The sequence below is a fragment of the Oryza sativa genome, chromosome 6 (genome assembly GCF_034140825.1).
Source record: "Oryza sativa Japonica Group chromosome 6, ASM3414082v1".
NCBI classification, from domain to species: Eukaryota; Viridiplantae; Streptophyta; class Magnoliopsida; order Poales; family Poaceae; genus Oryza; species Oryza sativa.
This window is the reverse complement of record NC_089040.1, coordinates 30,244,849-30,361,386: the sequence shown is the minus strand read 5'-3', so window position 1 is coordinate 30,361,386 and position 116,538 is coordinate 30,244,849. Positions and strand designations below refer to the sequence as shown.

The 116,538-nt window shown below is 40.6% G+C and overlaps 13 protein-coding genes, 1 long non-coding RNA gene and 1 pseudogene across 27 annotated transcripts; 7 read left to right on the top strand and 8 right to left on the bottom strand.

The window, feature by feature from the left end:
- The first annotated feature begins 13,804 nt into the window (after window positions 1-13,804).
- On the top strand, window positions 13,805-21,494 carry LOC4341965 (cadmium/zinc-transporting ATPase HMA2-like). The gene is made up of 10 exons (NM_001402933.1): window positions 13,805-13,993; window positions 14,171-14,414; window positions 15,442-15,705; window positions 17,183-17,280; window positions 17,789-18,044; window positions 18,148-18,285; window positions 18,385-18,712; window positions 18,783-18,985; window positions 19,259-19,455; window positions 19,551-21,494. The coding sequence occupies exons 2-10, from the start codon at window positions 14,225-14,227 to the stop codon at window positions 21,078-21,080; spliced, it is 3,204 nt and encodes a 1,067-aa protein (NP_001389862.1). The 5' UTR covers window positions 13,805-13,993; window positions 14,171-14,224; the 3' UTR covers window positions 21,081-21,494.
- A 5,949-nt stretch (window positions 21,495-27,443) lies between these two features.
- On the top strand, window positions 27,444-32,151 carry LOC4341964 (glycosyltransferase BC10-like). 4 transcript variants are annotated; one of them, XM_066311689.1, is made up of 12 exons: window positions 27,444-27,565; window positions 28,733-28,831; window positions 28,928-29,178; window positions 29,428-29,526; window positions 29,906-30,006; window positions 30,081-30,152; window positions 30,310-30,400; window positions 30,594-30,674; window positions 31,145-31,204; window positions 31,288-31,410; window positions 31,537-31,575; window positions 31,839-32,151. In XM_066311689.1, the coding sequence occupies exons 3-12, from the start codon at window positions 29,122-29,124 to the stop codon at window positions 31,965-31,967; spliced, it is 852 nt and encodes a 283-aa protein (XP_066167786.1). In that variant the 5' UTR covers window positions 27,444-27,565; window positions 28,733-28,831; window positions 28,928-29,121; the 3' UTR covers window positions 31,968-32,151. The 4 variants fall into 4 exon arrangements, with proteins under 4 accessions (XP_066167786.1, XP_015640891.1, XP_015640890.1 ...); XM_015785405.3 differs by having other exon boundaries at window positions 27,444-27,592; XM_015785404.3 differs by having other exon boundaries at window positions 28,733-29,178.
- A 1,582-nt stretch (window positions 32,152-33,733) lies between these two features.
- On the top strand, window positions 33,734-34,884 carry LOC136356791 (uncharacterized). Its single transcript, XR_010741784.1, has 2 exons — window positions 33,734-33,874; window positions 34,549-34,884. It is a non-coding gene; the product is annotated as an uncharacterized lncRNA (long non-coding RNA).
- Window positions 34,885-47,174: 12,290 nt separating this feature from the next.
- On the top strand, window positions 47,175-48,061 carry LOC4341963 (uncharacterized). Its single transcript, XM_015786514.3, has one exon. It carries the CDS (start codon window positions 47,269-47,271, stop codon window positions 47,848-47,850), a length of 582 nt encoding a protein of 193 aa, XP_015642000.1. The 5' UTR covers window positions 47,175-47,268; the 3' UTR covers window positions 47,851-48,061.
- Window positions 48,062-51,400: 3,339 nt separating this feature from the next.
- On the bottom strand, window positions 51,401-53,050 carry LOC4341962 (pentatricopeptide repeat-containing protein At4g14820-like; annotated as a pseudogene).
- A 619-nt stretch (window positions 53,051-53,669) lies between these two features.
- LOC4341961 (subtilisin-like protease SBT2.6) lies at window positions 53,670-60,324 on the bottom strand. Of its 4 annotated transcripts, none has more exons than XM_015785439.2 (11): window positions 60,059-60,324; window positions 59,048-59,273; window positions 58,435-58,579; window positions 57,956-58,350; window positions 57,690-57,785; window positions 57,407-57,479; window positions 56,874-57,159; window positions 55,810-56,135; window positions 54,863-55,130; window positions 54,405-54,686; window positions 53,670-54,296 (listed from the first exon to the last, which is right to left on the bottom strand). In XM_015785439.2, the coding sequence occupies exons 2-11, from the start codon at window positions 59,221-59,223 to the stop codon at window positions 53,881-53,883; spliced, it is 2,463 nt and encodes an 820-aa protein (XP_015640925.1). In that variant the 5' UTR covers window positions 59,224-59,273; window positions 60,059-60,324; the 3' UTR covers window positions 53,670-53,880. The 4 variants fall into 4 exon arrangements, with proteins under 4 accessions (XP_015640925.1, XP_015640927.1, XP_015640926.1 ...); XM_015785441.3 differs by having other exon boundaries at window positions 53,670-54,211; XM_015785440.3 differs by having other exon boundaries at window positions 59,048-59,257.
- Window positions 60,325-63,189: 2,865 nt separating this feature from the next.
- LOC4341960 (26S proteasome non-ATPase regulatory subunit 2 homolog A) lies at window positions 63,190-71,335 on the top strand. 2 transcript variants are annotated; one of them, XM_015787639.3, is made up of 25 exons: window positions 63,190-63,455; window positions 63,542-63,642; window positions 64,280-64,400; window positions 64,486-64,545; window positions 64,773-64,840; window positions 65,166-65,208; window positions 65,683-65,748; window positions 66,140-66,178; window positions 66,294-66,376; window positions 66,479-66,590; window positions 66,669-66,749; window positions 66,898-67,056; window positions 67,164-67,271; window positions 67,337-67,441; window positions 67,533-67,673; window positions 67,759-67,863; window positions 67,956-68,177; window positions 69,295-69,408; window positions 69,506-69,721; window positions 70,019-70,078; window positions 70,159-70,272; window positions 70,379-70,464; window positions 70,555-70,663; window positions 70,747-70,837; window positions 71,011-71,335. In XM_015787639.3, the coding sequence occupies exons 1-25, from the start codon at window positions 63,315-63,317 to the stop codon at window positions 71,022-71,024; spliced, it is 2,559 nt and encodes an 852-aa protein (XP_015643125.1). In that variant the 5' UTR covers window positions 63,190-63,314; the 3' UTR covers window positions 71,025-71,335. The 2 variants fall into 2 exon arrangements, with proteins under 2 accessions (XP_015643125.1, XP_015643124.1); XM_015787638.3 differs by having other exon boundaries at window positions 70,747-70,925.
- Window positions 71,336-71,682: 347 nt separating this feature from the next.
- Window positions 71,683-75,085, bottom strand: LOC107276103 (putative clathrin assembly protein At5g57200). The gene is made up of 14 exons (XM_026026587.2): window positions 74,686-75,085; window positions 74,487-74,584; window positions 74,259-74,403; window positions 73,995-74,119; window positions 73,760-73,852; window positions 73,617-73,667; window positions 73,447-73,512; window positions 73,285-73,350; window positions 73,104-73,184; window positions 72,939-73,019; window positions 72,686-72,862; window positions 72,522-72,597; window positions 72,288-72,415; window positions 71,683-72,170 (listed from the first exon to the last, which is right to left on the bottom strand). The coding sequence occupies exons 1-14, from the start codon at window positions 74,954-74,956 to the stop codon at window positions 71,859-71,861; spliced, it is 1,770 nt and encodes a 589-aa protein (XP_025882372.1). The 5' UTR covers window positions 74,957-75,085; the 3' UTR covers window positions 71,683-71,858.
- A 632-nt stretch (window positions 75,086-75,717) lies between these two features.
- On the bottom strand, window positions 75,718-81,408 carry LOC4341959 (probable aminodeoxychorismate synthase, chloroplastic). 3 transcript variants are annotated; one of them, NM_001421838.1, is made up of 13 exons: window positions 81,102-81,404; window positions 80,874-81,005; window positions 80,713-80,780; window positions 80,529-80,593; window positions 80,275-80,341; window positions 79,892-80,179; window positions 79,674-79,814; window positions 79,322-79,573; window positions 78,812-78,891; window positions 78,624-78,717; window positions 77,999-78,081; window positions 76,822-77,490; window positions 75,718-76,724 (listed from the first exon to the last, which is right to left on the bottom strand). In NM_001421838.1, exons 1-13 carry the CDS (start codon window positions 81,316-81,318, stop codon window positions 76,193-76,195), a joined length of 2,688 nt encoding a protein of 895 aa, NP_001408767.1. In that variant the 5' UTR covers window positions 81,319-81,404; the 3' UTR covers window positions 75,718-76,192. The 3 variants fall into 3 exon arrangements, with proteins under 3 accessions (NP_001408767.1, XP_015643127.1, XP_015643129.1); XM_015787641.3 differs by having other exon boundaries at window positions 75,736-76,724; window positions 79,707-79,814; window positions 81,102-81,408; XM_015787643.3 differs by lacking the exons at window positions 80,529-80,593; window positions 80,713-80,780; window positions 80,874-81,005; window positions 81,102-81,404 and having other exon boundaries at window positions 75,736-76,724; window positions 80,295-80,337.
- Window positions 81,409-83,243: 1,835 nt separating this feature from the next.
- Window positions 83,244-86,358, bottom strand: LOC4341958 (protein CHLOROPLAST IMPORT APPARATUS 2). Its single transcript, XM_015788920.3, has 3 exons — window positions 84,863-86,358; window positions 83,675-83,845; window positions 83,244-83,532 (listed from the first exon to the last, which is right to left on the bottom strand). The coding sequence occupies exons 1-3, from the start codon at window positions 86,033-86,035 to the stop codon at window positions 83,476-83,478; spliced, it is 1,401 nt and encodes a 466-aa protein (XP_015644406.1). The 5' UTR covers window positions 86,036-86,358; the 3' UTR covers window positions 83,244-83,475.
- Window positions 86,359-90,968: 4,610 nt separating this feature from the next.
- Window positions 90,969-92,004, top strand: LOC4341957 (macrophage migration inhibitory factor homolog). Its single transcript, NM_001421832.1, has 3 exons — window positions 90,969-91,210; window positions 91,327-91,527; window positions 91,740-92,004. The coding sequence occupies exons 1-3, from the start codon at window positions 91,100-91,102 to the stop codon at window positions 91,773-91,775; spliced, it is 348 nt and encodes a 115-aa protein (NP_001408761.1). The 5' UTR covers window positions 90,969-91,099; the 3' UTR covers window positions 91,776-92,004.
- Window positions 92,005-92,170: 166 nt separating this feature from the next.
- On the bottom strand, window positions 92,171-96,549 carry LOC4341956 (mitogen-activated protein kinase 4-like). 3 transcript variants are annotated; one of them, NM_001421833.1, is made up of 3 exons: window positions 96,141-96,543; window positions 94,483-94,911; window positions 92,171-93,253 (listed from the first exon to the last, which is right to left on the bottom strand). In NM_001421833.1, the coding sequence occupies exons 2-3, from the start codon at window positions 94,903-94,905 to the stop codon at window positions 92,567-92,569; spliced, it is 1,110 nt and encodes a 369-aa protein (NP_001408762.1). In that variant the 5' UTR covers window positions 94,906-94,911; window positions 96,141-96,543; the 3' UTR covers window positions 92,171-92,566. The 3 variants fall into 3 exon arrangements, with proteins under 3 accessions (NP_001408762.1, XP_015643565.1, XP_015643566.1); XM_015788079.3 differs by having other exon boundaries at window positions 92,246-93,253; window positions 95,733-96,549; XM_015788080.3 differs by having other exon boundaries at window positions 92,246-93,253; window positions 95,826-96,549.
- Window positions 96,550-106,921: 10,372 nt separating this feature from the next.
- On the top strand, window positions 106,922-111,454 carry LOC4341954 (probable inactive purple acid phosphatase 28). Its single transcript, XM_015788685.3, has 5 exons — window positions 106,922-107,484; window positions 107,603-109,082; window positions 109,221-109,371; window positions 110,024-110,415; window positions 110,733-111,454. The coding sequence occupies exons 2-5, from the start codon at window positions 108,903-108,905 to the stop codon at window positions 111,153-111,155; spliced, it is 1,146 nt and encodes a 381-aa protein (XP_015644171.1). The 5' UTR covers window positions 106,922-107,484; window positions 107,603-108,902; the 3' UTR covers window positions 111,156-111,454.
- Window positions 111,455-111,857: 403 nt separating this feature from the next.
- LOC107278272 (acyl transferase 15-like) lies at window positions 111,858-113,767 on the bottom strand. 3 transcript variants are annotated; one of them, XM_066311592.1, is made up of 3 exons: window positions 113,648-113,767; window positions 112,990-113,576; window positions 111,858-112,854 (listed from the first exon to the last, which is right to left on the bottom strand). In XM_066311592.1, the coding sequence occupies exon 3, from the start codon at window positions 112,697-112,699 to the stop codon at window positions 112,055-112,057; it is 645 nt and encodes a 214-aa protein (XP_066167689.1). In that variant the 5' UTR covers window positions 112,700-112,854; window positions 112,990-113,576; window positions 113,648-113,767; the 3' UTR covers window positions 111,858-112,054. The 3 variants fall into 3 exon arrangements, with proteins under 3 accessions (XP_066167689.1, XP_066167688.1, XP_066167687.1); XM_066311591.1 differs by having other exon boundaries at window positions 111,858-112,802; XM_066311590.1 differs by having other exon boundaries at window positions 111,858-112,802; window positions 112,990-113,581; window positions 113,648-113,764.
- On the bottom strand, window positions 112,730-113,573 carry LOC136357047 (acyl transferase 15-like). Its single transcript, XM_066311776.1, has 2 exons — window positions 112,990-113,573; window positions 112,730-112,802 (listed from the first exon to the last, which is right to left on the bottom strand). Exons 1-2 carry the CDS (start codon window positions 113,571-113,573, stop codon window positions 112,730-112,732), a joined length of 657 nt encoding a protein of 218 aa, XP_066167873.1.
- Window positions 113,768-116,538: the final 2,771 nt, after the last annotated feature.

The window sequence follows — 116,538 nt, the reverse complement described above, 5'->3', positions numbered from 1 at the left end:
ACTTTATATATGTTATTTATTTAACTTGTTTATATTCTTAAATAATTATCACAAATCATTCCGCTATTCAGATTTTCCCCCCAATTCGGGTTATAATTAACACACGGTATATAGCTAGCTATTCAACTGATCTCCATATATCTGTTCTGACGTACTGTTACTGTCAGCAGGTAGCATCTTTTAGTTTGGACTACAAGTACTCAAGTAGTACAATCTTGGTCTTACTTGGTGTGCAAACGATCGATGTATCATGTATGCATATATATGAGAGAACACATATATGCATGTTACTGTCATCTCCTATCAGTATCAGTATATATAGTTCAGCCATGTCGTTGTTAGATAAGATGCATGCATGCATATACTCCTTCTGTTTCTAAATATTTGACGCCGTTGACTCTTTTAAATATATTTGACCATTCATCTTATTAAACTTTTTTTAAGTAATTATTAATTCTTTTTCTATTATTTGATTCATTGTTAAATATACTTATATGTGTACATATATTTTTACATATTTCATAAAAGTTTTTGAATAAGATAAATGGTCAAACATGTGCTATAAAGTCAACGGTATCAAATATTTAGAAACGGAGAGAGTATATGCGACTACTTGTACTTGGAAGATCTACCGATCGTCGACGATCGTTGTCTAGCTCCTCGTCCTATGAATTTCAATTATTGGATAGCCCTGTACTGCATGTACTGATTTGATGATTCTTTAGACAAATTAATGGAGAAAGAATAAATTGAATTAATTGATAGTAGCTAGTAGCTTGTACTGTTGTCGTTGTCAAGAAAAACTTGAGCGTTTTTTCTTTTTGTCGGAATAGACCAGCACTCGCTCATTCGTGCGTGCATGGTAGTGATTTCTTTGATAACTAATGGATAACCCGGCCGTCAACCAGCAATGATCATATATATATCTCGGATTAATCGAGAATTAAGTCAACCATTTTATGTTCAGATAAATTACTATAACTACATGTATGCATATGATCGATCGATAAAAGAATTAAGCACGCATCAGTTGATCGAGCTCGCCCTCCTATACACTCCTCTTCGTCCTGGTGATCTTTGGGATGTTTGGAGTTGAGATGAGTTGCACGGCTGTGGTTCCTTTGTCAGATCGGAATATGTAATTACGCCTAGCGGTTGTCGATTCGGTGCTAAATTTCTTCTTTGATATCAGCGTGTGCGTCTTTCTATTAATTAATTATAATCTTTTGGGTTATAATGTTTTTTACTTAACTTTTGGGTTATAATGTTGTATTTTTTTCATATTATATCAATATAAAATGTTTTTAAAAAAATGCTACCAATGTTTGTCCGATGCTCCTATATGTACTCCAGTCTTCCATTTAACACTGTACACATGTATGCTTGTTCGAAATAATTACAGAAGACTTCCCCAAGTTCTTTTGCATGCATGCATTTTGGGCAGTTTCAGCCAAATGCAAGTGGCCAACTGGACAGACAGGCTACTCGACCCGAATTTAATTAATTTGCAGCCTGTCAGTTTTGACCAGAGCTAGGTACACGCATGACGATAGCTATAGTATAGATCCATCCTTGCACGCCCCAAACTTTATTTTTCATCGATTGACATATCAATCAATTTACCTCTCTCTACTGCTCTCTCAATCTCATAATATTAGACAAAACATTTGACCAACAATTATTATAATAAAAATTAAATTTTATTTTCTAAAATTAACATTATTGAATTGACATTTAAATTTACTTGAAGATGGTTATAATTTTGTTGCAATAAACCTTATAGCATATGAGAATTATGAGTCAAAGATTAGTTTTGAAAACTGTGCTAAGTTTAACCATGTCTTATATTATGGGATAGAGGAAGTATGTAGAAGTACTAATCTACACATCATCAGCCTAATATTAATCATGTTATAATTTTCTCTTGATCGAGTCTTGTGTATCTATGTCCTGCCACGTTGCATTATCATAAAGAAATTTCTAGGTCTGAATAGAGAATATTATCTAACTACTTTTTTTTAATTTTTGGCCATTGGGACTTACTAGCTAGCCGCATTAATTTTTGCAAGAATTAGTTCTCAAATGTGCAAGTCGTAACAGCATTGATTTGACCAAGAAGAGAAGATAGCCATCACCATACATATACAAGATGCTTGCAGTAATTTTTTTTTCAATATCTATATATCGGCTCAAACTTTTTTTATTAATCGGCTCAGTCTTTCAAAAGTGCTCGATATATATATATATATATATATATATATATATATATATATATATATATATATATATATATATATGTATATATATATATATATATGTATATATATATATATATATACATATATATATATATATATACATATATATACACATATACATATATACATATACATATACATATACATATACATATACATATACATATACATATACATATACATATACATATATGCATTTATAAAGATATGAGCGTGTTATATTTAAGAAAGAATATAAATATACCTGCTCAGTTGCTCTCAATTAACCTCCATTTTTCTTAAGAAAGACATGCTCCTAATTAATCTCACTAACAACGTAATTAAGCATATATATAATACAAATCTGTATCACACATATATGGAGGAGACCGTCTCCAACTTGGGCTCTGCGCCCTTCCCGTTGGCACACGTGCCGTCCAAACACATATATTCGCACGTGGGAGAAAAGTAAAGCTGACCGTCGGATCAATCAATCTGGACGGACTCCGGTCGTGTCCCATGCCTTGCTGCGATGGTTCCCAGCTCTTTCACGTTTCACTATTCTCTTGTCCTCGTGCGAATGTTGCATGCATGGTCAATGTCCTATTATGCCATCCCAAGTAGGCAAAGCTGTAGGGCACATGCCTCCTTTACTTTCGGGCCCACCAAAATGAGGTTCTTGTGTTCAAAAAAGGCCACCGGTTTTTGGGTGAAAAAGGAGGGCGCATAAGGCTAGAAACAACACTGTGAAGCGAGTAGCGTCGGAGCGAGGGGCGCTAGCGGTCGTGGGGGACAGGTAGGGCGTGTCGCCGCAGCGCCGCCCGCTCCGAGGTCGTCCCGTGCCGCCAGATCCGCGTCGCCGGCCTGGGGAGGAGGGCAGCGCGGCGGCGACCACGGTGGCGGTGACAAAGCCACGGCCACGGCCATCCACGTGCCGCGCCGGACGAGCCATCGCCGCTGGATCTGGCGAGCTGCCACACCGTACGTCGTCGAGACTCGTCGCTGCCACGCCGCTCCCTAACGAGCCACGACGCGCGAGGAAGACGCGGACGAGGCGGCGGGGGCACGCGAGAGGAGGGGAGGCCAAGAAGTTCGCCGCCGTCGAGCGCCAAGCCCGCCGCCGCCGTCATCCCCAGATCCACCGACACTCCGCCCGGTCACCCCGGCACCGTCTCTGCTCGTCGCTGCTCCGCCCGGCCCCATCGCCGTCGAGGCCGCCGCTCCGCTCGACCGCCCTAGCGTCGTCTCCGCTCGAGCGTGAGAGGAGAGATAGGGAAGGCGTGAGAGAGGGGAAGAAGACAATGTTGGGCTCGAGGAAAAGGGGGGAGAGAGCGGAAAAGGTGGAGAAAAAAAAGGAAAACTATATTTTTGTGGACCCCACTTGAGGATACTGCATTGTAAAGCTTGTGTCTATCAATGTTCCTCAGCCCATGTGGCACCTCAGGTCCAGCATATTACGTGACGCATTGCTATTGCCTTTTATGCTCGTGTCATTTTTCTTCCCCGTCATATCTCACCTCCTTGTCGTCATCGTCCTCCTTCTCTTTAAACAATTGAGATATCCGTGTCTAATTTAAAAAATTTATGAATTTTTTTTAAAAAATAGTCACCCATAAATCACTGTTCATGTTTTATCATCTAATAACAATAAAAATATTAATTATATTTTTTTTTCAAATAAGACGAACAGTTAAGCGTTGGACATGAACAATTGCAAAACTGCACTTATTTTGAGATGGAGGGAGTATTATATAGCAGTATGTGGTACTTCTCGATACAGAGAACCTGCGCTCCTCTCTAAAGTCATTACTCCCTCCTTCCCAAATTGATCATTATATAATATAATCTAAAAAATTGCAGTAGCCAGCTAGAGAAGATGCATGGGAAATATAAGCGATGATGTGGGAAGGGCTTATTCCTGGATTGCACACAGTTCTTTTATTAATTATGGTTGTATTGCAAATTGAAAATGAATTAGTTGAAAGTCAATATGTTGTTTCATTTTTTAAGAAAACAATTAATTTGTTCTCTGAGTGTAATGTATATGATTTTTGTGAAGTTGATACATTTTACCTCAACGAATCTAAATGAGTGGATATCCTCCAATTGAAATGTTATTGCGTTGGATTGAGAGTACAAAATCACTTGCACTGCAAGTCAATGTACAAAATCGATCCCTTGAAAGTTTTAAAAAGGATAAAAACAAGTTGTGGTAACTAATAATGCATGGTTATATGTCGGCATATCTTCCTTATAGTAAAACGAAGGGAAAAGGACTGTACAAACAACGATGGACAGTGGCATATCTTAATTATATTATCTTTCACGGAAAAGGACGGTTACTGTTAAAAAATTGACTATAGAAACACCAAAATAAAGTATCAGGTCATTTCACGTCGTGCATGGCTTTTAAGTGAAAGCTCACTAATAAATATATTAAATTTCACCATAATACTCTAATATATATTTAGGAAATACTCTTGTCTAATAAATATCAGTTGGTGTATATAAGGGGTCTCTTCGGCATCCTGGCTGCGGCTGCGGCTGCGCCGTGTGTGTGTGGCACTGTTGGTGCTGGTTACGCCGCAACCACGAAACAGACAGCCGAACAGACCCAACATCACTTGGTTTAGCCATGTGTCGGCCCTAATAAGTAAGGCTTGCGAAATCGATATCCATATGACTAACTTTAGAGGTGGCGAAGGGCATTGATCACGAGCCTTTAGGTCTATAATTTATATATTAACTTAACTCTAGCTCTGTATGAAATTACGAAAATCCATTATACCCGCGTGATAAATCTTTTATACTTAAAAGGTTATAGAGATGTGAAATTTGTGACACATAGCTAAAACTTCTTTTTGTCAAAATATATGTGAATATACTCATGTATAAATCTGGGTTCCACATATTGCTTCTATCTCAGAATAAATCAACCTAAAATATGATGAGATATAACATAATAAATCTAAATTTAGATAGGACGGGTATTATCCTATCCCATCCTAAATTTGATTATTTTGGGACAATAGAGTATATATGTGCATCTCCGGTTTATCTCCACGGATTCTGCCAACAGCAAAAGAAAAAATAAAAAAGAAAAGGATGGGGTTAGTAAAGTTCGAGATATGCTGTGTGCTTTGAGATGACACGTGGACAATGAGATGGGCAGATGGAAGAACACGCGTGAACTAACAGCCAATGCAAAATTCTCTTCCTTAATCAGTATATAAATCTCTCCTAGCGTAATCCCTCTTCCACTTTGCTAACTGAGCACGCATTTATCTTGCTAATCACTCGGCATTAAATTAGCCATTAGGGTCGGTGCTAATGTACATGGGAGTGTCACTAGCAGTTGTTAATTTAGCAGATATACTAAGATGGTGTTTGGATCCAGGGACTTAACTTTAGTCCCTGTATTTAGACACTAATTTAAAGTATTAAATATAGACTACTTACAAAACTAATTATATAAATGGAAGCTAATTTGCGAGACAAATTTTTTAAGTCTAACTAATCAATAATTAGAGAATGTCTACTGTAGCATCACATAGGCTAATTATGGATTAATTAGACTCAATAGATTCGTCTCGCAAATTAGTCCAAGATTATGGATGGGTTTTATTAATAGTCTACGTTTAATATTTATAATTATTGTCTAAACATCTGATGTGATAGGGACTTAAAAGTTTGTAGTCCCATTTAAACAAGGCCTAAGGTTTAAAAAAGATTTATTTTCATTCGTTTAAGTGATTAGATTTTCATTACTTAGGTTCATCTCTCAAACACCCGATTGCTTGAAATATTTCTATGTGTTAGAATCAATGTGCTCTTGAAATATTTAAATTACGGTATAAATTTAAAATTTAAAAGTTGTTATATTTTAAAACAAAGAGTGTAATAAATACTACCCCTGAAGCCCAAGGAGAACCAGCTACCAGCCATTCTTCTTCCTCTTCTTCCCTTCACTTTCTCCTCTGGCCGTCGCCACCGATTTTGAGCAATGTCTCTGATCAATTAATGAACCTTAATTGAAAGAAAACCACCACTAGTAGTAAATAATCAAATCTTCTTAATTAATCATATACTCAGATACTTGAATTCATCTGGTCTTATTTAAAGAAAAAGTTATATGAAAATGGGATGCATGTGTATGCACAGATCATATATGGAGAGTATCTCCTGGCCAACTGCTCTCAACTTGCATGTCTGCAACTAACCATATCGTCTCATACTCTCTGATCTGATTGTCCACGTGCACACGATTATATATGCTGCACTAGTGTATAATGATGTTGATTTTAAAATATTTTATTGACAACTTATCTTAATACAAAATTATGTAACTATTATTTATTTTATAATAATTTGTCTTATCAGTAAAGGTATTTTACGCATGACTCATACTTTCACATATTCATATAAAATTTTCTAAATAAACATGAATCTAAAAGTTAATGATATCATGTATACATGGAAAACGATGAGGTACTGAAGCTAGCTAGGTAGCCAGCTTTGGATAGTTAGTTGGATATTAATTAATTAAGTATTGTCAGGCCGGCAGTTTAACTAATTAAATTAGCACAACACTACTCCATGTAGTATGAACGAATCTCTTTGATTATATGATTCTCTTTGACGCTTAATTTATTCCTCGGACAGAACGATCAAGGGAATAATATCTCTGTCGAGATATGTGAAAAATGAGCACTTTTTTCGTCCATCGAATTCAACTGGTTGATGCATGCAATTGTTAGAGTAGATCATAGTAGCACATACATATATCCTTTCTCTGTAAAAAAAAATAATGCAATTTTATGTGTCTAGATTCATTTCTAAATTGAATTTTTTTAAGGAACAGATAAAGTAAACATTATATTTTTCGATGATCGACAGATAAGAGAGAAATTAAAGCAAGAAAAGAAATGCAAGGAACTGACAATTAATTTAGTCAGGTTTCTGGCCGAATCCTTCAAATGCATATATACGTGTGGACACGAACAATTTAGTCAATAAATTAATTATAAGTTAATTAATTAATAGTTCATATATAGACGATCATGCCTTCCAGCACAAAGAGGTTCTCCACAGAGGGACCTGTCACGAAAATAAAGAAGGTAACGACAGGAATCCAGAAACGTCTCTCGAAGCTCATCTCTTAGATTTACATTTTTATAGTTTTCTCGTTCAATTTTTTTTTATAGTTTTCGTTTCTACATGTACTCCCTCCGTCCTAAAATAAGTGCAGCCATGGTTTTCAGCGCCCAACTTTGACCATTCGTCTTATTTGAAAAAAATTTTAAAAAAATTAAAAACATAAGTCACGAGTAAAGTACTATTCATATTTTATCATCTTATAATAACAAAATTGCTAAGTATAAAAAAATTTCAAATAAGACGGACGATCAAAGTTGGGCGCGGAAACTCATGGCTTCACTTATTTTGGGACGGAGGTAGTACAAACCAGTGTTTACGATTCTGATGAAATCCGACCGGATTTCATGAAATTTTGACGTTTTGATGAGGCTCGAAAGTAAAAACCATATGAAATTTCGAGAAGTTTCATCCATATTTAAATTTGAATTGATAAAAAAAGAAAACAATCAAATAAAATCTTATAAATACTATGATACCATAGAACCTATTGAGATATAAAGTTTCAAAAAAATGATGTATCGTGTATATGTACTGAAACTTACATCAGGAAAGAAAAGAATAAAGAATTTAAAAAATGGAAAACATTTACATGGGCCAAAACCGACTGGTATTAAAAAAAGGAAAACACTTACTGATCGAAATTTCGTAATTTCGCCAAAACCGACCGGTTTTCAAGAACTTGTTGGAAAACTCAGGGAATTTGTATCCAAATTTTGGTTTATGAAATTTGTTCGAAATTTACCGGTTTTCTACCAGATTTCACGAAATTCCGAATTCCGCCAGTGCTCGAAACGGAAGGGCCTGTCGGAATCGTAAACCCTGGTACAAACTATATATTTACTCATGTTTTCTCTATACTATTTTAAATGATATTAGTGATTATGTCGAGTCTGCCTCCAACATCACAAACTGACATTACTTTGAATATATCAATTAACTATGCCTAAACAATTAACTATGCTATAATTTATTCAATAAAATTGACACATCTAATATCGGTTCCTTAAAAAAATCCATGTCATATGCATGCAAGGTTGCCGGTGTGTAAGTACGTGGCCGCACAAAGTTGGCAGTTTTCAGTGAAAGGTTACATCAATCGCAGTGGCGTGTACAATGTTGTCGTGTTAACATGATCTTATTAATTACTTTATCCATTTTAAAATATAAAATTTTTTATGTGACATAACATATTCAGATTCATAGGTATGTTTTCATCCAACCAAAATCTTTTATATTTTAGATCGGAGGGAGTACTCAGCTTTTCAACCCCAGCTCATCAATCTGTGGCAATTCACCCCAAATTTCGATCGTCAAATTATGCATTTGCACAAATGACTACATACATATTTTGTTCGAGAATAATTAAACACAGGGCATTATATTCGTGCAGCTAATTAATATAACGATGTAAAAAAAAAAACTAAAGTCCAAGAGGCAGACATGCAGCAGTCAAATTAGGCTTTGAAATTAAACCATGCAGCTAGCAATTGCTATAGCTCGCAAAACTGAAAACAACAAAGAGAGAAAATTGAACACAACTTCGTTAGAGTAACGCAAAGACTTTCTTATAAGAGGAATTCTCCGTTTTGCCATATATATAATAGATCCTTAATTCGTCTTCTGGGGCTGATCACAACGACACTGCCAGATTCTTCAAACAACTGAGCAACGACAGAAATAGATCTTAGTATAGCCATCGAACCTTGACCAGGTTTTTGGATTTTCATCTGAATATATATATAGAGTGGTTCATACATATTGGGAAACTTGCAGTGACTAATTAGCAAATAGTTAATTATTCCGATTAATTAAGCATTGTTGATGTTACGGTAATTAACTGGAGTATGTATAATGTATAGTATATATATCCTTATCTTGATGAATAATTAAGCATTGTTGTCAGATATTTCTTCATGCAGCATGCATACATGCACAATAAATCAATTGGAGGATCCTCCCAATTAACTTGCATGCATGACTTTTGACATATTTTCGACTAATCATTTTATTTAAGATAATATGTAATGATTATTATTTATTTTGTTGTGATATGTTTCAGCATTAAATATATATTGAGTACCTTTTATATTTATATAAAATTTTTAAACAAGATAAATAGTCAAACATTTATCTAAAAAGCGTATACAGGCGATCGTACATGCATGACTGAAGCACGCTAGCTCATCCGATACAGATAGATATATGTATCTCTACCATCTAGATCACATCAACCTATTATTGATAATCATCCGTCCCCAAATAACTATCATTCTAGAGGTCAAGGGGTAAATTAAGAAAAAGATAAAATGACCTATATATATGTCCCTTATTAATTAAATGATAGGAGAATAGTTGGGGGTATGGAGACAAATTTAAATGAGATGAGATTTAAGTGAACAACTAGTACTTAGGATTACACTATTTGAAGGTAAATTTGTATTAGGAAATCCTTATTATTTTGGGACGGAGGCACGGAGGTAGTAATTTTCTCCCTTGATCGAGTACTATATATGTATATATCCACCCATATCCTGCCACGTTATATTAACGGGAAGGAATTTTTAAGTTTGAGAAAATGATATAACAACACTGTTAACTTAGGGCAGGCCGGTGCGACTTTAATTAATTGCCTTGCCAGTATATTTTTTTATCAGAATTAACTCACAAACGTCCACATCGTGTAATTAAGATTAATTTGGTAAAGGAGAAGATATACAATCACCACCTCACATACTCCAAATGAACCAGATTATCTGGAATAAAAGTATATGTTATTATCCTGTTCTGCTCAACTTCTAAGCGTACTTACTCCATCCAAAAATAAAACATAATATTTTAGATTTAATAAAACATAATATGGTATGGATATAGAGATATAAGATATTCATTGTACTATGTTATATCCAATCCTATTTTAGATTTAATTATTTTAAATGAAAGGGAGTGGATCGATCGCATATATATCGATCCATCGTACTCCTGTTATGTCCTTTATGTACGTTTTTTTTAATTTCCTTGTCTCATCTTTCATCGAGCCACACTCATAGATGAAGGCCACACACAGACGGTGCAATGTACTATAATATGTCATATCTAGTTATAGATTTATTTGTTTGGGACGAAGGAAGTACATGGACAATTAGCGAGTGATGAGTACAACTTGTAGAGACCGGATCGATGTGTCCAAATTATACCACATTAGCTAAATAACGAATATTGAATATAATATGCAGCTCTTTTTTCTTCCGTTTATATATATACAATTGTACTTTGTAAAAGATTATCAATTTACAACATTAGAATTTGGTCATGCCCTATCATCTAGCTGCATAGATTTTATTTTTTTTCCACTTCAATAATGTGGTAATTTGGTCTAGTGGCGGACCCAGAAAAATTACACTGGGGTGTGCCCATTCTAGTTATCACTCCACCGTATATTTTTTTAAAAAGAAAACACCCAATTCCGATGGAAGAATTTTTGCAGATTTTGGTCGGATTTTTCAAAATTCTATTGTAATGTGGTCCATAATTCATGTATATTGGGAAACTTGCAGTGACTATATGTACTCTCAGATATATTAATCGAAGTCATCGTTTGATGTTAAGGTAATTAACTGGACTATGTATAATGTACTAGCTGAATGCCCTTGCATTGCAACGGGTTATTCAAAATAGGAAAAACATAAAAAAAAATCTTGTTGAAAGAAATAGCTTCTACTTGGTTGAAACAAGATTCTTCATCTTAAAAAAACAAAAATAAAAATACAATAATTAAGACTATATTTCTCAATGTGAGATATAAACCAATGTGATTTTCAGTACTTAAATATAGATTGATGGCTACATCTGTGTTAACGAAATGTCTATTTCATATGGTAATGTAATATGTACTTATTAATAAATTGTGTTGTATAACTCATTTAAAATTACAATAGAAGCCATAAGATGAGAAGAAGCAAAGCAATAGAAATTTAGAGAGAAATTAAATTAAACAACATTGCCAGAGTAACGCAAAGATCAACTTTCTTATAAGAGAAACTCTCCGTTTTGCCATATATATAATAGATCCTTAATTTGTCTTGTGGGATTGACAACGATATTGCCAGATTCTTCAAACAATTGGAGCAACGACAGATCAGAGATAGATAATAGTATCTCGCCATCGAAGCTTGACCGGTTTTTGGACTTCCATCTAAATATATGGACTAGTTCATGCATATTGGGGAAACATATCCCTATCCAGATTCATTGTATAAGTTATGTTTTATTTTATTCTATATTTGAAATATTTTGAAATGAAGGGAGTACATGATACATCGCATACCGATCCATTGTACTCTTGTCGTGTCCTTCACCTGTGTTTCCTTTCCTTATCTCATCTTCCACCTTTATCGTCATCATTGTTCTCCTCGAGCCACTCTTATGGTTGAAGGCCACACAACCGATGCAATGTACTCTTTTGTGTCGATCTTTCATTGGAGTACTATGGTTACATTACATACATGTGCGTGTTAACGGTTACTGTTTCTAGGTTTGTCGACCTCTTATATGTGTCTTGGTCATCTCTAAGCCACTTTTTAGGGAGGAAGGTCAACTGTGTTTCACTTTTATCGTACGTACGTGGACAATTAGTGAGTGATGAGTACAATTGGATGTGTCCAAATTATCACACTAGTTAGTTAAATATCTCTAGGATTGAATGTAATATACAACTCTTTTCTTCCGTTTGTGTATATACAATTGTACTTTGTATGTAATTAATTATCGCTATCAATTTACACCATTACAATTTGGTCATACTGTGATCTATCTATATAGAATTCATTTTGTTTTCTCTTTAGAGCAATTTTACTGTCCTTGAGGAGGTACCATGAGGTACCAAAAATTTAGTGTAAAATTTGGTACCTCATAGTACCTAGGTACTATGAGGTACCAAATTTTACACTAAATTTTTGGTACCTCATGGTACCTCCTCAAGGACCGTAGAATTGCTCTTCTCTTTAACTAATGTCGTAATTTGGTCTCTAGAGTGAACGTTCTTTTTTTGACCTATCTTTACATTATATAATAATATAATAACATATAGGTAGATAGATATATATGTAGGTAGATAGATAGAAACGATCTAATTGTTTTTTTAATTTAATTTGGAAAACACATCTTTCACCAATATGTAGATCATTTTTTTGTCTAGCAAAGTTTTTCCCTATAGGTTTCTAAAACATAATTATCGAACCAAACAATGATTTCGCTTTTTGTTCATGTATTGTTGTATCTAAAGTATCACGAGGCATGGAGTCTACGTTGAGATGTTTATTCGTCTTTTCTTGTAATATAATCTACATTGTTCTGAAATATGATTTTGATTCTTCTGAAATTCTAGAAGAAGTGCATTCGTGGGTATCATAATTTAAACATTACCGCAATGCTTACTGCAATAAATACTAAATTGGTTTATGATTTTACCCAAACAAGGAACCATATCTAGTAGTGGGGAGGTTGAAGAAAAAAAAGCGGAAGAAGACAAAAACATCGACCATAAGCCATAAATGTATATGATTTGTATATAAATGTCTTTCTATTTTTCAAAATGAAGCTCCACGTAAAATTGCGCGAAAACATCTGTTAGACAAACATAAAACCCATTTTTTCATACTCACGTGTTATCCCTATTTTAAAAAGTTTTAAAAAAGGTTTTAAGGGAAGGGTAATATATGTCAATTTGTGATTATACTGTTTTTCTGAACGGTTAGACTGTTGCCGATGTTTTATACAAAGAAAAAAAGTGTCCCACTAATTAGAAAACGTAACCAAACCCTAGTGTCTAATTAATTAGAAAAACTGAGCGAAAACCACAACTACAACACCGTCAACGCGGTATTATCTCCCTGGATTATAGTGTTAAAACCTTGAACTCATTTTTGGTCAATGTAGGTGGACAGAGATCCGCGATGCTGTATCTGCGGTTTTATCTCCCTGGATTCTGCCCAAAAAGAAAAATTAAAGGTAAAAGATTATTATTAGTGCTAATAAGTTGGAGACGTGTGCGTCGTGCTAGCTAGAGATTAGACACGTGGACGGTGATGAGGCGATCGAGCAGTTGCAAAAACACGCGTGTACACCAACTAGTAGTAGTAGTTAACCATAATCCATATCCTCCTCCCTTATTAATCCCCTCCCCCAAAATCATCAATGCAAATTAATCTCCCCTCTTCTTCTTCTTCTACCTCCTTTTGGGATTAATCACTGGTAATTATAGATTTATAGGTGATTAATCACTCGGCATTGCCATTAGCGGTGGCGGTGATGCTTGTCTTCGTCATCGTCCACATCTCGTTGATGCGTGCTGCCGACTGCCGAGTGTCACCGAATCCTTAATAAATACTCCTCCTCGCCACCTTCGTCTCCTCCTATCCCCGATTCGCACAGCCAATCTCTTCTTGCTTCCTCCTCCTCCTCCTCCAGCCGCCGCCGCCGACGACGATTCTTGGTAGAGAGATTCTTGCGTTGTTTTACCTGCGTCTTGTTCTTCTTGGGAGTTGGGTGGATCGATTGATCGAGGTTTTGGAGGTTGGAAGAAGTGTGTGTTGTGGTGGGGGGTAAGTGAGATGGAGAACTGAATTCACTGAACTCATTTTCTTTCCTTTTTTTTTTGGTCTGACAAGAAGTAAAAATTCCTGAACCTGAAACCAACCAAAGGACAGGTTGGTCGACACGCCAAGATTGCTTTTGCTGCTGTGTCCTTCTCACTCTTGTTCTTGTTCTTGCTTCTTCAGGTTTGTAGAGAGAGAGAGGGCAAAGGCACGCAAAGAGGGAGAGAGTGAGGAGAGATGGCGGCGGAGGGAGGGAGGTGTCAGAAGAGCTACTTCGACGTGCTGGGGATTTGCTGCCCGTCGGAGGTTCCCCTCGTCGAGAAGCTTCTGCAGCCGCTGGAGGGCGTCCAGAAGGTCACCGTGATCGTTCCCTCCAGGACGGTCATCGTCGTCCACGACGTCGACGCCATCTCCCAATCCCAAATCGGTGAGAGCCCCCCTTTTTTCTTTTTTGCTTTCCGAGTGGATTGATTCATCTCCCTTTCGTGATTAAGATCGATCTCTCCTTCCATCTTGACTTGTCACTTATCATTGTCCTGTGATCAATGAATGATACCAATCATGCAACCGGTGACTGAGCCATCTTGTGGGATTTGTGGAGTTTTTGGGTGGGTCAAGAAGTCACACGAGACTAGACCAGACCAGAGTCTCAGTAATTTGAAGAAAACGATCTTTTTTATTTTCTTTGTCATGGCTGCTTGTTTGTTCATTGGATTTTCGATGATTTTATTTCTGTTCTTGCTAGTTTAATCAGAATCTTACTTTAATTATCGCAAGAAAAATTGGATCTTAACATATATATAGCGTGTTGAGCGATGGAAAGCATCACGCAAAGTTGCTTGCGTTTCTCATTCTGTTCTTGCTGTTCATGAGTTGTTCCAGTATCTGTATTTTTTTTTTGTTTGTTTGTTTGTTTGTTCACAATAAATTTCATTTCTAATCGTTGCTTGATTCAATAACTAGCCAGCCAAGCAAAGGTGGTGTCATGTGTTCGTTTGTTTTCATGGCTCGAGGCTGGGGACCACTTACCATGTCAGAAAATAAGTGCAAAATTTCATACTCCAACTCTACTAAAATGGGATGTTTGCTAGCGACAAGTGAACCGTCTTGGCAGTGGTCGCTATTGTTCATGACGCAGGGAGCAATTACTGATACGATTGGACATATCTCTTGACTCGTTAATTCTGACCTCAGCACCCCCGAAATCCTGCTAATTTTGCAGTTTCTGTCACGAGAATTAAGGAACTTGATTACTGTACAATACTGTCACACTCAATGAAACCGCCAGTTTTTCATCTTTGGTTCTTGAAACAGTCATTACATAATTTTAGATAAATGTTACTGTCCTTGAGGAGGTATACCAATTATGACAGATGGACAGTAAAATCAATCACGATTTTAGCATGACAAAACTCTTGAAAGCTTGATTTGATTTTGATATTTGCTGTTTTCAGTCAAGGCGCTGAATCAGGCAAGGTTGGAGGCGTCGGTTCGGGCTTATGGGAACGGCAGTGAGAAGATCACCAACAAATGGCCGAGCCCGTATGTTCTCCTCTGCGGACTTCTTCTGGTCGTGTCGCTGTTCGAGCATTTCTGGCACCCGCTCAAGTGGTTCGCGCTGGTGGCTGCGGCCGCCGGCTTGCCGCCGATCGTGCTGAGGAGCATTGCGGCCATCCGGAGACTCACCCTGGATGTCAACATACTCATGCTGATTGCTGGTAAGAACAGCCTATAATTCACCTGTGACATTAATGATGTTTCCTGTTATTGGTACCTTGAAAAAAAAAGAAGCTCCCTTTTGTTGGAGGATGGCCCTGACCATCACCTCCGACGATCGAAGACCCTTTGATCTTTAGGAGATAACTGAATTATAAAATTTTAAATAGGCTTCCTTCATCTGGTGGCCTAATGCATGCATTTTGGCTTGTACCAAAACCTACTTTCTCTCTTTAATGAAATGAAAAGCAGAGGTCCCACCATACTTTTTGAAAAGAAATGAACGTTTAAATAGTATCGAATGGTAGCAAACACATCTGCCATTAAGGATATCCTCCAATTGAATAGTCTCATTTGAAATAAGAAAACAAATTATTGACACAGCTTAGTAGTAGAGCATTGAGTTTTAACGTTGATGCCATGGGTTTGAAGCTTTTTTTTCTGTATTAAAAGGGCAACAGTATACTTGTTCCTTTTTTTACCATAGTATTCTCTTGTGTGTAGAAGACACAAATACAACACCACTTTGGGTAAATATTCAACTACGGATTGAAGTTGTGGGTATTATTGATACCTGTTCTACCAGTGTGACAATGGGTTGTGAAAAAAAAAGAGACAAAAGCAAGTTTCTTCACGAGGACCAATATGGTGGGTGATTAGTGGGAGAGCAGAAGCAGAAATCCATCTCTCAAAAGTTTATGTCTCACTTGCATAAACTTTTGCTTTCTTTTCTTTTCTAGAGGGTCCCTCACTTTCCATCACATCAAAAGGATATGTTGCTGTGATGCTAATATACGTGCTAGATGAACAATTCTGCTTCTTTTCCTCCATGTGGCGATGTCACCTCAGATAGGGCATCAGATTCCTTTTAGAACAAGCAACATATTTCTTATCAAGAAGCTACACATATTTCGAATAATTCTTTCTAGACTAATATCGTGGCATTGAGATAGCTCTATTGTGATATGCATATGGGAATATGGGATACATGAAAGAATCATCAAAAGAAACAAGAAATACCTTGTTTCAAAAAGAAAAAAAGATTTGGAAGATTTGGTAAAAAAAAAAGGAAAGTGCAAATTTTCTTTGTCGTATGTTGACAACATTTCTGGTTTTCTTAGTTAGGTGAATATATCAAATGATTTCTGTATATAATGTTTTATTTGACACGGAAGTGAAGTGAAAAAGTGGGGTTTTATTGGTACTACTAAGAAGAAGGCAAATTGTATATGTGAATATCTTATATTTTAACAAATATTATCATGAACCATGATTTCTATATCCTTTTTTCGCCGGGTGATTTCTATATCCTTTTTGGCACTATCTTCTTATCTTGGATGACCCATGCTATCTTGCCAGCACCTATGGGTAGATTACTTTCTACATGCCATTAAATCCAGGCAATTTTGGTAGGAGATGGATGACAACACAAAACCCAGAGTTTTGTATGTCTGTACTTACTTTTTTTGTTTGGTGCAGTTGCTGGAGCAATAGCTCTCAAGGACTATTCTGAGGCTGGGTTCATCGTCTTCCTCTTCACTACAGCTGAATGGCTTGAGACTAGGGCCAGCCACAAGGTCTATTTCCATCTCTTTTAGCTATTTTATTTTGCCTCACTATTCATGTTTGATTGCTGAGGTCATGATCAGGCCACTAACCGAGAAGGATCTATTGTTTATGACGTGTCACATTTATGGGCACAAATTCATGCTAATGCAGCATACTGGGCCTATAGATTTGGATGTGCACTAGCCCCACTGATTGGTGGACTGATGAACTGGTTGGACCAGAATCAGGCCCATGTTACTCATATATCATCAGTTATCAGTTTATCATCATTTTAGCATATACCCCCACCCCAAAATTGTCAAGGGAAAGACAAATAAACTTTTGTATCTAGTGGACTCAAACATGCATCTACACTCATAATGCGTATATAAAGCATGATCTAGGAAAGCAAGGTGAATCTACTAAAACAATAGTCTTCAAAAGGCAATAATAGTCAGCACACATGTGTATATTGGTATTAGTTATATTTGTTCTCTTTACTTAATCTCTGTAATTAAATGTTCCTTTGGCATGTAGGCCACCGCTGGGATGTCAGCTCTAATGAGCATGGCACCACAAAAGGCTATTCTGGCAGAGACCGGGGAGGTGGTTGCAGCCCGGGATGTGAAGGTCAATACAGTAATTGCTGTCAAGGCAGGGGAAGTCATTCCAATCGACGGTGTTGTTGTTGATGGACGTAGTGAGGTCGACGAGAGCACCCTCACGGGGGAGTCCTTCCCAGTGTCCAAGCAGCCAGACTCCCAGGTCTGGGCTGGCACACTCAACATTGACGGTAATATATGATGAACTGTCAGTTGATTTGATGTCCCTGATATGCCTAAAATTTCAAGGTGTGCTATTGATTCTGTATCAATTCTGTACTGGTGATGTATCAGGTTACATTGCTGTGAGGACGACTGCTATGGCTGACAACTCCGCGGTGGCCAAAATGGCAAGGTTGGTTGAAGAAGCACAAAACAGCAGATCCAGTACACAGAGGCTGATCGACACGTGTGCTAAGTATTACACACCTGGTAAGCTAAATAAAAGAGACTAGGCTTTTAGTAAAAATTTAGACACCAAAAACTTGGATCAGGTGGGTTTCTTACTGTTTACGTTGTTTGCACCTGCAGCGGTCGTTGTCATGGCAGGATCAGTAGCAGCAATTCCTGCAATAGCGAAAGCACATAACCTTAAGCACTGGTTCCAATTGGCTCTAGTTCTTCTAGTGAGTGCTTGTCCATGTGCACTGGTACTGTCCACACCCATTGCCACCTTCTGCGCGCTACTAAGGGCCGCAAGGACAGGGCTGCTCATCAAAGGAGGAGATGTCCTGGAATCCTTGGCTAGCATCAAAGTTGCAGCTTTTGACAAAACTGGTACAATTACTAGAGGAGAGTTCAGTGTTGAGGAGTTCCAGCCAGTTGGTGAACGTGTTTCATTGCAACAACTTCTTTACTGGTGAGACTCGTCGAAACTTTCACTTAAAATTTCTTCTTGTGTATTGCATTTAATTATATGGATATCACAGGGTCTCGAGCGTTGAGAGCAGATCAAGTCACCCCATGGCATCTGTCCTGGTTGATTATGCTCAATCAAAGTCTGTGGAACCAAAATCAGAGAATGTTAGTGAATTCCAAATATATCCTGGTGAGGGGATTTATGGTGAAATCGACGGAGCAGGCATATATATTGGGAACAAAAGAATTTTGTCAAGAGCTTCATGCGAAACAGGTTGGTGAAATTAAAAGGCTTCCTAAATGTGGTAGAACACTGTTGATAGTTTACGGTTAGTCACTGTTGAATTTGTTGTTAAATAAGAAAAATATCACTCCAACAGTAAATAAAATTGTTCTGCCTCAGGAATATTAAGTAGAACTAGTAATTGTGAATAGAGGTTTTGCTTCACTTTCTTTTGACCAAAACATGATCTTTGAGATATCCTGTTGAACAGTCTTGCGTTTTTGTAACTCTCATGTTTATCTTTTTAATTTTTTTTTTTTGTAGTTCCGGACATGAAAGATATGAAAGGAGTTACCATTGGATATGTGGCATGTAACAATGAATTGATTGGAGTATTCACTCTATCGGATGCCTGCCGAACTGGATCAGCTGAGGCCATCAAGGAACTGAGATCACTGGGCATTAAGTCAGTGATGCTTACAGGTGATAGTAGCGCTGCTGCCACATATGCACAGAATCAGGTAAAATAATTTTCAGTGTGAGTGGCTGTTTTTACTGTTGTTCGGTTTTGCATATTACAGCATCTAATTTTGCTCTTGTTTTTCTTTTCTGGCAGCTGGGAAATATCCTTGCTGAGGTTCATGCTGAACTTCTTCCAGAGGACAAAGTGAGAATTGTTGGTGAACTCAAGGAAAAAGATGGCCCTACGCTGATGGTTGGTGATGGCATGAATGATGCCCCGGCATTGGCTAAAGCTGATGTTGGAGTCTCTATGGGTGTATCTGGTTCAGCTGTTGCAATGGAGACAAGCCACGTTGCTCTGATGTCAAATGACATCCGCAGGATTCCAAAGGCTGTCCGGCTGGCAAGGAGGACGCATCGGACAATCATCGTGAACATCATATTCTCGGTGATTACGAAGCTTGCAATCGTTGGGCTTGCATTTGCCGGACATCCACTTATCTGGGCAGCCGTCCTTGCAGATGTTGGCACATGCTTGCTGGTGATCATGTACAGCATGCTGTTGCTGAGAGAGAAGGACAGTCGAAAGGCGAAGAAATGTGCTGCTTCTCATCACGGATCTCCAAAGAAGTGCTGTTCTTCTTCTCATCATGGATCTCATGCAAAGAAAAATCATGGCGTTTCCCACCATTGTTCGGATGGTCCGTGCAAATCAATGGTCAGTTGCAAAGAATCATCAGTTGCAAAGAATGCTTGTCATGATCACCACCATGAGCATAACCATCACGAAGAGCCAGCCCACAAGCATTCTTCGAACCAGCATGGTTGCCATGATCACAGCCATGGCCATAGCAACTGCAAAGAGCCAAGCAACCAGCTGATTACAAACAAGCATGCTTGCCATGATGGTCATAACCACTGCGCAGATACGAGCAATCTGCACGACACCAAGAAGCATGACTGCCATGGCCATGAGCATAGCACCTGCAAAGAAGAACTCAACGCTTTGCCTCCCACCAATGACCATGCTTGCCATGGCCATGAACATAGCCACTGTGAAGAACCCGTTGCTCTGCACTCTACCGGCGAACATGCTTGCCATGAGCATGAGCATGAGCATATCCACTGTGACGAGCCAATCGGCTCGCATTGCGCTGATAAGCATGCTTGCCATGACCATGAACAGGTTCATGAGCATCATTGCTGTGATGAACAGCAAACTCCGCACACCGCAGATTTGCACCCCTGCCATGACCATGACCATGACAACCTGGAGGTCGAGGAAGTAAAGGACTGCCATGCTGAACCACCTCACCACCACAACCATTGCTGCCATGAACCTCATGATCAGGTCAAGAATGATACTCATCCAGTCCAGGAGCACTCGATCTCGATCGAAGAATCATCAGACCACCATGAGCATCACCACAACGAAGAACACAAAGCCGAAGATTGCGGACATCATCCGAAGCCGAAAGATTGTGCTCCACCTCCAACTGACTGCATCAGCAGAAACTGTTGCAGCAATACCAGCAAAGGTAAAGACATTTGCTCGAGCTTGCACAGGGATCATCATACCAGCCAGGCCAGCCGGTGCTGCAGGAGCTATGTGAAATGCTCCAGGCCCAGCAGGAGTTGCTGCAGCCACAGCATAGTGAAGCTGCCTGAGATCGTAGTGGAGTAGTAGGAAATTCAGCAATGTCTGCACATATCATCAGAAAATATAGCAACCTCGTCATCGGCGAAATGTAGAAAAAGCCGATGCTGCTATGCGTTTGATCTTTTTTTTTTTAGTCGTGCTGCTTTTGCTTCAGCTAAAGAAAAAAATGTTGTTTGTAGAGGTGTCTGGTTTTGAGACGAAGCAGGTGTTTGAATCATGAAATGTATAAGCCTGCTTTGTGGTTTTCTTTCCCGGTTGTGATCGAGGCATCATCTCCTGTAAGAATCTGAGAAGGTGCATGAAATCTGCCATTTCTGGGAGCGGGAGGACTAGCTGGTGCTGGGATTAACTTGCTTCCAAAAACTCTTTAGATTTTGAAACATTTGACCAACAATTAGTCAAATATAAATTAAATTCTATTCGATGAAAACAATGTTATTTGATTGCCTCTTGAATTTGCTCTCCTATGACTATATGATTTTGTTACTACAAACCTTGTACCGTGTAAAATTAATAGTTAAACATTAGTTTTGAAAACCGTGCAAAGATTCAGGGTTTTTTAGTTTCACAAATATGAGGAATTGCTGGTTTTATTTAAGAAAAGTTTAAGGTTAATTTGAGATTACTACTTGAGTTTACTCGATCTAGAAATATCACAAGATCACATCTAGTGAAACAACTATCGACAAGTAGTATTCTAAAATTCTTTATATTTGTAGACAGATACTCTAATGGAAATGGTTGAGTTTTTTTCAGCGGAATCGAATCAACGAAGCAATATAATGGTTCGTTCCCTACAAACTATTCTATATAAAAGTTCTTCAAAAAATCAAATAAACTCATTTTTTTAAATTTATATTAGTTAGTATATAATTAATCGTGCATTAATAAGCTTTCTTGTTTTGTGTGGGACTGAAAACCTTATCCTACTTGGCCAAAGGAATGCACCCTAGTCCAACATCTATGCTAGCGTTGGTCTGCATTTTTGATAATGGAAACCAATCTAGCATATATATATCTAAATGTGGGGGTAGGGGGGGGGAGTGGGGGTATGGGTGTGTTTCACGCTAAAATTGGAAGTTGGGTTGAAATTGGAACGATGTGACGAAAAAGTTAAAAGTTTGTGTGTAGAAAAGTTTTGATGTGATGAAAAAATTGGAAGTTTTGATGTGATGGAAAAGTTAGAAGTTTAAAGAAAAGGTTTGGAACTAAACTCGGCCTATGTTTTGGAAGAAATGGTGATCTTTGATGGATCCGATCATCGGATTAGAGGAGGAAGATAGATCCAGCCACCATAATAGAGAAAGAAAGTGGATCCAGTCATTGGAGCAAAGGAAGAAGGTGGATAGTAACATTGTTGCACTTCTGGTGTATTTGAGTGTTTCATCCTCTTTTGACTTTTTGATTAGATATTGCATACGACGAGCGATGTATTTTATTTGATACATATAAATGTTTTGATGTTGCAAGTAGCTGTTTTTTTTTTCCAATGTTGCATCTATTTGAAGCATTGTCCACTAAGTGATGAAACATTTTTCATTGAGTAATGATACATTTATAATAATTTTACTAAAACATTATTTCATCGAGTGATGAAACATTCGTAAATATCTTTTATATACGGTGTAACATCATTTAAAGATTTGCCATGACGTGTTTGATCTCTATTCAAATTTTGAACTCTAGACAAGTGAAGGGAGAGTATTTAATACTCTATTATAAAATATAAATATTTTTAGCATAGTGACGACTGACGAGTCAAACATTTTTAAGTTTAACTATTAATAGAAAAAAAAGATTAATCATGTAAAATTGATATTACTAGATTTATCATTAAATAAACTATCATGATATGTAACTCTTTGTATTTACAACATCTTAGTTTTATATATATTCTTAGTTAAATAACATCTCAGAGATCGTGTCGGAGTTTAAAAATACTTATATTTTGAGACGCCTCGGTCTCATTAAAAAACCAACACAGTAATAGACACATCATAGTACTATAAATCTGGACATACCTCTGTTCAGATTCGCTGTAATATAATATGTCACATCCGGACCTGGATTTATCTTTTTTTTTTGAGACGGAGGGATCCTCTGGCATGTGAGCATAATAAATGTGTGACCTACTCCCTCCGTCCAAAAAAAAAGACAAACCCTAGGTTTTCGTGCCAACGTTTGACTGACCGTCTTATATGAAATTTTTTTATAATTTATATTTTCATTATTATTAGATGATAAAACATGATTAATACTTCATGCGTGACTTATCTTTTTAATTTTTTTCATAATTTTTTCAAATAAGACGGACGGTCAAACGTTGGACACGGAAACCAGGGTTTGTCTTTTTTTTTTTTGGGACGGAGGGAGTACGTAGCAACCACTTAAAATCAGAACACAATAGTGCAGAGGATGTGTTTTCTTGCCAGTACTAAATCAACATAATCCTAGTATGATATAACAACAAAAAAGTACAAAACAGCTGAGACGAGCACTTCAATTTATAGGTGTCCAAACGGGCGGCACGGCCCGGCCCGGCACGGGCACGGGTCCGGCACGGCCCGTTTCGGCACGGCCCGTTAGGCACGGCTGATGAAACGGGCCGTGCCGTGCCGGCCCACGTGCCGAGCCGCCGGCCCAAGCACGGCCCGTGGATGGCCGGGCCGTGCCCGTGCCGGCACGGCACGCCTGCGGCCCACGGGCCGTTCGGGGCACGGCGGCCCGTGAAGGCAGGCCGCCAGCCTGCAGTGCACAGTGTTTTTTTTAAAAAAAAAAACAAAGGAAATGTATAAGGAAAAAAAATTAAAAATGGAAATAAAATGTTTAAAAAAAAGTAATGATTTACTAATGTTAAAAAATGAAAAAATGGTATTTAAAAAATGGAAATAAAAGTTTTTTAAAAAAGTAATGATTTGCTAATGTTAAAAAAAAGAAAAAATGGTATTTTTTTGTTGTGTTGAAAAATTTAAAAATATAGATTGTGATTCATTATTTTGAAATAATTTAAAGATAAATCCACACTTGCGAAAATATTGCAAAAGAATTTGTTAAAAATAGTAATGACCTTTATTGATGTTTATATCATTACAGGATACAATGATACATGCTGCCTCGTTAAAAACTTTGTCATGTAAAAACTCATAGGGGAAAATGAGAAAACCATGACAAAGAAAAGAGTACAGCTCAAAGGTCAGAACTACTTCTAACAAAATTCTACTGGGGTTGGTCTGGATCCAGGTAGAGTTGCTCGAACTGGGCGGCCAATTCTTGGTTGTCCGCAGTGTATTGGGCATGTTGTCGAGCAAGCTCCCAGTCTTTAACGCTTAGTAGCATTTCGACGTGGTCGCTGCGCAGAGTCGTCCTCCGGTCTTCGATGATTCGGCCGCATAGACTGAAGGCCGATTCGGAGGACACCGTCGACACGGGCACCGTCAACACATCCCGTGCTAGTTTTGAACGCACAGGATATGTTATCTTGTGGTCATTCCACCACCCGAGGACGTTGAAATCTTGTGCTTCGTGGTGGATGGCGTCGCTGTCCAAACAACCGGACAACTCTTCGGCCACAACATGCGAAGAGGCGTCTCCACTTGTAGCCGACGAACTGCCACCACCTTGGATTGAACTTGAAGACGATCCACCCCAAATCCTACCCCACTGTATCTTCTTCTTACCTGTAGTGGGGATAGGAGGGGGTCTCTGCTGGCGAACTTCCTGAAACTTTACTTCATATCTTCCAAAAACCTCATATAATTTACGTCTAACCTCAGTATAAAAAGAACTATAATCTACACCTATAGTATCTCCAACAAGTGATAAAATAGCAGACAATCCCCTTAATTTACACCTAGGATCTAAAACAAAAGCAAAAGCATACAACATAGGTATATTTTTCCAATATTTCAAATATTTTTGTTTCATGTGAAAGACAGGTTCAGTTAGAACGTCATCATTTTCGTATTCTTTAAATAAAGTAGCAATTTCAAGAAGGTTGTGCAAAATTATATTAGCAGTTGGATAATAAACTTGTGACAAAGTTAGAGTACAATCATAAAAAGTTTCTAGAAATTGGTGAAATTTTTGGACAATTGCCCAAACATGCTCGTTCAGTACTGAAGACCCGTCACTGTTTCTTGGGCCACCACGTGACTGAACAAAATCAGAAAGTAAACTACTATAAGGTAAAACAACTTTTAACATTAAATACGTTGCATTCCACCGATGCTCTGCATCGGTGGCAAACTTACGAGCTTTCACACCGGCCGCATTGCAAAACCTCTTCCATGCAGCAATCCGCGGGTTAGAAGCAGTTAACCACGCGATTGCTTGACGAACAGCATCGATGTGGTCACCTACCCTCTTCATGCCAGTCTTAACAATCAAATTAATTATATGACATGCACAACGCTGATGGAGTAGAAAAGATTGAGCATACACACAAAATAAAGGTTGCAATATTTCAATAGCCCTAGAATTAGCAGATGCATTATCTAGGGTGACAGCAAATATTTTATCAGCAAGATTAAATTCATTAATTACTTCCCTAATTCTTTCAGCTATGTTTTCTCCTGTATGTGAGACATCTATTAACCTAAGCCCTAAAACTCTCTTTTGTAATTGCCAATCATCATCAACAAAATGAACAACTACGCTAAGATAATCCTCTCTAGCTCTACTACTCCATATATCTGAAGTAACACTAACAGAGAAAGTACATGTACTAAACAGTTCCTTAAGTGCAGTTGCTTCCTTGTGATAAACATTCTCTAAATCTCTAGTTGATGTTTGTCTACTCACAGCTTTAAACCTAGGGTTATGAGATTGCTGAATGTAATGTTCAAAAGCAGGGGACTCCCCAAAGTTCAGGGGTAAATCTTGTCTGGCGATTAACCGGACAAGAGATTCCCGAGCAACCATGGGATCGTACTCCCAACTGCGTACCGTACCGTCTGGGTTTACCATAAGTTGCTGCTGCCGGAGTTGTATTCCTTGCTTCTTGGCACACGACTCCGCATGGCGCTTGAGGTGACCTGTACCACCAGAAGAACGAGCAGATAAAATTTGCCTACATATTCTACAACGGGCTTTCGATACCTCCCTTCCGTCGGGGCATGTTTCCTTTATCTCGTCGAAGTTTTGCCACACAACGGAGGTTCTCGATCTCTTCGAGCCGGTGTGTGTCGAAACACTTCCGCTCGCGGTTCCGGAAAATCCTTCCGAAGCTATCGCCGCCTGAACCGGTACCTCCTCAACGACAGCCGTATGAACCGGTACCTCCTCCACAGATGGTGGAGTTGGAGCCGATCCGGAGGTACCGTCAAACCCCGACATGTAGTTGGGGTCGAAATCACCCAAGGTGAACGACGGCGACTGGTATGGAAAGTTCGGATCCATTCTGAAAATTTAAACCGACATAAACAAATTTTCGAATATTTATTGAATTCACAAACACAATACAAATAATACACAAATTTGAATATTACTTACATCTTTCCAACCGCGAGCTCTTCAAACCTCTGCGATCAAACTGTTGAACTACGAAACTAATTTTGATTTTTGACAAAATTTGAGCAAATTTTGTCAAAATCAAAAAAAATGCACACTTGAGAACAAAGAGAGCACTTAAAACACTTGAGAGCACAAGATGAGGAGTGTGGGATGAGGAGAAATGGCTGGGGTTCATGCCCTATTTATAGGGCGAAATTTGAGATTTTTTGGAATTTTTTCGAAATTTTTATGAATTTTTTAGCCTCCCAACGGTTATTTTCAAATTTGAACGGTCAAATAGCCGTTAGTGCCACGTGGCGCCTTCCCATTCGACCGCCGCCCGCCCTGTCCACGCCTGACGGGCCACCGGCGAAACGGGCCGTGCCGTGCCGCGGGCCGTGCCGTGCCGGCCTGCTACAGTAGCCGTGCCGTGCCATGCCGGCCCGCGGGCTCGGCCAGCGGCCCAAGCACGGCACGGCTACTCGTGCCGTGCCGGCACGGCCCGTTACTGTAGCAGGCCGTGCCGGGCCGTGCCTGCTACAGGTTCGGCCGTGCCCCGGGCGGCCCGTTTGGCCCGGCCCGTTTGGCCACCTCTGCTGCAATTATTTCCCTACACATCTCAACTTGGAGACCGCGACGCCTATGCACGCGTGGCAATCAGCAGCGGTGGCTGCGACGGTCAGCAGCGGCGGCGGCGGCGGCGAGCTTCCGCTCCGGCAAGGCAGGCACTGACCGAACCGGGCTAATCCGCAAAAATCACCATCCAAACCCGCAGCTTAATTGGGACTAATAAAATGAAAAACTAAATGACAGCTGCTATTACTCCTACCAGTGGTAAATTCCCGGTGCTTTAGCAGCAAAAGTGTAGTAAACCCTGTCTCTCCACCTTTCCACCTCACTCCTCTCCCACCATCATTCACAGCCGTGCTTCGCTCCTCCAAACCCAAAAAATTTCTCCTGCTTTTGTTTCCTGCACACCGGCTAGATCTCGCCAAGAACTCGGTAATCCCAAGCCCTGGGTGAGTGAGATCCAGCTTCGCAAGAAGGTGATAAGAGTGATTCTGCTCTTGCTACGCTTGTCAGTTAAAGGCCCCTTTTTTTTGGGTTTTTGGGTGGTTTCTGCTTGATGCGGAGATGGGAAAGGAGGGATTTTTAGGGCCTCTCTCCTGTGATTCTTGCCTGCGTTGGTGTGATTATGGGTGTTGTGTGTTTGTGTTCTTGCGAGGATTTGTGATTTGGGAGTGTTGCTAATATTGTGGAGTTGGGGGTTTTTTGGTGAGGCAAGAAGGGGGAAGGAACAGTTTTTTGTTCTGTTCTTGAAATTATTTTCTATCTTTTTCTTCGGTTAGTGTTTCTTTCAAGTAGTTTTAGCCCTTTGCTTGCGCGGAAGCACGGGAATTTACTGATTTTTCAGTGAATGCTTGGAATCTTTAAGTGGTTTTGAGAGGTTTCTTGCTATAAAATACATGTGAACAGGAAAAATGTGAGATGTTAGGTTTGCTTTTTGTTCAGATTGGATAGCTCGAACTAGTTCGGTTGGTGGTAATTGGTGAGGTTTTAGGGGTTTAAGGGGGTTGCTTTCTCATGTGCAAAGGGGAATGTGGGATAATCATCTGAAACACGCAGGCAGCGTGCATACCTTAAAATGCAAGTTACACATGTTTTATAAACCAGCAAGAAACAAAAGCAAAGTTGTTTGTTATATGTGCTACATAGTGTAAGCTATAGGCTCAAGATTTCGTCTTACTGTGGCTTAATCTGTGGGCTGAAGATCTGCAACTCTTCTTGCAGAGTTTTCTGTGCAATGATCAAACCCTAGATTAATCCTTTGCTTTGTCTGCTAGAACATTAGTCAATGGTCAATGACAGTTTTAGGCATACATTTTCTTCCTTTTCACCTAAGGAATAAGGTCTGCTCTCGAAAACAAAGGAGTTGCATCTTATTCATCTGAGTCACCACAACTTCTGTAAAAGAACCTTGTTCCATTATCGAGCATATGCCCATAACTTTCATAGAAAGAAACACGAGAATTATAGACAAATGCTGAGTTGACATCATTTTTAGGATTAAAGCTGTTTCATAATCTATACATTTCCCTTATCATTCGGTCCATATTGTTAACCAGAATATGAAAAATGCTGATTGAAATCATTAAGCTGCAATTCTCATTCCCCATGTTTTTCAGGTTTTGGGGGTTCTTGGGCAGTTCTGCCAGGAGAGTGACACTGGATGATTGCATAAATGAAGCTTGCTGAATGTAGATTGTGAAGTTCTCCTTTCCTGCGTACGGCCATATACACTTTTATCATGGCACCGCGCAACAGGTCTTCAGCTAGAAGGCCTCTCTGGATTGTCATCTTGATTGCTTTTGTCTGTGCAGTAGGCATTGGAGCCTATCTTTATACACCCCAGCATTACACACCTTGTTACTTGGTGTCATCAAATTCCTGTAGTTCTCGGCCTCCTCCAGAACCTGCTAGGGTTTACACTGATGATGAGATTGCTGCTCGTATTGTCATAAGAGATATCATTTTGGCACAGCCAGTTCAGTCAAAGAATCCAAAAATTGCTTTCATGTTCTTGACACCCAGTTCATTGCCATTCGAGAAGCTTTGGGAAAAGTTCTTCATGGTATGATATTTACGCTATTGTAATAAAGATCTTAATTGCACTTTTTACTCATTGATGATTAATCTTGCATTATGTAATAATTATAAGTAGCACTAATTTCTTCTTATCAGGAATGCATGTTATTGATTTTTGTTCACGTTTTATTTTCTGGAAGAGCTTCATGCCAATCTCATGAAAGTTATAAGATATGCTCACTTGCTGAGGTGCACGTGGATGGTACTGAATCCAGATACTTGGGTGTACTTTCAGGGGCATGAAGACAGATATACCATATATGTACATGCATCAAGAGAAAGGCCTGTTCACGCTAGTCCGATATTTAATGGCAGAGATATTCGAAGTGAAAAGGTAATTTGCTAGATTTGATTTAGAGGTGACCTCATTTTTGCAACAATACGTTTTCTCACTTTCTCTAGTACATTTTGCCCCCCAAAATAGTTGGTGTCTTGCCTAATCGCTGATAGGTACAGAATCATAGTCAGATCCTTGGTTAAACATTCCTTTTGAATATTTTTCCTAGACAACGGCAGTGATTTCTGTTCTAGTTTGAAACCAAATTTAATTGTAACTTCCATTTAGATTCTACAAAAATCTTCATAAAACAACATATAATAGCAAGTAGGTTTTAAACAGTACCAAAAGAGCGTATGCCCTAAGGAGCACTAAGCTCCCGTTATCCACTGGAAAAACTGGTTCCCAACAATAACAACAGAAACTTTTCTTGTAGGTAGTCTGGGGCACAATTTCAATGATTGATGCAGAGAGGAGGCTTTTGGCTAATGCACTGCAAGATCCTGATAACCAGCATTTTGTCTTGCTCTCTGAGAGGTTAATCATTTTCTTTTGTTCTTATCCTTAATCATATCTTAGATCCATACCCTAATACTTTGTTCTCATTACAGCTGTGTACCACTTCATAACTTTGATTATGTATATAGCTATCTTATGGAAACAAATATCAGCTTTGTTGACTGGTAAGTGGACGCCTTTAAACCCTGAATGTTATTACATGTGTAGACACACTTAAAGTTGAACAGATGTTTGATTCAGGATCTCCAGTGCCCCTTTCATTCATGATTGCTAACAGACATTATAGTTTCTCCACTGACACGCCAACTGCTTTTTCTTCAGTTTTGACGATCCTGGTCCACATGGAGCAGGCAGATATTCTGATCATATGCTACCTGAAATTGTTAAGAGAGATTGGAGAAAAGGTGCACAGGTATACTTTAATATGCATAATTTTTCTAGAAAGTATTGCAAACTGTTGCTTTGCCTTTTCATTTTCTTCCCTTTTACAAATGTTTAGAGCGGGTGCTGTGGAACTTCAATAATCCTGGGTATTATACTCTAAAGAATTGCTATATTGTCATACAGTCTAACCTCACACATTCTGATATGTTTTCCTCTTGCAGTGGTTCACAGTGAAACGTCAGCATGCAGTTCTTATTCTTTCCGATTTCCTTTACTATGCAAAGTTCAAGCGGTACTGTAAGGTAAAATTGCATTCAAATGGGTAAAGTGAATTTAAAAGGTGTATTGGTAGAAGTGTAAGCCATTAGATAATATTATTACAGACAGCATCGTATTGGTTTAGTACTAGCACAGTGAATGCATTATGGAAATCTCCATGCTATTTCATTGCAGTTGTAACTTGTACTAGGCTACTTGCTCTGTCCTTGTGATTTTTCCTCAGTGAATGCACATAGAAAGCCCCACTTTGTATTTTCTGCACACCATGCAGCATTATATGGTCTAGCACTGGTAAACCATAACGAGTGCAAATCCCCTTACTGCATTTGTTACACAGTAGTTTTGAGTTTTGACTTGTACTACTATTGTTTTTAATCAATTCCGATGACCAATGAAATGCTTTGGTTCATTTCTCTACATCTTTATGACCACTGAATTGCTGTTGTTTCCTGAATTTTAGCTCTTTACTGATCTTGTGATTGCACTTTTGCAGCCGGGAAACGAATGGCATAACTGCTATTCTGATGAACACTATTTGCCAACCCTCTTTAATGTAAGAACTCTCAAAAACTCTTAAATGATGTTTTTCAGTTGTGTTTACTTCCCAGTGATTTCAGGCCGTTATTGTACCTGCAGATGGTTGATCCAACTGGAATTGCAAATTGGTCAGTGACACATGTTGATTGGTCTGAAGGAAAATGGCATCCTAAAGCTTACAGGGCTGTTGACACAAGCTTTGAACTGCTTAAGAATATTTCGGTGAGCTCTGGTATACTTGTACATGCAAAAGAAGGGGAAACATACATGTTTTATTTCCTTAATGGCCAATTTTCGCAAAAATCTGCATTCTTGGGATTTGTCTAATTAATAATGAAATTTTTGCAGTCCATTGATGAGAGTATTCATGTTACAAGCAATGCAAAGGTAGAGTTATTTGATCTTTTCCTCTTCTTGCTTTCTAGTACTAGAATCTTCAAGTTAGTTCTGTGAGACTGAACAAGTTCTCCCCTTCTTTACTGCATGCATATTTGACATGTTCCTACCTAGATTTAACTTGAAATTCTAATGTGACTGACTGGCTGAACAAATTTCTTGAATCAACACTGTTTCTACAAATCGATTTAATTTTTTTTCACATTTTCACAATTCTTTTGAGGAGGATTTTGATAAATTGTTTGGTCTTGCAGCACCAAGTGATGAGAAGACCGTGCCTATGGAATGGCATGAAGAGGCCTTGCTACCTATTTGCACGGAAATTCTATCCCGAGGCACTCGACAATCTGATGAACATTTTCTCAAACTTCACTATCATCTAAGGGAAGGATGAATCAAAAACCTAGTTTGCATGTAACACTACAGTATAGGCCTTGGAAAATCAGAAACCCAGAGAGACTCGCTGAATTGTTTTTTGTGATCTCTCTTGGAACATCAAATGATTTTCCTTTTTCGCGAAGATGTTGCATGGTTTGCAGTTGAAAGAGCAGTCAAATTTGTTCCTCACTGCGCTGTTCTGAGCAAATGATGTGTTGTTCATAATGAACTTCGTAGTCATCCATCTGCATATTCATGGGTGCAGCTACCTGATCAGTTTGCCTGTAACGCTGCAGTGTTGGCAATGTTGTAGTGTTTCATTGCTGAGGAAGATGAAAAATCCAGAGAGATTTGCCAATTTTTTCTTGAAAGCTCTCTTGGAACATCAAATGGTTTTCTATTGCGAACTGTAATGATGATGTTTGAGCACAATGATTTTGATCAACAACTTCCCTATATGAAGAATATTCAGTTTGAAGAGTAAAATTGTTTTTGTTCAGCAGGAAATCGATCGTATCTTCCTTATTAGGTAGGCATCATAATGTGAAATAGAGTAAATTGCACTTTACACTAGATAAAGTGTAGCTTGTTTAACGTATACTTTCACTTTACACCAACACCAGGTTATATCAAAACAAGTTTTTAGTTTGCATTAGGTTGTATCATATAATTAAAGAGAGATCTTGTAAAACATGAGTAAAATGTACGAAATCTTCTTGAATTTAGACTGTTTTACAACGTTTCTTCCAGATATTATGAATTTTTTTTATAGGGTTCTTGATGTATCCTGATGTTAAGTGGAACTTATTTTAAGATAACTTGTCTTGGTGTAAAGTGAAAATATATGCTAAATTTGGTGAAAGAAAAAGAAACATACTATGTTTTACCTGGTGTAAAGTGCAAAATACTCTATGAATTTTTACCGTTTTCTTTTGGAGCAAAACTTTATGAATTTTACTAAGCAATAAGCACCAAACAAAAAGAAAGATGCACTTGGAGAACGATTTTGCTATATCTCACTCGAAAGATTTTTTCTTATCTCTCACTCGATTTTCTTACTCAAATTTACAGTGCATTTTCTGGTAAGTTACAGTGTAATTTATGAAACTTACACTGTAACTTTTGTAAGTTACACTGTAATTTTTGAATCTTCGCATGTAAATTTTAAATTTTGTATTGGATTTGGTCTTTTTATTGAGGATATGGTAATTTAGTGTCCATTATGGTGTTTCTTAATTGCTTTTTGCTTTTTATTATATCTATCGGATTTTAATCTAAAGATTAAAAATCTGTGTGATACGATTATAAAAATCTTTCGAAAGATGTATAGGTACTCCCCTTGGAGAAACACATAAGCCTAATGAATTTAGATCTAGTCTAATTTGGACCCATCTATAGCCCATGCGTGGGAAGAACCAGGCCCATAGTTGATGATTTTTCTTTTATTTTCTAGCAGATCTGAAGGATTTATCTTTTATTTTCTAGCAGATCTGGAGGATTTATCTTTTTTACTTTCTAGAAGACCTGAAGGATTTATCTTTTATTTTCTAGCATATCTGGAGGATTTTTCTTTTATTTCCTAGCAGATATGGAGGATACACTATAAATGGCACCACTATAACAGAACATTGATATCCATGCCTAAATGCATTATCACTTAGTACCAATAAAATAATAAAAATATGAATTAATTAATGTGCTAGCTAGCCTATCCAAACCTCTCTCTATATATACACACACTATATATAACAAATACCATTTCACAATCACAGTGACTACATACATACATATACCATTGCAGTCATGGCGCTCATGAAGAACAATAGCATGATGGTTCTGTGCTTGGCAGTTCTTGTGCTTATGTCTGCCACTTCCATATCTTGCCATGCACCACCAGCAAGGAATAGTGATGGTACACCTTATTTCCCTTATCCCCTCTCAATCGATGTGTTCTTTTACAAAGATAGTATATAACTTCTACTCTTTCTTAGACTCTGTACCAACTTAAAAAATACTTGTAACCCGAAAATAATATAAATTGAAATTGGTGGATGAAATTATGCACCCGTAACTCTATCATCACACACGTGTGTCTTTGCAGTGTTGTTAATCTGCATATGTCTACTATTATAAAAATTAAAGATGTTTTTACCAGTATTTTGGTATATCATCCATGTTTGAGTCGGTTTTTAAGTTTATTCGTTTATAGAAATACAAATCCGTATTTGAGTTAAATTTTAAGTTCGTTTGCTTTTGGAAATACAAAATGAGTTGTATAAGCAATCTCTTAAAAAAAACTCGCATGCTAACTTGAGATAAAAGTCGGACTCCTAACTACATCTCATGATTTTCTAAAATAAAATATCCAAGCGAACTTCCATGGTGAATTTCACCCTAGCTAAACCGTATAACAATTACAAGATTAGCTAAACCGTATAACAATTACAAGATTAAAATAATCTTCACCCGTTGCAACGTACGTGTATTTTTTTCTAGTGCATAGAAAATATTTGTATGTCTTAATAACATTTTTGTGTTTCTCTTAAATAAAATCTTTACGAGACTAATGTGCTTCATTATGTGCAGGAACTATTTGCATCTATTATCCAGCTTGCACGATCGAGGGATGCGTGATAATGTGTGGAAAAGTTGTTGGCGCGAATACAGGCCATTGCGACAATTATGGAAATTGTTGTTGCCCGAATTTGACAAAATGATGGATACAACAAATCCAAAATAATGTGAAAGTTGTCTCATGCAGTGGTGAAAAAAAAACTAATATGTATCCCCTCATGGTCTAAATCAAGTTATTATTTGATCTTGGTCATGCACCATGTGCAAATGATGAAGTTATTTTGATGTTTTTTCTTTCCCGAATTTGTAAAATAGGATAATTGAAAATAAATCAGTTTACCCCTTGCAGCGTTGATGTTCTAGGCGTCGTAGAACATTTTCAATTACCTTATTTTGTGATGGTTGATAGACCATTCAATTTTTTCAGGGGATGATGGATGAAGAGTTCAATTGTGATATCTATTCACCTTTGGTCAAAGTAAAACTTTTATCTACTCATAGTCATATGAATAAATAGGGCCCCTAATTTTCCTAGTTTTTAAGAGCAGGTTCAATCGCTACTTCTCACTTCCTTATCAAGGGCCATGGAAACTATATGGTATGCATGTACAAGTAGCTAGACATAGTATGTATTTTCATTTTTGAGAGAATGTCTCGTCGTATTTTTATATCACTTAAATAGTAATATTTTAATAAAATGAAAAAAAATATGTTATATACCACCCTACAAAATGCAAGTTAGAATTCGATTTCTACGAGTTGTAAAAAACAAACTAAATAGTAAAACGTACTTTTACGGTCATATTTGTTTTTCTTCTAGAACTTATAAAAGTTAAATTTGATCATGATCGAATATTCGTGGAATGATACATCACATATTAATCTATGTTATTAATTGTTTTAGACTTTTTCCATAACTGTTTAGAAGATTGATCTCTTAACAATATTACACTTTCTGATCTATTGCGAAGATGTTGCATGCTTTGCAGTTGAAAGAGCAGTCAGATTTGTTCCTCACTGCGCTGTTCTGAGCAAACGATGTGTTGTTCATAATGAACTTAGTAGTCATCCATCTGCATATTCATGGGTGCAGCTACCTGATCAGTTTGCCTGTAACGCTGCAGTGTTGGCAATGTTGTAGTGTTTCATTGCTGAGGAAGATGAAAAAACCAGAGAGATTTGCCAAATTATTCTTGTATAAGCTCTCTTGGAACGTCAAATGGTTTTCTTTTGCGAACTGTAATGATGATGTTTGAGCAAAAATGATTTTGATCAACAACTTCCCTATATGAAGAATATTCAGTTTGAAGAGTAAAAATTGTTTTTGTTCAGCAGGAAATCGATCTTATCTTCCTTATTAGGTAGGCATCATAATATGAAATAGAGTAAATTGCACTTTAGACTAGATAGAGTGTAGCTTGTTTAACGTATGCTTTCACTTTACACCAGGTTATATCAAAACAAGTTTTACTTTGCATTAGGTTGCATCATATAATTAAAGATAAATCTTGTAAAATATGAGTAAAATGTACGAAAACTTCTTGAATTTAGACTATGTTTCACAACGCTTCTTCCAGATATTATGAAATTTTTATAGGGTTCTTGATGTACCCTGATGTTAACTGGAACTTATTTTAAGATAACTTGGTGTAAAGTGAAAATATATGCTAAATTTGGTGAAAGAAAAAGAAACATACTACTACCCGGTGTAAAGTGCAATATACAGTGAATTTTTACTGTTTTCTTTTGGAGCTAAACTTTATGAATTTTACTAAGCAATAAGCACCCAACAGAAATAAGGCAAATTTTGCTACAGGACACTTCTTATGTGTGGTTTTAGCCCTAGGACACTGCCCAAACTCACTTTTTGGGGAAAACACTCCATAAACGTGATAATTTACCAGTGGACACCGCGCCGATTAAAATAATAATTTCCAGTTAGGGAGGAGAGAGAAATCGCGTGAAATGTCAAAAATGCCCTTGGGCCCATATCATCGACACGGAGGGAAAAAGAAAAATGGAGAGAGAGAGTTAGTGTGTGTTTGCTGAGTCACTAGACCTGGAGATGGATGAAATAGGGTGGTCTAAATTGAAATGTAAAGTTAGTTGTTCTATAAATGAAAAGAATGGTTAAAGGATAACATAATATGAAAACTTTTAAGAATACATAGTACGAACTGTAATTTACTTTTTTTTCTTTAGCACAATTAAAGATGAGTTGTCTATTATTACCCGATACTCCTGTGATATACTAAGTCTTTAGCATAATTAAAGATAAGTTGTCCATTACCTGATAGTCTTGTGATATATTAAGTATTGTGGGGTCAGTGTACTTGGCTTTTACTAATAGTCTCATGATATGTTGATGCATGAAGATGCAGACTTCTACTAACACGGACTGATTAATTATGGTTAGATAGATTCAGCTAAAAAAAGATAAAATTAATGCCATCAATTTTGCTCAACAATAAAGCATTCGATTGTGGTCTCCTTCTCTCACTGCATGATATACGATTGTAGGTATTTCCGTAATTCTTACATGTTATTTTTTCTAAATATACGTTAATTTGGACTAATATTTTTTCTCATAATTAAATAGATAATAAATCATTTTTCATATTTCTCCTATAAAATGTGAAGAGGGCCATTTTATAATTTGAAAATTATATTATAAGTGTATGTAATTTAATGTGTAAGATATGAGCTTATAGTATAAGATTTAAATTTTTATAAAAATGTCGCACGATAGTAGATAGGTAATGAACTAAACAACCATAAAATATATAGAGAATCCATCGTGTGTTATTGATTTTGTCCTTATTCAACAATATGTCACTAGGTTTGTCAAGTTCTAATATGCCATCGCACTTTGCTTAACTTCTATAATATACCATTGTCGTCTAGTTAGCTTCCATTAATATTGTATAATTTTTTCATAATGACCGAAATAGCCATGGGACGAAAAATTCCAAATATCAGATTGTAAAACTTCCAAAGTTTGAGATGGATATCTTCTCTGCCTTGTTTATAATATGATATTTTGGAATATTCGGCTAAATTTTGGAATTTTTGTCCCAGGGATATTTCGGTCATTAGAACAAAATTATACAGTACTGACGAAGTCTAAATGGACGGCGATGGTATATTATAGAGGTTAAGCAAAATACGAATAGGGACAAAGTCAGTGCCATATTATAGAACAGGGACAAAGTCAGCGACACACAGTGAATTCTCTTAAAAAAATAATCTAGTCAAAAAAGTTTCTTCATTTTATTCAAAACAAAACTTTTTTTTTACCAAACACGTTAGGAGAACTTCGAAAGAAGGTAAGAAAAAAAAGGAGGTTTAATCATTAGCTCAAACACACGTGGGGAAAAGTTATTCGCATCCATGGTATGGTATATATTCAGATTAATCGATAATATACTAATATTATTAAAATTATTCTTCGTCTTAATACGGTGTAAAACTAAAACTTTAACCTTATATTCTTCTGTTGTTCCATATTCTTCTCGCTTTCTCATTCTTATTTATTTTTAATAATAATATTGCTACAATCAGCACTAGTACTTGCACATGAATACTACTCCAGCAGCTAACTCATATGTGTGTGCTCCATAATATGTAGTATTTATGTTTTTACATGAGTAAACAATAATTATTATATTTGTAATAATTATTATATTTGTTAATGATATTGTAATTATATAAGGTGCCTAACTAGTTTTCTAAGAAGTGGAAAGATATTTTTGTTAAACCTAATCTAGAATGCTATAAAGATTAATAATATTGAACGATATATAATCATATTTTTTTATAGATGAATTAGATATCAACACTTGTTAAGAATCCAATGCTCATAATGCTCTATATATAATGTTCAAGTGAGTATTCTATTTAGGATGTGTTTGGCAGATGGGTTATCAGAGATGGGATTGGGAAAGGGAAATGGATGAATGGCTAGGATCAACAATAAAGCATTGCTGCTTGAAATATATCATCTTATGTATCACTATTTTCACCGCTTGAATGGATATCAATTTGGGGTGGTGACTAGGCATCTAGCTACTCCCTTTGTCCAAGAATATGAGGATATTTAAATATGGTTATGATTGGTTGAGATGGGAAATTAGGCGAGAAAATTTAATGAGGATGATTATGATTGTTTGAGACGAGAAAATAGGTAGGTACTTTATATTCTTGGACAAATTTCGATATCCTGATGATTTATGGATAGGGGGAGTAATAAACGTTACAATGTTGAACTGTTGACCCAAGATAAAATGGTTAAAAGGCATCAGAAGCCACATAAGAGGATACTGTGTCGTGGTTAGAAAGGATTGGAAGCGACATGAGAGATCATTATGTCAGCTATTTTCTGTTAGGAAGGGGAGTAGGGGTTGGGAGGGTGCATGTGTGTTAGAGTTAGACCTAAAAAATTAAGTTGTACTGGTGTTTTTTACAAGCTCCAAAGTTGTATTTGTTATAATTTTCTCTACAAACTTTTGGCTAGCAAAGGTATTTTCTTTTATGTAGGATGTTTACGGAGATACTATGCGTGAGAATTGTCGAAACTGTTGCGTGTTGATTCATATTGGAGATTTATCTGGTGTTTTTTATAAGCTCCAAAGTTGTATTTGTTATAATTTTCTGTAAAAACTTTTGACCAGCAAAGGTATTTTTTCTTTTATGTAGGATGTTTACGGAGATGCTATGCGTTAAAAGCATGAGAATTGTCGAAACTGTTGCGTGTTGATTCAGATTGGTGATTTATCTCAATGTGGAATCATTCTTGCATGTGGTGATAAGTTCCGTTATATTTTAACAATTGCAAATAGTAAGCTATATAATGCTTCAATGAATGTTATTATCACTTTTGGAGATCAGGGAGAACTGAGCTATAGCACTAGTAGTGTTGTTATTCAGAGCGGCAATAAACTATCAATTCTTCTCCTTCGTCATGAAAATATAACAATTCAGGGCAAACAATTAGTAAACTTTAGTATTCAAGATACGATAGAAGATGCAGTGATTTACACGCTCAGCTACATTCTAAAGACAACCTACAAACTCAAGTATGAAGGAATCCGGTGTTCTTACAAATACTGCGTGCAACCTGCAAATTCTTACTTTAGAGGAGGCAACCCAGGGTATAAATTATTAAACTTACTTGTAATATATGATTTATTACTATTTTGAATTGTTAGAAATTTGTATTTGTCAAATAGAAATATATTCTGCAGTGTTGTTGGTATTCAACATATATAATGGTGTAGATATATTTTATCATAATTATTGTGCTGGAAATGATATCACAAAAGGTTCCGTCGTTTTAAATGGGCAATGTGAAGTTATTGGCATGAATTTGGCGCATTCAGCTGGTTGGACTATGGCTTTATGCCTCAGCGTCATAAAGATGAAATTGCACTGATATTTCCGAATGCAGCCGACAAGGTATATATTCTCAATATTTAAAATGAATGTGTACTGTAAAGATGTTTAAGTGTAATTTTCATTTTTAAGTTAAACTACTAAAATATTCATGCTTTGCAAGGAAAAGAAAATATATAATAATATGTCAGCCAAAATATTTTTTATCAAATATACTAGTATTACTTTTTTTTGCTTATTACTTTGAAATCAGATTGCGTTTTTTTAGCATACCAAAGGGGTTGATTCACTTTTTGTCATGCTACCTTGGTTTGCTCTTCTTTTTTGGACACATTTGGCATGGGGCTAGAACCTTGTTCCAACAAACATTAGACTATTGCATAATATCAACAAATGTCAGGGGCTAATGTGTAAAAGTGCAAAAGTAGCCACCCCTAATTCTTTTTATAGTAGTATAGATATATGGTACCCACTTGATTCAAACAAATATTAGACTATTGCATAATACCAGAAAATATCGTGTGCTAAAAAATGCAAAAAGTAGTGGTGCAAAGTAGCCACTACCACCACTAGTGCCTTTATACTCCAGTATACCAGTATATAGATATAGATAGATAGGAACTTAGGAAGTACTAAATTTGCATAGCAGACCTTTGCAGGCATCCAAGAGTATTTGAAGGCTAAAGGTGAAGTTGATGCTAATAAAACAATTGTTTAAAAGGTATTCTCGTGATGTCTGCTATCTCGAGTACTTGTTCTTGATGGCATTGCACTCCGTACTGCAATAACATGCATGCAATCATAGCCAATTATATAAATGCTCTGATCTTGGAATGTCTCTTTATCATTCATCTGTTGCTTCTTTCTAACTTTATCTAGGCATTATTAATAGTTTATTTTTCATTTTCCCTATGGTTGATTTTGATATTCTTTTCTGTAGTGCTGGTTAAATTACTTTCCTTACTTTTTCTGATATGACCTCATGTTCGCTTGTTTTTCTCTTGTATACGTACATACATGATCTCAGCAAATAGTTTGATATGCAGCTAGATGTTGCCACCGAGGTTTATCCTGTGCATGTTAGCAACAAATTTAATGGTTTTAACACCTACTCTCAGTTTGGATGGCACACAGTTGATTGATCTTGCCATTCTGTGAAATTTGCATCATACAAGGTTGGCTTTTAAATGTAGCGTTGATACAATGAAGCATGCAGTTAAGACTGTTTTCGGTTTATATGATAATAACTTCAATGTACCTTACTACGGAATTGTATCTGTCCTAATGACCATGTATATAGAACTCTATGATAATTAACATAAACTATCTACTTTTCAGGCTGGCGGAAAATCTTGCTAACAAATCACCATGGGAATCTTTTCAAAATATCAGAAGACCCTCCATCCAAAATTTTATTGCATGATTTTTCGCTTTTTCTTGAACCGAAAGCTTATCTTGTGCATGTTAGCAACAAATTTAATGCTTTACGCCGTGTTTAGTTCCAAAATAATCCTTCAAACTTTAAACTTTTCCATCACATCAAAACTTTCCTACACACACAAACTTCCAATTTTTCCATCACATCGTTCCAATTTCAACCAAACTTTCAATTTTGGTGTGAACTAAACACAGCCTTAACACCTACTGGCAGTTTGGATGGCACCCCAGAATTTCGGATGCTGGCTAATAGACACAGTTGATTAACCTTGCCATTCTATGAAATTTGCATCATAGAAGTTGGCTTTTAAATGTACTGTTGATACAATGATTGAAGCGTTGATACTGTTTTCGGTTTATATAACTTCAATGTTTCTTATTACGGAGTTGCATCTGTCCTGGTGACCAAGCATATATAGAACTCCAGGATAATTGACATAAACTCTAATTTTCAGGCTGGCAGAAAATCTGGCTGACAAATTAGCATGTGAACAGGGGCGGATCCAACGTGTGTGAAGGGGGACTCAAGTCCCCCATACACCCATAAGACTCATGGATACCCCCTGGAGCACCCCCTCGAATTTTTCACCATGAATAATAAACTAAAGGTTCCTACATAGCTAAAGGTGAAAGAAACTACGTAATTGAGTCCCCCTCCCTCCCCACCCAAAATTTTTTGTCCCTGGATCCGCCCCTACATGGGAAGCTTAGCGAAATCTCAGAAGGCACCTCTACCCACAAAATGCTAGTGCATGGTTTTTCGCTTTTTCCTGAACCGAAAGTTGGTGAATAGCTAGCTATTTGCACCTTCTATGAGCGTGCGTGTATTCCCTTCACTGTAGCCATATATCCTGATGCTTGTGAGAAGAATGAAAAAAGCTTCAACGCGCGATTTAAATACATTTATTTCTGAGTGTCAAGATTATTTCTGTCGTGTTTTAGAGAGAGTACCCTAAGGTTAATCTTGAAAAAAAAAAGAAGAGAGACTCAACTTTACGGAAACACCTTTTCAACGATCAAAAATTTCAACTTATGCAATCGACTTACTGGGTCAAAATTACACCCTCTGAGACCCAAAAATAGCCTAATGTTTGTCATCATTACACCCTTGACCTTGAGACAAAGACATGTATGTATATATATATTCAGAAAAGCATGATGATGATGTATGTATATAGTACACGGTTGCTGTTTGTGTAGCATTTTCTGAGTTACATGTTAGTAGCATTTCTGCAATCTCCCTGTATATGTCTTTGCCATTTCCTTTCCCGGCCAGCCTAATTTAATCAACAAATTCCCCAACATCATGCACATATGTATGTGCGTGGTCGGTACGAGTGGAACCGGCAATAATAGATACTCCCTCCATCCCAAAATATTTGACGTTGTTGACTTTTAAAAAATGTTTGACCGTTCGTCTTATTTAAAAAAATTAAGTAATTATTAATTCTTTTCCTATCATTTGATTTATTGTTAAATATACTTTTATATATACATATAGTTTTACACATTTTATAAAAAATTTTGAATAAGACGAACGGTTAAACATGTTTAAAAAAATCAACAGCGTCAAATATTTAGGGAAGGAAGGAGTAATAGCTAGTATCCTAATATCTGATATCAACAAGTTGAAGTCGATTAGAGAAATAATTATATCTCTCTGCATATTAAAGATTTAAAGTCAGCGAATGCTGCTACCTTGTTTCAGGCTTTCAGCTAGCCCAAGTGGCTCTCCGTGAACATATCAACAAGGAACTGACAGAAATGATAGATTCAAAGGTACATACACATAGTGGACTTGCAAGGACTATATATGAACAACACATTGTATATATACATTTGATTAATCTGTTCGTCGGCATCGTGAGTTTTCAGCTGAGGAGAGATATCTAGCCTACTAAACCCAACCTGATCCAAGCCCATTGTAAAGAAAGAAAACAAAATCAACTTTACACCTTTTCACACAAGAGTTCAACTTATGCAACTGAATTCTCTTAGAGTCAAATTAATTACACATATGATACAAAGCCTCATGTTTGTCAAAATTACACCCCTAGGACAAAGACATGTATGTGTGTATATTATATATAGTAAGCCCGAATTCATCTGCGCCGTCCGTGTGTGTCAAGATGTGTGCTGCTGAATCTTACCTTCCACCCACAAAATGAAGGACTACTATATGGGGAAGATTTGGAAAGGTACACAAGGCCAGTTAATTTTTTTCTCCCTTCCAACATTGCCCCCCATCCTCCCACACATTAGAGACGAGGAGTCACTGAGTCATGCTTGCCGGCAGGGGTGGTGCCGAGGGAATTAAATTTGAAAATATACCGCACATTCAATTTTATTTCAGGAATATTCAGGATGTCGATCTCGCATAACCATTGAGCGAAAATAGCGTAGACGTGACGTCGAGGGCGGTATCGCGCGGCGAAAGCCGCGCGAGACCGCGCGCTCTCGCGGAAAGAACGAGCGAGACCGAACGGTATCGCTGAAACAAAGAGCGACACCGATTCCTATATTTTTCATGCGATCTAATCAAAAGATCGTTCATGTGTTTTTATAATCGTCCATTTTATACTTGCATTCATGCTAGAATTTACCGTTATTACAGCGTAGGCACCGTAGTAACAGTGAAAATCACAGTAAAATACTGTTTATAGGTGCTGTGCTGGAACGATCTTGTCCATTCATTGTGAAATCAGATGCCTAAAATTTTCCCAATTGCTCTAAAATACTGTTTAGAGCAATTTTACTTGTGTGGATTATTTTGACATGTAATTTACTCTAACATAAATTACACTCACGGTACATGAACTTGTGTGGTGGGTGCAAATAGATACAACAACTTACAAATTGCTCACTTTGATATAATAACTTGGCTAGTTGGTGCGAACTGGGCCAAAATGATCCACACAAGTAAAATTGCTCTAAATTAGTGCACACTAATGACATAACAGCATATACATATAACTGTGATTTGGAGATCTTATTTCGAATCCAAATAAAAATGTGCAAAAGTTTATTTTTCATGTCCAGGGTACAATATTTGTTTCATTTTTTGGAAAAATTTGATCATCTATATAACTCGTCTAATTTTTATTTGTCTGTTCAAGACCAAGACAATTGTTATATGTACTATTAACTACTAAAAGAAAATTTTAATTTTCATGTTCATGTTCTGACACTTTCATTGAAAGTGTATTTTAACAATCAGGTATTTTTAATTATTTTGCTTTTTCGTTGGTCTAAATCTTGAAAGTATCATGCGACTAATAATATGTGTCAGTAAAAAATTTTGATGTGTAACAATAATTACACACTAGTACGTATCATATTACATCAATTTTACTTGTGTGGATTGGTTTGGCCCATCTTTGCATGAACTAGCCAAGTTATTGTACCGGAATAAGCAATTTACAAGTTATTGTACCTATTTGCACCCACCATACAAGTTTATATATCGTGAACGCAATTTACTCTTTTCCTTGAATACTTGGACAGGCAACAGTAGTATACTAATTTCTGATATCAACAAGTCGCAAGTCAGAGAGATCGTTGTATTATATTTCTCTGAATATTAAAATTAAAGTCAATGAATACTACTACTCCTACTTTATTTCAGACTTTCAGCTAGCCCGAGTGGGTCACCACGAACATATGGATGCATACATAGTCAAGAAGGAACGAACTGCAATGACAGATTGAAAGGCACATATGATCTGCAAAAGGACTATGTACTGTACGATATGAAAAAAAAAACAGCCGTATGTTTCAGAGAAAAACTCTGAAACTGGCCGCCGTTTTGCTTTGCCGCCGGTGGTTTCCATTGATAGAAGGTCATTATTGTTTCATCAGAGATGAGAATCAAATCAGTAGCGGTAAATAGGAGTACATATGTATGATTAAACAAAGACTGAGTTGCCATTGCTTAATCTGACTAACAGTATACACATGCATACCATGATGTTTTAAAGGATACAAAGAAACCATTTCTGTCTGAATCAATTAACCGGGTTCTCTGAAATCATCGACCAATGATGTCTTAAGCGAATACAAAGAATCATATCAATTTCTCCATGAGAAGTTAAGGACTCACATCACACCCATAACAAAAACATGTCGTTTTGGTGAAGAGGTGAAGAGATTCAGACAAACACCGTCCGTGAAAACTCTGACTGAATTATCGATCTTTGTCGAGCTACACTCAAAACTGAATTTCTTGTTTTTGGTCAGAGAAGGAAAAAAAAACTGAACGAATGAATGAGAATTAGGTCGGCAGGTGCCGACAACGTGAGTGCCATGCCGCCATGGTCGTCTCTGTGAAGTGAAGCTGACGAGCTCATGAGCTCGCATGTATTTCTAAGTCAAAATTAATGGAGCATTTTGGTCCAAGAAAAATTAATGCAGCAGGTATGTATATAATAATATCAGTAATGTTGTGCTGTATATATCTTGATCTGATCAGTGTGCAGTGGCTGGCTGGTTAAACAGAGAGAAGTTGTCAGCTAATTTTAGACTTAATTACCACTTTGTTGTATGAATATGTGATCAGCGAAGTGTAGAAACGCGTGTAATTTGAGTTAGTCACATTTGATTTGAGCGTTTCAACCAACAAGAGTCCAAGCCGAAGCTTGGCCATGTCGTTGGTCAACACGTCAAGACGTCAAGTAAGCCAATGGAGTAATTTCCATCGGCACAAACAAAGTATCTCTCTGTTGCAAACCGGATCCGGCTACATTGGGGACATCGACAATCTTGTTCCAGAAAATGATAAAAAATAACATGTCATCTTGAACAAGTTTGAAGTTAAATTGTAAGAAAAACTTATGGCATTAGAATCATAACTTCATGAGATTTTTAAATTTCTTATAATAAAATTTAGTGACTAAATATACATTTTGAAAACTGTCACAACATATGTAAAGTCCATAATTAGGTAACACCAGGGTCTTTGGTGAGGGATTACCCTTTTCCCATGGTAAGCCCAATGATTACTAAGGAAAACAAACAAATTTTACTTTTAAATATATTTTCTTCACTTTGTTGACATACATATTTTCATAAAAATATCTTTTTCTCACTTGGTTGATACACCGGATAGTACTCCCTTCATCCTAAAATATAAGGGATTTTAGACGGATGAGACATTTCCTAGTACAATGAATCTGGATATAGAGTATATCCAAATTCATAGGATTAGAAAATATCACATCCATCTAAAATCCCTTATATTTTAAGACAGAGAGAATACTCGGATAAACGGCCTACACATTGACAAAAAGCTCACGAGTACTACACCCTATCCTACAGTACAATGCCACTTACAGCAGGAACCACAGATAACTGACGTGCTTACGGCACATAATTTCCGCTGTAGTTTTGGATACTAGCTACCTCCGTTGTAAAATAATTACAAGTCTATGTTATTTAGCATATATTAAGGTTTGAGATAAAAACTATAATACCCCTCATTAAATGACGTATAAGTAAAAGTGGAAGGGTAGTTAAGAATAAAATAAAAATAATTTTAAATGAGAAGTAATTATGAGACAATTAATATTTTATTTAACAATTATTTTAAGATAGATTTGAATCCTAAAAGTAAAATTATTATGGAACGAAGGTAAATATGCCAGTCGATGTCCATTTGACCATATTTACCTACAAATAAATGGCAAATAAATACCAACATCATAGATACATATACACTTTTGTTCTTCACTTGTTTTAAATACTAAAATTTGTAGCTTATCCCAACGCTATCTATCTACTCCATATAAATATCTCCCCCCTCCTCTACAGTTTCCACTCCTCGCGCCTTCAATTAATTCGCTCTCCTCCTCCTCGTCGTCGTCGTCGTCGTCGCCATCGTCGTCGCGATCTCCATAGCTAGCTCTAGCGATGGGTTGCGCGTTCTCGTCGGCGGGGGCGCTGAGGCCGTTCGAGGGGGTGAGGGTGATCCACATCAACGGCTACGTGGAGGACTTCGACGCGCCGGTGACGGTGGGGCAGGTCACCGGCAAGCCGGCGGCGGGGGAGGGGCAGGGGCAGGGGAGGTACGTGCTGTGCTCGTCGGCGCACCTGCTGCAGCCGGGGCGGGGGCCGTTCAGGGCGGACGACCCACTGGAGGCCGGCACGGTGTACTTCCTCCTCCCGCAGTCCATCTTCCAGTCCGAGTCCTCCGCCGTCGACCTCGCCTGCCTCATGAACCGCCTCACCTCCCTCGCCCGCAAGGGCGCCGCCGCCGCCTCCAGCCCCGTCGAGGCCCTCTTCACCGCCGGAATTCACCACCCGCCGCAGCCCTCCTCCTCCTGCAGCAGCTCCAAGCCGGCGGCGGCGGCGGCGAGCTCGGGGTCGCCGGAACGGTGCTACCTCGCGGCGGCGGCGCGGCCGGCGGCGTGGAAGCCGCGGCTGGATCGCATCGACGAGTCCTTCGGCCGCGCATCCATGCGGAGCTCCTCCGCTCGCAGCACCGAGGCCTGAACATTTTTTTTCTTCCTCTTTTTTAATCTTTTTTCTCTTTATTATTTTATTTTCTTGTTACTTTTCTTAGTAGTAGTAGTAGTAGTAGTAGTAGAAGATGATAATTTCTGGATTTTTTTTTCTTTACAAAGTTAGTTTTCTGTTGTTTGTATATCCAAAAGGTGTAAATATAATCTAATTTGTAATGTTGGTTTGGATTGGATTCGGATCATCTGGTCTATCTTATCTAGCAACTTATCCATACTGTTAAATTGGAGGAGTTTCTTGATAAAATAAAAAGGAGAGGCGTTTTTTTTTTTTGGGTAGAAACTTTCTACAAAGAACACATAAACCCATAGATATGAAATGTTCAACAATAGCCGGTAGGTTAGGTGACGTTCCAACAGCTTGCCGTCTTTAGTCTGAATCTTTTTTGACTTTGACGTGCAAGTGGGACACCCCAACTTGCTTGACCTGAGTGGCCAGATAATTTCTTTTAATTAATTATTATTCAAGATGATAATTCTTTGAATTAATTTATCAAGATGATTGTGGTCACCCATTAGTGTTAACTAATATTAAATAAAGGTCACTCTGCTTGAATTTATTATTGTTAATGTTAACATCCTAATTGAGTTGGAGTATTGGACTTTCTCAAACAAAATTCCTCCTTTCAAGCAAGCATGCGTGAGATTAAAATAGTTACCTGAACCTGACTACACAAGCTACACAAAATATGCAGCCATTATTATTGTTCAAGTACAACATCAACGCCACTGTATTCTTTCAATTGGGACAAAATTACAGACACCGTTTTTCTTCACGTCTTCGTCAAAATGGATAGAATACAGCGTTCTACGACGATAACCCGGCGACAATTTCAAAGAGGAAAACGTACATGTGCCAATCTTCAGGCAATTCTTCCAGCCCTTACCAAGATTAGTATCAAGTACTTACATCAAGTTGGATGAGTAGTCTCTTTCAGAGTTTCCGTATCCTTGCTGTTCAGATTTCAGATTCAGACAGCAATCTGAATCTCTCTTTCATTAGGGAAAAAACACCTGTTAATCTGTCATGTATCCAGTACTAAGTTCGTGCAGTTATCTAAAAAAAGTACTGAGTTCGTGCAAATTACCCAACCAATCTTGATCAGCTTCAAGGCAATCTGGAGAAATCTTGGAGGCTCGTTTTCTTGCATTGTCATCGATGTTAGTTGACTCACCCTCGAAATATTGCGCCCCTTGATGACTAATTTAGCTTTTTTATTTATTAGGCCAACTGTTGCAGCCACCTCTGAATCTCTGAACATGGTTACTGCTACTGCTTGCTTAGGTGACTGAAACTTTTGTTCAGAAATTCAGTGTCCATCTCAACAAAACTATTTCAGGACTTTGCCAGGTCTTGTACGGTTATAGTGTGTGGCACTCAGAATGATCAAGAATCCCAACACACAGCAGATTCGCTAATTTGGTAAACTGACAGTGCAAAGTGAAGTCAGAACCTGAAAAAGAGAAACAAAATATCTCTGCCCGTTTTAGGTGCTTCTTCTTAGTTATAATATCTCGAGGAGGTCTTTTCCTTTGGTGCCGTTTTTTTTTTCTTACCTGAAAAGGAGAAACAGAATAACAGATGTGTGAAGTCTCTGAGGGTTATCATGCGGTAGCTTAGCTTTGAGCAAATTTTCTGAATTTTGGGGTTATTTTAATGGCAGTGGCAAGCAACACTGATCCACTGGTTGGGAAACGGATATGGAAGGCGAGGACTTTCTCAGCAACTGACGCAGATTTTTGACTGCTTTGTTAGGTAGAAGATCAACTTACGTAAGAGGAGTAAACAATACCGGTCGTACCCGAAATGATCTCATGTAAGCAACATTGACAATTTGTCATGCAGAATATAAAATATCACTATTCCTTCAGACATGAAGTTAGCATAATATATATTACTTCTTTAATAGATGATAGACAACATTGATATGCTTCTCTTCTTTTTTCCTTTTTTTTTCTAATTAGTGACAAGTGACTTAAAGGAAGACTTATTTTCCAGATTTTTTAAGTAAATATAAGAAATTTTTAGCCATGCGTCGCTTCTCTTCTTTTCTTCTTCTTTTCAGAATTAAGTAGAGAGTAATATACCAGCAAAAAAAAAAAAAGAGCATGAATAAACACTTCAAAGCTGTAGAGTTGGAAAAGTTACCGGCGCTGCATGCAACGAGACAAGCCTTTCTGAATCTTCTTCACAGTTGACTTGAGACTTTCAGAGTAGGACACAGAGCAGTGCCACATCTTGCAGTCTCCAATCCTCATCTGAAAGCATACAGCTTTGACGCTAGCTTAGCATACGATTCCTAGCAAAAATTATGTGAAAATGCGTCCCAATCAATCACCACCACTGATCACGTGATCAGTCACCTTCTTCCTTTCCTTAGGTAACCGGCATTTCCATCTGGTCAATATACGCCATAGTGTAAAACTTCACCACACTAGTGATATTTGGGTTTACAATGCATTCATCTTTCTTTCATTTGGATTTTTAAAGAAAAAAACTATCAATTTAATCTTTACAGTTAAATGGACTATGCACATGATTACAAAATTGATCCAATTATTCAATGAAATTTACGGCTCGCCGATTCGTTAAAAAAAATTGATCCAATGTTTTTTGTTTTATATTTCTTTATGGGCTAGTCCTTATAGAAACCCCTTGGGGATAGCCTCTTGCAACGTTAGATTGAAGCCAGTAATAACTTCACTTGACTCCACAAATCATGCAAATGTCACTACTATACTATGACACCACAAGCTCCTCAAATGCATGCATGCATGATGCCACATACCCCCAGTTGGCACCACTACAATAAATATTGCTATACATGCTAACATCTGTCACTCATGGATACTAATTAACTCCAGCCTAATTTGAGTATGCCAAATAAGGAACAGAACTAATGCTGGAGATAACAAAAAACGGAAGCATTGATTCTTGATGATATACTCTTGTAGTCGTGTCCCTATAAATCCCATGAAGAGGATATTGTCATTGTGGCAGTGACCAGCAACGATTCTCCTCTCATGGCGGCTATCAAGAACAACGGTGCCATGGTTCTGTGTTTTGCAACTCTGTTTGCTATGTCTGTTGTTTTCATGTCTTGCGATGCAACAGGAAGGCATAATGCTGGTAAGTTCCGGCCTATCCAGATCCATTTCTACTACTGTAGTACTTGTTCTCTCTGTTACTGTCTATGTTGCTGCAATGTTTATTCAGATATGCAGAAAAGTGAAGTGCATCTGACTTACTGATTGATACTGTTTGGTGGTCACCGTGCTTCATGATGTGCAGGTGTTCTGGACGATGCTGGCGTGTTGTGCTTCACTTGGCTGAACTGCACGAATGCTTCATGCCAAAAAGAATGTAAGGCTGGCAAATGGGATGCTAAGAAAAGCAGTTGCGGCGCAAGCGACGTTTGCTGTTGCCGAGCTGCAAAGTTGTTGGTGTTGGATGAGCAAGCTGTTAGATGAAATTTTGTGCCCAAATTCATCAAATCAGCAAGCTGTTAGACTTAGATGCGACGGGGAATAAATATATGTATGCAATTATGACCTGATTTGGTCAGCATGTCCAACAATGAAGTTGTTTGATGAAATTTTGTTCCCAAATTCATCAAACGAAATAAAGGAAGAAATTCAAATTTACCACCTTGAGACTCCTGAGGTACAAAATTGGATATATGGTCCCTAAAAATTGAAGTGTGACCGACCATAACTTGCTGAAAACAATCATTTTTCATCTATATGCATCATTTGTAGGAGGATGCAAGCTTTCAGCATTTTCTTCAACATTGACTTCAACATAGGACAGAGCAGTACTGTACCTTGAAGTCTCTTTCCACACACCCATCTCCATCCTTACATCCACAACACGTCGCCAATCCTCATTGGCAGCATACAAGTTTGACGCTAGCACATAATTCCCCCCGTATTCAGGCTCCATTTCGATCACATGATCGACCACCTTCCTCGCGAGAATGGCATTTCCTAGATCCCGACATGCTCCGGTCAATACACGCCATATTACAGGGTCAGGCCTCACTGGCATAGCCAGGACGAACTCAAATGCCTCTTCCAGCATACCAGATTTGCACAGCAGGTCCACCATGCTCCCATAGTGCTCCATCCAAGGTGTGATGTGATACTCTTCAACCATAGACTTGAACAATTGGCGCGCTTCATTGACGAGCCCCGAGTGACTGCAGGCATTGATCACGCTCAAGAATACAAGTTCATCAGGCTGGAAACCTTGTCTGAGCATCTGCGAAAACTGGACAAGCGCAGCCACCCCATGCCCGTGCACGGCGAGGGCCTGAATTATGGCTGTCCATGAGACCACTGTCCTTACAGTGATCGAGTCAAATATCTCACATGATCTCCTTACCCTCCCCATCTTACCATGCATATGTATGAGTGCGTTGGCGACACGGGTATTCTCCAAGAACCCATTTTCATGGGCATACTCCTCCACCCACTCCCCCAGCTCTGACCTGCAGTCCAACATTGTGCACGCTGAGATGACTGCAAGAAGGGTTACCTCGTCAACCTTGACCCCAGCAAGCCTCATTTGCTCGAACACTTGCAGTGCCTCTGCTGGCTTTCCATTCTCGCAGCAAGCATTGATCATGCAAGTCCAAGAAACCACGCTCTTCATACTCCCTATGCTGTCGAACACCATTCTCGCATTCACCAGCCGGCCGCATCTCCCGTACATGCTGACCAAAGCATTCAGCAAGGGCAAATCAAGAGCAGCGAGATTTCTCACCGCGTAGCCATGGATCTCTCTCCCATGCACCAAGCTCCTCAGCCGCGCGCACGCTGACAAGAGGATCGTGACGGAGACGTTGTCGGGCCGGGAAGAACCCGCCCGCGCCATGGTGGACGCCGTCACCAACGCGTGTTGGGGGAGCCCAGAACGCGCACAGGCAGACAACAGGGTGTTCCATAGCGGGACGTCCGGGCGGGGGATTTCGTCGAACAGCTTGCGCGCGGCGGCGAGGCTGCCGGAGGCCGCGTAGGACTTGACCAGAGCGGAGCAAAGGTGGAGAGACGAGGGGAGCACGCCGAGCTTCAGCGCTCGCGCGTGGATTTGGCAGGCGGACACGTCGGAGAGCGCGGCGAGGATGGCCGCGCCGGTGCGCAAGGCTGCGGCGGCGGTGGCGCTCATCGGTCATGGCGGCGGCGGCGGTGGCATTTGCAAGAAAAGCACAAGCATGTTTGGAAAATTGTATATTTTGCGGGTCTCATTTGCAAAGTTACCCATCTAACGCTCCCCGCCTCAATCTTGACCGCTCAAAATGGATCGAACGGTGTTCCGGGATCCTAGAGTGGACCAGAATATTGGGCCAAAGATGCAGGAGATTACATGGCCTAATGGCTAATGCCTAATGGGCTTTTGAACTAGAGTCAAGTTAGGACTGCTTAAACTGTTTTACTGTGTTTGACTGAAGATCACATACTGTACTTATTTGTGAGGATGAGACATACAAAATATCCATAAACAAGAACATAATACTCCTGTCATAATATTTGATGTTTAGTATAAAATTTAGTCGAATTTTATAACTCGAGCAATCAATTTTATATTTAAATAAGCTTATGAAATCTAATAAGCTCATGATTTTATGATAGTAACTTTTCAAGGCAAATATCTCACAATTCCCCTTTGTTTTACAAACCAGGCATTTGAGAGTTATTGATTGATAGAGCTTTAAAAGTAGGACCAAATCTTGTTCTAAACGTTAAATATTCATTATCGACTATCGAGTCGTGTGAGTAGCCCATGCATTCAGATTTGGACACATTAACTCCAGATCATTTCATAGAGGCTTCAAAGCCCACATATATTTTACAGCCAGGAGCACAAGTATAACAACATGGAAATACAGCATCGTACTGACTATTATTTTCTTTCTACTAAGCTACAAAAAATTACAGCATTCCTCAGCTTGAAGCTTTCAGAGGCAGACATAGCTCTAGCTCACCTGGAGCCACTTACATTAGTCTACTTAAATCCCATAGCTACCACTGGGATTCTCACAAGGTGACCTCGGTCCCCTTTCATGGTGATCTCTCCAAAACTGTAGGTGCCAGTCACTGACCTGGCCGTGAGGGTCGCCGTTATCTCTCTCGATGCGCCGGGGAGCACTGTCAGCGCTGGAGGTGAGACCTCCAGCGCGATCTCCGGCGACATTCTTGTCATGATGGTGTAGGTTTCGGCCTCGGCGGCCACGCTTGTAACTGTCCGCTTCACCGTCTGCGTGCCTCTAAGCTGGGAGATGGTGATTGAGGGGATGTTGAGATCATAGGGGCGCTGCTGCACCTTGGAGCTGGAGCTGCAAGTTGAACCAGTTATGTTTGATACTTCACTGTGTTCCACGTCGGGGATCGAACACAAAAATGTGATGTAATCTTGATGAGCTACCAACAAAAAAAAATTCAAACTTAGAATGGTCTTCAGATTATTGTCTGAATAACATGGAGCAGTTTGAATTTATTAAAAAATTGCATACGAAAAATTTAACTTACTTGCATCCAGAACAAGGCCAGGATCCAGGGCGGCTTTTGGGTTAACCGCACCACTGCCATAATCAAACGGCGTAGCCCGTGTAAGTGTCATAATTTCTGATGTAGAGTACTGTTGTGCTCTTAAAGGATGGCTCCCCTTGTCCAATGTATTAGATGTAGTCATCAAGGCAGATTTTATTGCTGAGGGACTCCACTTGGGGTTCTTCTGTTTTATTAGTGCCGCGATACCAGCAATATGTGGTGCAGCCATACTAGTTCCAGAAACCATTGCAAATCCTTCCCCTGGAATATGCATTGCCACAAGAGAAATATATTTTAGGTAAGCCACATGATTGACAAACGTCCATATGAATTACCACATAGAACAATCAAACATGCAAGGAAAATTTCAATGCAACCATAACATGCTTAAAAAGCTTTGTATGCTTCAAGGGATATAAAAGTACAGCAAAGCTTACCAGCATAATTGGCTTCATCAGTTCCATTAGGCGCCCATGCTGCCCATATAAGATTGCCAGGAGCGAGTATATCAGGCTTTAGAACATCAGCATCTTGAAAGCTAAAATCTTTTACATCCGGTCCTCGAGAAGAGAACAAGGCAACCTGGGGGGCAGAGTTGTATAGAGTTGGTGCCAAACCATCTGCAATAGCTGCTGTTGCTTGGAAGGTCGTGGCCCTTCCTGCCCAATCTCTTATTGTAGAAGAGTTGTAGTAGTCTATAAGATCCTACAGAACCAAAACTAATGTCACCTGACTATATCAAAAAAAAAACGTATTATCTAACTAACATGCATAGGTTTTCCCTACTATTCAATTATCATGTCATCCTACAATAGCAGGCATATACAATTCATGTCACTGCTCTTGAAGCATGTACATTCTAGGGGACTGACTTTCTGAGAGTAGCTCGACTAAAAAAGAAGACAACTATACGAGAATAGTTTGTGGGCACTGAACAGACACCAAAACTAGATGGATGGTTACACAAGAGCTATACAATCCACTACGCTACATAAATAGTTTTTTCTAGTTCATGTTTACATAAGACGTAGCCAGATAAAAGAAAAACATTCCAGATAAAAGAAAAAACATTAGAATCTGCAGCTTTTCAATACTCCACTCATGGTGTTCTGCCTACAGATGGCATCCATGATATCTACACACTGACACTTTTGGGGATGCAATACTTCCTCCGTCCCAAAATGTAAGCATTTTTTAGGTTGGCACGGGTATTAAGAAAGTATGTGAGAATGATTGAAGAAGGTGTGTGATTGGTTGAAAAGAGAAAGTAGGTGAAAAAGAATGGTTGTGATTGGTTGAGAGGAGAAGGTAGGTAGAAAAATAGCTTCATTTTGGGACAAAGTACTGTGCTAGAAATAGCTACATTTTGGGACGGAGGTAGTACCTTTGTTCTGCTGACATCTGTGATGAGAATACCAGGCATGCTGACAGGTACAGGATCAAATTTTGTTCCTGGGTAACTATTCTCCACAGCAACAATAAAACCAGCTGCACCAAGACTCCTAGCAGTCTCTGACACTTTCTTGATAGAAGCTGTCCCAGAAATATAGTTGAAAGAATATCCACACAAAAGAATTTTGCCCTGAATTTTCCTCTTATTCAAGAGTTCTGGCCTTTGGCAATCTAATGCACTGTACTTGGTGGCAGATGAACCCAGCAGAGCATCAGCCGCAGAAATCAGGCTGAATGATTTATTCTCATGGGTTGCAGCTGTAGCCAAATGAGAAAACTGTAAATTAACCACAAGTAGAAATTTCTATGTAACTGTCAGATTGCCTGCATTTGTTGACATGATTGCAATCTAGTAACATATTTGCTATGGGATGCAGTAACATATGACAGTGGAATTACAAAGGAAGAAAAACAGAGGATTGTCTCTTTCACACAAAGTATTTTCACAATGAGATAAAAAAACACAATTTCGTATAAAGATCTACCTACAGTCCTACACCCTACATAACAAAAAAAAATCAAGTGCAGCTGATGCTGCCCTATCATTCATACTTCTCTAAGGCTGTGTTCGGCAGCCCCTCTTCCCAACCCATCTCCCTCGTTTTCCGCGTGCACGCTTTTCAAACTGCTAAACGGTGCTTTTTTGCAAAATGTTTCTATACGAAAGTTGCTTAAAAAAAACAAATTAATCCATTTTTGAAAAAAAAAATAGTAAATACTTAATTAATCACCCGCTAATCGCTGCTCCGTTTCCGTGCGGGCACTTAGTGTTGGGAACCAGGGGTTCCGAACACACCCTAAGCGCAGACAACAACATTGAGTGATTTTTATTTATTTATTTATTTTGGGGGGGGGCGAAGTTAAAAGGTAGGCCACTTAGCTTAGGTCATTTTAATTCATTTTGTACAATTTTTGTTGCCCATGAATGCATATACCATACATGTAGTAATAGAAAACCAAAATTTGAGCTAAAATACATGAATAAACAGAACTTACGTGATACACCAAGTCCAGGAAGAAGTTTCCCATTTCCTAGCACCAAATGATTTTTGTATCTGCGGTCATCAACTCCAGCAGCAACAGTGGTTATCCATGGGCTGAATGATACCAGTGTTTTCGGAAATGGTCCTCCATTTCCTGCTGCTTGGGCAACAAACACCCCAGCTTTCACAGCGGAAAGAAGTGCAGCATCAAAAGGATTCAAAAATGTAGTCCGCGTAGCAGTTGGCGGGCTATTTGGGCCAACAGAAAGGTTGAGAATGTCAACACCATCCTGCACAGCCTGCAAAATGCAGATTGCCATCCATGCATTAGTTCCTACATATTGAAGGCTTGTGATAGTGACATGCATTACATAACTGGCAGATGTTGTTTCACTCATTTCTGCAATAGTCTATGAAGAAAACAACTACTATGGCAGATTCCAGAAATAATTGTTTTGAGTCACTATTGTCAGGTACTAAGTACTAACATGGCAGCACCTGCATTACAGTGGAAAGAAATTCAGATAAGTAACTCATATGTTATACCTGATCAATGGCTGCAACAACATCAGATACATAACCACCAAAAAGCCTGTAAAGGACTTTGTACACGGCTATCCTGTCAATCACAAACTCAGGAAAATCACAATCCGGAAGGAGAGCAAAAGCAAAGGGGAATAATAGATATTGATTAACAATAACGGCAAGATAGAAGGAAGTGAATTTCACTAGCACAAGGCTCACATTCATTGAGGTGATTTTTGTGCATTATTCTTAGTTGTTCAATGAGATCTTGAAATTAGAAAATGCTGAAGAAATGGAAACTTACCTAGCACGTGGAGCCATACCACTTGCTTTGCCAAATTCGTGACCATGCATTCGTACTGGAATCCCATTATTTCCAGCAGCAATTGCTGCTGTATGACTGTTTAAGGGAAAGCATCTTTGTATCAGATAACTAGATAAGTCATGCCATTCTTCTCAAGATGAAACACAACCAGAATAGCTAATTCTTTGGACAGAACAATTTTCATGTATGGCATTTTTCTTGGTATAAGAAACTAGAACAGAACATATATTAATTAGGAGCATGACCTTCCATGGCCATCGCCATCTAATGGAGATGCAAAATCGACATCAGGATTAAACGCTCCAGCAGCAATTGCAGCTTTTGCAAAATGCTGGGCACCAACTATCTTCCCATTACAAAAGCTTCTTCTTGTTACTGGATCCATCTCACATTTCCCCTTGTAATGAGGAACAGGCCCATAAGGATCAGTTTTGTGGGCAGAGAAGCTTGGATGTTGGGGGTAAATTCCTGAATCCACAAAGCCAATCACAACATCTTCACCAGCTCTATCGAAGCCACCACCCGTTGGCCATACCCCTGTTGGCAATCCAAGAAATTGTGGAGTGTGTGTCGTCAATTTCTGTATCTTCATATCTCTCTCCACATGCTTTACTCCTGGGGCTTTCCTTAGGAATTCAGCCTAACACAGTGAAAGATTGCTGTGTTCAGCCAAGATAATAATCTTAAACCAGGAAAGAAGAAAAGATATAAAAATGCTAAATACCTGTAAGGGTGACATGTGTACTGCAAAACCATTAATAAGATGATGGTAGCTATAAAGCTTCTCATAAGTTCCTTCTACCAAAAGTGAGTCTAGAAGCTTGTCATGGTACCTTCGTAGGTGGAGTGAGTATGAAGTCACAGCCTCACTGAAATCAGTAAATTGGAACATATACAAAATTGTCATGTTTCCACCACAACTCCACAAATACAAGCAAGCTGTGATTAAAAACTTAATGGGGGGATAATCAATTTCAATATCAGAGAGCTGAAAGACAGTAACAGTGGTGACCTTTTTTTTTTCTAATGAAGGCTTTCGAGCAGATATTCTTAACATGTTGGAAGACTCTTAACAGCTCAAACCTCACACACTACATATATGATATATCATAATGGGAAGAAAATGGAATCCATTTCAAGAAACATTTAGGAGGTGCACTTCCTCAGTAGCAAGCTCCAAGTGCAACAAGACATGTGAAATGCAATTCAACAATAAGAACTAACAAGTCCAATATGCCATGCAACCCAACATAGACTCCACAAATTCACCAAGAGTCAGCCAACACAAAATAAATGTTCGAAGGCATGGTGAAAAAACATCATCAATAGTAAACTACCTGGTAATTTCCATATCTTCATCCAAATCTATGGCGGTTGCAGGGAATCCTTCAACTCCACCTCTGTAGCTGACAACAGGTTCGCCTTCCATTGTAACAATGTACACATCATGTGTTCCAAGAACCACTTGTGGTACAATGATAAGAAGCAAACACGCGAGCTCAAGCGCCTTCATCTTCAGCAATATCCGAATTGCCACACCACAGAATCTTCCAAAGAATGGAACTGTCAGGGAAGTGCACTTACAAGTTACAAGTATGCATGACACTAGACATCAATTTGATGGTTTGGGAGAGTCAAGAGTACAACAACTACAGGAGTACAGGACTGCACTACTGACTGAGTAAAATCACTCACTACCCTAGTCATCCACTACTGGTCCCGGCAGTGCCCACAATTTCTTTGTGATACTGGAGTTGCCCACCTCACAAGCCTCTCATGGAGCACGCATTTACGGAACCTTATTAAATTAGGGCGGCCGATGACATTAAATGGCTCTTCAGAACGATTATACTCTACAGTCTACACTACAATATAGCGTACTGTAAACGGCTAGTCTGTGTGTACTCCGTATGCATTTTAATAGCTGCATTTTCTTTAGAACAGATTGATTTTGAAATGAAACTAAAAATTTATACCACTTTGCTAAAGGATCAAGCATGAGTTAAGATCTACTAGAACAGGCTGAACAAATATTATCTCACTGTAACCAATACTGCAAGCTGCTAAAAAAGGGTGAAACAACAAAATCAAAGATCAATATGAATAATATCATCATCTGGTAAAAAATACAGCCAAAACTAAAAGAAGGAAAAAAAAAAAGGTTTTCCTTCAAACAAAATACCGATGAAAAAATTTAAAAATTGGCAAAAGGAATCTCTAAACAGTATGGTCCTTTATCCTACTGTAGCTTAGCTCTATTACCAGGTAAACCACCAAAAGAGGAACAGCAAAAAAAAAAACGCGCGTCACGGAGAGAAAGAAAAATGTAAAACGAGAGATGAACAAACCTGTTTATTATTACCAAAAACCACGAAGGAGATCGCCTGAGAGGTCGGGCATTCCCCGGCGCCGCCGCTCCTCCTCCCGCCTCGATCAGCCCCCGAAAGCGGCGGATCACCCCCCGTCAGTCGCTTCGCCGCGCCTCGCGCAGCCGCATGCGGCGGCGCTACTCAGGCGGGGGGAGGAGGAGGATGCGGCGCGGCGCGACGAGGCTAGGGTTTGCGCGCCTCGGGAAGCGAGAGTGGTGGGAGAGTGGAGTGGAGTGGAGGTGTGTGCTAATGGCGTTGCTTTTGTTGTCTTTAATGGAGGAGGCAACCAAGCAAGGAACCTCAAATTCCCTCTTCTTTTTTTCCTTTTTTTTTGTTTTTTTTCGCGTGATACGTGGCGCATGCGGCTCACGTGGACCAGCCCTAGTGGGCCCCACATGCCAGTGTCTCCCGGTCCATGGACCGTGTCCGTCGCAAATGGAAACTGCTTACGTGGGCCCACATCCGCGGATGTGGGTCCCAGATGGCAGTAGCGGGTGGTGGGCCCCCTGGAGTCTAGAGGTGCGGTAGGTTTTGGACTCTTGCCATTGACGAGGAACAAGTGTCGGGGACCGTAGAACTGGATGCTCCATTGCTCCGGCGATGGGGGCCAACGCCGCCGCGGACGTGGTCGTCGGCGACATCTCCGGCGGCGGCCGGCGGTGGCTGGGGCCTGGGGGCGCAGTGCCGTGGAGATGAACGTTGGTAATGTCAGGGTACTTAGACACTGTTTAGATTGGACAAGTCTCTATCACATCAGATGTTTGGACACTAATTATAAATATTAAACGTTGACTATTAATAAAACCCATCCATAATTTTGGAGTAATTCGTGAGACGAATCTATTGAGTCTAATTAATCCATAATTAGCCTATGTGATGCTACAGTAAACATTCTCTAATTATGTATTAATTAGGCTTAAAAAATTTATCTCATAAATTAGCTTTCATTTATATAATTAGTTTTGTAAGTAGTCTATATTTAATACTCTAAATTAATATATAAATTTAGCTTTGAATTCTGGTGAAGTGGCTCTGCTTTTATGGATGAGTTTTTTCAGACTTTCAGTGATGGGCAGAGGGCACTGATGAGCTGATCACCACCGACATGTCAGTGACCTCGCGGCAGGCGCAAGATTATTCAGCAACGGCATTGAAGAAGCAACAGCACGTGAACGACACTGCGCGCTGCGCCGGTGGTGGTGGCGAGGTTGTTTTCATGTGGCTCCGACTGTCACCGATCAGATCAGGCTTTCTTTTTTAGGTTGAAACCAAACTAGGCTGACAGAATGTAGAATGTTTGAAAGCCCATGGGTTGCCATATTCACTACAAAACCGTTTTGGTTTATTAGAGAAAAAAATAATTTATAGGTAAAAATTTTATATACGTGTTTCTTGGTGATTTAAAAGCCAATACTGAGAAAGGAACTATATTGAAAATATTTTGAAATCAATCTCGAAATTAAGGTTGAGGGCATTCGATGGGGACATGATTAGCTATTTTTGGTTTTATCTTTGGCTGATTAGGGCACCCGATGGGGCATGAGAATGTTAGCAGCTCCGTCATTCGCTGGTTGGCTTATCTTTCACCGGCAAATTTTGAATTTAAAACTTCATTTTAAGTTGATTTTGAATTTTTCTTATCTAGCTTATTTTTGACTTTTTAAATCGCTAACTCTATATGAATAGAGTATAAAAGTTTTACCATAAATAAATTTTGGTCGTAGACGATGATAGGCCACAATATATGTAGTGTCTACTATATTGAAATTCTACTGTTATAAATCCTTTCTATCAATTAAATGTTTGCATTTTATTGCATCCATGGAGACAGCCAGTGATATTTTTACCCTAATTTCACTAATTATTTGCTAGTTCACGAGATTAACATATCATAGATTTAAAAATCACTAAAAAACTCAAAGTAGTCTTGTCTTCACCTGAGAAATTATGTAAGGGTCACTAAGTGCCCAGGGCGTGCAAACTGTTATAGCTTGCTTGAACTACTTTTGGATTTAGTACAATTTGCTACCTATACCTCGAACCTTTCTCCTAGAGAATTTGTCCAATAATCTCATAAAACAATGAAAAACATTTACAATTTGAGCATAATTTATTTGGTTAGATTCCTTACGAATGGAACGACTTATATATGTGTCCGTGTTTACGGGTAATTATTTCTTTATGCATGTGGCATAACGTTTTCTCTGAAATTGTCATGGCGGTATTGTTTTGCCACGCTAAAAAAGATTCAGGTCTTAAAATCAAAGTTTTAAAAATGTTTAATTTTAAAATTAAAAAGTTCAAAAGGTTAAAAAAAACATGGAATGGATGAGTACCAGTGTTGTTTCGCCATGCTAGCAATTTTTTTTTCTACGCGGTCTAATTGGTGTGACAACGTTTGTCTTACCACGTCATCTTGTCTGGCGTGGCATGACAAAATTGTCGTGCCCGTTGTGGGTGACGTGACAGTACTATTTTGCCACACCACGAGGGTTGACGTGCTAAAATGTTTAGATTTTGAAAATAAGTTTTAGAATTGTTTGATTTTAAAATAAAAAAAATCAAAAGTTTCAAAAAATAATAAAAAAATTATCGTTTCATACTATAAGTCGCTTTGATATTTTTCTTAATATTTAAGTTTGACAAAGTTTATAAAAAAACATAACAACATTTGTGACATAAAATAAACATATTATAAAAATATATTAAATGTTAATTTTAATGAATATAATTTGATGTTTATTTTATTAATTGTTTCTATAAATTTAATCAAACTTAAGAAATTTTTACTAGTATAAAGTCAAAATAACTTGCAATATGAAACGGAGGAGTATATTTCAATGCTCATTTTCCTACTTACCTATGTTATGTTTTTATTTTATTTGTACCCATGTTATGTTTTCATTCCCAACATGTAATCAGCCAAACCGTCGACTAATCATCATCACAATAATAATAAGAAAACAATGTAAGAATGCAATTTCATCAAACTGAAAGTTTATTACCAAAACCTTTATTAAACCGAATCTCTCTTTCTCTCTCGTTATCTTTTTCTTTCTTGGAGCGAAATTCATCGCTCCCCAAGAGTTGCGGCGTGTTCCAGTAGCAGCAGTCTCCAACTCCTCTTCTCTTCCCTTCCCCTCATCTCGCGCTCTCGCCTCCGCGCGGAGCTCGATTCCTAAACCCTACCTCGCCGCGCCGCCGCGCGCCGGGGAGATCGCCCTCGCCCTCCGCCATGCCGCCGCGCGAGGACCCCAACGGGGACGCCTCCTCCGCCTCCCCCTCGGACCCCGTCCCGCCTCCGCCGCAGCAGCCGCAGCCGCAGCCGGCCAAGGGCAAGGGGAAGAAGAAGGATGAGAAGAAGGACGACGACCTGGTGAGCTACCCACCCGCCCACCCCCGATTCGCCATCTCCTTCCCTCCCCCCATCTCTCTCTTACGGATTGCTTTGCGTGGTTGCAGTCGGAGGAGGACCAGGCGCTCAAGGAGCAGCTCGAGCTCTACGTGGTGCGGGCGCAGGACACCGATCCCGGCGTCCAGAAGCTCGCCCTCGAGAGCATGAGGTAACGAGGATTGTTCTGATGGTGTGGAACTGTATAATTCTGATTGTGCGTGATGCGTAGTTCAGGGATTTCTGTTTTGTGTCATCTGGTACCTCGTTTGGGTGGATGCATTTATCACACTACCTATTAGTTTATTACAAGTTCCATACATTATTCATAGTATGGTTTGGACGGATGATCATGTCATCTAGTAGACTATTATTAACTGCTAGGTATTTTGGTTGCACTGCTTACTTGTCCTGTGCAAGAGTTTGTTGTTCTGCAAACTTACAGTCCTGAGAATTGAAAATCCACATAAATTCTGCCCGAGTTATTGGTTTGGCTGCTTAATTGCTGGTGTTGCAAGAATGTAGATCTTCGGCACATTGTTGGAGGCTTGTTTATCCTTTTGCCCTTAAATCTTGGGTATAATACTACTTAATCACAATTACTATGAGGTCATGCTTTAACTGTTCAATTTCTCTAATCTCTACCGCGTCATAGTGAGATTGTTTGATCTGCTCAGCTGGAATGTCGCATCTGAGTGGCTACTGCTGCTATTGGTGGCATCACTTTGCATTGTTCAACCAGTTAGTGCATAGACAGTTTTCACATTTCTCTTATTGGTCTCTTGTTAATGGTGATTTATGCTTAACAGGCAGGAGATCCGTTCTGCGACAAGTTCAATGACCTCTGTCCCAAAGCCTCTCAAATTCCTTCGCCCGCACTATGGAACTCTCAAGGCTTACTTTGAGACAATGCCAGAATCTGATCTGAAGGTATCAATCAATCCTTGATCTCTCGGTTGAGTCACGGTTCAAATACTACTTGATGCTTATATGATATTCTTCAATTATTCTGCAGAAGTATATGGCTGATATTTTGTCAGTATTGGCCCTGACAATGTCCGCTGAAGGAGAAAGAGTATGTGAAAAATACCATTCTGATGTCTTTTCCTTGTGTCAATTTCCCAGTGCTTTTTTAATTTGCTTGCATGCTAACTTCTGAGAATGATTTACTTCTATAAATAGTCATACATTTTTTCGTGGGTTTTAAATGATAGACAGATAGAGTTCAACTTTTTCTCACCATTAACTGTACAGTATCAATCCTTCAAGAATTGGCTAATATGCCTTCTTTTATCGTTTCAGGAGAGCCTCAACTACCGAATGATAGGCTCTGAAGGTGACATTGGTTCATGGGGTCATGAATATGTGAGGTGACACCAATTTCCAGGCCTCCTAAATTGTTTAGCTTGCAATTTTATTAATGAGACAGTTGCTGCTTGTGAATCTTAATTGTAAAGATTTATTCCTGAGGTAGTTTATGATGAATTACCAAACAATTACCTTCATATCAGCTTATTTAGAATTTATGGTGTGGTCAAATATTTAACTGTTCTCAGTGTATTAAAAAAATATTGAATTGTACTCAAGAAATTATTGATAAAAAGTTATTCTTTTCAGGTCTTCTGTTGGAATACATATGTTTGTCTTTTGAATTTGAATTGGATTTTCTAACAATGTCAATGTCTCGCTTGCTAGAAACTTGGCTGGTGAAATTGCACAGGAATTCCAGAAGCGCCAGGTTGGACCCTAATCCATATCATCATATGAATTGCATAATGTATTTCTTCACCCCAATGAAAGAAGTATTTGAAATTTTGTTTTAATCCCTAACAAAACTCTAATTCCATTAACAATAGGTCATAAAGTCACAAGATAAGATTACCCTTATTTATATTATCCAAATCACTATATTCTTTAGTTTAGCATCCATTGTCTTGTCTAGCTGCTGTTGATTTCAATAACAAGTGTTTTAAGTGATCTTCCCTGAGACCCTTTTGACTTTTGTATCCCACATCTATACCGTACTGATTGTTATTTGGCAAGAATTGAGATAGCATGATTGCTATATAATTTTTTTTTTGTTCTGTTAGAAGCCACACACATGATTTCTTCTGTCAATTATGTTATCACACGTGCATGGACTAAGACAACACAAAGTTTAGGTGTGTGGACCTCATTTTTATAATCCTAACTTTTTTTTTCCACTTTGCAGGATGATGGCATGCCAACTGATTCCCTGAAGGAACTGGTGGAGCAAATCGTTTCATTCCACATGAAGGTCAATTCTGAGTCTAGTCCATGGGTGTCATTTGTTTTTCTTATTTCATCACAGATGTCTTGTTACACTCTGTGTAATGCATTAAATATTACTACCTCCGTCCCATATTACTTGTCGCTTTGAGTTTTTGTTTGTAAAATTTGATCATTCGTCTTATTCAAAATTTTTTAAAATTATCATTTATTTTATTTGTGACTTTCTTTATTATCAAAAGTACTTTAAGTATTACTTATCCTTTTTCATATTTACACAAATTTTTCAAATAAAACGAATGGGCAAACATTGAAAGAAAAAAGTCAAAGCGACAACTATTGCGGGATGGAGGTAGTAGCCAATAAACAACTAGTATCAATGGATGGACTGATGATATTGATTATTATTTATATTGCAGCATAATGCTGAACCTGAAGCTGTGGATCTTCTAATGGAGGTAAGTGAAACTTCTATTTTTAAACATATGAAAAATTGTTCGTTCTTTGTATTAAGAGTTTTCATTATTTGTTCATTGGTTCACAACTGATGTGTGATATCAAATTGCTTCATAGGTCGAAAAGCTTGATTTGCTAGTTAAGCACGTTGACTCCACGAACTACAAAAGGACCTGCTTGTACCTCACTAGTTCTTCTAAGTATGCCACTGAATTTGGTCTCACTTGATTAAAGCTTAGTATTATCTAGTTTTACTTAATTGAACTTCATTTACTCTTTTGTGTTGGGATGCAAACTTGCAGATATCTTCCTGCTCCTGATGACATGTCGGCACTTAAAATAGCTTTTGAGATTTACATGAAATTTGGAGATTTTGCAAATGCTTTGCGTATTGCACTTCTGCTTTATGACAAGGTGGGTGAATGAATATTGTCATGTCCTATTTGCTGTCCAGTACATTAGGGCACTGACAAATATTTCATTGATTTGTAGTCCCTGGAGTTGAAGCCGATTTTTACAGCAACTGATGATTTTCAACTGAAGAAGCAATTCGCGTTTATCATAGCACGCCATGTGAGCCTCATCCCATGCACACAAATATTCAACAGAAGCAAAATTTCTGTTTGTGTTCTTGTCTACAATTCAGTATTATTGGTAGCCTGCATTGTTCACATTTCCTCTTTGCTTATGTGGTCAATGGTTTTTTTTCTCTTTGCTGAAGGGTTTAAGCATCGAGATTGATGATGACATAGCTGCTGATGAAAATGAGAAGGAGGCTTTGCAGGACATAATTTCTAATATTAAATTGAGTGAGGGGTACCTTACACTTGCACGAGATATTGAGGTCATGGAGCCAAAATCTCCAGAAGACATATATAAGGTTAACTTTTTTTTACCCAAATGTTATCTGCTGATTTCATGTTTCTACTTATTTCTTTGTTTATGGACCTGCTATTAATGATTAAAAAATGCATGCTAATTCATTAGGTTCATTTGATTGATGGCCGAGGGGCTACAAGCTCCAGTCTTGATTCCGCAAGACAGAATCTGGCGGCAACATTTGTCAATGCATTCGTGAATGCTGGATTTGGCCAGGTTAGTTATGCGAATTTCATCAAAGGTTTCCAGGGCAAGCAAGGTTCTCAACATTCTTGTTGCAGGATAAACTCATGACCACACCATCAGATTCTTCAAGCAGTGGTTCTTCTGGAAACTGGTTATTCAAGAACAAGGAACATGGGAAAGCTAGTGCAGCCGCTAGCCTGGTAGTGCAACTGCAACAGCTTGGTTTATTTCCATATACATGGCATTTAGGTTATTATGTGATCATGGTGCTGATAAAACAATCATTTTCAGGGAATGATTCTTCTGTGGGATTCTGATTCAGGACTTGCCCAACTTGACAAGTACCTGCACAGCAATGATATTCATGTTGTTGCTGGGGCTTTGCTAGGGATTGGAATTGTTTCTTGTGGTGTGAAGAGTGACTGTGATCCGGTATGTCCATCTTTTACCTCTCTCCACATCTTCTAAAACTTCTAATGCACAAGTCTCTGTACTGATGTTGTGACATCTTCTCCAGGCATTTGCTCTCATTTCTGAGTATTTCAGCAGGGATGAGTCAATTATACGAATTGGAGCAATCCTTGGTCTTGGTATTGCTTATGCTGGCTCCCAGAAAGAGGAGGTCAAATCCTTGGTCTTGGTCTTGCTATCCCACTGGTTAAAAAATATTAACCATGTGTTATTTTGTATTAACATGGTTTCCAAAAATTTCAGGTTAGAGAGAATCTCACAGCTTTTCTGACTGACTCCCAAGTACCTCTGGAGGTCTTGGTCTTCTCTGCCATCTCCTTAGGTTTGGTGTTCGTTGGTTCCTGTAATGAAGAGGTTGCACAGACAATCATATGCGTCTTAATGGAGCGTAGTGAACCAGAGCTTGCAGAGCCAATTATGCGCTTGCTTCCTGTTGCCCTTGGCCTTCTATATCTTGGAAAGCAGGTAATTTGATTGTATACTTATTCATACTCCCAAATTCTACATTTATGTTTTTATTGAGGTCAAGGACCGTATAGTACATATGAACATATTTACTGTGCATGACTGCCTTTCTACTGCTCTGTACATTGTTTCATGATTAATCTCACAACCAGTTTCTTGTTGATAATCTTTTGATGAGTTTGATAATCTTTTTCCATAATGAGTTTGATAATCTTTTGATGCTACTAAGCGATTATAGTTACCAGTTTTATGTATGCTTATCCTTGTTCATTTTGTCTATTATAATTGTTAATCTTAACTGCTCGCGGTCTACAAACTTGTAAGATGGATTCAATTTTCAGTACAAGAAGTTGTAAAATGCTCGAATCAGTGCATTGACTTGTGTAGTGCGTGTGAACCAAGGGTGAGAATAGTTCACATTTTGATTAATCAAATCATTTGAGTGCTGACTAGGATGCCATACCAGCAAGCATGTGAGTGCGCATAAGGCATGTGATCATTGCGAACAGTAACATGCCCTGCCGAAACTTGCCTCTTTCCTGATGGAGGCTACCTTCTCTTTGAATTATTTCATGCGACACGTGGGGCCCACTCATGCAGTGCGGCACCAATAGTGCAACCAGGCCACTGAGTTGTGAGATGAGGGATTTGCGCAGTGAGGAGGGAGATCAATCAGGATAAAGGAAACTGGAATTTGGTATGTATGGTGACTCATTCTGCTCATCATTATCAGGAACATCAGGCACTTCTATCAATCTTCTGCAAATTCCCCTAGCAAGATAATTTCCAAAAGGCATAGGAGAACTATCCCTATCTTTTCTGGATCACAAGATTTATGCATGCATTCAGCAGCATAACGCTCAGATTCGCTAACGTGGACTATTTTGGCCTTGGTTCGCGTGCACCATGCAAGTAGTTGAACTGGCTCAAATGTATTTTTAGTTCATTCATCCCAAGTACAATTTTATTCTTTTGGTAATTGCTTTTTTCTCTGGATTAAGCACTGTCAATTGTCTTGCATATGTAACATGCAACCTCTTCATGAACCTACACCGTCTGTTTTTAGCCAGTTTTATGTTAATATACTATTATACTCATTCTTGACTACTGTTCTCAGGAAAGTGTGGAGGCGACTGCAGAGGTTTCTAAAACCTTTGATGAGAAGATAAGGAATTATTGTGACGTGACATTGATGTCACTGGCATATGCTGGGACAGGGAACGTGCTTAAGGTGATTCCCAATTAACAGAAGAATTGTGCATAGGTTGTAGGATTACATTTTTTTAGCGCCTATTTGTTTTTGATGAATCTTCCCGTTTGATTTGCAGGTTCAGAAACTCCTTGGAATTTGCTCCGAGCATCTTGAGAAAGGTGAAACCCACCAAGGGCCAGCAGTTCTTGGAATCTCCCTAATTGCCATGGCTGAAGAATTAGGGGCGGAAATGGCTGTACGTTCCCTTGAGCGTCTTTTACAGTATGGCGAGCAGAATATTAGAAGGGCGGTTCCTCTAGCTCTGGGTTTGCTTTGCATATCCAATCCAAAGGTAACAGTTCTTTTTGTATACTAGTAGCATTAAATGTGTGCTATCTTCATGCCGTTGCACACAATCATTCAATTGAATTGTTGAGAAAGAACTATTTAATAGCATGCCGTGACAGTTAGTTTTGTACTCTGCTGCATCATCTATTTCAATTCAATACTCTTGAGAATGTGCTTTGTCAGATGACTATTATTTGATCCTGGTTATTCGAGGAAAATTAGTAGATTGTATCATTTGGCTAGATAAATATCTTATCTAGTTTTCTGATGTCTACATTTCTACCACTTGCCTGTCAATTAGGTAAATGTTATGGACACAATGAGTAGACTGAGCCATGATGCAGATGCGGAAGTTTCTATGGTTAGTAACCTCACCAGCAAAACCTACCATATTAATTTCTATGAGCATTGATTTTAATTTGATCAAACTGGTACATGCAGGCTGCAATCATCTCCCTGGGCTTGATAGGGGCTGGTACAAACAATGCCCGTATAGCTGGGATGCTTCGGAACCTCTCAAGTTATTATTACAAAGAAGCAGGACATCTGTTTTGTGTAAGTTCAAATCTAAAATAAACATTTTTATCTTTGTTTTGCCAGTTATTGTGATCTCATGCTGTTGCATTCAAGTTTCATATCAGTTCATTTCATTTGACTTCAGGTGAGGATTGCTCAAGGTCTTGTTCACCTTGGGAAGGGTTTGCTGACCCTTTCACCATATCACTCTGACCGGTTCCTTCTGTCCCCGTGAGTAACTTATAAAGTTGTTGAATCTCCTTCAATCTTATTGGAACCACATTTTCTAAGAGTATAAGTCCATTGTTCTTCACTTTTCAGCATAGCACTTGCTGGTCTTGTGACGGTTCTGCATGCCTGTCTTGACATGAAATCCATCATTCTGGGGAAGTACCATTACATGCTTTATATCCTTACCCTAGCTATGCAGGTATATATCTCGTTCAAAGATCTTGGTAGTGGGCATATAGCTAAACCAGTCACATGGATTCTCAGTTCTCTCTACTGTAACAGCCTAGGATGCTATTGACTGTGGATGAGGATCTCAAGCCCCTCTCTGTTCCGGTACGTGTTGGCCAAGCAGTTGATGTCGTCGGTCAGGCAGGTAGACCCAAGACAATCACTGGATTCCAGACACATTCAACGCCTGTATTACTTGCTGCAGGGGAGCGAGCAGAGCTGGCAACTGAAAAGTAAACTATAACATCTGGAGTACAATATTCTAATTTGTCAGTTGATCTTTGCTTATGCTTATGCTTATGCTCTTTCTATGTGCAGATATCTTCCACTGACACCAGTTCTTGAGGGTTTTGTGATCCTAAGGAAGAACCCAGAATACCATGAAGATTAAGGCCTGGAGTACTATGAAGAGGCTTGGATCAATATCTAATTGTCACACAAAGCGACGAACAAATAGCACGATGAAGACGATGCATACTAGATACGGTGAGGGCTGGGTTAACAGGAGTTCAGGTATAATGGGGCCAATATGACAGGAGAACTTTATAAGAACTAGGAATAGAATCGTTGGGTGTAATGGCATGGCCGAAAATGTTTTTGACTCGTTATACCAGAATGAAAATGACCCGAGAGTTTGTTGCCACGTCCATGTACATATGTACGACTACTCGCTTGTCTGATGTTCCCCTCCTTTTTTTTTTCTTTGGATTGATCGTTTTTTGTTTGGATCCTTTGTTACAGTGTCTAGCAGAAACGATGTACTTCATGTGATGTTTGCACTGAATACAGGATACAGCTGGGGATATCCTGATGGGTATACGCCAGCTACTACATGATGGCACTATGCTATCAAAGCTGCGCAATGCTTGTCCATATATGTTTGGACATCCTCCACGGCGTGTAATACCCAAAATACAAATTTACCTTTGAACTGTACTCGTTTATCTAATGTCATCGTTAACTGGTAATATACAAGCATGTCCTGAGAAATGAACAAATGAATTTCTGTTTTCCAGTCTTGTAAATTGCCAGTGCACTGTGCACAAGTGAGATCTGTGAAGACTGAAGAAGATACAACGTTTTGCTAACAAGAGCAAGCTGAATTAATGGCAGTTCTCAGATTATCACATCAAAGCTACTCTACTTTTAATCAGAAAAAAAAATGTTCAGATCAAGCTGCTGCTTCCATGGAGAGTACCACCTGAATACGTATCACCGAAAGGATTCGCCTGAGAAACACCAGCATACTGAGGCCACCCTGAGAATTGCTGTGGCATCCCTAACACCATTTGCTGCTGCTGCTCCTGCTGGAAATATTGCTGCTGCTGTGCCATCATCGACATCTGCACGTTGGTCGGTGGCGCGACACTTGTCGACATGGCGAACGGATCCCGAGGATGATCCATCTGGGCTCCTTGCTGCCTCCTTGATGCATCATCGTATAAGCTATCAAGCAGCAGCTTGTCGAACCCTCCAGCCTACAAGAGTCATTGAGTGCAAAAATTGGAAATGACTCTCAGTCACAGTATGATCAAAAGAATGGCATTGAGCAATAGAGAGTTCTTGAAATAAGCAATAGAGAGTTGTTGACTTACCAGCTTGCTCTCTGTCAGTAGTTGGTTGCTGCTGCTGTTGGTGGGTTCAGTGACCAACGCTAGCTCCCAACCTGACGATCCAAGCATGCCACCGAAGCCACTGCCTGCACCAGCAGATGTGTTGCTACCTGTTATAATCCAAAAGGATGTGATTATGCATGGATTTGGGAGAATTACTAGTGATTCTTGAATTATCTAATCGGGAGATAGTATAGGCAGATGCATGCTAATCACCTGGTGATACAATGGCCAGAGCCAGTGCATTGTTCTCTTCAAGCTGGGCGGCAGCAGGGTTCACTTCATTTAAACCCTGCAGTCCACCATAAATTGGATCAACTGCTACCATTTATTGCAGTAAATAGCTGATATGAATACAGTGTCATATTGCCAGGAGTTACCAATAAATCAGCGGTTGTGGTAGGTTCAGGTTCATCATCAACCTCAGCTGCAGGATGATGGGGTTCTTCTGGAGGTTCAGGTAAAATCTCCTCCTTAACAGGTTCTTCTAACACCTCAGGTAACGGTTGAGGAGGTTCTTCTTCCTTGTTTGGAATGAATTCAAGTTGTCGATATTCCTGTACAGTTTCATCAAGCCACTCAATCTTCTGTTCGATTTGTTTCGGGATTAAATACATTAGCTTAATGACTCACTACGGTCTTATTTGCAACAGGAGCAGTTCTAGGGGCTTCTCTGATGTACTCTTCCATTGTTCCAAGAAATGATGACGGCGGCTGAAGAAAGTACAGAGAAGTCCATTTGGCATTAGAATTCTCAGTGAAAACAAAACAATGATAGGCTAAGATAAAGGTAATTGCCTCTCTTAGGACTGGAAATTGGAAATTCCTGGCGAGTTCCAAACCCCTGCAGAGATCGTAGAAGTCGGACAGGCTTTTTGCCTGATATTCTAAAGCTCATTAGCTCTCCATATACATTTCTAGAGAATCAAAATGCATGCAACTCTACAGAATAATGAAAGCACACTGTGATTACGCGTACCAGATGTCCTGTTCTTCTGTAGATGTCGAAAGCTTTGATAGCATCAATTTTTGTCATGTCGAAGAACTACAACAGTTCAGAAATTTAATTTGATCAGGATCATATCCATTAGATCCATCGATGATTCAAATGCAGAGAAAGCTGGTAAATAATAAAAGGTACCATTTCGACAAGATTAATGATTCCATCATTGACTGCACAATAAATCTTGAAACTTTCCTTCAGCACCTGAGTAACATTTTCATTCATCATGAGCAAGAGCAATTCGGATAAATTGTTCTAACTAGTAGTATCTGAAGTTCAGATATCAGAATTAAGGTCAGCCACAATACCAGAGCTAATGCATACTGTATAAGATAGTTTCCAAATGCGGCTCCTTCAGGCTTCACACACAGTTACAGCATTGGTAAAAATGAGTCAGAAACTAATCTAGATCAAGCAGATAACATACCACAAAGTTAGGTGTGTACATTACCTGGCAGCCGACTAGCCGATAGAGCAGCTGCTGCAGTGCAGGAAGTTGCTCCAAGAGCTCATCCTTACCTAAGCTTCTAGTTCTACTCTGACCCTGAACATCATATTTCAATTGGTACATATTTCTCACCAAATGGAACAAACAAAACATCACAAGCAACAAGATCACTCATGCCGAACTATCACCACCGAATCATTCCCTGAAATTTAGAAGCCATAATCACAATTTCACAAACCTTTGGAGCTCCCTCTGCTGTCCTCAGACGCTCTGCTTCAATGTCGTATCTCAGAACTCTGAAGCACTCGAGCCTCTCCTCCAAGAACAGCGCGTACGTGCGCACCCACGCCGAGCAATCCCACGCTGAGCAAAGCAATTGGAGATTTCAAATTTGCAATCACAAAGAAATGAGAACGATCGGTGACAAAATTTTTTGAACCGATTGAGTTCATGTTAATCCAGTTCAGTTTATGCAGGAATTCAGATTGGATTGGGAGCTGACCCAGCGGGGTGGAGTCGTCCTTGAAGCTGGACATCTGCAGGCAATGGCCGCCGCGGCCGCGCCGGTAGCTGAGAAGCTCCTCCCGGAACGCGGCGTCGCCTTCCCGCAGCGCGCGGTGTATCACCACCAGCGTCTTGAGCGCCACCTGCATCACCATCCATCCACCCCCGTCGTCAGCAGATCACGCGGCGGCGAGCGATGAGGAAAACATTGGCGATGGCGGCGTACCACCCAGTTGTGCGTCTTGGAGAGACGGCGGGCGAGGGCGTGGACGCAGTAGGACACGTCGGCGAGCGGGCGGGCGCCGGACGCGGCGGCGATGATCTCTGCGGCGACGGCGACGGCAATCGAGTTAGCACGCGAGGTCGCGAGCGATGGATTGGGCGGCGGAGGCGAGGAGGAAGAAGAGGAGGAGAAGGAGGCGTACTGGAGAGGTGGCGCTCCTTGGGCGGGCGCTCGACGTGGTTGGTGGCCTTGACGACGGCGACGTCGAGGTCCTTGGAGTGCGCCCGGGCGAGGCCCACGGTGGTGGAGTCCTTGATCGCGCCGCACGCCTTGCGCCAGCTCTTCTGCACCGACGTCGTGCCCATCGTCTCCTCCTCCGCCGCCGCCGGCGATCCGCCGGTGCGAGTGCGTGCTGGTCGTCGTCGTCGTCGCCGCCGCGGCGAGGTCGAGTCGTGGCTCGCGAGTGGCTCCATTTTTTAAATTTTCGCCTCCATATATATATTTCTCATCCTCCCAAAATCACACTAAACTCCCTCACCTTTTCATTATTCCCAAACTTAGAACCATAAGCCATCCAAAATTGCAAGTGTTCTATCAGTCCAAAAATAATCGACGTTTAAGTAAAGATTGAAACTTTTGAAGATTTTGCCGTTGATGTTATACTAAAATAAATTTGTAAAATCTAGCAAATTTTACATTTTTCAAAGAAATTCCACACGTTTTTTTGTTTTTTTTAAAAGTAAACATATGAGTCATTATTATCAACATTTAAAAATTTGATCAAATCTTGTCCTAAAGTCAAATATTCATGAGCAGAGATAAAAAGGCTACGAAAAGTTGTGAAACTCACAGGGGTGTATTTGCGTATGAGAAACATTCTGGGATGATGGCACGACACAATCCGATAATGCGACGTGCGCAATTGATTCATAAACACTATTGGAATAATGGCGTGCCAGGCCGGCCGCCCATTGTAATTTGGAATTGGAATCAGTTGAAAAGATGCAATCTTAGACGATTTCTTCAGCTCACAAATCTGATCTGGTTGCAGTACAACCCTTGCTTACATCTGGTGTTCAGTGCTCATGCCAGCCATGCTCAACCAAGTGCTGCCATTAGCAAACAGCCATCTCGCCCTCAAATCTCAAATTTCAAGATGGGGCAATCACCAGTAGGATCAATACTAGCATGAATTGAGAAACAGTACATGGTAAATTTCAGATATTTGAACTCAGGTGAGACATGTGCAATCTTGCAAATACATGCCAATATATATATATATGAATCTGCTATGAAATGCATTTCAGTATGGGTTTCTTTCTTTTATCAGTTTATTATTATTACACAGTGCAATCACCACAATAGGGGAATCAATCAATCAATAAAATCATGTGCACTGTTGTTTTGTGGAGAAGGCATGTCAGCTGTAATCTAGTCTAACTCTACATTGTAGTACACCATGAATTTTGCTCCAATGTGCTTTTCACCACCTTGGCATAGGCACCTTTCTTTCAGCAAAATGTCCTTTTGTTGCTTTTAGAATTCCCAATTATAGAATAGGTGTGCTGCGACTTCCTTGTAGTTTAGCCATTAATATGTGCACCAACAGCGGAGATCGAATTTTTCAGATCCAAACTGATGGTCATTGTATACCAAACCTTGTAATGCTGGTTGTGTTTTCATAAGAAGACTCGTTTTCACCCTCCATTCTAACTTACGGTTGTCTGCATTGAATCCGAACGATCTGGGTTGTATATTTGTTGACTGCACTCTTCAACCACCTTTGTTGGAGCTTTTGCTTTAAGCAGCATCTCATTGTACTCTGCTTCTGGATCTGACAATGCTACAATAGCCCCGCCTGCCCCAATCGAAGCTTCTCCATTGTGCAGGACAACTGTTCTGATCACGATATTCAAGTCAAAAGTCTTGTTATATGAAAAGAATCCAACTGATCCTGAGTATATTCCTCTCGGACTAGTTTCAAGTGAATCAAGAATCTCCATGGATCTAACTTTCGGGGCCCCGGTCATTGAACCTCCTGGAAAGGCAGCCTTTACACAATCGACAGGGCTTAGGTCCGACATTTTGGTTCCACGAATGGTACTTACCATGGTATGTACAGTTTTATATGATTCCACATCCATGAGGCGAGGAACATGCACACTCCCAGGTTCACAAACCTTACCAAGATCGTTTCTTAGGAGGTCAACAATCATCAAGTTCTCAGCTTGATCTTTTTCACTGTTGAAACACATAAGAAAATATCAGTATTGTGAGGACTGGTAAAACCAAAATCATAATGTTTGAACAGTGAAAAAAGTATCTATCAGATACTTGCCTGTATTTCAACTGCAAACGTAGGCATTCATCTTCCTCTGGTGTTCTGCCACGTGCTATAGTACCTTTGATTGGCTTTGCTTCCAGAATTGCATTTCGGTCTAGTCGCAGAAACCTTTCAGGAGAAGAGCAACATATACTCAGGTTTTCTGAGGAGAAGTTAAGCCAAGCTGCATAAGGGGCTGGATTTTGTTTTCGCAATTTCAGGTAGAGTTTCAAAGCATCCATATAATCCGTTCTTCTCTTCATCTGAGTAGTTAAGCACAATTCATAGCTTTCTCCGTCTCTTATGTAATCCAGGCAACTCTGCACATCTCTGATATATTCATCTTTTGATTTCTCGATGACAAATCTTTGCTTATTCACACTGGATGATATGGTAAATGAGTTCCCATTGATCGACGAGTTTCCATTGATCGATAATCTTGGGGCCATGGCATCCATCCTGAGAAGCTTCTTCTCAGTATTTGCTAACCATAAACTATGTATTGAGTTTTGGTAATCTCCATCTCCATTACCAGAAGAATATTCATCATGTAATGATAAAATGTACACATCCCCATTGTTGTGATCAACCACAACTAGGTTATCAGCAAAGAAGAAGCATGCATCAGGGGTACTTGATTTTGCACTATTAGATGATGCATCGCATTCAACTTTAAGACCATATCTGGTACAAGTGGAAATGTAATGAACCATGTAAGAAAAAAGTGAAGCAACCATGTAAGTCAAACACGTGAAAGAGCACAGATTGAGAAAAAAAGTTGAATACTCCTTCATCCACAAAAAATAAAGCATATGTGTACTTACAAAAATCAAGCTAATTATGTTTTGAACAACAATAATCAGATTACACATAAACTTAGTGTACAAAACCTATAACAATAGATTCGTGTATTGCACCGTTTTGTAGCTATTAACAATAAATTTTGTGATAACTCAATGGTCAAATTTAATTCTGAAGACTATGCCAAATCAAAACAAGCCCTATAAAAGTGGACGGAAGGAGTAACAAACTACGCATATCCAGGAAAAAACAGTGGACATGTTAATTTTAAAAAATAAGCTAGCTGTGGATAAAACAAGACAGTACAACATATAATAACCAATTAACTATGCATATATATCCAATACAAGTTACAAAAGAGCATATGAATTGCAAAAACAAATCTGCATACCCTATGTATCCAACAAATCCACCATGGAAGTCAAATGGAAGTCCTTCATAATCCTTTTCAATGTATTGAATGGATTGCATCTCCTGTGGTGTAAATTAGTTGGAATTATAAAGCTTTAAACAACACAAACACATATAGCTAGATAGAGTCTGCTTAGCTGATAAGCTCAAGGATAGGATAATGTGCAGAATACAATTATACTGAGATGCCCAGAACAAAACAACATGTTTTCCCCCAACATTTCCGATAATAGTCAAACACATCATTGTGCTGGCATATGTGAATGGACCGAGATGACTCATACGTGCTGGTGAGAAATTTGCACTCGGACTTCCATAACCCACTTTCTTATAGCACAGCAGTTGGTCTCCTACTTCTAAGTAGCATAAAAGTTCTTATTTATGAACTAGCAAAATCAATCTGACTACATAATTGAATATAGCTCTTATAAAAAAAAAGTGGTCTCCTATCTACAAATGACATAAAACAAACTTCATATTTATGCACTAGCAAAATGAAAGTATGAAACTGACTACATAATTGAATATAGTACCAGAATACAAGGTTAGATTAAAATGTGAAGTTCTATATCTAGGTCCTAGGATACATAGATTTCAACCTATACCTTGTCAAGGAAATCCAAGAAACCATCCTTGAGAAAGTTTCTGACAGTACAACCATAAGCATCTCGAATAGTAAGGTTTCCTCCACAATTGGCTCTAGAACGAAATAGGAGGAATCAGAAATAACATGAAGGTTTATATAAATACATAGAGAATGTTTTTCTTCTGTTTCAGGAAAGTGCCTTCCTACCGTTGACTGGCAAGGTGAAATGTCATTTGCTTCCAAAGGGGCCCGCCCTTGCCGCCCATGAATGAAAATCGTGCCCTATTCTGCAAGTAGCACCACATCACAACTTTGAAGAAAAAACCTCTCAACTCATAAAAGTGGATGCATTGCCTTCATGAGGGGGAGAAAATGACAGGATAACAGTGATAAGTTTTGACACATCTACTACTCTCTGTCAAATAGGCACTGGTTTGAACCAACTCAATTCATGTACATAAAAAACTATCATTATCAATAACTTTATCTCATTTAATTTCTGCAGACTATATCTGCCAGAATGTCAGAATGAAGAAATTAAGTATATTGAATCAGGGGAATACTTTTTTTGTTTCTTCATGCAGTGAAGTTCCACATGTCCATGATCATCTAGTCATTTTTGTTAATAGACTCAAAACCCTTCAATCTTCGTTTAACATCAGATAAAATCTATACAGGACAGAACTAAACGATATTAAGAGCTAGCTGAATTAGCACCTGGTCAACTGATGAGCTATCCAGCCAAAATGTATCTTCAGCGCTATGATGGCCAAAAAGCACTGAAAAAATGTTTTCAGAGCCACCTATGCGATTGAGGAAGTTATCAATCTTTTTCCATTGCAACCGTAAGCATTTGTCCCCACTGCTTCGCTTTGGAAGAGCACAAGGCCCAACAGAATCCCAAAGTTTCAACCTTGCAGAATGTAACAAGTCATTTGCAACAAAGTTCTTGAGATCTGGAGAACTGATCTGCAGTACAATAAGAAAGTCAATAAGGTGGAGTCTAAAGGAGATGCGTGGAAAATACTTGTTCACATATAGTACTTGTAGTCTTCAAAAAATTTAGTACTTGGGATCTTTCCAGTTTACCAATACTGTGAACCTTTCTTTCCTGAAGCAATGGTGTCTGTAATCCAAAGTCAGTTGTTATCTTCTTGAAGTTTTGAAATATCTGTCTTCCATAATGAGTAGCAACACTCTCGGGGTGAAACTGAATTTGACGGTAATCAAATATAAGAATAGTGAAAAAAAGAAATAAAAAACATTGCAGAGATATAGACAGTATACCTGCACTCCATAGTGAGGCCTGGTAGAGTGCCTAACGCCCATGAGAACCCTGTAGCCATCTAACTCACTTGCATCGTTTATGCTGGGCATTTTTCCATCAGTGGTACTGCACTCTGACTGGTTTGTTACGAATAAGTTATCCAATGATCCCCACAAGGTACTGCTAGTTATATCAGGCTTATCGCTTTCAAGGAATGAGAGCATTTTTGGAGAAGCAGTCCATGCTATTGATATAAGATCCTCAGATAGAGAGTCTGGTTCTATTACAAGTGAGTGATAGCGCACTACCTGAAAAATAACAACTGTAAGTAGAGTGTTCTTTGCGGTGCATATAGAGGCTGAAACCCCAATAATATGGCTAGCAACATGAGTGGTACACTAACCTTGAATCCAGAGTTTATACCTGATGGGATGTGATTAAAGAGGTAGCATCCATTGTGTTCAAGTTCACTGACATAAAAAAAAGGGGTATCAAAATCAAGACATGTGTTAACTACTTAACTGAAAGAACACCTAGAACTTAGAAGATTATGCATGACACACACTAATCCATAGCAATTGCACAAGATAAAAAATAAATGCTGTACAGGTCAGAAAGCTGAAAGTATTAAGCATGTAATAGAGTTCAAGGCCTTACCTAAGCCGGCCATGTATAGCTTCAGGAGCATGGACGATTTTAGCACCATGGACAAATCCCAGGGCCTGCAGTGGTAAAACAAAACGGCCATTTCAGTTCAACCTACCACCAAATTGTCCATGAATTTTCCATTTTACAGGACTGATCATGAGTTCACAAGGATTAACACAAAAAAGGAATCGACCTGGTGGCCAAGGCAGACACCCAGGATGGGTATATCTCCACACTCGCAAAGTATCCGCAGGCCTATACCTGCATAGATACAAACGTAGAAATGGTGAACAAGCACAAGCAGCAATTTCTAATTCTGATTCCACACGATTGAACTGAAGTGGAGATGCTCACCTATGTCGCTAGGGCAGGCCGGAGATCCCGGGCCAGGCGAGATGACGATGTTGTCGAAGGCCCTCTCCTTGTACACCCACCTGTACACGTCCCTCCACGTCCACTCGTCGTTGCGCACCACCACCGGCGGCACTGGGAAAAAAAACACCGGCCATGGAAACGTTGAGCAAAAGCAGTGACAATCACAAGCCATGGTTTCACGAGAGGGAAGGCGAGGCGGAGGCTCACCGCCGTTGACGACGGAGAGCTCCTGGAAGATGTTGTAGGTGTAGCTGTCGTAGTTGTCGATCAGGAGCGTCCTCACCGGCGGCGGCGGGACCGCCCCGCCCCCGCCCCCGCCCCCGCCCGCGCCCCGCGGCGCCGCAACCCGACGGCGGTGGGAAGAATGGAGCCACGGCGCGGGGGCGCGGGGCGGCGGCGGGGTGGGGAGGCGGAGGGCGGCCATCGTTCTCCACACCGGCGTGGCGCGCGCGCGGCCGTGCGGTGGATCAGGGCGGGGAGGGGAGAAAAGGCGGCGGGTATTTTTTGGGGCGGTGGTTGGTTTGGTGGGGGGGAATGGTTATAAAAGGGTGAGAATCTGGGTTTGCGCTTTTTTGGCGACCGCACCTCCTATCGTCTTGGCGGCTGTGCCATCACTGCCGTCGCCGTCTCCCTCTCCAGAGAGAACGACAGCGTTGCCACTGACATATGGGCTATGAAGGTGGGACTCACCTATAAGAGCAAGGGCAATAGTATAGCCAATTAATAGTTCTAATTCATTTATAGTCAATCTAATAGCTCATTCATATAATAGTTACATACTGCACTATTAATACCCGGTCCCACTTATCATACACACAGTGCGTCTTGGAATCCGTGCTACAGCTGGCTACAAATCTACAATAGCAGACTATAAGCCAGTTGCAAATATATTTTAAGAAGATAAATAAGAAGAGAGAAGAGCAGCGTGCTACAGATTTGTAGCTAGCTGTAGCACAGACTACAAGACGCAGTGTATATATGACAGGTGGGACCAGATATTAATAGTGTATTACTGTGTAATTATTGTATGGACGAGCTATTAGATTGGCTATAAATGAATTGAAGCTAGTAGTTGGCTATACCATTAAACTTGCTCTAAGGAATCCACACTAACTTTACGTTAGAGGAGCTCGCTCCCCAAAGATGCTACTTCCTCCTCCCTCAAGTTCATTTAGAATTGTTTTATTTTCTACTCCATCCGTTTCAAAATATAATTCTTTTTAGACCTGACACGGTCTACTAGATGCTACTTTGACCAATAATATGTCAATATCTATAAAAGTAAGATGTTTTAAATGAAAAAAAGTTATATATATTATAATAATTTGTTTAATGATAAACATAGTAACATTAATTTTATATGATTGATCTTTTTATTTTTTTATTAATGGTCAAAGTTAAAAATATTTGACTTGCTACTGTACTAAAAATTGCTTATATTTTAGGACGTAGGGAGTACCATTTATTTTAAAACAAGTTTATTTTTATTGTAATTACTGTATTGGAGTTTATAAAAATATAGAATAATTATATTGGGAGTATATAAAATATAAAAATAGTTGTATTGGGATATGATATAACTGAGGTATTCTAATTCATTTTGTGTTTATTGGCATGTGTGATATTGTGAGATGGCTGACAAATGAATTTATTTCAGGATGGGGTTAGTAACTTCTATATGTATGAAATACAGTTTGAAATGTGTGCTAATGAAAATCAAGGTAAAATCTATATCTTAATTAGAACAAAAGGGGATCTTAGGTCATCATTTTTTTTTCAGTATGAATTTTTAATTCATTTTCCATTCAATCAAACTATTTTTTGTACTCGATCTGGTTGTAAATATTTGAGTATTTGACATTCAGAACTGTATTTTGTAGAACTCTAACTATCTAAGTTTATTACTATGATACTATAATTGTACTTCTCAAAACAAATCTAATAAGCATCAAATATTTATGAGACCATAGAAATGGCCAAAGCACAGGATTTCAATCTCCACCAACCCAAATACCCAATCTTCACCAACCCTACAGCATTTTGGTCCCTTCCAAGCTGAAAGCCTGCAACTTGGACAAGCCATTTCGATTGGAGTAAGACATAAGGAAATCTTGATTAGGGGAATCTCTGAACGTAGACAGGAAACCTTCCAGATTCAGGCGCAGTGGATAAACTTTACTCCATTTGACAATTTTAGAGCATCAGAGGTGTTTTAGCAGCTTCTATTCTCTGACGGCTTTGCAGGCGTCATATGGACATGATGGCTAACAAATTTCATCTCATAATCATTTCTCCCTGTTTGGTTTTTTTCTCTTCTTTTGCCTTTCAGAGGATTAAGATGAAAGAACAGAACAGAAAATACTACTACTCCATTAACTGGGGGTGATAACCTCATCATTTTTATAGCTGGAGAACTGGACAAAGATTATCTGATCCCCATAGCAACATGCCACTCTACAGGCATCTCTACCCTTTACATGATTAAAGTGCAGAAATGAAAAAGAGAGAAGCACATTTGCTTCTCTTTAGGAGGGGGAGAGTGAGGCCCCAAAAATGTCCATGGGAGGACTTTTATCATTTTCTACCTCTCTTTCTCTGAGGCTTGTTGAAGAAGAGAAGCCTGGCTAACATACTTCCCCTGCAAAGAACCAAAAACATAGACAAATACATAAGAAACTTTAGAGAGATGGGGAATAAAACTTGTGGAAATTGATTTGGAACAGTTATCAATTTTGCCTTTGCATAAGTTGTTTGCATAGGAATGAGTTCTTAGAACTTGCCTTGACCCGAGGCCGACATTCAGCATTCACCTTCCGCGATTGATACCGGGTCTTATTGGAGAGGAGGGGAGTGCACTGCTTCTGCTTGTGCCGCAATTTCAGCATGCTTCCTTCCCGGATAACACCGCTTGTATTATTATCTAAAAATAGATCAATGTCTGCAAGTTTAGCCTGCGATGAAGAATGTTAAAGTTTGTCAGTAACAGCAGATTTTTTTTTTTTTTTTTTGTAAAGGGTGAAACAGCAGTTTTCTTTAACGTGACAGTGCATGTTCATCAAAATTGGTACTTCCTCCGTTTCATATTATAAGACTTTCTAGCATTGCGCACATTCATATATATGTTAATGAATCTAGACGTATATGCATGCTTAGATTCATTAAACATCTATATGAATATGGGCAATACTAGAAAGTCTTATAACCTGAAACGGAGGTAATAGTAATTAGCAGTCAGACCAAAAGTTGATTTCACATAATCACTCCCCCATGATAGAATAAAAAAAACTTGATTTTCTGTTCTGGCATCTCCTTGTTCTAAATATTTTCAGAGTGGTTAGTACTAATTGTAATAACCCATTAGTTGAAGAAGGATTTACTTCAGACATAGACAAACAAAGGAGCCATATAACACTTATCGTGCTGAAGTTTTCTGTTCTTCTTATAGTTCTTCTTATAGGCTTTGAAAATTCCCTCTATAAATGAGACCATTATCAAGTTTCATGTTGTGCTTTTCATATACCATCTTGAGAATTTCCACATCATTACAATTATCAAGGATAAGTTTATATTTTCACATAAAAATAGGATGATTGGAATTGTGGATAATATGTTTTCCTTTTACATTTATATAGCAGAAATTTGAACGAACAAAATCTACGTATGGTCCCCTTCTCCTAAAGAAGTGTATTGACACAAAATTATGGTACACATGAGGATAACATAATAGAACTGCTGGCTTGATTCAAAAGAAAATAATAGTCCCAGAAGAAGAGAGTAATACTAACCAAATCATAAATGGTTTTTCAAGCACTTGTACAACATATGCCACACAAAAGCCTAAAGTTTTTATATGCCAAGCAGTATGAAACATAATTCTGAACTAAGGTATAATACAAGTATACAACACTTCAAAATTTCTTCTTATCATCTTAAAAGAGATTTAAGTCAAATGAGCTAGAAATACTTACATGCAAATCAGAGGAGGATCTTGGTGATTCAAGTGCATCGCAGCCAGCGAAAACAGAACCACTGTTACACCAAGCCTTCAGCACCTCTTCAGTGTTCAGATTCAGGCCCAATCCTATCTTTGGGTCCTTCAGCGCCGAAATTCCAGCATCACCATGATCAAAGCCCAGAGTTCCCTCATCACCAAACTTACATTCACCAACAGCAATGGCATTATCCCTTTCTATTTCCTTCAGTGACTTCTTCTTACTCTTCTTCTTCTTCTTATCTGAAGCCTGCAATGGCATCGGCACTGGCACCGGCATAGCCACCGATGGCGCAGGAGGCGCCGCGATTTCCTTCACTGGTATGGCAGGGCACATCCACCAATCACTCTCATCGTCATGCCGCTTCAGTGCTTGGCCGGCGTTGAGCCGGCCTTGCCGGAACCCGAGACCGAGCACCATGAGGCTTCTAATGTATGGATGTATGGCGGCGCTGGACAGGACGGCGTCGGCGCGGGACGCGGCTGCGGAGTTCTTCTCCATGCTGAGTTTGCCCATGATTCTATCGATGCCCTCGGCCACGCCGTCATCGACGGCGAGGAAAGAGTCGGCGTCGAATCCGTCTTCGTCTTCGAAATCAAGCTCCCCGAGGTAGTCGTCGTCGGTGACGTCGGCGTCGGCGTCGGGCGTTCCGGGCGACGGCGCCGCGTCGCGGAACTCCCTGAACACGCTGCTTACGGGCGCCGGCGACGAACAGCTCTTGATGGGGGCGGGGCACCGCGGCGTCGGCGGCGGCGGCGTGTCGCGGAGGAGGTGCGCGGCGCTGCCGTTCCCGAGGACGGGGAACGGCGGGAGGAGATCGGAGGAGGAGGGGTCGTCGGCGAGCGCGGTGGCGAGGCCGAGCAGCCGCGGCGGCGCCGTCCCGGCGCCCTTGATGACGGGGAACACGGAGGGGTACATGGACGCGAGCAGCGCCGCCGCCTCGTTGTACGTCTGGTTGGGCCGCTTCCGCGGCGTGCGCGCCCGCTTCAGCGACAGCGACGCCACCGACGACGACGACGAGTTCGACGCCTCCGACAGCGTCGACGACGCCGACGAGTGCGCCGCCGCCGACGAGCCACCGGGCGGCGCCGCCGCCTTTACCATCTCCAGGTCCAGCCGGAGGCCGGTGGGGATGCACGACGACGCCATCGGCGCGCCACCAAGATCGCAACCTTTTCCCCCCTCCAAACAAACAACAAGAAAAGAAAAAAGAAAATCGCTACTTGGGCGGATCAAATCAGAAAACACACCACTCCAACATCACGAGAAAAAGCAAGAAAAAGCACAAGAAATCAAAGAGATTCTAAACCCCCAAAACCCCCCACAAATATCCCACAAAACCAGCGGAAGAGATGAAAGGAAAGGTAAAAAAAAGAAAAACAAAAGAAAAGAAATGCCAAAGCGCGCGTGGAAACCGAGGAATTTCTTGTAGAGAAAGACACTGGCCGCTCTGTCTCCCCCTGCTTCTACCTAGAAGCCGGAGAAAAAAAGAAGAGTATATAAATATAAATTAAAAACGAAATCTTGGGAAAAAGCGATTAATTAAGGAGCCCTGCAAGCAACAGTGCGCTCATCAAAGAAGCATCAACAACAACACCAACACCAACCAGTTCACCACTACCAACCTCGAGGAATGGGCAAACTCAAAAAGTATAATTAACAACAAAGCCCACGCTTCGCCATTTGCTTTTGTTGGAGGATTCAGTTTCGTCAGGCTTTCTGCCCAAGAACAAACACGAGGAGCACAAAAAGGAAACTCCACTGGCAAAGCTGTAATCCTTTTTTTTTTTGTATTCTTGGAAGAAATCAAGAGCAGCTCACGGACACCACCAGGCATACAGGTCGATAATCGATCGATCGGCCGGCGGAGAAAGCAGGGCAAAAAAACTGGTTACAAATTTACAACTGGGATCCTCAACCGAAAAAACTCTGGAGACAGCAGGGCCGATAAAAATCTCCTAACCATTGGATCCTAAATTTTCAAGATTCAGCAACCACACAATAAACCGTATGACAACAGAATTACACAAAAACTGGAGAGGTTTAAGGAGTGGAGTAGAATCGAGAGGGTTTAGAGTCCATCAGAGAAAGAAGAGGCAGCCAATGTCTCTGAAGACATTAACACCATTAGTGCCATAGGAAGGGACAAACTTCTCTTTCAGTTGTCACTATCACACACCTTACCTCCCTGTGGACCCCACCTCCTCTCACGACATTTCTCCTCTTCTTCTTCCCTCTACCATTCTAGACTGACTGTGTTTAGTTCAACGCAAAATTTAAAATTTGATTAAATTTAGAGTCGATGTAACTAAAAAGTTGTGTGTATGAAATGTTTGATGTGATAGAAAGTTAAAAGTTTAGAAAAAATTTAGAACTAAACACACCCACAGCCCTATTCTACCCTCACACCTCATGCGTAGTGTAGTTAGCATCACCCCTACATACATGTGTTCTTCTGGTCCAAAGCTATGAGATACACGTGTGAGACTTTGCACACTGCGTCTGCGAGTCTGGCTGGCTCTCACGGTCACACGTAGTACGTGTGACTGACCTAGTACACCATCCCACGGCCAATGCGGCTCTCACTTGCTTTGCCCGTACTGCTGCTAACAGGGGAGGATGGAAAGGCACGTACTCCCTCCTTCCGTCCCATAAAAAACTAACCTTATATTAAATATGACATATTCTAGTACTATAAATTTAACATATATATGTCTAGATTTATCGTACTATAGTACGTCACATCTAATTATAAATTCGTTTTTATGAGACGAATGAAGTAGTAGTTAGCTCAAGCAATCGGCTCTATCCAAACGCATAGTTGTAAACGAAAAATAATATATAAATAAAATTTTTATATATATATTTTTATAACAATCTAAAAGGTAAAAGCTGAAAAATAAATTATGATAAAAAAAACTTCAAAATTTAAAATTTAGCTTATAAGTATAAATATAAGCGGAAAGATAGAATGAATGTCTCATCGCAGAGTGGAAAGGTGAAGATTACCTTCGTTCAATAATATGGACATATTTAAAAGATTTTAGTTTAGATTAAAATTAAGTAGAAAAGATTGTAGTTCTTCTATAACTTCTTAAATAAGTAGGAAAATGTGGTCGATCGAGGATAATGGAGAGAGAAATCAAACGAGGGGTGGTCAATAGTACAGTACTCCAGTACTCCATAATTTTTTATATTTTAATATAAATTTTAAATGATAGACTATTTGTATTCTGAAAAACAGAGTTGTAAACTGTGGTTTGCAGAATTGCATTGTAGCATGACTAGGACGCTCCATTTAGATTAGATTAGTAGCACTACTCCTACTGACACTGATAGGTTTACTGATTAATCATGTTATGGTAGTTGGCTAGTTGCCTGGGGTCTTCTTCTCCTCCCCTGATGGGCTCATGGTGTCACCATTCAATTAACCACAAGTACTGGGCAAATGATCATGGAAACAATCATGAACACAACACAACAACACAACAGAACAGAAGGTACTCGTTTCTTCCATTGAATATTCTTTCCACCAGCCAGCGGCTGAGATAGCACGCCGGCTGCTGCCGAGATTAACAAATTCAGGCAGGAGGAACCAACGAATCTGAATGATCCATCAGTCCACATACTTTGGAGGTGACGTTTTTTGTCACAATCGCGTAGCCACCATGGCGCTCAATATTTTTCAGATACCATCAATCCTGAGAATATTTTTTCTGCCATAATTAGGCCTTTGGTCTTCTGCAACCCATGTCCTAATGACTTCCTTGCCAAATCATCATAACAGTATACCACAGGGTTAGCAGCACATAGAAAGCAGTTAGTCCCAAATATCACCCCCACAGCAACCTCCTAAACCTTATAAACAAGTCAAGCGGTCAAGCCTTTTGTGAAAACATGATGTACAGATTCACAGTTAGTACAGTTTCTAGTGGAAGTCAAATTGCACAACTTTTTTTCTGAATACCACCAAATTGTACAGCATTCATAATTGTTATTCCAATGGTACTCCATTGACCCAGGTATCTGTACATTTGACACCCATTAAACCTTTTCCAGAAGTATGAATATCATTGATTTCAGCTTAGGTCAGTTTGTATTAGCAGGTAGTATTTCCTTTTCTTGATAGGTCAGCTTAGGTCAGTTTAAGATGCACTTGATATTGCAGTGACAAGGGGTATGCGGTTTTAATTCGAGGTTTCGTGTTTAATCTCTAACACGCTCATAATTTTTTTAAAAAAAATATTTGGAGGGACGTTTCTCACTCAAATCTCGTTTATTTTTCATGATTTGCTGGCAGATTCCTTACCCCGATGACAGATGCCAAATCCATTATTTACTATATAATCTCCAGGGAAGCAGATTTGAGGCCGATTGACTAAGTGGTATTATTTCTTAATTAACTTCAATCATGTTCTTACCACACGCTAAATCTAGCCTTAAAATAGCCAGGTCTCTTCAAGGCCCTCTAGGAATCCTAAACAAGAAAATTTATACTATAAAGGAGCATTTATTAGGCTAGACTGTATCAGCACTAACCTGCCACCAATGGCTAACAGCTAGCTTATCATCCACTAATAAAGTTTATTGATTATTTTCTCTTCATAGGCTTATTACAAGGCAATTCGTAATGTCCTATGATGAAAAGGAATTCCATGATAACTAGAAAGCAATGACCCAATTCAGGGAAGTTTTCCCTTGATGATTGTAACGGTGGCAAAACTTTTTTTATTTTAGAATTGGCACAGTGAACATCAGAGAATGAGAGTGGAGCTAGGTGAAGTGCTCTCACAAAAATAAATTAGAGATGTGGAGTTGGGTATGAGTTAGAGATGTGAACTGCCATGGTGTTCGACTAATTGCGTGACCGAAGCAGAGGGGATGTGCGGACCGCTCACGCCGAAGCGAGTGGGGGCATTGCAGATTTCCAAAAGTAAATTTCATAAAGCTACAGTTAATTTAACCAGACTATTGTAAAACTATAAATTTAAATTGGTATATCACAAGCTACATATTTAATACATAATTTATCACGAAACTATAGATTTAAGATAAAGTGGTATAAAACTACATATTTAGTAACAAAATTATCATAAAACTATAGCATTTATATATTAAAAATAACATTAATGCTAGGAGTTTAAACTCTAATATAATGTAGTTTTGTGATAATATCAATATTAAATCTATAGTTTTATAATACTTGATATTAAATCTATCGTCTTATGAAAAAAAAAAGATGCTAAATTTGCAATTTTATGATAGTTTGGTCAAAGTACATATAGTTTTGTGAAAGGGATTATCTAAAAAAATGTCGCAAGTTTTTTCTTTATAAAACTTTTAAAATATAACTATATTGTAACTACACTGTAACTCATATGTAACTTATATGTGACTAGAATACAACTATCATAAAAAAAAAATTGGCGTGGTGGTAGCACACTTCCTCAATGAACTAAGGGCGTAAGGTAAAACCGTCGACAGTAATATAGCAAAATTCCGTTTGTGAAATTTAGTTTTCCCAATCCCTTCTTTCTATAAAGTGGCCAAAAGCTCAAACCTCGTGCTTCCACATCATCATCAAATTGTGAATCGTTTGATGAATACATTAGATCACTTCTTAGACGTTGGATGGAATGCAGCATAGAGCCCAACCCATTAGTCACCGGGTGAGTCTCTTCGCCTCATCAGTGCCAAATATAGCTCACATGAACACATTGGCTCATTTCTATACACATCTACATGTATCCAGCCTGTCAATCCGTATAAAAGAGCTTTATGGCTGAACGCCCCTTCAGTTGACATGTGCTACTTAAATATCTACAAATTTTGGATAGGGCTGCTAAAAAGAATTTCTCCAAAAAAAACTATTTGTTTTTTCATGAGATGGTAACTCCTATCTAATAAATTGATGTTAACTAAGTCCGCAGCAATGCGCGGAGCATCCTCTAGTATATAAGAATATACTAAGCGGGCCAGGAGTGTACAAGAATACTCCTGGGCCAATTCTTGGGCCGACATTCTCACCAAAGTGGACCGTTTGGATTATTTGGCCCGGCCGCTCTCCGACAATTCTTTCCCCAATTATTCCATTCTCTCTCCTCCATCTTCCGGTTGCCTCGCTATCCTCTCCACCTCTCCCACCACCACCCAAGCAGCCAAGGCGGAGGAGGGGAGCCGGCCGGCGACGCGCGCGCCACCATCCCAGCGACGATGCCGCAGCTGAGCCTGACCACCAACGTGCCCGTCGACGCCGTCGTCGCCGCCGACATCATCAAGGACTGCTCCAAGGCGCTCGCCAGGATCATCGGCAAGCCCGAATCCGTACGCGCCCCCCACCTGCTCGGCGGAATGCCGCGGCCGTTCTCTGCTCTGCTCCTCCTGCCTTCCTTCTGCTGATGCCGCGGCCTCCGTGGCTTTTTCCTTGTATGGCCCCGCAGTACGTCATGGTGTCGATCAGCGGGTCGGTGCCCATGTCGTTCGCCGCCAGCGAGGAGCCGGCGGCCTACGGCGAGCTCATGTCCATTGGCGGCATCGGCCCCGGCGTCAACGGAAAGCTGAGCGCCGCTCTCGCCGAGATCCTCGAGACCAAGCTCTCCGTCAGCAGGTCTAGGTTCTACGTCAAATTTGACGATGTCAAGGTTGCAATCTTTCTTCAGCTCACTTCTTGTTTCCCCATTTTTCCTCTTCTAACTTCTCCTTCCACTCGAGCTTAAGTTCTAATACTGACACAGTGATGACTGATGACACTGCTTCTAGTCAATTTTTCCTTAATCCCGTTGCGACTGCTTGCTGCTGTGGTCTGAACAACATTTTGCTCCACTGCATTTTAACTTCATTTTTGTTCTTACAGGGATTCAATTTGGGGTTCAATGGGTCGACATTCTGAGGCCAAGTCCGTCAAAAGTTGGATTGCTGCGTCGAATCAATAAAATTCTAAGGCTAAATGTTACATGTCATGTGTATCATTCCGTTGCACTTTCGACATCATCCATGAATGTGTTTCGTTTATGTGAGAGACCGAACTTTGCCTGCTTTATTTCAATCAAAAATAGCATCGAAGTCTGTTTGCTGAAAACTCAGTCCTTAATTGCCGTACTAAACAAAATGCAGAGTTCCAGGTAGTTGAGATAGTCTTTAAAACAAACAAAGGTAGCTGAGGTGTCTTAGCAGTTTCCAGAATACATCAGTTGCAAACTGCAGGGAGCTTTATACCAGAGTATCAGTATAGAGTATACTAGACAGTTTGGACAGGAATACCATGCAAACTGCAGATCTACTGCTCTTTGAAAGGAACACATGTTAAGCTGCAAACCGCCCTAAAACCAAGCATGTCTCAGCAAGTCAGCATAGCAAATATATGTGTAAACGTGGCCACTTGAAAGTTGACACTTCATAGTGTAATATAAGAGCATCTAACATTACAAGCCTTGATAATACCGAATTCTGCTTCACGTACTCATACAACACATTAGTCCATATACTACAAGTAGAGGTCCACAGGAAGAACAACTCCAGAATGCTGTCTTATTCGCACATATTTACATAAGAGGTCACCTGGGCGACATCGCCATAGCTTAAGCTTGATAGGCGCGACAATCGCGAATAAGATTTATACAAAAAACCAACATGTGAAGATCTTAGTGTAGCACGTTGCCTTCACATGTTCGTTCTTGCCTGTCACATATTCACTCCTGCAACAACCTCTGGGTGATAGTGGAGCATCTCCTGCCACATCATCTCCCGGATCATATCCACGCCAAGATTTTCATCGATGTCGAGATCGATGGGCACTTGAGCAGGAGGGTTTGCGCTTGGATCATACAGTGGAGACATGTAAGGGTGCTCCAGAGCTTCAGTGACACTAATCCTTTTGGAGGGATCAAAGACGAGCATCTTCTGCAACAGATCAATGGCAAGAGGATGTGCTTGCGGGTACATACTGGTGAGGGGGATGCCAGGAGTGTATGGAAGGGTCTTGATATACTTGCGGGCCTTTGGGTTGTCAATGAACTCAATGTCAGCTTCACTCATGGTGCCGAGAACGTTGACTATGAGCTTGAGCTGATTGAGGCACTCAGTTCCTGGAAATATTGGCTTGCGGCCAAGAAGCTCAGCAAAGATGCAGCCAACAGACCAGACATCTATGGAGGTTCCGTAATTGTCGCAGCAGAGCAGCAGCTCAGGAGCCCTATACCACCGGGTCACGACATATTCAGTCATAAACTGGCCTTTAGTGTTGTTTGTGCGAGCCAAACCAAAGTCGCAGATCTTCAGATCGCAGTTTGCATTAACCAGGAGGTTCCCTGGTTTCAGGTCTCGATGGAGTATCCCTGCTGAATGGAGGTACTTCAGACCTCGGAGTAGCTACAACAATCAACCCAAAAGAAAAACTTAATAGATGTAAAAGAATAGGAAGAAAATGTAAATGTAAAAGAATAGGCAGAAAATGTAAAACACTTAATAGGAAAAAGTATGTCAGAAATTGCAACGTGAATAGGCAGAAAATGTAAAAATTCTCATAATAGCAAGGTAAAAGAATTTAAAAGGCAGATTGACTAGGAAGCTTTTGGCCTACAAGAAAGTCTAACTTCACTTCACACGCAAAAGCTTGCCTTAAAGAGTGCACATAAGAAGTTTAAATGCCAACCTCATGCAAATCTCCTTGCACACATATAGTAGAGCATTGAATTGATTTCAGAATATTATTTCAGTATTCCTAAGCAAAAGCACCATATAGAAGCAGTACCAGAAGCTTCTATCAGGCATATTGAAGCTGACTACTATTTTGCTCACACTTCACAATCATTATACTACATAATACATCTTGTCAGGTAGTTTCTAATCAATATCAAACAATTTAGTGTCATTATGACCTCTCATAATTTCTGATTTCAAAGCTATGGTCCAGGTTAGCATTGGTTTCCTGAGGATATCTAGTCCCTAGTTCCCAGATTCTGACTAGTGGAGTTCTATCCTAAAACCGTAAGTGCATCGCATCAATTGCTGTTCCTTGTCTTCCTTTTTTTCTAATGGCACAGTAGAACAATAGCTTCAAATGCTGCATTATCCGATTCAGGCCTAAGTTCAGGGGTGAATTATTTCAGAAACAAATGTAGATAAATGCTGACTCGTCCCAAATGCTGTGAATTTCCCCAGATATGAAAACTAGTAGCTAGTTAATGAATCCATTGGAAAGCATTAGATTATGGCCAAAACACTATAACAAGCACTAAATATTATCATGAATATTCGACCTAAAAGCCAGAGTGTACCAACAGCTGTACTAAAAAAAAGGGATATGGCTCACTTGTATCTTTATCTGATAATAGAAGAAATGAAACTAGGCAGCAACAGCAACATGCCAGCAGCTGCAATAGGTAATGACAACCTACTGGACTAATAGATGGATTTGAACCATCAAAACAGGCTCATTTTCACTTCTCAGGAGCAAGAAGTACATCACATTCATCAATATCATACGTCATGGTGGAACCGCTGCTTATAACATTTCTTTTGGAACAATTAATAAATGAAATATTATGTGAACAGGAAGTAAACAAGAATAAAAATGGAAACAATGGTATGAGCCTTACCTGAAAAAGGAAATATTGACAGTGGTCATTAGAAAGAGGTTGAGATGATTTAATTATCTGGTGTAGATCTGTGTCCATGAGTTCATAAACCAAGTATACATCTTTGAAACTCCTTCTGTGTACTGGCATCATTATATCTTTCAAGGCAATAACATTTTCATGGCGCAAGTGTCGCAGTAGTTTCAGCTCCCTTAGGGTCCTCAGTGCATCCACACGGTTGTCAAAGACATTGTTGATCTTCTTTATTGCAACTTTTTCGTTGGTTGCACGGTTTATAGAGGAGCAAACTATTCCATAAGCCCCTCTTCCGATGGGCTTGATTGGCACATACTTGGTGTCAATCTCAAATAGCGTTTGCCACATTGTGTAGTAATGCTTCCCTTGGTTTCCCATGCCATTAGGAGGGTCCACCATCATCGCCATCTTGTACTAAGGAAAATAAACATTTAGATAACTCAGTAGAAGATAATTTGTCAAAATCAGGAAGGGGAGAAAATGCAGATTATATATATTCTTATCGAAACCGCATAAAAGAGATGGTTCTATGCTTGCTGTTTACAGCCACATACTTCTATCCTTGCTTCCTAGAGCAAGACAAGATCTCATGGCATCTGAAACACCTAAGGGCACCCACAATGGTTATCTATAAGCTCTCTACAAGAGATCCATGTCAGCATATTTTCCTACTTGGAAGAGATTAAATGAAGAGAGAGAGCAAAGCTATCTACTAACATGGAGATAGTCTATAGAGAAAAACGAGGCAATGGATTAGAGAGCTATAGATACCCATGTAGACATACCATTGAAGTGGTTTACTATTAATCTAGTCTATTGTTGAGGTGTACATGTTTTATAGATAGCACCTTACTTTACCATTGCGGGTGCTCTAAGAGCAGAGTTTGTAAATAGGAACAATTCATCATTTACATTGGATATGATCAAATCTACTTTGGATATTGCAGACAATAACTGTAATATTCAATGCTTTCAGACAGTGACACCTATGATTCGTTTCCATATCAAATCCCATCCCAACTATACTTATGTTCTCCTGTTCTATTCCCAAGAACAGAGGAAGTAATAAAACAAAGTTAATCCTCTAGCCACATCAGCTGATTTAGAAGTATTAAATTGTTAGCGGTATGCTCGTAATCCTGCATAATCCTTCCCAATTAACACGACAATTATGAAGTGTGTACATAACCAAGCCTCACTAATTGGAGTATTTCAAGCAAGTTGCATGCTGCTACCTTGAATTCCAATCCAACCGAGGAAAGAAATTCCAGAGCAGCAGGTGAGGGGGGTGGTGTCAATTCGTGGCGAAATTGAGTTGAATTCGGCACCTGCTGCAGATCACGTCTGACGCACAGCTAGCCCGAAAATTCAGATCGAGTACGGTAGTACGGAAATGGAACCCCTCCCCAACGGCCTCCAATAACCACCCCCTCCCCCCATCCGCATTGATTGCGCGCGCAAATCCCACCCGGGGAAGCGTAGAAACGGGACAGAGCCTCCCCCTCCCCCTCCCCCTACGACGCCGACGCCGACGGATCGAATCGGCTCGCCGCGAAAAGCACACCCACCCACCTCGCCGACGCGGCGTCGTGACAGAAGTACTGGAGGAGGAGGTGAGGCGGCGAGGAATTTATCCCACTTACATGAACGGGGAGGAGGCGAGGCGCGCGTCGGGGAGAGCACGCCACGCGCTACGCCTCTCGCCAGTACATGCAGCGTCGAATCGAAGGCGGCAGCTATAGCTCCCGCTCGAGCGAGCGCGGCGGCGGCGGGCGGCGCGGATCTGGAGGCGGAAGCCGGCGGGGAGGGGAGGCGAGAGCACCGCCCACCTATTTTGAAGAGAGAGAGAGAGAGAGAGAGAGGAGGAGGAGGAGGAGGAGGACGAGAGAAGGGAAGGGGGTGGAATGGGAAATGGAGGTGGAGGGGAAGAGGAAGAGGAGAACACGCGGCACTTAGATGTCACCGCGCGAGAGGAGGGAGCGACCACCGCACGGACTCCCCCACTTGCCACTCTCGCCGTCGCCGCGGCCTATGTACTCTCCTACTACTAGCAATAGTGGAGTAGGAGTAGGATTATATATATCCACATCCACATCATCGCTTGATTTAATTGTCCACTTTCCCGTGCGCCGAATTCGGAAAAGTCGTCTAGATCGTCTCCGCCTCCAGCTAGCGACTCCGTCTTCTTCTGCCGCAGCCGCCGCCCGCGCCTCTTGGCTTCTTCCTCCGGCGAGCTACCGGCCTCCTGTTCCGTTCCCGTTAATTTTTTCCTAAGCCGCGAGGATTAGAGCAAATTAAATTTAATAGTATAGCCCACTACTAACTCCAATTCATTTATAGCCAATCTAACAGCCAATTCTTACGATAATTGTTTACTATACTTTTAGTATATGGCCCCACATGTCATACATACATTGTGTCTTAAAGTCTGTATTTTTCTCTCATCTTTTATCTTATTATAAAATATGTTTGTACCTGGCTAATAGTCTGTTATTGTACCTGCTCTTATATATATGCGTGAAAAACACGGTTTCTCCAACAACTTTATAGAACAAATTAGTATAAACCTAATTTGTTGTTAGGTTTATAATGTATGTATACTAAGGGAGTGTTTGAGGAGAAGGGGATTGAGGAGATTGGGAAGATACGCAAAACGAGGTGAGCCATTAGCTCATGATTAATTAAGTATTAACTATTTTAAATTCCAAAAATGAATTAATATGATTTTTTAAAGCAACTTTCCTATTGAAATTTTTTGTAAAAAACGCACCGTTTAGTAGTTTGAAAAGCGTGCGCGCGGAAAACGAGAGCCAATCTCCCCTATCACCCCTAAACGAACGATGCCTAATTCCTAATTCGTACCGTAAATGTTAATCGTTTCGTTCACGGCTCACCTGATTCAATTTGCGTTGCGTCATTGTTAGGGAGCTAGTCAGATATCGAAACGTACGACGATCGAGCGAAGAGTATATATGTGGTGATGGCGGCGGCGTCGACCGGCGATGATGACGGCGAGACGAGAGAGTATGCATGCCATGCATGTATGCAATGCATCCAAGGGACGTTTTGCTCGATTTGGCAGGCGGTTACGCCGCTTTTTCGATGATCTAGTTAATGTCCAACAAGTATATTAAGGAAACACACCACTTAGTGCTGCATGGTGCATGCATTGCATCAGCCGTACCGTACGTATGGGTGATGTGACGAAGCTAAGTACGGAGTACTGTTAATGGCAAATTGGCACTGGATCACATCGGAGTGAACGTGCAGAGTTGGGCAGCTTCGAACCGATGACAGCTTTGCCGTTGCTATTCCTTCTTAGGCTATCTCCAACGATGAAACCCAAAATACAAGACCCATTTCACGTTTGTATAGCACTACAGTCAAAGAGTTTAATACTTTTTTTTTGTCTTCTCCAACAATAAGACCTAAAAGAGAACCCTTACTGCAAATAGGTCTTCAGGAGAGAGGATACTCAGATTTAGGTTATGCCTCTTATAACACGCAAAATGGGTCTTCTGTATAGGTACTCTGTTGGAGGCTGAAATAGTACTATCGGAGACTCATTTTGGGTTTGGGTGCCCTTATGGGTCACTTGTTGGAGACAGTCTTAGCTACTAGCTTCAGTAGTACTACTGTTTTATTAGCTGTACTGCTAGGTAACCCTCCATTCCAAAATATAAGACATAACCATCCCTAACCTAAAGATCAAGAAAATAATTATTATCATCTTGTAGTTTGGATCATCCTAATAAATACAATGCATGCATCCAATAGAATTAGAGAACATGAGAGTGGAGAATTTTAAAAAGTAATAATTTAATGGAAAATTGGTCATAGTTAATTGCCTACATGCATGCATACCTTGTACTCACTCCGTGCTCGTAAAGGAAGTCGTTTAGGACAATGTTTAAGTCAAACATTGGGAATATAAATCATGAATAACTCTCAAATTATTGAGTTTGAAAATGTAAAAATTATATGAATAGAATTTTCTTGAAAAATACTTTCACAAAAGTATATATATATATATATATATATATATCACTTTTCAATAAATATTTTTATAGAAACAACAAGTCAAAGTTGTGTTTTGGAGACCGTGTCGTTGTCCTAAACAACTTCCTTTACAAGTACGGAGGGAGTACTATTGAACATCTAAAAAAATGATTGTGCCTTATATTATGGAATGGAGGGAGTACTTAGGGCAGTCCCAACCCATAGTGTCCATAAGTAGTGTCTATGGTGCCATGTCAATAAGACATCATAATAGAAACTACACTCTACAATCCATGGTTTCTTAAAGTGGGCCATTAATAAATATATCATCTCTCTTCTCTACCAATCATATTTATTCTTCATCTATTATGAAGACACTATTCTCTCCCAATGCAAAACTTGATAGTGTCTAGTGTATAGGTTCTCGTGTTGAAGCTGTGTCTTGCATGAGACCTAGTTTCTTCCTCTCTTCACACTCTCTCTTAATTAATATAGTGTCACATAAGCTAAAAGTCCTACATGGCAATATAGTTAATGCCATATACACCATCCTAAGTGGAGGGTTGGGATTGCCCTTATTGTTTGCCCATTATTCCTTAATAAGCCAAAACAATTTTGTTAGACTTTGCTCTAGGATCACCTAGGTTAGATCTAGTCGGGTGGTTCTATTTGGGTTTGATGAACGACATTGTAGATGAAAGGGAGAGGGTTTAGATACCGACCGGTTGAGGAGTTCGTGGAGGAAGAGGCGCCGGACATCGTCGTTGTCGTCGCGGCTTGACGTGGATGCGGCGCCGGTGAGGTCGACGGTGATGACGGCTGCGGCAGTGGTGGTCGTAGACGTCCCGGCGATGAGGCGTGGCGCGGCGGTGGCGTTTCCCGTCACTGGCTGCGCCCCCTCTCGATCGGATTAGGGTTTTGTGGGGTGGAGTTGGCGGCGGCGGTGAATCTCGTACCATGTGCCGTGCCGGCCTCCACCCCTCTTTTATATGGCGCAGTGTGACGGGGGCCCACCAGCCATTGGGCTGGGCGCCCCCGATCAGGGCGCGGTCAAGGCCCCCTTGAGCCGTTGGGCTCAAGGGGAGAGATATCTATCTAACATTCTCCCCCTTGATCTCACTTTTTCTTTTAGCTTTTTCTATTCCATCACAGATTTGTAAATAGAGCATGTTTCATCGTCACGGTCAATCGCCGATGGATTCGACAGCCACTATACACATCTCTATTCAGAAACAGATACTTTACTTTTGGGCCCTGTAGTCCAGGATTCATAAGGCTTCCCTTAAACCCATGCCGGCTACATGTTCCTTGAACACGTTGGGTGGTAGGCCTTTCGTGAGCGGATCCGCGAGCATCCTTTCTGTTTTAATGTGCTCGAGACTGATTGTTTGATCCCGGACTTTGTCCTTCACAACATAGTACTTTATGTCAATGTGTTTGGCAGCACCACTTGACTGATTGTTGTGAGCGTACATTACTGCGGGTTCGTTGTCGCAGTATAACTTTAGTGGTTTCTCAATACTGTCAACCACCTTTAAACCGGGTATGAACTTCTTTAGCCAGTTCACCTGCCCCGTTGCCTCATAGCATGCTATAAACTCGGCATACATAGTAGACCCTGCAGTGATAGTCTGTTTTGAGCTTTTCCATGAAATAGCTCCTCCTGCCAGGGTAAACACGTATCCCGATGTTGACTTTGTATTATCTTTTGCAAAGTCAGAATCTGAGTACCCCACTATCTGGAGTGATTCTGATCTTCTGTAAGACAGCATGAGGCCTTTTGTTCCTTGCAAATAACGCAAGACTTTCTTTACCAATTTCCAGTGCTCTAGGCCTGGATTACTCTGAAATCTGCCAAGTAACCCGGTAACAAATGCCAAGTCAGGTCGTGTGCACACTTGCGCGTACTGTAGGCTTCCTACAGCTGACGCATATGGCTTTGTTTTCATTTCATTGAGCTCATACTGATTTCTGGGACATTGCGATGCCCCATACTTTTCGCCTTTCATTATAGGAGCAGGTGTAGCACTGCATCTGTACATGTTGAATTTCTTCAACACCTTTTCTATATATGTCTTTTGAGAAAGTCCCAATGCATACTTTGTTCTATCTCGGTGAATCTCTATGCCCAAAACATATGAAGCCTCACCGAGGTCTTTCATGTCAAAGTTTGAGGACAAGAATTTCTTTGTTTCCTGCAGTAGACTGACATCACTACTAGCCAGTAGAATGTCATCCACATACAGAATTAGGAAAATAAATCTCCCATTCTTAAACTTTGAATAAATACAGTTGTCCTCGACATTCTCTTGAAACCCAAATTTCTTTATTGTCCCATCAAACTTCAAGTACCACTGTCTCGAAGCTTGCTTTAATCCATAAATGGATCTCTTTAGACGACATCCCATATTTTCGTTTCCTTTCATGACAAAACCTTTCGGTTGCGCCATGTATACTTTTTCCTCCAAATCTCCATTTAGAAATGCCGTTTTTACATCCATCTGATGTAATTCCAAATCATAATGTGCCACTAGTGCCATTATAATCCTGAAGGAATCTTTACAAGAGACTGGAGAAAATGTCTCATTGTAATCAATCCCTTCTCGTTGCGTGAAGCCTTTTGCCACAAGTCGCGCTTTAAACTTTTCTATATTCCCTCTGGAGTCATATTTGGTTTTGTAGACCCATTTACAGCCTACTGTTTTGGCTCCTTTAGGAATTTCTTCTAAATCCCAAACATCGTTTAGTTTCATTGATTTCATTTCATCTTTCATGGCTTCCAACCATTCAGATGAGCGAGCGCTTCTCATGGCCTCTTCATATGAGGTGGGATCATCCTCCATATGCGACTCTTCTATATTATAAACTTTATAGTCATCACGGATAGCCGATCTTCTGACTCTTTCAGACCTTCTAGGGGCCTGCACATTTGGCACATCCTGTACCTGAGGCTCTTGATGAGTCTCCTGTACTGGCACATTATCTATTTGAGGCTGTTGTAGCTCCTCCTCTGGTGTGGCAACCATTTCTGTTGAATCCTGTATAACAGGTTCCTCACTCTCATTCATTGTTGCCACAGGAGGGGTAACAACAGGTGCTGGTACCTCAATGACAGGCATTGCAGGCACAACATCAGCAGGTAGAGAGAAGAAAGGTTCCTGAGTCGACGGAGCGGGTACAGACACCCGCCTCTCCTCAAGATCAATTTCTCGAACTACCGAGCTCCCCCTAATCATTTCGTCTTCCAAGAAGACGGCGTGTCTCGTTTCTACAAACTTTGTATAACTGTTTGGACAGTAGAAACGATAGCCTTTTGATCTTTCAGGATAGCCAATAAAATGGCAACTGACTGTTTTGGGGTCCAACTTCCCAATATTTGGGTTAAATACTTTGGCCTCTGCAGGACTCCCCCACACACGGAGGTGAGTTAGCGAGGGTACTCTCCCTGTCCATAGCTCATACGGTGTTTTGGGCACCGATTTGCTTGGAACTCTGTTGAGAATATGAATGGCGGTTTTTAACGCCTCCATCCATAAACCGAGTGGTAGTGTGGAGTAGCTCATCATGCTGCGCACCATATCCATAAGGGTACGGTTGCGCCTTTCAGCTACCCCATTCTGTTGAGGTTCGCCCGGTGTTGAATACTGGGCTACTATTCCATTCTCTAGCAAGAACCTTGCAAAAGGTCCAGGGACTTGCCCATAAGGCGTATGTCGACCATAGTACTCCCCCCCACGGTCAGATCTTACTACTTTAATCTTTATATCATGCTGATTTTCAACTTCAGCTTTGAATATCTTAAATTTATCCAGTGCTTCTGATCGCTCTTTAATTGGATAAATATAACCATAGCGGGAGTAATCATCTGTGAATGTTATGAACGAGTCATAGCCATCCACACTTTTCACAGGAAATGGACCACAAATATCTGTATGAATGATCTCTAAAATTCCCGCGCTTCGTTTTGCACCCTTTTTGATGCTCTTTACAAATTTTCCTTTAATGCATTCTATGCATTGTTCTAAGTCTGAGAACTCCAATGGAGGAAGAATTTCATTCTTAACTAGTCTCTCAATTCTCCCCCTCGAAATATGGCCCAAACGACAGTGCCATAATTTCGATGAGACATCGGGAGTTCGCTTTCTTTTCTTGTTTTCTTTTGTCAACGAGGACACAACATTCACATTCTCAGAAAGAGATAACAAATAAAGCTCGTCTCGCAACACAGCAAGACCAATACATGCATTATTATGCCATAGTTCACATTTGCCACTTCCAAAGCGGCAATCATATCCATCAAAATCCAACTTTGATACACTTATTAAGTTCCTTTGCAAAGAAGGAACATAAAAGACATCTCGAAGTAAAAGTATGAAGCCATTCGCGAGCTCTAGAGGAAGATCTCCAACAGCTTCAACTTTTTCTTCAACTCCATTGGCAACTCTAATGGTGCTTTCTCTTCTTTGCGTAGTCCTCGTCGAACGGAATGCCTTTAAACAATTACAAGCATGAATAGTTGCTCCAGAATCAATCCACCATGTGGATCTAGAGTAACCAACATAATGAGATTCATTTACAAATGTAATAATGTTCTCACCTTTCTTTGCCATGATCATTTTCAAAAAGTCAGGACAATCTTTCTTGTAGTGTCCTGTCTTCTTGCAGTGGAGACATTGATCTTTCTCAACAGCGAACTGTTGTTGTTGAGGCAGATGCTGAGACTGTTTACCTTTTGAGGTGGGAGACTTGTGGTTCTTTTTCTTATCTTTAACATAGTTTATTGAACCACCATTTGATTCTTTGATTCTCTCCTCCTCTTGCACACAATTAGCAATGAGCTTCTCAAAGTTCCATTTCTCTGGACTTATGTTGTAGTTGACAATAAAATTGTCAAACTGCTTTGGCAATGAGGCCATAACCAGATGGACCAGAAAGTCATCTGTTATGCCCAAATCCATTGGCTTCAATTTGGAAGCCATGTTGCTCATTCTAAGTATGTGGTCTCTAACACCACCTCCATGGTACCTTTCTGTCACAAGCTGCTTGATCAGCTGTGTAGCATAAGTCTTTGAAGAGCCAGTAAACTGACTCTTTATTCTTTCAAGGTACTCTGAGACAGCGTCACACTCTGGGATCGAGCCCAATATGGTAGGCTCAATCGTATTCTTTACCACAGCCAAACATTTCTTGTTGGCTAAGGACCATTTCTTTTGTTCAATGTCATACGACATGACGAGAGGAGCATTGTCCCTCTGTCTCTTTTGCCAGTCAGCATCTGACTCATTTTCACCTCTGACAAGGTCAGCAGGTTCTATAGGACATGGGGTAGTCAATACCCAGTCCACCTCTCCCAAGATAAAAGCAAGGTCGAGTTTTCTTTTCCATTCTGCGTAGTTATCTCCTTTTAGGGTCGGAATATCTTTAATGCAACCCATCAAGGAGTAGCCACCTGAAATAATCATGTGCGGTGAGAACAAAATTAACATTAAAATATTATGCATTAAGCCTACATCACCGTTGGGCAGAATTAGACATAACACATATAACCATAACTATAATATTGCAATTAACAACGTTGGTCAGAAAATTACAACATCATAGCACATAATTAATGTTCCTAAAATTAAATTCTCCCGTTGGTTCGAAATTTAATTTTAGAAACACTAATTTTCATCAATTTCATCTATTTGCAGCGGAAGACTATATAAAATCATATGAACAGTAGCAAAATCTCTGTAATTCTCTCTCTGTGAAAATTCTCCCGTTGGTTCAAATTTAAACAGAGGTAAAACATGCAAAAATCTATTCAAAATTCTATTGAAATTTGCATGAAAAATTGACAAAATAAAATGGAAAAATTGCTACTGTTCTCTTTTATTCATTTTCGGCCCCGGAGGGACCTTATATGGACTTTTTCCGGCCTTTGCCGGTCGGCCCATGGCCACCTTGCGCGCGGGCGAGCGCCCCCTCCCCTCCCCCAGGCCGCAACCTGGGCCTGGGCCGGGAAAGCCGCCGCCGCGCGCTCCCCACTTGGGCCGATTTCGGTCCGGCCGCCGCCGGCCGTCCGATCTTAGGGTTTGCGATCGGACGGCCGGGCGCCGAAAACGGGGATCAAAACCCCTCGTGCCCCGGCCGGCCGCCGAAACCCTAGCTTCTCCTCTCTTTCTCTCTCTCGGGCGGGCGCGGTCGCGCCGAGCGGCGTCGCCGACGCCGGCGGCCCTCGCGCCGCTGCGCCATGGCCGGCGCTCCTTTCTTTTCTCTTCTCCGCTCCCCCCACCGTCTCTAACCCCCACCGTGTGAGAGAGAGATGGCGACGACGGAGATGGCGGCGCCGCCGCGGGCCCCCTCGCCGGCACGCGCGTGCAGGTGCGCGCGCGGCCGTCGAGTGGCTCCTAGGCGGCGCCTCTTTGCCCCTCCCCCCCTCCGTTGCCGGCGTCGACGACGGCCGGCGACGAGGTAAGAATTAGGGTTAGGGTTTTTGGTTCTTTTGATCCGTGCGGATCTTGTGCTTTTCTTTCTTTGGATTTCTTTCCCCGAAACGATCTAAACACTAGGGTTGCTCTGATACCATTGTTAGACTTTGCTCTAGGATCACCTAGGTTAGATCTAGTCGGGTGGTTCTATTTGGGTTTGATGAACGACATTGTAGATGAAAGGGAGAGGGTTTAGATACCGATCGGTTGAGGAGTTCGTGGAGGAAGAGGCGCCGGACATCGTCGTTGTCATCGCGGCTTGACGTGGATGCGGCGCCGGTGAGGTCGACGGTGATGACGGCTGCGGCAGTGGTGGTCGTAGACGTCCCGGCGATGAGGCGTGGCGCGGCGGTGGCGTTTCCCGTCACTGGCTGCGCCCCCTCTCGATCGGATTAGGGTTTTGTGGGGTGGAGTTGGCGGCGGCGGTGAATCTCGTACCATGTGCCGTGCCGGCCTCCACCCCTCTTTTATATGGCGCAGTGTGACGGGGGCCCACCAGCCATTGGGCTGGGCGCCCCCGATCAGGGCGCGGTCAAGGCCCCCTTGAGCCGTTGGGCTCAAGGGGAGAGAGATCTATCTAACAAATTTATCAAGGAATAAAAAATAATTTATAAGTAAAACATTTATATATGTGTTTTAGTGATTTAAAAGGCAACGCTGAAATAAACTACTCTGAAAGTACCTTAAAATCGACATCAAAATTAAATTTACAATTTAAATTTTGCTTTGGCTTCGACTTATTAGGGCATTCAATGGGGATCCTACATACTAGTGATGTCATTGCCCATGAAGCTACAACGATCAAAATAAACAAACTTAGGTGTGAAATATGACACTGTCCATTTATTTTGAGACAGTGAGTAGATCGTATGAAAATGAAGATGGAAAGGCATTGATGCTGTTGTCTCCGTAGATCTCTTTTGTTTTTTCCTTTCGTTGGCTTGTGCAAAAACAAAATCCTCTGAATATATGTAGTATTCTTTAGATCCCAAAACGAGGCCCCAGTCGTGTTAAAGATTGCGGTAATGCAAATGCGGTTGTTGTCTCTGTCAGCCGGCACTCACCACATCAGCCACAGCTAGCTTCCCAGCTCTTTCCATGTCAAAAAAAGAACATATTTTTTCAGCTCTTTCTGTCACGCCATACATGTGCCAGTATCATGCCAGTGAATGGGCACACAGCTGACGTCTTGCTGACTCCATGTCCGAGCCACTACACCCTCTGAATGGCCAGTTTTTTCAGGGCCTAATTAATTAATTCGATCCGTAGTACTACCGAAAATTCAATCTAAACTTTGAAATCATCAGCAAATATTCATAGGGCTTATGATTCTCAAATCAAAGGAACAGAAAACGTAAAGGATTAAGATGTCACCTACACTCCATCCTTCAGAAATTTTTCCAAGAGCTCTCATCTTATCCTAAGAATCTATGAAATAAATTTGCAAGACTACAATCCTCAGGAAATTGGTAGTGTCCATTTCTATAAAACGAACAATACATACAATGGAAAAAAAAAATCTAATGATTCAGTTCCTACAATAATTCTATAAAAGTACTTAAAATTTAATAATCTTACTTGGCTAGTAGCCTAGTACTACTCCTACTTGCCACAGCAAAAAAGTTTTCTTTTCAGCTCCCCTCGTCAGAAGAAAAAAGGCACGAGAAATGGGGTTCGCTTTCAGCTACAGGCAGGCCGCAGGCACCACTCCACTGCTACTTCCCCTTTTCTTTTTCAGGCCTCTCACAGTGTAAGCTACGGGGCTCGTACCCCTAGCCTAAAAAATTTACCCCAAGACACTCACCCCACAGTGTAAGCATCCATATATGTGTGGCTTAATTGGATGGAGACAGGTGAAGGAAACGAAGCCCACAGTGCCTGTTACCCCAAATACGTTACCTCAAGCCCACTGACGAAATTTATTCCCCACCTACCCTTCCACCTAGCGACTCGTCTTCTCCTCCACTCCATCACCGTGGCCTACCTCTCCTGCCGCGCCGCCGCTCTGCTTCTCCCGCGCCTCCTCGCCTCCCACACCGCCGCGCCTCCTTCTCCTCTCCTCCCAAGCAGCAGCAGCAGGAGATGGGGCGGTCTACGGCGGTCGGCGGCGGCGGCTTCCGCGGCGCGGTCTTTGGCGGCACGGTCTGCGGCATTCTTGGCAACGACTCACCATCGTGTGGGCGGCTGGCGGTTCTTGGCAGCGCGCGGCGAAGACTCGGCGGAGGCGGACTCGAGCAGCTGCTCCATCCACGGCCGCCGCTCTGCTTCTTCTCCCTCGCCGCGCCTCCTTCCCCTCCCTCTCTGTCTGCCGCCCCTCCCCTCTCCCTTTCCCACTCCGTCGCGGCGATGGTGAAGGGCCATGGTTTGGTTGCGTTGCAAATCCATCCATTCACTCCCTTGCGCCGTCATGGTCTTCATCGCCACCACCACAGCGGCACTGGCACCGGCGTCATGGCGCGGCCGCCGCCCGCGTCACACTCAACGCCATCGGAGAGACGCTTTGCCACAGCTGAATGTACACAGAAAAAACATAATATTCTCTCTCTCTCTTTGTTTTTTGATCTATTTGTGTTCTTCGATTTGTTTGCATGGTTCTGATTTGATTTTGATTTTGATTTGTATTTGTGTTGAAGCAACTGGAAGTGTTCTAGGCCCCTCCCCGGCAGCCACCGGCTCGTCGTCGGCACCCCGACCCAGCCTCCCGCGCCAAGCCCGCCGCCCCCAGGAGGGCGGTTCGGGGATTTCACCAGGCGAAATCGATGTGAGGGCAGAGCTCGGCCAGGAACGATGCCCACAGTGCACGCGCCTTGCTTTTTCGGCGCCGCGCGCTTCCTCGCTTCGACGAAGTTTCGCGCTCCTTAGCTTAGGGACAAGTCGCCAAGTGAGGTCCCAGGCGCATGCTCCACGTAGACCAAAAGCTGAGCTGGCGCGACGAGGTTACGCGCCAACTCAGTGAGGCCTCAGAGGTTGGTGCACTGCACTACTGTATTTCCTATTCATCTAGTAGAACACTAGGTAGACCTGGGACTTGGGCTGTACTTTATCGGGCCGGCCCAAGTCACGTCGGCCCACACGGTATAAAAATCCTGGCCCGTTTTGGCACTAAGCACGATGGGCCCAAGTCCCACATCAACTAGGCACAATTTCCATCTCTGCAGGGCCCAATGGACCAACTATAAGGCTGTAGCTAATTCAACCAAGTAAAAAAAAAGCTCTTTCTTTTAAGACAAGACTATTCGGAAAGCAATGATTATTTTCGAAATCAAGCTCTCTCACGAAATTTCTGGCAGTGTACGGCAAATCAGGTCGAAAACTAAATCTCTGCGGACTAAAAGGAACATATGATTAATTAAATGTCAGCTGTAGCAATTTTAAAAAATAGATTAATATGTATTTTAAAAATAAACTTTACTATAATTTTGTTTTAAAAATGTGGACACAAGAGTTGGAACACAAATTTTGACAATTTGACTCTTTCCAAAAACTAATTTTACAAATGAATCGTGGCCAAAACTTATTTTAAAAATGACACTTTTTGTTTAGCGTCAAATCGTATGTCGCTAAACTTAGACACCTCAGTGCTACGTCAATTGGCGCAGAATATCGTGTCACCGCGGACGAGAGACTGAGTCGGCGTGCCAACGTGCATTCAGCGTCGTTCTATTTGGCGTTGAGGTGTCTAATTTCAGCGCCATACGATTTGACGCTGAACAAAAGCGTCATTTTTTAAATAAGTTTGGGCACGATTTATTTGTAAAATTAGTTTTCGAAAAGGGTTAAATTGTCAAAAATTTGTGGAAGTTGGAAAGGCGGAGGAAAGGACACAGCCGAAAGTTTCTGAAAAAAAAAAAAAACTATGAGCAACAGTAGGGGAGTTGTTGAGTAGTGCGATGCGATGCGGTGGGAGGTGGCAGGCGGCGACCGGCGAGATCGATGGGTTCTTCGTCTTCCACCTCCCTCGTCTCCCTCCTCCTCCCCTGCCTCCTCTCCTTGCTCCTCATCCGCCTCTCCACCCACCTCAACCCTGACCCGACCGCCGCCGCGCCCCGCTTCAAGAGGACCCCTCCCTTCCCCCTCCGCTTCCGCCATGACGGCGCCTTCAAGATCCTCCAGGTCCGTCCGTCGCTTCAAGCTCACCTCCACTCGCTAGCTAGCTAGCTCAGCGAGCTTCGCCTGATGGCCTTCGAGATTTACCTCTGGTTGCTCACCGGGCGCGGCTTCTGTTCTGTGCGTGTGTTTGCTATGCTATAGGTGGCGGACATGCACTTCGGCAACGGCGCCGCCACGCGGTGCCGGGACGTGGCGCCGGAGGTGGGCGGCGCGCGCTGCTCCGACCTCAACACCACGCGGTTCCTGCGGCGGGTCATCGAGGCCGAGAGGCCCGACCTCATCGCCTTCACCGGTGCGTTTTTCCCCCTCCTATCCCCGCTCCGCTCTTGGTGGCGATCTGCTTCGCGCTTGCTCATCTGGTCGCTGCCCATTAGTGGCGGTCCTTGCTAATCATGTGCAAAACTTAGTGCTATTGATATGTGATTGGTTGATTTTTTTTTTCACTCTCAAAGTCATGGAACTAGTACTAAATGTGAGTGTTAATTTACAAGCAACATAACAGTTACTCACAACAAAAACAAATTAGTTAATGCTCCATGTAGTAGTAGCTTAGTAGAGTTAGCTGGCAGAATGTCTGAATAATTGTGTTTACATTCAGAGGGGTTGGGTGGAATATCTCGCCAAATCACTTGTTGTTTGCCTATGTTCGCAATTGTGGAGAAGTATCTCCGGCAATCCACTCGTGTATTTTCACGACCCAAATGAAATTACTTAGCAACTAGCAAAGTTCTGTGAATCCATGCTTTGGGTTTTCTGCTGTTACTGAATTAGTGGCAGAGTAGAATCACATGCAGTTTCCAAAAAAGTTTGACTACATCTCTTCTTCTGGGGGTAAAGAGGTTACCTTTTTGAATCTCTACGTTACGTGTTTTTTTAAATTTCCTTCACCAACAAAAAGGGGGTCAATCTGGTTTGCATTGAATGCTTGTGTTGTTTTTAATCAGGAGACAATATATTTGGGGGCAGTGCATCTGATGCAGCTGAGTCACTACTCAAAGCAATTAGCCCTGCAATCGAGTATAAAGTACCATGGGCTGCCATTTTAGGAAATCATGACCAGGAGTCCACTATGACCAGAGAGGAACTGATGGTGTTCATGTCCCTGATGGATTACTCGGTATCTCAAGTAAACCCTCCTGGTTCTTTGGTACATGGGTTTGGCAACTATCATGTCAGCATACATGGGCCGTTTGGTTCTGAGTTTGTCAATACTAGTTTACTTAACCTTTACTTCCTGGATAGTGGTGATCGTGAAGTGGTCAATGGAGTAAAAACCTATGGATGGATCAAAGAATCTCAACTTGCTTGGCTTCGTGCTACCTCACAGGAGCTTCAGGTACCGCTGATGATAATTACTAGCATAATCACAGCACCCAAGATTTTATTGGAATATATCTCCGTCATTGTGAAAGGGGGAAAATGCCTTTGTTCATTACTTCTGTGTTTCTTCTTTTACAAACTTATGATGTACATGTAAATCTGCATTGAGCTGCATTCTCTGGTCAAATATTTTATCATTTGCCTGAGCAAAACACACACCCATTAGTTAATCTCAGATTATTGGTTTTCATATATCAGTGTTTTTTTTCGAATTACAAATACAGTACTTTTGAATCTATGCTTCTGAGTTCTGACTCACGGTACTTTTGACAGCAAAACTTGCATGCTCCTGCATTTGCATTCTTTCACATCCCAATTCCAGAAGTCAGAGGGCTGTGGTATACAGGTTTCAAGGGCCAGTATCAGGAAGGGGTGGCTTGCTCAACTGTAAACTCCGGTGTTCTTGGCACCCTAACCTCCATGGGAGATGTGAAAGCTGTCTTTCTTGGCCATGACCATCTTAATGATTTTTGTGGCGACCTTAATGGGATATGGTTCTGTTATGGTGGTGGCTTTGGTTATCATGCCTATGGAAGACCTCATTGGCCAAGAAGAGCTCGGGTAATTCATACTGAACTCAAGAAAGGGCAGAAATCATTGGTGGAAGTCGAGTCGATCCACACCTGGAAGCTGTTAGATGATGAAAAACTAACTAAAATTGATGAGCAGGTTCTTTGGAGACACAGCAGCATATGATTATGACCACTATGTATAATGTATGTGCATCTGTGAACACAACATGTTGTAACATTCTGCATGTAGTACAACCCCTTCATTCTTGTAGGCGAGTAGATTGATTATTGGCAACTGATTTTGCCATGCACATGTTTCACATTTGGTGATATTGTATGATGTTCGATTTTTGTTGTATACCACAAAGCTAATGACGTATCGGCCCATGAGTTCTACCAAATGGCCACTTTTTTCTCCCATTTTCATGAAGTTGTATATGAATAAACCTTGTGTTTTACTATATTCATCCCTGAAAATGTGTATATATTTCGTCGTTTATTCAGTGAGCTCACAGATACCTACACCCCTCTTGTTATAAATATTTGACTACCAATACTTTCTTAAATATTTACTAGTTAAGTAGAAGGAAAAAGAATGTTTTGCATAGATTTGTCTAGAGAAGTGTTGTCATGATATACTAGATTTTATAAACTCACTCTAATACAAAATTGATGGTCATATTTGAGAAAAAACGTATTGATGGCCATAGTTTTAAATTTTGATAAATTCTTATCCTAAGCGTACAATATTTATGACTAGTAGATAGTATTTATTTTCAACATCGTGAATTTGAATACATTCGCTTTGGGTCATTTTTGAGATAGTTGAAATAATGATTGATGGACTAGCTTTATAGTTAGTCATTTGTGAGTATGAACGAATGAATTAACTAGTACAATGTTGAAAAATTATATTAAAAAAAGTATTCTAACATACTTTTCTCATAACTTTTTATATGAAAGTGAAACACACTGTTTAGGAGCTTGTGAAATGTGCAAATGAAAATTCTGAAATCAGAAAAGAACAGGCAGCCTTGCCAACTCAGAAAATCTCGAATTGTTCCTGGCTTGTGGTATCCAAGTTCACTGCAGCTTTGCCAACTCAGCCCGGAACACGTCGACGTGTTCGTCCGTCACGCACCACGCCACCGCGTTCACGCCGTCGCTGCCGTTCGACCTCGAGCACGGTAGGCATGGCAAGCAGGACGGCATCACCGTCACCTCCATGCGGGGTATCACCCTGGCTGGCTTCCCGCCGCCGAAGTCGATACCGTCGAGGCCGAGGCCCGCCCAGCTCGACACGTACAGGCGGTGCATCGGGCCGACGAAGAGCCCCTCGCCGCCGCCGCCGTCGACGCCCTGCTTCCCTCTCAGCTTGTTCCGGAGGAGTTCCTCCGGTATCCGCTCCTTGGCGTCGTTGACGAGCTTCACCACGTCGACGATGTCGCCGTACGCCACCGCGTCCGCCGTGGACGCCACCACCTGCCGCGTGATGCAGTTGCCGTAGTACCCGTCCTTGGCTCCGATGTGCGGCCGTGCGTTGACCGCGAACAAGAGCACCGCGGGAGCGTCACTGCGGCAGCGGCGGCCGTGGATCGCGCGGGTGCGGCACTGCCATATCGCGGCGGTGACCACGTCGAACACGGAGCAGCGCCGCCGGCCGCCGCCGCCACCGTTCCGGCTCACGAACTCGGCCTTGACACGGTTGACGAAGCTCCATGGGATCATAATGTCGCAGTAGGCGAAGTCGACGTGCTTCTAGTCGGCAAGCGGCGCCTTCAGTGCGACGGGAGCCAGCTGGTCGGGGATTTCAGGCATGGACTCATCGTACCTGACCAGGCCAGGGTTCACTTTATCGGTTAGGCCGATCGTGTCGGAGGTTACTGAAATCCCGAAATTTCGAAAATTTATTGAACAACATTTAGTTGAATTTAAATAAATATGACAAAAAATTATAAAAAAATAAAAAAATCGACTGAAGTAATATCGTATCGGAGGGGAATGTTCCAACCCTGTACCTGACCGGAATGACGGACGGCGACGGGAGCCCACAGGCGAGCTCGCCGACGGCTCGCAGAAACTGCGCCAACCCGTAGGTGTCAGCCACGCCATGGTTCCATGTCACCCCGACGACGAACCCGCCGCACTCAAACTCGGTCACCTGCATCATCAACAGCGGATCGGACATCCAGCATGACTCCCCACCATACCAGATAGCAAGGTCGGCCAACGGCAAGTCGCCGTCGCCGTCGTCGACGTCCTCCAGCGTGCAGCTCGCCGTCGCCGCGACGAACGGCAGGCCCCCGCCCTCGCCGGTGCACGACAACACGACGTTGTCGTCGTCGCCGGCGGCGACGACGTGGCCGGCTAAGGGGTAGTAGTGAACGAGAGCACGTGACAGTGCCCGTCGTACGGTCTCGGCCGGGCGGTGGACACGACTCCGCCGCCGCCGCCGCTCGAAGACGAGGAACGCCGTGAATGACAGTCCGAGGCGGGACTTGTCGGCGGAGGTGAGGCGGATGGTCGCCGCCGCCGGTGTCGGCTCCGACGACGGGGTGACGAGCACCGGTGGCCCGGACTTGGATACCACAATGTCCTTCATCTTCTAGGCTGGGAACGTTGGGTTATTTCACTAGATATAAGAGTGGAATAATGCCCACGGCCATGTTATGTTACCTCTCGCGTCGCCGCCGGCCGCGGCCACGGCCAGGGCATGTTGCCTCTTCCCTGAGTTTCTACTCCATCTCCATCGGTTTCCTCCACTATCAAACCAGACAAGACTGCGTGGGGAGTGGATTCTAATCCCTCGAGGGTATCCTCTTATATTTTTTTTCCCTTCCAAATTCGATGCAAATAGTTGTGAAAAAAATCTGAAAAAAATGTCAATGGAGAGTATAATGATACCTACTAGTCCACCAAAATTCATGTTCAAATTCAATCTACACATCGAGAAAAAAAAGGACAAATTTAGATATAAACAATACGCTACTATTCATACGTTGAATTTGTCTTTTTTATATCTCAACGTGTAAATTGAGTTTCGACTTAAAATTTTATGGAGTTGTATATATGTGTTGTATGAATGTTGTCAAATTTTTTTAGAATTTTTCATAACCGTTTAGATGATTTTTAAGCAAACGAGGGAATATCCCCTCGAGAGATTAGAATAGTTCCCCGGCTGTGTGTGCTCACGATGTAAAAGAAAAGAAAAAAAAAAGACTTGATCTGTTCCACACCGGGTGGTCTGGGTGGCATCTATGATGCGGTCCAGAGAAAAATGTATGCTTGTCAATGATTCCAGAATCCGATTAAAAAGGAAGCAAAATATCTATAAGTCGTTTTTGCTCCTTTTTTTTAATAAAAAATCATAGTACAATTTCAGATTTACGACACCTAAGGGCTAAGAGCTAAGTTTAATAGTATAGCCAACTACTAGTTCCAATTCATTTATAACTAATCTAATAGGTAATAGCTCATTCATACAATAGTTACATACTACACTATTAATACATGGTCCCACCTATCATACACACACTGTGTCTTGGAGTCCGTGCTACAGCTGGCTACAAATTTGTAGCCCGCTGCTCTCCTCTCTCCTCATTTATCTCCTTAAAAAATGTTTACAGCTGACTTATAGCCTGCTATTGTACCTGCTCTAAGTAATATGGGCATCCAAGCACAAGCCACAAGATGAAACATAGGACTAAATAATGAGGTGGAGGAGAGAAGAAAGATGAGAGAGAAATAGTCACCTCTTATGCAAGAGGCAACCCCTACACAAACTTCAATATACATGTGAGAGTGTTAGAGATATTAGGGATTGTGTGCATTTAATTATTTATGTCATGCATAAAATTGGATGTGGTAGTCACCTCTATCTACGACACATGAAGCTTCATGTGCTGCAACTGACGAGTGGGGCCCTACAGCTGACTCCGCCCTATCCTTCTCTAATCGCGAACTGGATATATACACCCCTCGCTGTTGCGTGCAGTAGAAGTAGATGGTAATAAACTCGATCAGTGTTATATATGTTACGTGGCATGTAGCTCTTAGGCTGACAACCCTTGGTTGAGCAAAGAGGTGTTATTATGGGCTGGTTTGGTTTGTGGCCTGAATTGGCTTTGCCAATATTTAACAATTTCAATAGTGTTTAGTGTCTATTTAGTTTGAAGCCAAATTTTGACATGTCTAAAGAAATAGGCTATTTTAATAGTGAAATTGGGTTGTTTTGGCTTCAATCCGAACACAACTTTACCTTGCCAAGATTAACCATACCAAAACTTAGCAAAATTTGATATTGACAAAAATTGGTAAGTTCAATTTAAGTCACAAAACAAACCAGCTCTATGTTATAAATAGCACTCAAATCAAATAACACAGCGTACATTCTACTAGTCTTCTCTCTCGCATTCCCCTCGGTCTTGCCTGGCATAGACAGGCAACCGCCGGCCGTCCACGCGACTATGATCTCGCCGAACACCGCCAACACGGTCCTCGGCGTCCTAGGTGCGTCATCGCCTCATCGGCATCTTAATTTTAGCTTTCTTCAAATCCCGCGTTTCATTAACTTTGTGTTGATCTTTTTCCTCGATCGATCTCATCTTGCAGGTAATGTAGTGGCCCTCGTTCGGTACTTGTCCCCAGTGTAAGAATCAAAATTCATGTGTGTATATAAATATTCGATTCATTTCACTTCAACCTATGTACATGATCGTGCAGGCTGGCGTGCAACCGCACAACATGCCCATCATCATTAGCGCCCCTGGCATGGTAACTCAGCTCGCCTACATCTCCCTCTTTCTCGCCACGTCTGTTGCCGCCTCATCCTCCTCCTCGTCGACATTGTTGCCTTCGTCGGTGTACTCGTTGCGCTCGTCCTCTCCCTCTCCCACACCCACAAAATCCGTGCCATGATAATTGGGATCATCATCATCCTTATTGGCACAGGCATGTACACATCCCCACTTACCGTCATGGTAAGTAAACTTCACTTATGGCCGAATATAACACAATGGTTTAAGTCACACGAATGCACCATGCCACCGTGTCCACGCCGTTCGACAGAACGGAATCACCGTCACCTCCATTGTAGGGATCACCCTCACTAGCCCCTCGTAGTCGAGGCCGAGGCCGCCCCAGCTCAACACGTAAAGGCAGTGCATCGCGCCGACGAGGAGCTCTCGCCTCCACCAGGGAGGAATGCAGGAAGCAAAATGAGTGGGGCCGATAGTCTACTCCTAGTTAGAATAAGTAAATAAAAATATGATAGGGGGGCATTTGCCCCCCGTGCTATCTAGAATTGAGTAGGGGCCAAGGCCCCCCATTGAGTATACTCTAGGTCCGTCCTTGGCCTCCGCCCTACGCCCGTGGCCGCCATCTCTACTTGTTATAAATTTTATATGGTTTGGTACGGCTTGCCACGGTTACCGCGTGGTAACCGTGCTTACCACTGGGGTGCGGTAACCCTGGCCCGACGGTTTGAGAAACCCTACCTACCTCCTCATGCCTGTTGCTGCCTCATCACATCTCTTCCCCTCCTTATGCCTGTCGCTGTAGCTATTTAA

What these genes read in the sequence shown, in the direction of transcription:
- LOC4341956 (XM_015788079.3), bottom strand. Translation starts at nt 94,905, where the DNA reads ATGGCGATGATGGTGGACCCTCCTAATGGCATGGGAAACCAAGGGAAG. An exon ending in GTCAATATTTCCTTTTTCAG is followed by an intron (nt 93,254 to 94,482) that starts GTAAGGCTCATA and finishes TGATTGTTGTAG; the next exon opens with CTACTCCGAGGTCTGAAGTA.
- LOC4341965 (NM_001402933.1), top strand. Translation starts at nt 14,225, where the DNA reads ATGGCGGCGGAGGGAGGGAGGTGTCAGAAGAGCTACTTCGACGTGCTG. An exon ending in AGACTAGGGCCAGCCACAAG is followed by an intron (nt 17,281 to 17,788) that starts GTCTATTTCCAT and finishes TTTGGCATGTAG; the next exon opens with GCCACCGCTGGGATGTCAGC. An exon ending in TGGCACACTCAACATTGACG is followed by an intron (nt 18,045 to 18,147) that starts GTAATATATGAT and finishes GTGATGTATCAG; the next exon opens with GTTACATTGCTGTGAGGACG.
- LOC107278272 (XM_066311592.1), bottom strand. Translation starts at nt 112,699, where the DNA reads ATGATCCCATGGAGCTTCGTCAACCGTGTCAAGGCCGAGTTCGTGAGC.
- LOC4341964 (XM_015785404.3), top strand. Translation starts at nt 28,855, where the DNA reads ATGGCACCGCGCAACAGGTCTTCAGCTAGAAGGCCTCTCTGGATTGTC. An exon ending in ATTTGCCAACCCTCTTTAAT is followed by an intron (nt 31,205 to 31,287) that starts GTAAGAACTCTC and finishes TTGTACCTGCAG; the next exon opens with ATGGTTGATCCAACTGGAAT. An exon ending in ATGTTACAAGCAATGCAAAG is followed by an intron (nt 31,576 to 31,838) that starts GTAGAGTTATTT and finishes TTGGTCTTGCAG; the next exon opens with CACCAAGTGATGAGAAGACC.
- LOC4341963 (XM_015786514.3), top strand. Translation starts at nt 47,269, where the DNA reads ATGGGTTGCGCGTTCTCGTCGGCGGGGGCGCTGAGGCCGTTCGAGGGG.
- LOC4341957 (NM_001421832.1), top strand. Translation starts at nt 91,100, where the DNA reads ATGCCGCAGCTGAGCCTGACCACCAACGTGCCCGTCGACGCCGTCGTC. An exon ending in TCATCGGCAAGCCCGAATCC is followed by an intron (nt 91,211 to 91,326) that starts GTACGCGCCCCC and finishes ATGGCCCCGCAG; the next exon opens with TACGTCATGGTGTCGATCAG. An exon ending in TCAAATTTGACGATGTCAAG is followed by an intron (nt 91,528 to 91,739) that starts GTTGCAATCTTT and finishes TTGTTCTTACAG; the next exon opens with GGATTCAATTTGGGGTTCAA.
- LOC4341958 (XM_015788920.3), bottom strand. Translation starts at nt 86,035, where the DNA reads ATGGCGTCGTCGTGCATCCCCACCGGCCTCCGGCTGGACCTGGAGATG. An exon ending in GATCCTCCTCTGATTTGCAT is followed by an intron (nt 83,846 to 84,862) that starts GTAAGTATTTCT and finishes TCTTCATCGCAG; the next exon opens with GCTAAACTTGCAGACATTGA. An exon ending in AATGTCGGCCTCGGGTCAAG is followed by an intron (nt 83,533 to 83,674) that starts GCAAGTTCTAAG and finishes GGTTCTTTGCAG; the next exon opens with GGGAAGTATGTTAGCCAGGC.
- LOC136357047 (XM_066311776.1), bottom strand. Translation starts at nt 113,573, where the DNA reads ATGAAGGACATTGTGGTATCCAAGTCCGGGCCACCGGTGCTCGTCACC. An exon ending in CCGTCCGTCATTCCGGTCAG is followed by an intron (nt 112,803 to 112,989) that starts GTACAGGGTTGG and finishes TGGCCTGGTCAG; the next exon opens with GTACGATGAGTCCATGCCTG.
- LOC107276103 (XM_026026587.2), bottom strand. Translation starts at nt 74,956, where the DNA reads ATGGAGCCACTCGCGAGCCACGACTCGACCTCGCCGCGGCGGCGACGA. An exon ending in GGACGACTCCACCCCGCTGG is followed by an intron (nt 74,120 to 74,258) that starts GTCAGCTCCCAA and finishes TGCTTTGCTCAG; the next exon opens with CGTGGGATTGCTCGGCGTGG. An exon ending in TCATTAATCTTGTCGAAATG is followed by an intron (nt 73,351 to 73,446) that starts GTACCTTTTATT and finishes GAACTGTTGTAG; the next exon opens with TTCTTCGACATGACAAAAAT.
- LOC4341959 (NM_001421838.1), bottom strand. Translation starts at nt 81,318, where the DNA reads ATGGCCGCCCTCCGCCTCCCCACCCCGCCGCCGCCCCGCGCCCCCGCG. An exon ending in GTGTCTGCCTTGGCCACCAG is followed by an intron (nt 80,594 to 80,712) that starts GTCGATTCCTTT and finishes TTACCACTGCAG; the next exon opens with GCCCTGGGATTTGTCCATGG. An exon ending in GGATTTGTTGGATACATAGG is followed by an intron (nt 77,491 to 77,998) that starts GTATGCAGATTT and finishes CACTTGTACCAG; the next exon opens with ATATGGTCTTAAAGTTGAAT.
- LOC4341960 (XM_015787638.3), top strand. Translation starts at nt 63,315, where the DNA reads ATGCCGCCGCGCGAGGACCCCAACGGGGACGCCTCCTCCGCCTCCCCC. An exon ending in AGGAATTCCAGAAGCGCCAG is followed by an intron (nt 65,209 to 65,682) that starts GTTGGACCCTAA and finishes TCCACTTTGCAG; the next exon opens with GATGATGGCATGCCAACTGA. An exon ending in GGACAGGGAACGTGCTTAAG is followed by an intron (nt 69,409 to 69,505) that starts GTGATTCCCAAT and finishes TTTGATTTGCAG; the next exon opens with GTTCAGAAACTCCTTGGAAT.
- LOC4341961 (XM_015785439.2), bottom strand. Translation starts at nt 59,223, where the DNA reads ATGAAGGCGCTTGAGCTCGCGTGTTTGCTTCTTATCATTGTACCACAA. An exon ending in GGTATGGCTCCACGTGCTAG is followed by an intron (nt 57,480 to 57,689) that starts GTAAGTTTCCAT and finishes TGTGATTGACAG; the next exon opens with GATAGCCGTGTACAAAGTCC. An exon ending in CAGATGTCAGCAGAACAAAG is followed by an intron (nt 55,131 to 55,809) that starts GTACTACCTCCG and finishes TTGGTTCTGTAG; the next exon opens with GATCTTATAGACTACTACAA.
- LOC4341954 (XM_015788685.3), top strand. Translation starts at nt 108,903, where the DNA reads ATGGGTTCTTCGTCTTCCACCTCCCTCGTCTCCCTCCTCCTCCCCTGC. An exon ending in GCGCCTTCAAGATCCTCCAG is followed by an intron (nt 109,083 to 109,220) that starts GTCCGTCCGTCG and finishes GCTATGCTATAG; the next exon opens with GTGGCGGACATGCACTTCGG. An exon ending in CTACCTCACAGGAGCTTCAG is followed by an intron (nt 110,416 to 110,732) that starts GTACCGCTGATG and finishes TACTTTTGACAG; the next exon opens with CAAAACTTGCATGCTCCTGC.